The sequence below is a fragment of the Myotis yumanensis genome, unplaced genomic scaffold (genome assembly GCF_028538775.1).
Source record: "Myotis yumanensis isolate MYYU_CA2020_CCGP unplaced genomic scaffold, mMyoYum1.0.hap1 SCAF_23, whole genome shotgun sequence".
NCBI classification, from domain to species: Eukaryota; Metazoa; Chordata; class Mammalia; order Chiroptera; family Vespertilionidae; genus Myotis; species Myotis yumanensis.
The window spans coordinates 14,085,568-14,207,463 of NW_027223774.1; the positions used below are offsets into that span (position 1 = coordinate 14,085,568).

The following is a 121,896-nucleotide window of genomic DNA, read 5'->3' on the forward strand; positions in this document are numbered from 1 at the left end:
AGGCAGGCCAGCAGTTAGGAGCCAGCGGTCCCAGATTGCGAGAGGGTGTCCGACTGCCGGTTTAGGCCCAATCGCGCAGGAATCCCTGAGGGCCTAAACTGGCAATCGGACATCCCCAGAGGGTCCTGGATTGTGAGAGGGTGCAGGCCTGGCTGAGGAACACCCCTGCCCCCGGGCATGAATTTTGTGCACCAGGCCTCTAGTAGTAATAAAAATTAATAATAATAGCATGAGCAATGACTAGCCCTTGATGAGAAAAATCCAGAGAGACCAATGTACTTTGTAGAGAAACTTCCCTGTGGCATGACGTGTCTCGAGTGGAGCAGAGGTGACTTGCATGCCTCGTGTGCAGAACCCGGGGAAGCACAGCATCAGCGGCTCGCTCCCACATGCCTGTATGACATTTCATCTGCCACCTTCTCTCCTTCTGACTCCACAAGCTACTCACCTCACCCCTGTGATTGCACCAGTCTAGATTCCCTGCCTGATGAACTGAGGCAAATTTGACCTTTTCAGGATTCTGTTTGCTTGTTAGCCCCCACAGGGGCCTCTTGTTTTGCCATTGTTGGGAGGAAGTGATTGCTTTTTAAAAGTCCAGCTCTTTAAGTAAATGTCTGATGCCTTAGTGACACACCCAACTTGGACCATTAGATTTCATCATTGGTCTCTGTAGTGAATATAGAGCAGAAGTTGGCACACTTTCCCTGAAAATGGCCAGTTAATAAGTATTTTAGACAGGGTCTCTGTTGCAACTACTCACCTCTGCCATTGCAATGGGCCAGCAGCCACAGACAATATGTAAACATTCCAGTGTAGCTGTATTCCAATAAAACTTTATGGACAGTGAACGTTCATCTTTCTTTTGTCAACCACTTAAAAATGTAAAAAACCATTCTTACTTTTAGCCATTCGCCTTACAAAACAGGCAGTGGACCGGATTTAGCCAGTGGGCCCTGGTTTTCTGACCCCTGCTATCAATGAACAATCTAAGAGTCAAAATTCTTGGTCCAATGAACATTTTGTTTGACCAGGGGACACAGACATAGAATAATCTATAATAATAAAAGGGTAATATGCTAATTAGACTGGACATCCTTCAGGACGAAGCCGGGGCCAGAGGGAAGCCAGCCCGGGTCCCGGGTGCCTGTGGGCAGCTGGAGAGAAGCCAGCCCGGGTCTGGGGTGCCAGAGGGAAGCTGGTGACGGCAGCTGGGGGAAGGAAGGCCTACTTTTTGCACGAATTTCGTGCACCGGGCCTCTAGTTTGTATATAAAAAACTTAAAAGTATACAATGTGATGAGTGATAAAAAGAAAAAGAAGAGGGGTTTTGGGGAACCAGTGATGGGTGATCAGGATTAAAATATGGATATAAGGAAGACCTGTAGGAGAGGTTAATTATTAAGCTGCAGCTTGAAAGATTGAGAATGAATCCTTGGGCAAAGACAGGGATGAGGGAATTCCTGGCATTGTGAAGTCCCCTGGAAGGGAAGGAGCCTGGAGACTTTGAGAGGAACTGAAAGAGGGTCAAAGGTTTAGGAGCATTACTGCCAGGTGTTCACCTCATCTCTCCTTCGTGAAAACTTAGTTCTGATTTCAATGTCATTCTGCTGGATCTCCTCCCCTGCGAGTTTTCTTGGACAGTTGAAGTGGTTGACATAATTGTTGAGCCCCTGCAAGTCTTCAATTGTCTTTATTTTTTCTTTCCATGTAAAGAATATTTTGCCCAGTGTGGCAGACACTGGAGGTGTCCCGCCCAACAGCCATCTCCTTCTTTGATGACAGAATGGCAGTTTTGATCCAGCAGCTCAGGGGCAGGGAAGATGAATCATGACTGGGCCAAGAAAATAAGATGAATGTTCTAGCCGGTGTGGCTTGGTGGATGGACTGTTGGCCTGCTGACTGAAGGGTCCCAGGTTCAATTCCAGTCAAGGGTGTGTACCTCATTTGCCAGCTAGATCCCAGGGCCCGAGTGGCTCAGTGGCTGAGTGTCTACCTATGAACCAGGACCAGATCATGGTTCAGTTCCTGGTCAGGGCATATGCCTGGGTTTCGGGCTTGATCCCCAGTAGGGGGCATGCAAGAGGCAGCTGATAGATGATCCTATCCCATCATTAATGTTTCTATCTCTTCCTCTCCTTTCCTCTCTGAAATCATTAAAAACAAACAAGCAAACAAACAAACATCAATGGAAAAATATCCTCGGGTGAGGATTAAAAAAAAAGAAGAGAAAATTAGATGAGTGCTTACATGTACCAGATTCATTAACACATGACTCATATTAGTTAAAAAAAAGATCACCCAGCATATGGTAATATTCTCTAGGATTATGCCAATGAGAATAGATGAAGCATACTCACAATTTAAAAACTTGCTCATGATCTCCCAGCTATTAAAATGGTGAGACAAGGATCTGACCTTAGATGGTTGTGTTTCAGTGTCATGGGACTATTCTATTAAGTCTGTATGGAGCCCTGGCTGGTAGCTCAGTTGGTTAGAGTAACGTCCAGATACACCAAGGTTTCAGATTCGATCCCCGGTCAGGGCACATACAAGAAGCAACCAGTGAATGCATAAATAAGCGGAACAACAAATTGATGTTTCTCTCTCAAACCAACAAATAAATAACAGTCTGGATCTTCTCCAGAGGACATACAAATGGCCAATAGACATGTGAAAAGATGCTCAACATCACTAATCATCAGAGAAATGCAAATTAAAACCACAATGAGATATCACCTCACACCTGTCAAAATGACTATCATCAATAAATCAACAAACAAGTGCTGGCAAGGATGTGGAGAAAAGGGAACCCTTGGGACTATTGGTGGGAATGCAGATTGGTACAGCCACTGGGGAAAGCAGTATGAACTTAACTCAAAAAAATTAAAAACGGAATGCCTTACGACCCAGGGATTCTACTTCTGGGAATTTATCCGAAGGAACCATAAACATAATTCTAAAGAATATATGTGCCCCTATGTTCATTGGGGCATTATTTACAATAGCCAAGATTCAGAAGCAGCCCAAGTGTCCATCAATAGATGAGTGGATTAAAAGAAATCTGTGGTACATTTACACAAAGAAATATTATTCTGCCATAAAAAGGGAGAAAATTTTACCCTTTACGACAGCATGGATGGACCTGGAGAACATTATGCTAAGTGAAATAAGCCGTCAGAGAAAGACAAGCACCATATTATTTCACTCATATGTGGAATTTAATGAACAAACTGAACTACCAAGCAAAATAGAGACAGACTCATAGAGAGCAGACAGGCAGCTATGGTGGGGAGGGTTTTGGGGGGATGTATTGACAACAGTGTGGTGATTGTGGTGGGAGTAGGGTTGGAGGTTGAAGAGGGCATAGAGGGGATAAATGGTGATGGGGAAAAATAAAATAATAAATTTAAAAAGTCTGGATAGTAGGAGTTATTATTCTATTTAATGGTGAGGAAACTAAGTTGAAAGATGATTATTTATGTGCTAAAATTAGCCAGACTTTAGTTTTAGAATACAACTTCTAAAGTACTTAAATTTTCAATGTTTATCCATGTATATCTTTTTTTTCCCAAAACTGTAGTTGCACCTTGCATACTCTCATGTAACCAGTATTTTTCATTTCCTAATATCTTATGCATATCCTTCCACATCAGGCAGGGTAATTCTATGTTATCATTTTAATGACTCCTGGATATTTATTTTATGGACTATCAAATTTAATACACCTGCATTTTTTATCTTTAGGTTATTCTCAATTTTCACTACTTTAAATATTCTCATAGAGAACATTTTATGTACCTTTTATTATGTTTCAATAATTCTCATGAAATATATTTCTACAAATGGATTACTGGATAAGAGAGGCTTGTATTAGCTTATATAAAGTAACTCTCAGAGAGGTTGTAAATTATCTCCCACTAGAATTGATTATGATTATTTCCTTAAAACCTCAATATTGGATATTATCCTTTTTCATCTTTCCCAATCCCTAGACCAATAATGACATTTCATTTTTATAATACTTCCATGTCTTTTGTCATAAGCTTAGACATGTTTTCAAATATTTATTCGTCATTTTCAGTTTTTCCTTCGAGTTTCTATTCATATATTTAGCCCATATCTTAAATTTGATAGATTGTTGCGTTCATCTATATATTCATTTGTTTAAAATTAAGTCCATTAATTCCGTTTCCCATATTTGAAATAATATCCCCTAGTTTATTTGCTCTTTAAACTTGGAGGTAGGGAAGTTCACTGAAACATTTTACATTTTCTGGAATTTAAATTAACTATTTACTTCATGGTTTGTGCTTTAGATGTCATGCCTTCACACAAAGATGATAATATAATCAATCTGTATTTTGGCAAGTACTCTGGTAGCCTATTACTACTGTGAACTCTGTTTTCATGTGTGAGAGATGGCTGTTACTTTCCCAGAAGGTTGTTGATTAACATATGTGATTTTTTATATAACAACCTTATTGAGATATAATTCTCATGCCATACAATTCACGCATTAAATTATACAATTCAGTGGTTTTTAGAAAATCACAGAGTTGTGTAATTATCACAATCAATTTGAGAGCAGTTTGATCAACTAAAAAAAAAGCTCTGTACCCACTAGCAGTCACTACCCCACTACTGCTACCACTGCTGCACCTACTTCCAGTCTGAGGCTAATTTATTTTTTGTCTCTATAGATTTACCTACTCTGGACATGACATATAAATAAAATCATACCATTTGCAACTTTTCATGACTGGCTTATTTTACTTAGCATGATATGTTCAAGGTTCATTCACATTATAGCATGAATCAGTATTTCATTCATTTTTATTGCCAAATAGTGTTCTATTCTACAGCCCTGGCCAGGTGGCTCAGTTGGTTGGAGTGTGATCCTGATCAGGGTACATACCTAGGTTGCAGGCTTGATCCCTGGTTGGGGCACGTACAGGAGGCAACTGATCAATGTTTCTCTCTCACATTGATGTTTCTCTCTCCCTTCCTCTTTCTCTAAAAATCAATAAAAACATATCCTTAAGTTATATATATATATATTCCATTGTACAGATAGACCATATTTTAATCCATTCACTAGTTGATGGACATTTTAATGTTTCCACTTTATAGCTTTAATGAACAATACTATGAAATTCATGTACAAGTTTTTATGTGGACATGTTTTCATTTCTCTTGGGTACATTTCTCTTAGGAGTGGAATTGCTGGGCCATGTGGTAACTCTTTTGAAGAACTGCCAGACTGCTTTCCACAGCAACTGCACCATTATACATTCCTACAAGCTACATATGAAGGTTCCAATTTCTCCACATTCTCACAAAGTTATGTGGGGGTTTTTTATTATGTGGACATGAAATGGCATCTCATTGAGCAGAAGTAGTCATATCAGCTAAGTCATTTCTATACAAATCATCCTAACAATGGCCAGATAGGTGACAGAAGCCATCCTAGATCACCCAACCCCAGCCAAGCTGGTCCAGACCAGAAGAAACATCAGCCAGTTTACAAACGCATGAGAAGTCATGAAGAGTTGTTTTAAGCCATCATGTTTTGGGATAGTTTGCTATACCTCAAAATTTTAACAATCTCTCAGGTGTGCAATTGTCCGTATATCCTGGCATTCCCTGCCTAAGAAAAAGACCGAAGAAGCTTGAGTCCCTGACACATTGGGTAGAACTCGACTGGAATCCTCCTATTGCAAGAGGGCTGGATTGACCGATGGTCCCTGGAGCTGCTGTACCCATTGATCACTCTTCACACATTGGCTATTCTAGGACTGAAGACTTGTACCTGCTTCTAAAACTTGCAGCAAATGGGTGAGTCCAGGAGTTATCTCTGGACAAATCATTCCATAAGATAATTTGTCAAACTAATGGATTTGGTCTGCAATGTTTTTTTAAAAAAAATGGTCATTGAAAACATCACTTTTCAGATCTTTTAGTGCTTTATTTCTAAATTTAGGTTTCGTCTTCCTGTCCTCTGGGATTGGCTATGTGGAAAAGTAGGAGCAACCTAAATATTCAACTTAAAGGAATTAGTTGGTACAACTTCAACATCCAAACATAGTCTGTTGCTAAAAGTATTCCAGTATGAAATGTTTGAATGGTGGGAGAAAGTCTGAACTATGTGCATCAAATATTATCTGGGAACCTCTGCAGCAGAATGTTGAGAATGTTGGTCTCTTTCTCTGTAGGATAATGGGTATTTCTCCTGTTGTTTTACTTGCTTTATCTTCTTATTTTATGTACTAAACGCACACTGCTTTTATAATTACAAAATAAAAAGAAATACATTTTACAAAAATACTTATGCTGGGATTTTAAATTGATCTAATTTCACATTTTCTGATGCCCCAATTCCTCATTTTTTTACTTTTTAGTCACTCAAAACTGTAACTCCATTTTCTAATGCTTGTCAGTGGGAGATAAAACAGTAAGGAGTGAAGAAGTCTTTTTAAGTTAAAGTGATTGAGTATTTCAAGAAAGAGTAAGTGGCTGAAAGAGTAGAAGGCAGCAGAAAATCTTTCAAAATGAGATATTTATTTGGACTTAAGATTATTGAGTTAATTATTGTTGCTTTTGAAATTCAAACTACAGAAAGTATAAGAAATAAGTGTATGAAAAGTGTGTGAAAGGGGCACCTGTGTGTGTTACAGGGCCAGGGTATGTGTACATGGCTGTATGTAACATACTCGTTTTGTGTGAATGTCTGTGTTTGTTGTGTCTGTGGAAGTGACAGGGCCAGGATGTAACTCTATGACTATGTAACAGTCCTTATGTACATGTGAATAGTGGCGTATGCAGTTTGACAGACGCTGTTTGTGGGATCATCTTTAGGCAAGACAGGACTGGCATGTGCCTCAAATTGGAGAGAGACACCTGTATGTGTGTGTGTGTGTGTCTTGAGCATCTGACTAGTCAGGGCATATGTCTGTCTCTGGAATTATGTTGACAGCTGTGTGTAAGTGAGTACCTGTACATAACAGGTCCAGAGTAAGTCTTTGTGACTGTATGTAACAACTATTGCATGCATATGAACATGCGTGTGACTCCACAGATCTGGAGTGGATGGTCTCTGTGTTATACACATTGAGTACATGTTGACATCTGTCTGAGTATCATAGCAGAGATGTGTCTCCTTGTCATTTGCCATTATGTTGTCTGTGTATCTGTGCATATGACAAGGCCTTAGTGTATGCGTATGACAGTCTGAGTGCTAGCGAGACTATGACTGGCATGTGATGTACAAATGTAACAAGATGATTGAATGTTCATCCTTTAGAGCAGGGGTCCTCAAACTTTTTAAACAGGGGGCCAGTTCACTGTCCCTCAGACCGTTGGAGGGCTGGACTATAGTTTAAAACAAAACTAGTCGGCTGCTAAGCAACAGGCAGCGGCGGCAAAAACACTGGGCGGGCCGGATAAATGTTTTTGGCGGGCTGTAGTTTGAGGACCCCTGCTTTAGGGTGAGTATGGATAGTGTCGTTTATATATATATATATAAACTACATTTCAGAGAGGAAGGGAGAGGGAGAGAGGGATAGAAACATCAATGATGAGAGAGAATCATTGATTGGTTGCCTCCTGCACGCCCCCTACTGGGGACTGAGCCCACAACCCAGGCATGTGCCCTTGGCTGGAATCGAACCCGGGACCCTTTAGTCTGCAGGCCGACGCTCTATCTACTGAGCCAAATCAGCTAGAGCTGGATAGTGTAGTTTTGTGGTATATAACTATGGCCCAAGACTGAATGGTCATATATGTATTATATCCATGTGATGGAATATTATATGGCTAATTAAAATGGATATGACATAATGTTAAGCAGTACTCAAAGCTATGGATTAAGCCCTAGCCAGTTTGGCTCAGTGGATAGAGCATTGGCCTGTGGACTGAAGGATCCCGGGTTTGATTCCAGTCAAGGCACATGCCTGGGTTGCAGGCTCAATCCCCAGTAGGGGGCATGCAGGAGGCAGCCAATCAATGATTCTCATCATTGATGTTTCTATCTCTCCCTCTCCCTTCCTATCTGAAATCAATAATATATTTTTTTAAAAGAAAAAAAAGATATGGATTAATAATATTAAAAATTTTTTAAATTATATGCCATCTATTAAGGATTTTGTTAGGCATTTTGCAAGGATTATATATTCGAAATGACATTTTAGTTGGATAGTCAATGAAGAAGGAATAGGTATAGCTACATTTATTTTTTATTTTTAAAAATATTTTATTGATTTTGAAAGAGAGAGGAATGGAGAGGGAGCGAGAGAGAAAAAAATCAATGTGAGAGTGAAACATTGATTAGCTGCCTCCTGCACCCCTTCCCCCGCCCCCCACACACACACGGGAATGAACCCAATACCCAGACATGTGCTCTGATGGGGAATCAAACCAGCAACCATTCAGTGCACAGAGGGGTGTCCAACCAATGGAGCCACACCAGCCAGGGCTACGGCCACATTTATTAAGTGTCCTGTGTACCGCACATTGCTCTGTTTGCATACATTCCTCATTCCATCTGTAGAATCCACCTACCTGAATTGGGTTATTCATAGGAAATCTTATGGTGAAATGTGCAATTGTATTAAAAAGATACACCTAAGTGAACTTTAAGAACCTGCAGGTGTTGTTTGTCTCAATCAAATGATTTTCTTTTTTTTTTTTTTAAATGAATTTGTTTATAGGATCTTTTTGCTCATGTTTTACTTAATGACTGGAAGGAAACTCTTTTCCCATGTAATTTTTAGCTTTGTTAATAGCTTTATATTTCTGATAGAATTAATGCCAAACTGTTTGTGATACAATAAAAGAATATATATGTATTTGGTTTTTGTCCCTGGTTCCTGGCATGGTGCTCCTAAAACTCAGCTTGGAATTTGCTGTCTTTTTATGCTAATAAGATAACTCTCTGTGGGCAGCAATGGGCCTAGATAGCTTCAGGATGGAGGCTGGTCTTCGCCAGAAAAACTGTTCAGGTAACTGGAGGGTTAGCACTTTCAGCCCCATTCCCCTCCCCAAACTTCCAGAGAGAGGAAAGGGGCTGGAGATTGAATTCAGTCACCATTGGCCAAAGACTTACTCAATCATGCTAACCTAGTGAAGCCTCCATGAATGGTGGGGTTTGGTGAGCTTCTGAGACGGTGAAGACATCCATGTGCTGGAAGGGTGGTGCACCCTGACTCCATATGGGCACAGTCTCCTGTACTCAGGACTATTTTATTTTATTTTTTAAAATATATTTTTATTGATTTCAGAGAGGAAAGGAGAGGGAGAGAAAGATAGAAGCATCAATGATAAGAGAGAGTCATTGATCGGCCACCTCCTGCACTGGAGATCGAGCCTGCAACCCGGGCATGTGCCCCAACCAGGAATCAAACCATGACCTCCTGGTTCATAGGTCAATGCTCAGCTGCAGAGCCACGCCGGTCGGGAAAATGTTAACTTTTTACCGCATCTGCTGTATTATGATTCCCCTTGACTTCCAAATACTTAAGTGTTTATAAAAGGTCAATGTTTAACAACTATATTTCTATAAATTAGCAAACAATCGTGAAATGAAACTTTGAAGCAATGCCATTTAGTGATTTGAACTAAAGTATTTAAAAATAAATGTAATGGGCCCTGGCTGGTGTGGCTCTGTTGGTTGGAGCGTCATCCCATACACCAACAGATCACTGGTTTGATTCCCGGTCAGGGCGTGCAGGAGGCAACCAATTGATGTCTCTCTCTCTCTCTCTCTCTCTCTCTCTCTCTCTCTCTCTCTCCTTCCCTCCCTCTCTCTCTAAAAATCAATAAACATAACCTCAGGTGAGGATTAAAAATTAAATAAATATAATGGGAGATATGCAGGGCCTGCAGTAAATGCTATAAAACAATTGACTTTGAAAAATCAATGGCATATATAAATGGAGAGCTATAACATATTGTTAGCCTGTCAATTCTCTCCAAACGTACCTATTGATTCAACAAAATCCCAATAAAAATCCCAGCAGACTTTTTAAAGTAGAAGTTGACAAGTTGATTTCAAAATTTATATGGCAAGGACCTGGAATAGCCATGATGATCTTGAAGGAAAAGGAGGAGGACTATTCCACTCTATTTCAAGGCTTATTTAAAAGCTACAGTAATCAAGTCAGGGTGGTGAAGACCTAAGGATAAACAAATAAATCAATGAAATAAACCATATAACAATGAATGCGCTCAGGTGCCTATCAAAACTAACACTGACTATAGAGCTGTGTATGTCCTGTAAGTTCCCTGCGTGGCCTGCTGATAACGCTCTAGTTGCTGGGTTGTGAGGAGGCCCAGAGTGGCGGTGAGGAGCTACGTTGGATGGAGTGGGGGGCACTGGACTGCCTGCCTAAGAGTTTCAGAATCTCTAAGACCAGCCTGGGTGGAGTGAATGGGGGCAGGGAGGTAGGGGAGAGACAAGAGTAGAGTTGCCAGATTGAGCAAAATAAAAATACAAGTGACTTAATACAAACTTTAATTTCAGATAAACAACAAATAATCTTTGAGTATGCACCATAAAATACTTGAGACATACTTATAGTACAAACTATCTATTCTTTACCAGAAATTTGTATTTAAATTAGCATCTTCTGTTTGATCTGGCAACCCGAGGTGGATGGGGGAGTGGAATGGACCTGGAAAAGAAGGGTTAGGACATGAGGGGGCAGAGGAAGAGAGGCTAAGGGAAAGTGAGGGGAACTGTAAGGACAGCTTGGAAAGAGTTGGAAGTTGGAGGAAGCGAAGAGAAAGAGATGGAAGAAAATGGGTGGGTGTGGAAGAGAGGGTGGGAAAAATGGTTCTAGAAGGAAAAGAGAAGTAGGGGGAAAAGGATGTGCTGGGGATGGGGGTAGGGGAGAGAAGTGAGAGAAATCCAGGATGCAAATGTGAGAGAGATGGGAGGGTTGAGAAGGGGCAGGCAATGGAAATCCTTGGAAAAGACAGGAGTTTGGGATGTAGAGGGAACTCGGCGTATTCAAGAGGTTGTGGGTTATGGGTCAGGAGAGACCCTCCTAAGTGTTCTTCCCGGCATTTAGCTGCGATCCTGGAGTCCCCCAGGCCACCGGTGCAGGGGATATACCACTGTGGCCAGCACAGGGCACAGACCCCTGAAGTTCAGCCATCTCTGCTCCTACAATGATAGCACATGATCCCTGCACTCCCCATCCTGACCCATCCTGGAGACCCCAGTCTCTAGTTCTCAGAAACCTGGCTGGTCAAAAAGGGCAGGGCTCCCAGAGCGCAGCAGCTCCTGCCTCCCTCACACCCACGAGGTGCAGAGGAAGCTCAGGCAGGAGGGGGCGTTCTCTAAGGACACGGTGAATGCAGCGCCTCGCCGATGAGTGAACGGGCTCTCCTGGCCCACATTTGATGACCTTCCAAAAACACCTGCCACCCTGATTTGCCAGCCCTTACCCCAGGCACGGGTTAGATGGTCCTAAAACCCATTCCTAACGCCCAGGTTCTGCTGCTCCTGGCTGTGGGTCTCTTCCTAGAAGCCTCTGTCTTCCTCTTTGTCAGGAGCCAATCCTCCCCCCATATCTGTGTGAGGCTTTCCACAGTCACCATGCACAGTTGTTCCTGTTGGGCGCTGCACAAGAGCACCATACCTAAGGAGGTGCCAGTCACACCACAGGCATTTCTGTTATTTTGGAAACAATTAAAAAAATATATTGTGTGTAGTGTGTTACTCTTTTGCGACTGCAGGGATTTCTAGTTTATTGCAACAGTGTTCCAGCAGATGGCAGTAAAGTGCCTTCTTTCAACAGGGTTGGTAGCTACCGTTCCTCTTCCACGGACCAAGGAGAATTCAGTCTGAAAACAGGAACACATTGTTGATCTCATGTCTTCTAAAATAGCCTGTGCTTCTCCCTGGCTGTGCGCTCATTTGGTTGGAGCGTTGTCCTTTATACCGAAAGGTTTCGGGTTCGATTTCTGGTCAGGGCGTATACCTAGGTTGCCTGGACGGAAGGAAACCAATCAGTGTTCTCTCTCACCTCTCTCTCTCTCTCTCTCTCTCTCTCTCTCTCTCTCCCTCATCCTCTCTATCCATTCCCCTCTCTTTAAAATCAATAAGCATATCCTCAGGTAGGGATTAAAAATAATAAATAAATAAATAAATAAATAAATAAAATAAAATAGCCAGTGCTTCTAAACAAGGACCTGCTCTTCCACCTGACACACAGAGCATCTTTAAAAAAAAAAAAAAAAATCCCTATTGGTATCTGTGCACTGATACCAGTGCGCATTCAATGTTTCATATTGCAGTTCATGTTTTCTGCTAGTTATTTACAGTAACAGACCAGAACTAATGAATTCCAAACTTAGTAAATTCACGTCCTCTCACTTGGCACACATTGCTGTGCAATAACTAATATACTGTTACCATTAGTAACTCATAGAGAGCGGGGGGTGGGTGGAAATTAGAGAGTATTACACAATAGCTTGTTAATTATATTTTATAGTAGTTGTTTATTGTTGCTTTAAATTTTTCCAGCAGTATAAAATTAACTATTGCCTGGCTGCTGTGGCTCAGTTGATTGAGTGTCAGCCCATTTGCCAAGAGGTCACCGGTTCCATTCCTGGTCAGGGTACATGCAGGGTTTTGGGCTCTCAATTCCCAGGAGGGGGGGTGCAGGAGGCAGCCTGTTGATGTCTCATTCTCGTCAATGTTTCTCTCCTCCCTCCCTCTCTAAAATCAATAAAAATGTTTTTTAAATGTTTAAAAAATTAACTAAATTAAAATGTAATGACTTACCTACATATTATTTTAAGATGTTAAAATTCTAAAAATAAAACAGCAAGCCTATTTTACATTTACCAATAAGGATAGATCATTAGGATCAGAAAATGGAAAACTATTATAAAACTAACTAGATAATTGAATAAGCCTTTGTGGAAAATAAAGTGGGGGAGGACTTTCCACAGCTGTTATGTAGATGAATCCAGATGTGTTAATGATTGGCTTGAATTTACCTCCCACTTCCATGTAAGCCACCAGGAAACATTTTCAAGAAATGATTGAGGAGAAACCAAGATGGCGGCATAGGTAAACACCGGAAATTGCTGCCTCGCACAACCACTTCAAAAATACAACTAAGCCTAACCGGTTTGGCTCAGTGGATAGAGCATCGGCCTGCAGACTGAAGGGTCCCAGGTTCGATTCCGGTCAAGGGCATGCACCTTGGTTGTGGGCATGTCCCCATTGGGGAGTGTGCAGGAGGCAGCTGATCGATGTTTCTCTCTCATCGATGTTTCTGACTCTCTATTCCTCTCCCTTCCTCTCTGTAAAATATCAATAAAATATATTTTAAAAAAACAAAAACAAAACAAAACAAACAAAAAAAACCACAAAAATACAACTAAAAGACAAAACAGACATCATCCAGAACCACAGGAAGGCTGGCTGAGTGGAAATTCTACAACTAGAAGGAAAGAGAAAAGCACACTGAGACTCAGAGGAGGTGCGGAAGTAAAGTGCAGAGGAACAGAGGCGCACGTGGAAAGGGCTGGCAACTGAAGACACGGTTGTCTTTTTGAATCGGGAGGGAGACACAGATCCCGACTGCTCTGAACTCCAGTTTCGGGCGAGTCTCTGGGGACCCAGACTCAACGGGGAGAAACTGGACTGTCTGGCATCGGTCGGAACTCGAGGGCGGCTTTCTCTCAGAGGTATTTGCAGCAAATACTGGGACACTGAGACCCAGGGCCTCTTAGGGTGGACTGAGGAGCAGCCATAGCTGCTTGCTCCACCCTGTTGATCCCCTGAGACCCTGCCCCACCCAAGCTGTGCGCAGAGGCTTTTGCATATGAAAGGCCTGGTCCTTTGCAATCTGAAAACTACCTAAGAAATGACTGAGAGGGAGATAGATGAAGAAGTTTTTCATTAAATATGCTTAATATATTTGTCTATTGATTTTTAGGGAAAGAAGAAGAGAGAGAGAAACATCAATGTGAGAAACATTGAACTGCTTCCTTCCTGCACGCCCCCCAGCGGAGATGGAGACTGAATTCCTTGACCGGAAATCAAACAGGCAACCCTTTGGTACATGGGACCACGCCCAACCAACTGAGCCACACTGGCCAGGGCTAAATATGCTTTTTGCCAATCCAGTTAACCCGCTATCTGATTTGAACATTAGACTCTTAAAGCTAAATTCTTAAATTTTGAAGGTTTGGATATCTGACTCAAATTTAAACTCTCAAAAATGATTCACTTTAAATAAGAATGTTGAACTTCCCAAAGCCTATAACGATAGACAGAAATGTTTCACCAAATTCTCCCAACTGGGGAATAAATGATCAGATTCAGGTAACTTTATTTCACCAGCTAGTATCCTGTAGTCAATCTTTATTTCAATCTGTGGACATGGGAAAAAAAAATACTGAAAAAGAGAAGGAGTAGAGTGTAGTGGGTGCTGTGGTTTGCCACTAAGATCTGTTCAGAAATGAAGGGCTTGCTTCTCTCATCTGGGCCCCGTTGGGCACTGCCTCAGCTGCAGACCCTCAGGCCAGAGCTCCCCCTGGGGTGGACTGGGCCCCTTTGGGACTGAATCACAGCCCACCTTCTCCTTCTGCCCAGTCCTGCTTCCTTCTCTTTCCTCCCACAATCCTGAGCACTAATGTCCATGTCAGTCTTGCCTCCTAATGAGCCACACACAGATTGGCACCTTTGATCACATATTTGAAAATAAGAAGGTGAGGGACACATCCTCAATAGGATGCAATGTTAGCATTATCTTAGCAAATATTAGCAAAGTTAGGATCTGAAAAAGCAAAGTCCTGAACAGATATTTGTACACCCATGTTCATTGCTTATTGTTCACAATAGCCAAGAGGTGGGAGCAATGCATGTTACATCAATGGGTGCATGGACAAACAAAATGCGGTATATCCATTCAATGGAATACTATTATCCAACCTTTAAAAGGAAGGAAGTTCTGGCACATGCCACAACATGGACGAACTTTGAAGACATTATGCTAAATGAGATGAGCCAGTCATAAAAAGATAAATACTGTATAATTCCACTTAGGTCTCTAGGATAGTTGCCAGGGGCTGGGGGGAGGGAGTATGAGAAGTTGTTTTTCAACAGGTCTGTAATTTCACTCTTGCAGGATGAAAAAGTTCTAGAAATTGGTTGCACAACAATAGGAATACACTTAACACTACTGAACTGTAAAAAACTTAAGATCTGATCTGAAGAAGGCCGGGTTTATGTGAAATAACAAAAGAAAATATTGGTGCATAATATACACAATTCTGTTTTGGCAAGACAGTGACCAGAGTTTTAGGAGAAAAGTCCACCGTTGTGGTAACATGTGGGAGAACATTTATGCAGAACAAAGATTGGCAGCAGTCAACATCACGCATCATCTAGGGCAGTGGTTCTCAACCTCTGGCTCTTTAAATACAGTTCCTCATGTTGTGAGCCAACCATAAAATTATTTTCGTTGCTACTTCATAGCTGTAATGTTGCTACTGTTATGAATTGTAATGTAAATATCTGATACGCAGGATGGTCTTAGGCGACCCCTGTGAAAGGGTCGTTCGACCGCCAAAGGGGTCGCAACCCACAGGTTGAAAGCTGCTGATCTAGGGGGTCACATAAAATAAAAAACACAACTCATTACAATATTGCATGTTTGATTAATGAATGGACTTATTTCAAATAAGGTAAGGAATGCTAAGTGTTTCTCAATTATTTGGGCACAAAACCTGTTTGTAGTTAAAGGTCAGTTAACAAGTAGTGCTAGGTGGACAGATTTTCCAGGTTGCACCTATTCCTATGTGTAAACTTCGGGGATTTGTCCAGTAGATGGTATAACTGGAGACAGATGATGTACACATTTAGGAACCTGATTACACCAACTAAATCTTGGGGGGAAATCATTTGAGAGGTGAGGTATTTATAAAAGTGGAAGCTTCTGGAATACGACAGACGATCCTTGAGAAAATTCGAAGGCATTCAAACAGACCCGTTTGGACACTCAACACCAGGCAGTTGAGGACAGCCAGACCTGCTCCAATAGGTGGTTGGTTCTGGGGACGAAACTCCAGGCAAAACCTCCTAACTTGCCTCCTTCACTCTTCCTGGAGGAGCAAACCCTTGGTCTGCACATTCGTTAAACTGGATAACGATTAATGCGGCCAAAATTTCTTTCCATGCCACTGAATGTTTGCACATCATTCAAGCTCTGCAACTACTCTTCAGCTCCTAATAAATGTTGGAATATACTGAAAAGACATCTATCAAAAATAAAGTTGAAACTGTTCAATATGCGAAGAGAAAGTGAGCTAAGAATTCAATTCAAGGTTGCAGCAACAACACCCTTTAAGAAACTGTTCATGGCATTCGTAAAGATTTGCATCTTAGAACATGAGCCAAATTTACACTTTGAAAATCATCTACTTCTTACATTTTTTTCATTTATTGAGAGAGAGAGAGAGAGAGAGAGAGAGAGAGAGATTGAGATTGAGATTTGTGGTCCCACTTATTTATGCATCATTGGTTGATTCTTGTATGTGCCCTGACAGGATCAAACCCACAACCTTGGCATATGGGATGACACTAACTAACTGAGCTACCCTGTCAATGTGAAAATCATCTACTTTTAAATGATTTTTTTAAGTGAAATTAATATTTTTAGCAAAATATTGCAGGAACCCAATTCAGTGCCCTCATGAGCGCCAAAGGGGGACAGAATAACACAAGATGAGTCCAAGTGGAAGTATGCTATTTCGTGTATGTTTCTGTGTGCTTGAATGTAGCTACAGTAAAAAGTATTTTAAAAAGCACCTTAATGGCTATGACAAAACATCCTCATTTTCCCCCAATCTCTTCATTAATTTCTAAAGTTTAGCATGGGTCAGTGGTTGAGCATCAACCTAAGAACCTGGAGGTCACGGTTCGATTCCCGGTCAGGGCACATGTCTGGGTTGCAGGCTCGGTCCCCCATGTGGGGTGTGCAGGAGGCAGCCAATCAATGGTTCTCTCTCATCATTGATGTTCCTATTCTCCCTTCCTCTCTGAAATCAATAAAAAAAATATTTTTTAAAGTTTAATTACTAAAAAGTGTCTACAAAAAAAACAACTCTGGGTTCCTAGGGAGCTGGGAGCTCCTGTTGTATGGCCAGGACCCTGCACATCTTAGACTAGATCACTGGGTCTCTACTTGATTACCTGCAATGGGAAGCTTTCTATCTGACATTTCACAGCCTCCAAAAATACCTGGAGGTTACCAGATTGAAGATTACACATGCCCAGCCACACACACACACACACACACACACACACACACACACTCTCTCTCTCTCTCTCTCTCACACACACACACACACTCACACACACTCACTCACACACACTCTCACACACACACTCTCACACACACACACACACACTCACACACACACTCACACACACACACACACACACACACTCACACTCTCACACACACACTCACTCACACACACACTCACACACACATTCACACACACACATTCACACACACACACACTCACACCCAAGAATGAGCTGCTCTGCCGACCCTTCCAGCCTCAACCTGTGGATCAGGAACCACTGTGGACACCTCCAAAGCTCCACTAGGGTTTCCGAGAACCCAGCCTCCTTCCTGGGGCAACCTCCACTCCCAGAGGCCCTTGGCTCCACCTGCACCTGTGTGGCCAGCCCCGGACAGAGAGCCTGGGGCAGGGACAGGAGAAACAGGAATAATAATTTGGATGCAAAACAGTTTGGGGGAAGTGGTGCCTAATGGGAGGGGTGGGGATTTGGCAAGATGAGAGTGCGGGAGGCTATGCCTGAGAGCGTCCAGAGCCCTGGTGAGTGTCCATAGTTCCTGGGGATCCCCTGTCAAAGTTAAACAGACCCAGGAGACTTTATTCAAGACCATGGCAATCGGGGAGATAGAGTGAGCTCAATCCATGGAAACAAAAGGTGGGAAGGGTTTCCAGTCCTGGAAGGGAAGTTGCTAGAGGATGAGCAGAGGGAGCTTGGTCCAGCTCCCTCATCCAGCATGCTGCATCATTCCTGAGTCAGATGTTTGTCTCTGTCATTAGGCACCTGTGTTTGCTAATTGTCACTTATTCACGTTCAGCTCCTGCCCTCCCACGGAGCTGGGAGACAGGGCTGCTATCTTCCTTGATGAGGACATTTCAAAGGGGTGGCTCCCAGCTTCCTGAGAAAGGCACTCCTGGGTGTAAAACTGGCAAGAGGCTGGGAGAACTAGGAATATATCCCAAGAAAACAGAAACACCAGTCAGAAAGGGTATATGCACCCCTATGTTCATAGCAGCACAATTCACCATAGCTAAGATCTGGAAACTGCCTAAGTGCCCATCAGCAGATGAATGGATTAGAAAACTGTGATACATCTACACAATGGAATACTACGCTGCTGTAAAAAACTCTTACCATTTGCAACAGCATGGATGGAACTGGAGAGCATTATGCTCAGTGAAATAAGCCAGTCAGAGAAAGATAAATATCTCATGATCTCACTCATTTGTGGAATATAATGAACAACACAAACTGATAAACAAAAACAGAACCAGAGCCATAGAAGCATCGAACAGACTGTCCAACCTATGAGGGAAGGCGGGGGGGTGGGGGGGGTGAGGGGATAAGAGATCAACCAAAGGACTTGTATGCATGCATATGAGCATAACCAATGGACACAGTTGGGGTGAGGGGTGAGGGCATGTGCCGGGGGTGGGGGTGGCCAGGGTGAGGTCAATGGGGGGGGGGGGCGGGGAGGAGACTTATGTAATTCTTTAAATAATACAGAATTAAAGTTTTTTTTAAAAAAAGAGGCTGGGAGATTTACCTACATTTCAAAGGGACAAAGAATTTGAAATGACAAGTTTTCTGAAGTAAATGCTCTAAGGAAGGTCGGGGGCCTGTACATAGTCAGGAAGAAACCTGTGTAAACTGTAGTCAAGCTCGGGGGACGGGTAAGGCTGTCCTGGTCACCACCATTATGTCAGCTCTGTCCCATCCACCTGTGGGCCCGTGACCCTAGGTCTCTGCACGTGCCTGGTGCCCTCCCTGCACAGCACAGAGAGTGGGTGTGAAGCCTGCAGGCAGCTCCTCCCAGCGGGGAGAAGGGGCCCCAGCTCCGACTGCCTGCAGGGACACCCACCTGCATGTCCCCATCGGCCCTATGTCTGATGTCCACATGGGTCTGCCTGTGTCCTTGGGGGACAGAGTGTCCCTCTGGCTGTCTGCCTGTGTCTCTATCTCATCCAGTTTTTAAAATTCATTCATTTACCAATCTAATAAACATTTATTAAATGCCTTCTGTGGGCATGTCCTGTTCATCGGGGTGTCATCTCTCTTTTACCTTTACATCTGTCCACATTGTCTTTCTACATCCCATGTGTGACTCTGGGTCTCTCCCTCTCCCTTTTCCTCTCCCTCTCTCTCTCTCTCTTTCTCTCTCTCCCTCTCCCTCTCTCTCTCCCTCTCCTTCTTCCTCTCCCCCGCCCCCTCCCTCTCCCTCTCCCTCTCTCTCCCATCCTCCCTCTCACCCTCACCCTCAATTTGTACATCCCCCAGAGTCCACGCCCCAGGAAAAGAGTGTCCAGGAGTCATCGTGGCCCCACCATGAATGTCTAGGAGACCAGCCCTAGAGAGGGAGGGCGGGGGTGGAGGAATCCTGACAAGCCGGGGAGCTGGGATGCCTGGAGCAAGGCAGGGAGAACCAGCCCAGCAGAAATCAGAGCAGGAGGAGCTGTCCACGGTGTCTCCACTGAGCTCCACAACCTGGCAATGGGAGCCCCCAGAGCCATCCTGCTCTGCCTCTATGGGTCTGTTCTCTGCCTGACAGGTAGCCAGACTGCTAAGTCCACTGACAAGAAGGGCCTGGTGGGCGCCTGGACTTCTGGGTCTGAAGGAGGAGGGGCTGGGGGCCTGGACTCTTGGGTCTGAGGGAGGAGGGGCTGGGGGCCTGGACCCCTGGGTCTGAGGGAGGAGGGGCTGGGGGCCTGGACTCCTGGGTCTGAGGGAGGAGGGGCTGGGGGCCTGGACCCCTGGGTCTGAGGGAGGAGGGGCTGGGGCCTGGACCCCTGGGTCTGAGGGAGGGGGGGCTGGGGGCCTGGACCCCTGGGTCTGAGGGAGGAGGGGCTGGGGCCTGGACCCCTGGGTCTGAGGGAGGGGGGGCTGGGGGCCTGGACTCCTGGGTCTGAGGGAGGAGGGGCTGGGGGGCCTGGACCCCTGGGTCTGAGGGAGGAGGGGCTGGGGGTCTGGACTCCTGGGTCTGAGGGAGGAGGGGCTGGGGGCCTAGACTCCTGGGTCTGAGGGAGGAGGGGCTGGGGGTCTGGACGCCTGGGTGTGAGGGAGGAGGGGCTGTGGGTCTGGACTCCTGGGTGTGAGGGAGGAGGGACTGGGGGCCTAGACTCCTGGGTCTGAGGGAGGAGGGGTTGGGGGCCTGGACTCCTGGGTCTGAGGGAGGAGGGGTTGGGGGCCTGGGCCCCTGGGTCTGAGGGAGGAGGGGCTGGGGCCTGGACTCCTGGGTCTTGGTCATGGAGAGGCCTGGAGACTGTGTCCTCTTCATTTCTCTTCCCCTCTCAGTCATTTTCCCCATCTGTCTTCCTGCCACTTCAGCCTTTCTCATCCTCCTTGCCCATGACCCCACTCCAGGGCACTCCGGGGAGCTGTGGGTGCTCTTTACAAAACTGTCAGGGAACCTTGGCCTCATCCTCAGGCAACCCCTTCCCCTAATTTGGTTAAGAACAGGGCCACACTCACTGGGACTGAAGTGGCTACAAAGACAAGGAGTTGGCGCGGTGGGCAGGAGGCTATGTCTGCACAGCTGATGTGGGTGTGCCCCTGCACGGGAGGCAGGCAGTGTGTGTGTCAGTGTGTCACCATGTCCCGTGGGTCTCTGTGCTTGTGTGTGTTCCTCTGTGTCAGGTTTTGATGCCTGGGTGTTTGAACAAATGCTTTTACGGTGTGTATATCTCTTACTTCACTTTTTAATGTATAATTTTGTGCATCCGTGCCTCTCTTTGTATTTATGCATCTCTGTGATCGGCAGGCCTGCATTTTTCTCTGTGTACATGTGTGTGTCGCTCTGTGTACCTCTGTCTCATGACTCCATGTGTCTTGTACCTGTGACTTTAAAGTGTACGCTTTCGTAGATCTTTTTCATGTGCCTCTGACTATACATAATTGTGGTCTCTCTACTTATGTGTCTGGTATGACTTCCTGTGCTCCTGGCTTTCTGTGTGGGGTTATTGGCTCCATAGCCACACGTCTTTCTGTGTGTGAGTAGGATTTTGCGTGTGTGAGGTGTTATGCCTTGGCCTGGGTTGTTGTTTTGCGGGTGAATGGATGCCTTCAGGATACTCTGTGTCCGTCTGTGAGGTTTGCAAGAGCCTGTCAGTCTTGTTCCTTTGCGTTTGTGTCAGTGGTTAAGGGCTCTGTGTGCGTATCCCGGGGCTGGCTGTGGATGTGTCGTTCAAGGTCACCCATCCTGCTGCTGGGCTGGCGCATCTGCTTTCCATCAGTGGCCTTTACGTGCAACTGACCATCACGAGTGCAGTTGGGAGAGGGACAGGCAGAGCAGGAGTGAATCATCTCCTCCTATTTAAGTCTTAGCGAGGTTCCGGGGAGAGTCCAGACCTGGAACAGCCTGGCGGGGTTGGGCGGGGGGGGGGGGCGGGGGGGGGGGGACTGGACTGGCAGGTGCTGTCTCAGGCCTTTAGTCTGGCTCTGGGTAGAACAGCCATGACCAGTGGTGACAGCAGACCCTGTCTCCCCTCAGAGAACGGCCTGAGGTGTGGCGGTCAGGTGCAGGGTGGAGTCCTGCAGGGTGGAGTCCCGAGTGCCCAGGACAGGCATCCCCGGCCTGCGCCTCTCACCCACCCCTGCTCCTCCCCTCAGTGTCCCAGGCCCTGCAATGCTACAGCTTTCAACACGTCTACTTCGGGCCCTTTGACCTCAGTGCCATGAAACTCGCCAACGTCTCCTGTCCCTATGGATGCTCTGAGGCTGTCTTGTCGCTGGACACTGGTGAGGGGCAAGGAAGTGGCAAAAAAAAAAAAAAGGAGAAGGGGGTGCAGAAGAGAAAGGGGTGGGTGGGGGGCCAGGACAAGGGTGAGAGATTAGGGAGGGAGGGGAGGAGCCGAAGGGTTGGAGGAATTGTGGGGAAGAAAAGGGGCAGGATCAGGAAGGAGTGGGAGGTGGAGGAAAGGGAAGAGATGAGAGGCGTGGATGAGGGCGTCGTGGGGGAAGGAGGAGGGGGCAACAGGGAGCCAGAAGGAGGAGGTGGGAGGAGAGGGGCGGGAAGGAGGCGGAGGGGAGGGAGAGCAGACCCGGGGAGGAGAGGGTTGGTGAGGACAGGAGAGGGGAAGGGCTAGGGGAGGAGGCGGCCGGGGAAGTGGAGTTTGAACGGGAGAGAAGGGGGGATGGAAGGGCAGGAAGGAAGGAAGGTGAGAGGGAGGAGCGGAGGGGGAGACTTGAGGCTGGAGGGGGACAGGTGGAGAGCGGAGGGAGAGGAAGAGGAGGGGGCGGGGAGGAAGGCGGGGAAGAAGCGGCGCACCGACCCCTCCCGCCCGCAGGGTACCGCTCCTCGGTGACCCTGGTGCAGAAGGGCTGCTGGACCGGCCCGACCGTGGGCGAGATGCAGTCCAGCGAGGACGCGCTGCCGCCCGACTACTCGGTGATTCGCGGCTGCCACACCGACTGGTGCAACGCTGAGCTCATGAGCCACGACACCATCCCCAACCTGAGCCCAGGTGAGCGAGGACGGGCGGGGGCGGGGCCCCGCGGGCGCCACCTGCAGGCTCCCTCGCTCTCCAGCCTCCACATCTGGCGACCCGCACGCCCGCGGGGGAACCATCACCCAAGGGCGTGTGCACGCTCTCTTCCAGCGCCCAACCCGCCCACGCTCAGCGGCACCGAGTGCTACGCCTGCGTGGGCACCCGCCCGGAGGACTGCACCCCGAGGAAGTCCCGACGGGTCCAGTGCCACCAGGACCAAAGCGTCTGCTTCCAGGGCAATGGCGAAATGAGCGTTGGTGAGAGGCTGGGCGGGTAGGGGGCTGGAGGCAGGGCAGGCCGGAGGGTAGAGGCGCCGGCAGCCAGACCGGGAGGCAGGGCCCTAAGGAAGAGCTGTGGCTCCCCTCGGAGGGAGAAGGCGCCTGGTGGAGGGAGGCGTGGCCCTGATCTAAGGAGGGGGGCGTGGCCCTGGTCTGAGGAGGAAGGCGTGGCCCGGTCTGAGGAGGGAGGCGTGGCCCGGTCTGAGGAGGGAGGCGTGGCCCGGTCTAAGGAGGGAGGCGTGGCCCGGTCTGAGGAGGGAGGCGTGGCCCTGGTCTAAGGAGGGAGGCGTGGCCCTGGTCTGAGGAGGGAGGCGGGGCCCTGGGCTAAGGAGGGAGGCGTGGCCCGGTCTAAGGAGGGAGGCGTGGCCCGGTCTGAGGAGGGAGGCGTGGCCCTGGTCTAAGGAGGGAGGCGTGGCCCTGGTCTGAGGAGGGAGGCGGGGCCCTGGGCTAAGGAGGGAGGCGTGGCCCTGGTCTGAGGAGGGAGGCGGGGCCCTGGGCTAAGGAGGGAGGCGTGGCCCGGTCTGAGGAGGGAGGCGTGGCCCTGGTCTAAGGAGGGAGGCGTGGCCCTGGTCTGAGGAGGGAGGCGGGGCCCTGGGCTAAGGAGGGAGGCGTGGCCCGGTCTAAGGAGGGAGGCGTGGCCCGGTCTGAGGAGGGAGGCGTGGCCCTGGTCTAAGGAGGGGGGCGTGGCCCTGGTCTGAGGAGGAAGGCGTGGCCCGGTCTGAGGAGGGAGGCGTGGCCCTGGTCTAAGGAGGGAGGGGTGGCCCTGGTCTGAGGAGGGAGGCGGGGCCCTGGGCTAAGGAGGGAGGCGTGGCCCGGTCTAAGGAGGGAGGCGTGGCCCGGTCTGAGGAGGGAGGCGTGGCCCTGGTCTAAGGAGGGGGGCGTGGCCCTGGTCTGAGGAGGAAGGCGTGGCCCGGTCTGAGGAGGGAGGCGTGGCCCTGGTCTAAGGAGGGAGGCGTGGCCCTGGTCTGAGGAGGGAGGCGGGGCCCTGGGCTAAGGAGGGAGGCGTGGCCCGGTCTAAGGAGGGAGGCGTGGCCCGGTCTAAGGAGGGAGGCGTGGCCTGGTCTGAGGAGGGAGGCGTGGCCTGGCCTGAGGAGGGAGGGGTGGCCCTGGCCTAAGGAGGGAGGCGTGGCCCTGGTCTAAGGAGGGAGACTGGGAATAAGTTTGTGGACCCACTTGTGGCCCTGGCTCAGTTCTGACCCCTCCTCACTGCCATTTTCCCGCCCCCCCCCCACGCCTCCCCCAGACAATTTCTCAGTCCCTGTGTACATCAGAACCTGCCACCGGCCCTCCTGCACCATCTTGGGCACCACCAGCCCCTGGACAGACATCGACCTCCAGGGCTTCTGCTGTGAGGGTCCCCTGTGCAACGGGGGCTCCGTGACCCAGCCCTTCACCATCGCTTCGGCCACCGCGCCTCCCCTGGCACCGCACTTCCTGGCCCTGCTCCTCATAATTCCTCTGCTGGTGGGCACGCTGGGAGGACCCCTCTGCCTCTCCCCATAGACAGCCCCTCTGGCCTCTTCATGAGCAGGATGCTGGGGGCAGGGCACGCCCCCCCCCAACACACACACACACACACACACACACACTGCTTCAGCCCCTGTAATGTGGGAAACGACGTAAATATATAGTTTCATTCCTGTCTCTCTCCCTCCCACTTCCCTATGCTGCCCCACCCTCACCTGCTCAGCAGGCCTGGCAGAAATGGGGTGAGGTCCCCAGCATCCCAGGGTGGGGACACACAGCCACATCCTGCACTGCATGAAGAGCAAACCTGACAATAAATATTATGTGCTGAGCACCAGCGAGGCCCAGCACCCCATGACCCCACTCCCTGTGCTCTCCCCACCCCCAGCCCAGAGCCTAGGGCCGCTCCAGCAGGCAGCTATGATGATGTCTGTATTATCATCATGAGAGGCTTGAGAGGCAGTTATCATAAAAGTTCAGAGCCCAGGCTCTGGAGCCAGGCCGAATGGGTTCGAGTCCCAGCTCTACCTTTTAGCCGGTGGGGAACTTGGGCAAGTTACTTACCCTCTCTGCACCTGTGTTTCCTCACCTGTAAGGCAGAAGTGAAAATAAAACCTATGATGATGACAGAACCTGCTTCACAGTAGGTTATGGTTGTGGTCGGGATTTAACGAGCTGAGCGTGGAGTGCCTGGGATACAACTGTCAGCCAGCACAGGTGGGCTATTGTCGCAATCCCCACGTGACAGGTGAGCAAATGAGGTGGAAGCACTTGCTTACGCTCATGTAGCTCGTGCACTGTCAGGAGCGTGACTCCCGGCCTCATGAGCCACTCGGCAACCCCACCTCCCAAGCACATGGGTGTTGATTCATTTGACAGAAACACACTTGAGGCAAAGCTGAATTAGGCAAAAGTATCCAACCTGGTGGAGATTGGGAAGATGTCCTGGAGGAAGTAAAACTTAGTCAAACTCCTACAGGATAAAAGGCATTGGCAAAAAGAATAGAAGGGAGGGCATTCTAGGCGCCTGGACAAAGATCCAGGCAGGACGGAGCCCAGGGTGTGCAGGACACTCGAACGAGCGCATGAACTTCATCCTCTTGTGCTCATGCTTCTCAAGGTCCTTTCACATCCTTTCCCTTACTTGATCCTCCCGATGACCCAGTGAGGCAAACAAGAAGGGGAGTTGCACCCCCATTTTGCAGACACGTTGCCCAAGGCACAGCGAGAGAGTGTGATTTCGGCGTAAGTGGCAGAGCAAGGATGGATCCCCACACCTTCTCACTGTCCCTCAAGAGGCAGCCTTGTGGGGCAAAGGGCATCTCAGAAACACTGCCACACTCCTGTGAGGTCAAGAGGAGAAGGATTCCAGATGTCTCCACATCTGACATAGAAGGGGAAGCTGGTGTCATTTCTCATTCAACATCACATTTACTGAGCACCTACTGTGTGCCAGGCACTGTTCTGTTTGCTGGGCATACGGCACTGAACAAAACGGGCAAACGTCCCGACCGTCAGGGACCTGACCTTTCTAATGGGGAAGCTGACTTGGATGTCATTGCAAATGTGGTTTGAAGCTGGGGTGGCCAGTCTGATTGTCAGCTTGGCTAGGCGACAGTCTGCTAGTCATCCAAACGCTAATCTCAGTGTTGCTGCAGAGGTATTTTGTAGATGTGATTAAAGTCTGTGATCAGTTGGCTTTGAATATGGGAGATTATCCTATATCATCTGGCTGGGCCTCATCCAGTCAGGTGACAGGACATAAGGTTTCCTGGAAAAGAAATCTGCCTACGGACAGCAACTTCAGCCCATGCCCAAGAATGCCAGCCTACCTTCCAGACAGCCTGCCCTATGAATTTTGAACGTGTCTGGCCAGCCCCACAATCACATAAGCCAGTTCCTTGCATTAAATCTTATTATATATCCTATATAATAAAAGCGTAATATGCAAATCATCCGAACGGCCAAACAGCAGAATGACTATCCAGAACCATGCTATGACACCCACTGGCGCCAAGCCAGCCAAGGAGGGTGCGATGTGATTGGTTCAGGGGCCCGGCCATCGCCCCATGATTGCCCCGCAGAGGGAGGCGCAGGCCACCAACCAGCAGGCTTTGGCAGGTGGGCGGGGCCTCCCTCTGTGAGAGAAGCCAGGTCCCAGGTGCCCCAGGGAAGCCAGTGCCAGCAGCCAGGGGAAGGAAGACCTACTCTTGCACAGATTTCATGTATCAAGCCTCTAGGATATACACACATACACACATACATATATATATCTGCATCTAGTTCTGTTCTTCTGATTGATCCAAGACTGATACAGAATCCATTGGAGGATTTACTATATCAGGGGACTACCATGACAATATATATAACTAGAGGCCCAATGCATGAAATTCATGCATGGGTAGGGTTCCTTATGCCTGGCTGGCAATCAGAGCTGATCTGTGGGATTATGGGGGTGGGGGCCTGCTGGAACCTGCCTTGGGTGGCCTGGCACTGCCCGCTCTGGTTCAAGCTGGGGCAGCTCCTGTGTTGAGCATCTGCCCCCTAGTGGTCAGTGCATGTCATAGCAACCAGTCATTCTGCCAGTTGTTCCACCGTTTGGTCGATTTGCATATTAGGCTTTTAACATATAGGATTACATATAACTATATAATATGTGTATATATTACATATACATAATGTAAATGCATATTATATTATGGATATTATACAGTATATATAATATTTATATATTATAATTACATATAACTTTTTCATCAAGGAATAAAACACAGTAAATGCATAAAATGCAATGTTTCTGTGTGTATACATCTGAGTAACCTCCACCCAGATCAAGATACAGGACATTTCCTGTCCCCACCCCCAAAGACTCCCTCCCAGCCCCCTCTCTCCTAGCCCCTCCTAGGCACTTTCCTACCCCGCAGGTAGCCATTGCTCTGACTTTTGTCATAGGCGAAGTTTGCCCGTTTTTATACTTCATATGAATGGAGTCCTTCAGCATGTCCTCCTGTGCACATACTTTACATTGTAAAGGGATCCCTATGGCAAGAACAGAAGCAGAAACCGACGAGTGGCTGCTGTACCAGCCCAGGCATGTGATGATGGAGGAGGCCACAGGGGTAGTGAGAGGGGTGGGAATGGGTAGATTTGTTGGTGGAGCTGACAGAACTTGATACATTGGTGGAGGGGTGTGAGGGGAAGAAAAGATAAGACAATGCCAAGGTTCTGGCCTGAGGAACAGGGTAACTGGTGATGCTATTTAGCAAAGAGAAGAGCAGATGGAAAGGAGTGAGAAACAACAGGGCGGGTGGGGTCTGTTGGCCCTGGCCCGTGTGGCTCAGTGGGTTGAGCAGCATCCCATGCACCAAGAGGTCACTGATTGAATTCCCCAGTCAGGGCACATGCCTGAGGTTTCAGGCTTGGTCCCCAGTAGGGGGTGTGCAGGAGACAGCCAATCTCTCTCTCTCTCAAAAATCAATAAAATAACATTTTCAATCAATAAAACATTAAAAAACAGTGGGGCCTTAACCGGTTTGGCTCAGTGGATAGAGCGTCAGCCTGCGGACTCAAGGGTCCCAGGTTCGATTCCGGTCAAGGGCATGTACCTTGGTTGCGGGCACATCCCCGGTGGGGAATGTGCAGGAGGCGGCTGATCAATGTTTCTCTCTCATCGATGTTTCTAACTCTCTATCCCTCTCCCTTCCTCTCTGTAAAAAATCAATAAAATGCATTTAAACCAAAACAAAACAGTGGGGTATTGGACATGTTGAATCTGATTCTGTTTAAACTGTGTCCCAGACGGCCTTCCTGCCCTGCTGTGCAGCAGTGACCAATCGCCCCCTTGGTAATTGGCTTCAGTCATTCAGCGACGAAAGGAACCCTCCTCCTTGCCTGCTGGCTCCGTGGAGCCCACATGGCCAGGTGGCAGCCTCACCTTCCGGTTCAGGGGAACCATCGCCGTGTCCTCTGGTGGACGTATTCCTCCCTTGGGCACCAGGACCTCCCGGCCAGCAGCTCAAAGTCGTGGGGCTGGGAGGCAAAAATTCTGCACGCAGGCTTAGGTGGAATCGTGACAGGAGCCCTGCCACCCCTGGACACCCAGACCCATGTGTTCGGGTGACAGGGGAGTCAGCCCCTGGAGCACATGCCGCATCCTGAGAGGCAGAACCCCGTCCTTTGAGGGTATTGGCAACAATAACTGAGCCTTTCATTGTTTTACCAGGCACGCTCCTTCTATGCGATGGGCTAGGAGGCGAGAGCAGTGAAACCCATGGCATGAGCCCACAGCCACACTTCATTCGCTCTGTGATGGGTTCCCTGGTCAAAAGTCACGCTGTGTGCAACACAGTGGAGGAGAAGACAGTGCGGCCCTGGGGAGGGAGCCCTTCACCTCCAAGCACCCATTTACCCACGGCGGCCGCTTCAGACACGGGTCTCGGAAATGCAGCTGAAGGTAGTAGGGGACCAGCCTGACCAAACGTGGATTTATCCGCGTCGGTGTCCAGCCTTCACTGAGAGCCTCCTGTGCTCCCGGGCACTGTGGCCACGGAGGTGAGTCCCAGTCTGATGGGAGAGGCAGGTCCTTGCTCAGACAGCCACAGGCCTGCGGCGGAGGGATGTGCGGGGACAAGAGGGACTAGTGTTGGGGAAGGGACACATCGGGGCTGGGGCAGAGGGAGGAGAAACTAGTGACAGGTCTTAACGCACGTCATGTGGAAAGAAAAGGGAATGGCATTCCAGACAGAGGGACCAGCTCATGCAAATAGAGAGACAGAGGCAGAAGTCATCTCACTAGAGAGTCAGCAAACACTTGCAATTCATTCTTCTGCGCTGGGTGATGTGGAGAGCCCTACCTGTGAGGAATGCTAGGTCCGATGGGGACAGAGACTGGAGCCCGGGTGGACACAGCCCTGAGAGAGATCAGGCGTAAACAAGAGGGTGCTTGTGCTGGAAAGTGGAGAAGAAACCTCTGCCTGGAGGGTTGGGGCATTGGGACATCGGGGGTGACTTCATGGAGGATGAAGTGGGTTCTGGGTCCTGAGGGATGAGTAGGAGGTCGCCAGGCTAACAGAGTGGAGAACAGCATTCCAGGCAGAGGGGCCTGCCCATGACAAGGTCTCAGGAAACCTGGTTAAATGGCAGAGAGAGAGCGAGCAGGACAGAGCAGGGACAGGAAGAGACAGAGCCGCAGGGAGGGACACCAGCGAGCATGTATAACCTGTCCTTCTGAGCGGGGTGATACCAGGGACTCAGGGCTGAGTCAGACCCAACTTGGCGTCCTGGTCTAGAAAGAGACCGTCACAAACCCGGAAACTCACAGGTGGGCAAAGCATGAAGTCCGAGGGCCTAAGGGAGCTCCAAAGAGGAAGGCCAGGGACGGCTGCCGATGGGAATGAACCTCTGAAAAGACAGCAAAATGACAAGTAGGAATCGGCAAAGGAGCAGGAGCAAGGGCAGTCCAGGGAGGAAGGACAGTGTGCACCGAGGCTTGGTCGGTGTGTAAAGTGTGAGAAAGGGAAGATGAGGGTGCAGAGGGTGGCAGGGCCCTGGGGTGAGGATGAAATTTCCTGACTTTTCCCCTGCAGCCAATGGGGGACTAGGGCAGGGCTTAGAGCAGGGCAGAGGCCTGCTCAAAGGATGGTAAGCTCCTCCTGCGGCCAGGCAGGGGACAGACCGGTTCGGGGGTGGGGTGAGATTGGAGGCAGGGAGACCAGCGAGAGGTTGGTGATGGGGTCTCCCATTCTTGGTCTCCAGGGTCAGGGGCCACTTAGTGTTGAAGGGCTTGTGGGGAGAAGGAGGGACTGAGCACAGAGAGTGGGGGGGGGGGGGGCTGTGGGTTAGGAGGAGTGAAGTTCCTTGTGAGTGAGGACAGTGGTTTCCTCTGGAAGTTGGGAAAGGGCTTGTGGTCAGGAAGATTCTGCATAAAGGCGTGGTCTGTGTATAACGTGCTAATATTCTCCCTGGCTGTGAGTGTGATGATTTCATGGGGGTTCACTATATAATTATGTGCCCAAAATGTTCCTCGATATTTTATGCACTTTCTGCATGAATGGCACGTCTCATACATACAAAAAGAAAAGATGCCAGAGGCAAAGTCAAGGCCAGAGGCCAGGTCTTTGGGCCCCCGTAGTGTGGCTCTTTCATCTTTGGGGCTAGAGATCAGCTTCCTGTCCACCTGGGTCATCCATTGGGAGAGGACACCAGAGACCCTGCTGCGAGTGGAGATGCTCCGTACACAGGCAGACCTGCATCGATGTGCACACTTCAGATCTGTGGACGTAACAATGTGTGAGTCTACCTCAGCAGAAAGGAACAAACCTAAAAATACAACATGTCATTAAATGATATCATGTCTGGGGTTTGCGTTAAAATGGTAGCGGAAGTGAGGAAGTGGGTGGGGGCCTAGATGGGATGCAATTCACCGCGTGTTGGTACTTGTTAAAGGGGTGCATGGAGGTTTGCTGTACGCCTCTGTTCACTTCCGTGTTTTGAAGGTTTTCGTAACAGAAAGGATAGACAGAGAGAGCAAATGCCTGCTGAACAGTGACCCAGGCACTCCCTCCTTTCAGGATTCCGGTGTCTCCCTTCTCTCGGTGATTCCGATGAGATATATACTGGGATCACACAACACCTTGCCCCTTCCCCAAGGTGCCTCTGCTCTCCCAGCTTAAGGAAGTGGGAGCCCAGGTCAGCACCAAGGACAGGTCCGTAGCATTGGGTCTCAGAACCTCAGACAGCAGCTCAGTTAATAGGGGCAGAAATGGCAGGGGAATGGCGTCCTCCCCGCTCCAGGACGGAGTGGAACTGGGTGAGGGGGGGAGCGTCGAAGGAGAGCCAGTCAGTGCCGCTGAACAAGAGCATTTCTTCACCAAACGTTCATGAAGCGTCTCTGAGGCGCAGGCACTGTTCTGAACGCTGGGATGCAAGATCCCTCTCCGCACCAACGAGGAAAATGAGCCAACAGGACCGTCTAGATCAGCGGTTCTCAACCGTCCTAGTGCCGCGACCCTTTAATACAGCTCCTCATGTTGTGGTGACCCCCAACCATGAAATTATTGTCGTTGCTACGTCATAACTGTAATTTTGCTGCTGTTATGAATCGTCATGTAAATATCTGATAGGCAGGATGCATTTTCATTGTTACAAATTGAACATAATTAAAGCATAGTGATTCATCACAAAAACAATAGGTAATTATATATGTGTTTTCCGATGGTCTTAGGCGACCCCTGTGAAAGGGTCGTTCGACCCCCAAAGGGGTCGCGACCCACAGGTTGAGAACCGCTGGTCTAGATTGTCCGAAGTGCTGGGCTAACGGGAAAAATGAAACAGGATACAGGACGATTTATGGTGCCAGCGGTGAAGAGGTGGTCAAGGATGAGACAATATTGATCAGAGAGCTGGATGAAGTGTGTGTGTGTGTGTGGTGGTGGTGGTGGTGGTGGGGGGGTGATCCATGAGGAGATTGGAGGCAAAAAGTGCTCAGACAGAGGGAAAAGCAGGCGACAAGCCCCCGAGGCAGGAAAAAGCTTGGCACATTTTAGGATCAGCAGGAGCAAAATCAATGGAGGGGAAAGTGGCTGCTGGGGGTTGGGCACCACTGGAATAGACACACAGCGAGAAATTGGGAAAGAGAGGTGAGAAAGCGTTAATCACAAGCAGTGGTTGAGAGAGTCAAGGAAGGCCCAGAGGCAAAAAGGTAGAAGCAGCCCGGCCGGCGTGGCTCAGTGATTGAGCGTCGAGCTAGGAGGTCACAGTGAGGGCACAAGCCCAGGTTGCAGGCTCGATCCCCAATGTGGAGTGTGCAGGAGGCAGCCAATCAGTGATTCTCTCTCATCATTGATGTTTCTATCTCTATCTCTCCTTTCCTCTCTGAAATAAATATAATCCTATATAATAAAGAGGTAAGATGCAAATTGACCATCACACCCTCGCACAAGATGGCTGCCCCCAGGTGGTCACAAGATGGCTGCCACAAGATGACCAGCAGGGGAGGGAAGTTAAAGGTGACCAGGCCTGCAGGGGAGGGCAGCTGGGGGTGACCAGGCTGGCAGGGGAGCAGTTAAGCGTCGATTAGGTTGGCAGGGACATGGTTAGGGGGTGATCAGGCTGGCAGGCAGAAGCGGTTAGGGGCAATTAGGCAGGCAGGCAGGCGAGCGGTTGGGAGCCAGCAGTCCCGGATTGTGAGAGGGGTCCCAGATTGGAGAGGGTGCAGGCTGGGCTGAGGAACAACCTCACCCCCAGTGCAAGAATTTCATGCACCGGGCCTGAAATACATATATATATGTGTTTAAGATAGATGCAAATGATACTAGCTGCAATTCATAAAGGCAGTTTTTATGATCTAGTCCATTACCTATTCATATATAGGGATTCCCAAAAAATGTATACGCACACTTTGAATAATTATAAAGGCAGTGTTTATTAAAATACATTTCATTTTCAAAATTGAGCTATCAGCTGTTGAAGTGTGTATACATTTTGGGGGGGCTCCCTGTATATGGTATATATATTCATATGTATACTTTTATTATGGAAAACTCCAAACATAAAAGTGAGCAGAAGAATATAACATTTATTGTTACTGTGTAACAAACCACCCCAAAATTCAGTATCTTAACATAAAAAGTGTTTTTTCTCATTATTTCTCATGATGCTGAGGGTTAAAGGGCACTTTTGCTGGTCTCTCTAGAGGTCATTCATGCAGCTGCATTTAGTTGGGGCTGGACTGGGGCTTCTGGCCAGGTGCCTCATTCTTCTCTGCACGGCCTCTCCACGTGACTAGCTTGGGCTTCCTCACAGCATGGCAGTCTTAGCGTTCTCAGAGCACAAAAGCAGCAGCATTGAGTTCTCTTAGGAACTGGACCTGGAACCAGCCCAGCATCATTTCTGCCACATTCTATCGTTGAGAGCAAGTCACAAGCCAGCCAGACTGAAGGAGAAAGGACAGAGAGCCCGCCACTCAGTGAGAGAAGCCACAGGCCAGAACAGAGAGGGCAGGCAATGCACCACGAGTGCCCGACATAGGCCAGGGTCCGGATAGTCCATCTCACCTAATCCTCAAGCAACCCTGTGACATTGCTATTACCACACCCATTTTAGAGGTCTCATAGGACACCCAGCTAGGAATAGCAGAGCTCAGGTTTGTGGCCAGTACGGCTCCGTTAGTTGAGTGTCATCCCTTGCACCTAAAGGGCGCTGGTTCGATTCCAGATTGGGGCATATGCCCAGGTTGTGGGTTCAGTCCCTGGTTGGGGTGCATGTGGGAGGCAGCCGATCAATGTTTCCCTCTCACATTGATGTCTCTCTCTCTCTCTCCCTTTCCCTTCCTTTCTCTCTAAAGTCAATAAAAACATATTTTAAAAAATAAAGAAATAAACCAGGATGTATATGCATTATATCCCACAGAAAAAGAAAGTCAGTGGCCATGTCAAGCAAGGTTTGAACCAAGGTCTCTAGACTCCCAGATTGATATATGTATAATTATATTCTAATACATAATTATATAGAATTAATACATAGTTATATATTAATACATAATTATATATAATTAATACATAGCTATATATTAACACATAATTATGATAACTAATTTAACATAGTAATAGACATCATTGTTAATTGGTGGGGAACAAAAAGATACAAAGAAGAGCCCTAACCGGTTTTGTTCAGTGGATAGAACATTGGCCTGCGGACTGAAAGGTCTCAAGTTCGATTCCAGTCAAGGGCATGTACCTTGGTTGCAGGCACATCCCCAGTAGGAGGTGTGCAGGAGGCAGCTGATCAATGTTTCTAACTCTCTATCGCTCTACCTTCCTCTCTGTAAAAAATCAATAAAATATATATTCTTTAAAAGATACAAGGCCCTAACTGGTTTGGCTCAGTGGATAGAGTGTCAGCCTGCAGCCTGAAGGGTCTCAGGTTTGATTCCAGTCAAGGGCATGTACCTTGGTTGTGGGCACATCCCCAGTAGAGGATGTGCAGGAGGCAGCTGATCGGTGTTTCTCTCTCATCAATGTTTCTAACTCTCTATCCCTCTCCCTTCCTCTCTGTAAAAAATCAATAAAATATATTTAACAAAAAAAGATACAAAGAAGAAAATAAACAAAACAAACAGAGGGAAAGAAAAAAAGGAGGGAGGGAAAAGACAAGCCATTGCAGACAAAGACCAAGAGACAGAAACTGAGAAGCAAGGCCAGTGCGATACGCAGAGAAAAAGAAGCAAATACAGAGCCAGAGTGAAAGCCAGAGCAAAAGAGCGAGATTGACAAAACCACCAGATTTCCTTTAGCTCGGGAGCTCGGTGAGGACAGGGATTTTGTCTGTTTTATTGTTATTATACCCACCATGCTTAGAGCAGTACCTGCCTCAGTAGGTGCTCAATGTATGTTGACAGGAAACTAGGCTAGGCAAGCAGAGTTCCTGCAGTTCCGGAAACCACCACTAGGTGGCAGTAGCTCGATGCCCTGAAAGCCACCCACCGCCTTAATCCAAAAGACTGCGGGTCCTGGAGGATTTGCAGCCACAGGCCTGACTTTCAGGATGTCTTACCCCCGGCTCAGCCCCGCCTTTCCCTGCACCAGCCCTGGGCGACGAGTGACCTTTCCGCCTGAGACACCCTCTTCTTCACTCCCTGAGCAGTTAAACAACCCTTTGTCCTTAGCCCCTTCCGGCTGGGCCCCAAGGCACCTGGGTCTGTTCCAGACCCGGAGATGGGGCTGGGAGGAAGGTGGGGCAGCTGGGACGAGGCCAGCAAAAAGTCCCAGGGACTTTGGAATCAGTTATTCTGGTTCTTCTGAACCAGGAGTCTGGGCCCCCAGCCCCCTCCTTTCTCAGACTCAGGAGTCTGGGCCCCAGAGTCCACACCCCCAGTCTGCTCCTCCCCTCAGTCCCTGCAGTAGCTCTCAGTCCCCTCCTAGGGGCCAGCCTAGGCACAGAGGCCCTCTGGTGCGCCTTACTTCCTCTCTTTTACAGAGACCCCTCCTCCCCTCCACCTCCCTCCAGGATTGAGACCAAAGCTGAGTCACAGGAAGCTCTGGGGCCCTGAGTCACCCCCACAGCCCAGCTCAGCCCCTCCCTGGACTGGAGGGAGCCGGCTCAAGCCCTGTTTCCTACACACTGACCCCCACAGCCTGGAACTTCGATTTGGAGGCAGGTGCCCTTCCCACTGTGTCCCCATTGCTGCCCACCCGGCATCTCTCATGTCCAGCCTTTGCTCCTTTTGTCTCTCAGTCGTGGTCTCTTTGAAGTCAAAATCTCTCTGCAATAACTTCTTGTCTTGATTCTGGTTTCTGCTTTCTCTTTACCTCTGGGTCTCTTCTCTCTCCATCTCTGCTTTGCTTTTAATTCATTCTCTCTCCCTCTCTTCTCCTCCCCTCCTCTTTCTCAATCTCTCTCTCTCTCTCTCTCTCTCTCTCTCTCTCTCACACACACACACACACACACACACACACACACACCTGGCTGCACCACTAAGGACTCTGGGTATCTCTCCCTGTGTCAGTTTCCCCGGTGCTTGCCCTGAGGCACAGCTGTGGAGGGGCTGGTGCCGGAGGTCTCTGTCCGTGGCTCTGACTCTCTCAGGCAGTCTCTGTGTCTCTGGCCCTTGGCCCCTGAGTGGGGTGGGGTGGAACTGGAAAAGGCCGGGAGAGAAACCGAGATATGGACATGGACAGAGAGACCAGAGTCAGCAAGAGACAGAGAAAATGAGATAGAAAAGAGCGGAGACAGAGATGGAAACAGACAAACAGAGACACAGACATCGATAAACACAGGGAGGGACATGGAGGCAGAGAGACAGTGACAGGGAGCAAGAATAAAGGAAAACAGAGGTACACGAAAATGAAGACAGAAGCAGAGATGCTAAGAGACACACAGAGACACAGAGCTGAGGGAGGCAGAGACAGAGGTAGGAAGAGACAAAGGCATAAAAGGAGAGAAAAGCAGAGACTGAGAAAGACAGGAGGCAGAAATAAAAATGAACCCAGAGGTTTCTAGAGCCGGAGAGACTAAGAGAGGAGTCGGAGGGGAGGCCCTGAGAACCAGGAGGGGAGAGGCACACGGGGATCCGTGCCAGGCCCAAGGGCGGCAGGTGCCAGGGGCACTTAGGCTCAGCCCTAAGAGTGCCCAGCGGCAGCGGTTTCTCCGAGCAGACATGTGTGTGGCGTCTGAGTGTGCCCGGGTGTGTCTCACCCAGTGAAAGCCATGTGTGCCATGAGGCAGGGCCCCGGCACGGGTTGTGTTTTTGTCACTGGGAGTGTCTGTGTGTGTGGTTTGGTGTCTCCGGGTGTGTCTGTGTGGGTTGTGTTAGTGTGTTGCCAGGCACGTCTGTGCATGTCTCATTTCCCTGTGGCTGGTGGGCCCAGGTTTCCGCATGACCTAGGACACGAAAGAGGAGAGGGGTTATGGCTCTGTGTTCCCCCAAGCGTGGTGTCCCTGGGGCCACCGGTGTGTCGGGAGATCAGTGTGTGACGCTGTGCGAGGTGAGTGTGTCACCGTGCCAGGGTGTCCCCGGGTGTTGCTGTAGGAGGCTTTGGATTTGTGCCTCCCAGATGTGGTCACACCCTGCACTGTGTGTGCTGTTCTGTGTGTCCGTGTGTGGTGTGTGTCTCTCTGGGTGTTGTATGTGTAAAGCTGTGGCTCATTCAGTGAGGTGACCGTTTGTATTATCTGGAGGTGCCTGTCCTTGGTGGGGGCCTCTCCTTTCCCTGCCGGTACCGGCCCGGGTGCCCACACTCAGTGTGTGCTGTGTTTGTGAGGTTGTGTATTGCATTGTGCCGCAGGGTGTCCTCTGGTGTTCTGTGTGGGGTTGTTGCAGGCCTATCAGCTGTGTCCGTGGGTCCCATCTGCTGAGTCATGTGACACGTGGTGTTTGTCAGAGGCGGTGCGGGGCAGTGCGGTGTGGATGTGGTTCGTGTCGCTGTGTCTTTGCGCATTTCCCTGTGCGTGCTGCATCTGCGTGGTCGTGCGTGGTGCAGTATATGGAGGGCAGGGCCGTGTGTGGCTGCCGTACACGGTGCCTGGATGTGGCTTGTCCGTCAGAGGCGGTGGCGCATGTTTTCCTCTGTACACATTGCATTTGGGCCCTGGGGTGCATGGAGCCTGTGCCCCCTTCCCAGGGGCACCATTCTGGGCTGTGTCCTCTGTGATGTCTTCCTTTGGGCCCGTGCTGTTAGGGATTCTGTGTGTCGCTGGACAGTGCAGGTCTCTGCCTGCGTCCATTCCCACTGCTCTCCGATTACACACGAGAATGGCACATGTACGGGGGCACACCGTGTGTGCTGTGAGCCAGCCTCTGAGCATCCGTGCGAGTCGCCATGTGCATGACGTGTGTCCGTGTGCAGTTTTCCATGTGCTGGCTGATGGGGACTGCCGTGGGGTGTCCCTAAGTGTTGTGTGTCTGCACGTGTTGGATATCATTCCCCAGGTGTGTAATGCGTGGGACTCTGAGAGTGCACTGTTCACACCGAGATGTGTGTGCGTGCGGCGTTTGGGCACCGCTATGTCAACACAATCTGTGTGTTTGCGGGACACTTGCTATATGTTGTGGTTGTGTAGCTTATGTATGTGCGTCCAGTATGTGGTGTCTGGGTGTGGCTGGGAGTGTCAGGCGATGTTGTGCCCATTTTGATCGCAGTGTCTGTGCCCGAGTGTAGGCGATATTTGGGTGGCTGTGTGTGCCACGGGCGCTGTCTGCTTCCTCGCTGAGTGCCGGAGTGTGTCACACCATGGATGTGGTGTCTGGGTGTGGCTGTGGGTTTCAGAACTTGTTGGGAGTTGTGAGTCACTTGGTGTAGGTTGTGTTGTGTGGCCATGTGTGTTCGGTTCTGTCTCTGACCACGCTGGGTGTGCTGGTGTCACATGGGGCCTGGGCGTGGCTAGATGTAGGTGTGTGTTACACAGTGCAGGCCGTTGTGTGTGACCATTCTGTCAGTGTGTCTTTATCCACGAGGATGCACGATTCTTCCTTGCTCTGCCCCAAGACACACTCCAGCCCCTCCTTAGTCTGAGAAGCGGGGTTGGGGAGCCTCCCCTCTGCCCAAGGGCCTCCCGGCCCCTCCCTGCCCTGCCCAGCAGACACCACCCCCAGAGGGCACCGGCTCCCTGTGCCTCAAAGCGAGAGCCCCAGAGCAACTGAGCGGAGCAGGCTGAGGACCTGCAAGCCACAGTGGCTGCCCTTTGTGTGCTGCGAGGTGGGGGACCCTGGGCAGGAAGCTGGCTGAGTCCCAAGACCCAGGGGGCCATGGGCGGGGAGCTGGTGCCTGGCCTGGGAGCCCTTCGGCGGCGAAAGCGCCTGCTGGAGCAGGAGAAGTGGCTGGCCTGCTGGGCACTGACTCTGGCGGGAATTGGCATCGGGCTCATGGTGCTACACGCGGAGATGCTGTGGTTCGGAGGGTGCACGGTGAGTGAAACTCATTCTGGGCCACTGGAGGCTGGGGGCTGAGACTCCCTGGGCAGAGGGAGGAGGGGCCTGGGGGCTGGGACTCCTGGGTCAGAGGGGTCAGAGGGAGGAGGGGCTGGGGGCCTGGACTTTTGTCTGAGGGAGGAGGGGTTGGGGGGCCTGGACTCTGAGTCAGAGGGAGGAGGGGCTGGAGCCTGGACTCTGGGTCTGAGAAAGGAGGGGCTGGGGGCCTGGACTCCTGGGTCTGAGGGAGGAGGGGCTGGGGGCCTGGACTCCTGGGTCTGAGGGAGGAGGGGCTGGAGCCTGGACTCTGGGTCTGAGAAAGGAGGGGCTGGGGGCCTGGACTCCTGGGTCTGAGGGAGGAGGGGCTGGGGGCCTGGACTCCTGGGTCTGAGGGAGGAGGGGCTGGGGGCCTGGACCCCTGGGTCTGAGGGAGGAGGGGCTGGGGGCCTGGACTCCTGGGTCTGAGGGAGGAGGGGCTGGGGGCCTGGACTCCTGGGTCTGAGGGAGGAGGGGCTGGGGGCTTGGACTGCTGGGTCTGAGGGAGGAGGGCTGGGGGCCTGGACTCCTGGGTCTGAGGGAGGAGGGGCTGGGGGCCTGGACTCCTGGGTCTGAGGGAGGAGGGGCTGGGGCCTGGACCCCTGGGTCTGAGGGAGGAGGGGCTGGGGGCTTGGACTGCTGGGTCTGAGGGAGGAGGGGCTGGGGGCCTGGACCCCTGGGTCTGAGGGAGGAGGGGGCTGGGGGCTGAGACTCCTGGTCTGAGGGCAGAGGGCACTGGGGGCTGGAGTTTGGGATCCAGGGAGGCAACGGCTGGGGGTCCTCTCTGCATAATGAAGGGACAAGGGGTCTCAGTCTTTGAAGGTATTGCAATTAGACAGCTGGAGGTCCAGGACCCCTGGAGTCAGGGGGAAGGGGCTGAGCAGATTAGGGGAGCGGTAACCCTTGGTTTGGTGAAGGGAGGGTGAGGAAAGAAACTAGCTTCTCCCAATAGGTGGGTGGCTCCTTGGTCCTTATCTAAACCCGAACGTTTACCCAGAACCTCAGCATTCAGGGTAGAGGCCAAAAGAAACTGGCTGGGGGTGGGGGTGGGAAATGGACACACACACACACACACACACACACACACACACACACACACCCTGACCCTTCTATATCATTAAGAAGCCCAACTTCCTCAGAATCTACATGCTGTTTAACCTGGGAACTAATGGAGAAGTAGGTGTATAGTAGCCTGGCCTCCTGGGTCCCAGGGGAGGAGGGGAGGAGGGTCTGGCCTCCCGGTCTGAAGGAGGAGGCCTAGAGCATCTTTTGGGGAAGGATCTGACTGAGGATAGTGAATGGAAAGGGAAAGGACAGGTGGGGCCCCGACAAGCCTGAGCAGGCTCCCGGCACATTCCAGCCGTGGTCAGCGGGGCAGCGATGGGGCACAGGGAGGACACGGGTCGGAATTAGTGGCTTGAGGACAGAACAGAATTGCTCAACAGGAAAGGAGGGGTTGGAGACCAGTCTGGCTTAAGGGATGTGGAGTCGGGCTGGTCCGGGGGGGGGGGGGGGGGCACTGATTTGAGGAGGAATCTTGGGGGATGGAGGCTCAAGCTTGGGCTTTGGGGGTGAGGGAGGCAGGCAGCTCTGTAGGGACCAGGAGCCCCATGGAAGGTCAGGGCAGACTGGTTTCCTCCGGCCAGGAGGCCAAGAAGAGAGCAGCGGGCACTGAGGGGGTGGGGCAGCTGAAGCCCATGCCAACAGGAAGCATGGCCGAGCCTACCCACCGCTCCCCGCTCCAGCACCCCGCCCAGCAGGGGATGTGGGGGCATGGGAACCCTGGCAGATATGAAGGGACAAGGGGGTCACTTCTACCCCCTCCATCCACCTTCTCTCTTTCATTTCTTCCTTTCCTTTTCCACCTGCCAGGCTTCTGCCTCCAGCGGTGAGGCTCCCTCAGCCTGTTTCCCCTCTGTAAGCAGGCTGAGGGTTGAAGTCCGTGACCCTCGGGGTCCTCCGCAGCCCCGTTTCTCCGACTGCCTTCAGAGCAGCCATGTCCCCTCCCCACCTCCAGCTCAATCTAATGAACCTATTGCACAGGGACCCAGACAGCTGCTCCCCAGGGGCGCGGGGCTGGAGGAGAGGCAGGGGCCCAGGTCCAGAATGAAGGTGAGCAAGACAGAGATCCCAGAGCGGGTGAGGGAGTGTCCGGGAATTGGAAGAGTAGACGTGACCTCGGGAGAAGTGCAACTGCAGTGTGGGGAGGGGGGTTGTGTCTAGTTGGGCAGCATTTGGGACAAACTAAAGAAAGAGACAGGGAATGAGGTTCCAGAGAAGGATGAAGGGGTGGGGGAGGGCTGTAGACAACAGCACCATTGTTCAGGCTGGGGGGGGGGGGGGGGCAGGCCCCCAGGAGCAGGAAACTGGCTCTCTTCCCCTGCATAGAGGGGGGCCCTGCCCCCTCCAGGGGAGCTGGCAGCATCTTAGGAGAAACAGGTGTCTTAGGAGAAACAGGTGTCTTAGTAGGAACAGGGGGAGCCCAGTTGGGAGCCCAGGTGGTCTCATTCCCCTGCAACACCCCCCAGGCAGGGTTACACCGCCCCCAGCCTCTCTTAGGGAATCTAGCAGGCCCAGTCCCCTCTCAATCCTTCCCTCAGAAATTCTAGATTCCTCCAAGGTATTGCCACACAAAGAGGGAAAAGCCTTCTCCGTGGTTTCTGGGGGCCATGTGCTTCCGGCCAGATCTGCCCTGGGCAGAGAGCCAGGAGAGAGGGCGTTAGGTCAGGGAGAGGAGATGCAGGACACAGGACACAGGGGGGTCTTTCTCTGAGTCTCTCGGGGACTCAGCCCCCGGTGTGAGGGCAGGGGAGGGTGTCATTCATTCCTTGGGGATTGAGTGATGGTTTCTAGGCTCCTTGAGAATGGGGGCATGTGGTGGGACCTGAAGTTGCTTTCTAGGGCAAGACCAGCTGGGTGGGAAGGGGAGGGAAGGGGAGGGGACACTCTTTAGGGGCCAAATGTCTGCTTCTGGGTTTTGGGGGTGAGGGAGGCAGGCAGCTCTCTAGTGATTTGGGGGGGTGCAGGCACACACCCCACATACACACAAACACTGAGGAACACAGACCAACAGAGCCTCCTGGAGCAGCCCCATCTCCCCTGCACACTCATGGATGCTGGGTTCCTGCCCCCAGGCCTCTGTCCACTCTGCCCCTTCCGGAGAGGAAGGGAGAGGGAGAGAGAGAAACATCAATGAGAATCATTGATTGGCTGCCTCCTGCACACCCCCTACGGGGATCAAGCCCACAACCTGGGCATGTGCCCTGACCGGGCATTGAACCATGACCTCCTGGTTCATAGGTCGATGCTCAACCACTGAGTTACCATGGCCAGGCTGAGGATCTATTTTTGATGGGGAAGTGGACGGGAATGAAGAAGGAATGTGAATTTCAAGTTCTCCCCTAAGGGATGCGGGCCCTAGGAGAAGAGCTGAGGAGGAGGCACTGGCCAGGGCTGTCCAATCGGAAAGGACGGGGACCAGATGATGGTTCTGAGACTTCCCAGAACTGAGATGTCGGGAGGCACCGGGTTGTGGCTTGTGGGGAAAGGAGTCTAGGACAATGGTCGGCAAACTCATTAGTCAACAGAGCCAAATATCAACAGTACAACGATTGAAATTCTATATAGGCAGGTACATTTTTATTAACTTAATTAGGGTACTCCTAAGCTGGCCTTTGCTAAAAACGTCCTCAGTCTGATTGAGGTACGTTCGCTGAGGTCGACCGCTTCCAACTCTCCCATCCACACTCGTCTTCTATACTTGTTTTGTCTATTCAGTGGTCGGCAAACTGCGGCTCTCGAGCCACATGCAGCTCTTCGGCCCCTTGAGTGTGGCTCTTCCACAAAATACCACGTGCGGGCACGCATGTACAGTGCGATTGAAACTTCGTGGCCCATGCGCAGAAGTAGGTATTTTGTGGAAGAGCCACACTCAAGGGCCCAGAGAGCCGCATGTGGCTCGCGAGCCACAGTTTGCCGACCACTGTTAGGAAATTGGGAATTGAGAAGAAAAGGCTGTTTGGGAGGAAGGTAGAGGAGACGGATGGGCAGAGACCTGGGATCTCACCCCTTTCTCTCTCTCTCTCCCAACAGTGGGCGTTCTACCTGTTCCTGGTTAAGTGTACCATCAGCATCTCCACCTTCTTGCTCCTTTGTTTCATCTTGGCTTTCCATGCCAAAGAGGTCCAGGTAGGGTGGGCCCCGCCCCCGCCCCCGCCCCCGCCCCAACCCCTTCCTTTTGCCGCCAGCCCCCACCACGCCCTGTCAGCTCACACTTTCCATCCTCCTCCTCCTCCTCCTGGGCTGAGTAATGTGGTTCCTCTGCTCTGAGATGCGTCCACACCCTCACCCACTGGGATGGGATGAACCGTGGACAGACCAACAGGGCCTCCTGGAGCAGCCCCGTCCCCCTGCACACTCATGGATGCTGAGCTCCTGCCCCCAGGCCTCTGTCCACTCTGCCCCCGGGCGGCCTCACTCCAGGCCCGGCCTCCCAGATCGCTGTCCTCCTTCCCTGAGTCCCCACCTGTTCCAATCCCAAGCAACCCCAGACCCCGGGTGTGTGCCCACAGGCCCTCCCCCACTCCTGAGCTCCCCTCTGTGCCAATGTCCCCCTGACTCAGGAGCCCTTCCCACCCCTTTCTCCCTCCAGTGTCATGTCTCTCTACCCCGGCCCCCTCAGATGCACCCCCACCCCCAGATCCTGTTCCCTCTTCCCTTCCCCCATGTAAAATGGGGTTATTGGCCGTGTGCGGTAATGTCCCTCGCAGGGCTGGTGTGTAAGCGGTGCTTGGTAAAAAGTACACGTTCTCGCTCACAGCAGTCATTTGAGCAGTGGAGTGCCCTGGGTTTGTAGCCTGGGGGTGCCACTGCCGACCTGGGGAACCTGGGGGACCTGGGCCTCAGCTCCCACACCTTTAAATGGGGGTAATAACGCTTCCAACCCCATGTGCTGGGCGCATTCACTGAGTCACAGCATGTACGCAGTGCCCTGCACGTCCAAATGCCCCCTCGGTGTCAGCTGTGGTCGTGGCTAACGGTATGCCCACCACGGTCACCACACACATGTCTCAGAAACAGGACTAGGAGGCGGCTCCATGGATGCGGAGGGTACGCTCCGGAAGGCAGGGGTGTCTGCCTGCTATTCCCATCAATACACAAAACAATCTCAGGCACCTGGGAGCCCCACTAGGTGTTGCTGGCCGAACGTTCTGGAAGGGGGCTGACCTAGGCGGGAAGGGAGAAGTGGGAGACATGTCCTCCTCGAGTGCGGCCCTGCTCCGCGCCCACCCTCCGCAGCCCCACGCCCCGGCGCTATCTGCCTCCTTCCCCGGCCCGGCGGGCGTGGCCCCCTTATCTCCGGGCCCAGGCTGGCATCCGGCCGCCTGACCTTCATGTGAACCCCCTCCTTTCCCGCTCGCACCCTCCCCGCAGCTGTTCATGACGGACAACAGCCTCCGGGACTGGCGCGTGGCGCTCACCGGGCGGCAGGCGGCGCAGATCCTGGTGGAGCTGGCGGTGTGCGGGCTGCACCCGGCGCCGGTGCGGGGCCCGCCGTGCCCGCTGCCCAGCGCGACGCAGCCCTGGCCGGGCTTCCTGAGCCAGGGGGAGGCGCTGCTGTCGCTGGCCATGCTGCTGCGCCTCTACCTGGTGCCCCGCGCCGTGCTCCTGCGCAGCGGCGTCCTGCTCAACGCGTCCTACCGCAGCATCGGCGCCCTCAACCAGGTCCGCTTCCGCCACTGGTTCGTGGCCAAGCTCTACATGAACACGCACCCCGGCCGCCTGCTGCTCTGCCTCACGCTTGGCCTCTGGCTCACCACCGCCTGGGTGCTGTCGGTGGCCGAGAGGTGAGGGTGCTGGGTGCTGGGGGGTGGAGGGAGGGGCTGGGGGGAGGGGTGGTGCCAGGAGCCTCTGGAGCCGCTTACAGCAGCTGCGCCCTGTCGGCGGTGCAGGTTGGGTCCCTGGGGGGGCCAGGCAGCGCAGAAGGCTATTGTCCGCATGTGTCCAGGCCAGCCCTAGCCCTGCCTCCACCTGCGGCCTCCGGGCTCCCCGGGCGCACACAGACCCTAGGAAGCCCTTCCCTTCCTGCTTCCCAACCTCCTGCCTCGGGTTCCAGGCATCTGTTCCCTCAAAGCACAGGCGCTGGGGCCTGGCCAAGTCTTGGTCTGCCTTGGAGGAACTGGCACAGATGCACTGTAGGTGCCCACCGTGATGCCCACGTGGGTTATCCGGGGGCTGCTCTGGAAGAGAATTCCCTGAGGGAACTGGTACCGGATTCCAGGCTGCCTGCTGGACAGCGTGCAACCCGATGCTGGGCCCGTGCGCCCTTTCAGGACCTCAGTCTGTCTCTCCCCCTGCCGCCCCCCCCCCCACACACACATTGGGGGTAACCTTAGCCCATGGTTCTCAAAGTGTGGTTCCAGGGCCAGCAGCACCTGAGAACTTGTTGCAAACCCAAATCCTCAGGCCCCGTCCAGACCAACTAGATTTAAAACCCTCTGACAGGAGGGGCCAAGCAATTTGTCTTAACAAGTGATTGTGATGCCCGCTCAAGTTTGAGAGCCTCTGGTTTCAAGTCCACCTGGCACAGGATTCTTGAGGGGAGGTGGGGAGTGGGAGACCTGGCTTTAGATCTCTCCTTTCCGAGCTTGTTTTCTCATCTGTAAAATAGGTCCCTTTGACAAATTGCACCTTCTTTAAGGTCTCTCTGGCAATTCTAATCTTTTGTAATTTTAAACTTCACCTTGCAGGACCTCACCTCCGTTTCCCCAGCTGGGGAATCGGTCATGATCAGGGTCAAGGAATGGTCCTCCCACCATGTTTCTTATCTGAAATACAGGACGATGGGGAGGGAGTCACATTTCTAAGTCCTAAGGCAGAGGTCCTCCAGCTTGACTGCACTTGGGGAGAGGAGGGTGGGCTTATTTACAGCACAGACTCAGCCCCCACTGCTATTCACTAGTTCACTGGGTCTGAGATGTCGTTCCCTACTGACCCTGACGCAGGAGGGGTCTGTGGGCCAGAGTTGGCCAAGTCCTGATTTTCGATCCCTTCCACGGCTGGACAGAAATGCCCCCTTCTGAGAAGTGAGGGGGAAATGCAGAGTCCCAGCAAGACTCTGTAGAGTCCCACCCACCTTTTTAGCCCCAATAGCGCCACCTCTAGGCCAGACAGCATCCTGTAGAAATTAGAAGAAAGGCTCCCATTCCTCTGGGTGGATGCAGTCCCCTGCCGGGGTCTGACAAGTGGACTTCGGGCTGGGTTTCCGCCCCCCCGCTCAACCCCTCAACCACACACTCTGAATGCAGCAGCCCTGGTAGCCTCACTGACACCGAGCAGGCTTTGGAATTGGCTGCACCCAGGTTCAAGTCCCACAGACCAGAGAGGTTGAGCGTCCAGCCCAGCGCACACAGCAGCGAGGAGGCCAGGCTCTCCAAAGCCCAGAACTTACTGGCTTTTTTCCCTGGGTGCTTCTTGGGACTGTGGGTATGTGTTAGGAAGGAGGGTGTCAAACACCATGGGACCCCGGGAGCAATTTCAGAACTAACCCATCCTTCCCCATAGGCAGGCTGTTAACGCCACCGGCCACCTTTCGGACACTCTGTGGCTGATCCCCATCACATTCCTGACCATCGGCTATGGGGACGTGGTGCCGGGCACCATGTGGGGCAAGATTGTTTGCCTCTGCACTGGAGTCATGGTGAGTACAGGCTCCTCAGGGACCCTGCCCTATTCCGCACTGGTCATCCCCTGGCTCCAGGAAGCCATGGAGCCAACACAGGCAGTCAGGGCCACCCTCAAGAAACTGGGCGTCTGGGCCCCCACAGCCCCAGTCCCTCTCTGGGACACAGACCCTCGGCCCCATTTCCTTTTAAAACACAGGAATCCATCCCCAAAACCAGTGGTTCTCAACCTTTTGGCCCTTTAAATACAGTTCCTCATGTTGTGAGCCAACCATAGAATTATTTTCGTTGCTATTTCATAACTGTAATGTTGCTACTGTTATGAATCGTAATGTAAATATCTGATATGCAGGATGGTCGTAGGCGACCCCTGTGAAAGGGTTGTTCGACCGCCAAAGGGGTCGCGACCCACAGGTTGAGAACCGCTGCCCAAAACCCTTGATCTCTCAGAAACCTAAGATCCCAGCCCTCATCCTCCTCAGGAACACAAGGCCCCTAACTTCCCAGCCCCATTTCCTCCCAGAATCCAGGAATCCAGCCCTGAGCCCCGTCAAGGCTCCGAATCCTGCTCCACCCCCTGGCCCCCTAGTCATCTAGGACTCAGGCACCGTTTCCCAGCTCTGGGAAAGGAATCCAAGCTCCCAGCCTCCATCGAGGCCACAGAGTCTAATCATGGAGAGTATGCCTGGGGGGCCAGGCTGCCTGGGGCCAAATCCTGCTCCTGCCACTTCCTAGCTGGAAGCAAGCCATATACTAGTACCTCCCAGGCCTCAGTTTCCTCGTCTATAAAATAGGATACTTATACCAGTGAACTCCTCGGGTTCTTGAGGAGATTAAATGAATTGAAACATGTAAAGGATCCCAAACGGTGCCCAGCACATAGGAAATGCTCAGGAAGGGGGGGGGCTGTTATAATGGCCCCAGGCATCTGCCACCCCCACCCCAGCGCCAGTCCCTCAAGGATGAGGCAGAGGCTCTCCAGCCCCATGATGCCTCCTCCCAGAGTCAGCCTCTGCACGAATCCAGACATTCACCCTTCCCCTTCATAGACCCAGGCATCCAGTTACCCCCACGCAACCCTTATACCCCCACCCCACCCCCGGACCCAGCACCCAATGCCTTGACCTTCACCTCCCCAAGAGACCGGGCTCCCCTTACCCTCAGGGACTCAGGCCGCCAGTCCCCAGCCCTGATGTTGTCCCAGGAAAGACATGTTGAATCCCCAGGGAGGAGGGTGAGGGACACCCCGGTGACCTGATGGCTAACTGGGTGTGAGCAGCCGGGAGGAATGGTTCCCACAGGAGCCTGAGGTCTGCCCCTTGCCCAGCCCAGCCCTCCTCTCCTCCTCCATTCATACCCTTAACCAAAGAGAATATTTTGATGGTGTAAATACACACAGGAGTTCATCTCAGACCCGTGACTTCTAATCCTTGCTCCCCGCTTGGAGCTGTTTGCTTGTCTGTCAACTAGGGGTGGTCGGGCCTGCCTTCTGGCTGTTGGGGGGCGGGGGGTGGGGTGGGGGAGAGGTGGGCAAGGAGAGGTGGTGGAACAGGGCTAGCCTACAGAGCCCCACAGCCCTGTGTCACAGTGCCTGCTGTGCCCACAGGGAGTCTGCTGCACAGCCCTGCTGGTGGCAGTGGTGGCTCGGAAGCTGGAGTTCAATAAGGCAGAGAAGCATGTGCACAACTTCATGATGGACATCCAGTATGCCAAAGAGGTGAGGGTGGGCTACACAGGAGTCCCAACCCCACCTCCCTCCTCCCTCAGACCCAGGGGTCCAGGCCTCCAGCCCCTCCTCCCTCAGACCCAGGAGTCCAGGCCTCCAGCCCCTCCTCCCTCAGACCCAGGGGTCCAGGCCTCCAGCCCTTCCTCCCTCAGACCCAGGAGTCCAGGCCCCCAGCCCCTCCTCCCTCAGACCCAGGAGTCCAGGCCCCCAGCCCCTTCTCCCTCAGACCCAGGCTCCCAGCCCCTCTTCCCAGAGCCAAGGAGTCTGTCTGCACTGACACTGTGCCACCCTCCCCCAGATGAAGGAGTCAGCTGCCCGAGTGCTACAAGAGGCCTGGATGTTCTACAAACATACACGCAGGAAGGACTCTGGAGCTGCCCGCAGGCACCAGCGCAAGCTGCTGGCTGCTATCAACACGTGAGGGCTGCTGTGTGTGTGTGTGTGTGTGTGTGTGTGTGTGTACAACCACATGCACCCATGTGTGACTGAACAGATATCAGCCTGGACCTCATAGTGACTCTGAGTCTGTGGTGGCTGATTTTGCATGTCTCGGGGTGTCTGTGGATCTGCATACCTGGGTCTCTCCCAGGGAGGTGGACTCAAGGGTGCAGCCCCCCACTTCAGCTCTCTAGCAACTTTTCCTCTTTGTACTGTATATGCGTGGGTCTCTCCTCCCCTCACCCCTCCCCTGCGCTGGGGCCACATCTGGGGACCAGGCTGATGGGAAAACTGACCCCCTCCTTCTTCCCACAGGTTCCGCCAGGTGCGGCTGAAACACCGAAAGCTCCGGGAACAAGTGAACTCCATGGTGGACATCTCCAAGGTACCAGGATCCTGTGGGAGCGGAGAGGGAGGCTGGGGCCACGGGCAGAGAAATCTGGCCCTGGAATAGGGAAGGAACCCTGGCCAGGGCCTGGCACACAGGCACTCAATAAAGGTTTGTGGTTGGATGAATGAATGATGCAATACCGAGTTTCTAAAAGTCATGCATTATACAGAGAGATCCCTTTTAAACTTAAAAAAAAGGCACAAAGGACTCCAGTGTTTGGTTTTAAATTATTTTTATTGTCAACTTACTTACATGTGAACGGATATAAAATTCCTTCAACTTCTGACTCTTACACAATAATAAAACCAAAGCAAATTTACAAACCAAGCCCAAATACACATTGCAAAACCAATAAAATGCAAACGCACAACACGGGCATGGGGAAGGGTGACTGTCTCGGTGAAACTCAATCTCTGCTGCTCCTGTGAAGAGGGGGCCAGGACCCGGGGTGCCTCCCCTGCCTGGCCAAGCAGCTCGCCCCCTCAGGGCAGGGACGTCACACCCCTTGGCTGGACTCACAGCGTCTTTTGCTTATCCGGTGGCCTTTGCTTTTCCTCATTAGTCCGTGACAGTTCAAACAGTGGTCCTCGGCACCCCTGCCATGGTAAACACAGCCACAGGTACCGGCCTCTACGCTGCATGGCTCAGGGAGGAGGTGGTGGCCTAGATCTGCCAGAACTGACAGGCGCTAATTTCCTAAGATTATCGAGCCATAAAACACAGAGTTAAAGAATTCTCATAGAAAGCTCGCATGCCCTCAAGGATGAAGCTGTGAATCCTGGTTTGAGAAGGCAGGGAAAGGGCTAGCTGGATTTTGAAGGCAGGCGTTCATCAGTCCCACAAGTATTAGTGAGTACCTCCAACATCCCAGGCCCTATTGTAGGGGCTGCTTTGGGCCTGTCAATTAACTGCTCCAGGCCTGTTTCCTCAGCTGTAAATATGGGGACAGGATTCTCACTCCCCATGACTTGTAGGATTTTGCCAAGTAGCGGGGTGTGGTAGAGGTCAATACTTTGTACCTGTTACAACTGAGGATAAACCTTGAGGGCCTGTAACTACATGTTGGTTCCACTGCCTTCCCCACCGGACAGGGAGGCTGTACCTCAGCCCTCTGATACCTCCGACCCTCTCTCTGCCCAGATGCACATGATCCTGTGTGACCTGCAGCTGGGTCTGAGCAGCTCACATCAGGCCCTGGAAAAGCGCATTGACACCCTGGCAGGGAAGCTGGACACCCTGACGGAGCTGCTTAGCACTGCCCTGAAGCAGCTCCCGGAACCCAGCCAGGAGGCCACATAGCTGGTAAGGAGGCTGGGGCGCGGGCAGGAAAGCATTCTGGAGGGAAGGTGTCTGTGGTCTGCACCCCATATGGTGAAGGGGGCAGGGGATGGCCTGAGACAACACTGGCTGTGCTGGGAAGAAAGGACTCCAAGTTTGGGACTGGATGGCAGTGGAGGAAGGAGAAATTTCTCCCCTGTGCTGACCCTCAATACCCTCCCCTTTATTGCTTGGAATCTGTCTGTCTTTCTCTGTGCCGGTCCCTGGGCACGTTCTCTGGCTCCGTCCAAATGCCGGCAGCTCTCGTGGTGCCGGGTATACCCACCCTCTTATTTCCTCCTTTGCCCACTGGTTTCTGTCCGTCTCCACTTCTGTGTCCCCGCTCTTGCTCCTCCTCTGGTGTCTGGTCTGCCTGTCCATCCATCTCCCTTTGTCTCCCCAGGACCTATGGAGGAAGAACCAGGCTACTTTCCCCAGGACTGAGGTCAAGGACATGCTCTCTTCCACTCCTGACCCAGCCCTATGACTAAAACACCTCAAATGCAAGGACTCAAGGGGCCCCACCTTGGGGTGGGTTGACTCACTGAAGCTGCTGGAGGCGACACTGGCTGAAGGAGGGAGGCCGTGGCCCATCCCTGAGGCCCCAGATGGGAAAATGGTCACCACTACCCCACATACCCTCCACAAAAACATCCTCACTGTGCTGCTACAGCTGACCCCCAGCTTCTGTAGAAGTGGAGGTGCCTGGGGGCTGAGACGGCTGCGACCCGGAGTCCAGGATCCTGGGGAGCCTCAGTTACCACCGCTGGTCGGCAGAGCTGAAGGAGCCAGGCCTGAAGCTGGGACAAGGCAGGAGGTGGCGCCCCCTGGTGGGAGAGCAGGAGGACACTATTTTTCTAGAGTTGCAGAGAATATGGTGGGAGAGGAGGTGGAGGGGGTGAAGGGGCTCACCAGTCTCTGTTCTTATACTTTGTAATAAATTTTAAACAAAGACGGAAGTTGCTGTTTCTTTCTAAACATATCCACACTTCACACAGGCAGCTCGTCCAATGGAAGGCCCTTACCCTGCCCTGTCTGAACCTCAGTTTCCCCATCTATAAAACAGGCCTTTCCTAAGTGCCCTCCCAGGTCTGTAGGCTGCAGAGTCCTCAACAACCTCCCCACCCAGATCTGAGACTAAGAACAAGAGCTATGGATTCAGGCAGATCCTGGCTCCCCCACCCACTGGCTGTGTGTCTGGGGGCAAATGGTTCCACCTCTCTGAACATTTTACCTCACGTGTAAAATGGGGCCACCCCCCATGGAGCTGCGGTTAAAACAGAATGGCACAGAGGGTCAGGAATTCAGTGAGAACCAAATACAGGAGATATTCAATCCTTTTATTACTGCTATTGATTTTCAGACACAATGCCTGGCTGCCCCTTTTCTCTCTTCTGCCCTTTTCCCCTCTAGAAGCTAGATGACAACTCACCCATCAGGAGACTAGCAGGAACCCTAAACCGCCCCCCTACACTCATTTCATATCTGCTAGGGCTCAGACGGGAAAAGGGAGGGGGCTGGCACTTCCGGAGATCCCACTGTACGCCCAGCTCTGTGCTCCCCTTTTATAAATCACCAAGACCACTGCCCATCCCACCCCACCCCACTGTACAGACACAGAAACAGGTTTCAGTGGAGCCTGTCCTGAAGCTGAGAACCAGGGCTGCAGGGTCCAGATTCACACGCAGCCTGTCCCTCTGTGCCCTGTGGAGATGAGTCAGAGGCAGAGTGGCCTTGGGGCTCGAACCCAGGTCTCACTTCCTACAGTGGCTGCATTCCCCTTTGAGAGGCTGATTCATCCTCACTTCCCTGGAGTTGCGGGGAAGCGGGGGCTGCGAGTCATCCTCCTCTGCTGAGCTATCTTTGGATTTCCCTCCAAGTCCGCAGCCAGCCTCACCCCTCAGCCCTGCTAAACTGGGGCCTGCACCACCCACTGCCCGACTGCCCGCCCTTCCTCGTCACCAACCCGCCTGGGGAGCAAAGGAGACAGGAACTCGATGGAACCTCTGAGGACACTTCCAACAGCCTCCCCTCAGGAAGCCCTACTTACAGTGTCTCCTGGTAACCTGCCAAACTCATTAGTCTGGGACCACTCTTTCTTCGTCCCCCTCCGCGCCCCCCTTCAGCTGGCGAACCCCTTCCTACTCCTCCTTTAGGCCTTGGCTTGGATGTCCCCGCCTCCAGGAAGCCCTCTGAAGCTCCCATAGCCCCATGAACGTGTTCACAATATTTACTGGAACAAGCACCACGTTAAGCCCTTTGTATAACCCATCTTACAAATCTCTACAAAAGGAGGCAAAGTGGGTACTGCTGGTCCCGTTTTACAGATGAGAAAACTGAGATGAAGGAACCTGCTCAAAACCACAGCAAAGAGGTGGGTGAGCTGGGATTTGACCCAGGCAGCCTGGCTCCAGAGCCCCAGTGCTTAGCCAACTGGTCTATTCAGATCATCACACCATGTTTCCATTTTTGTTCACTATTGTGCCTTCAAGGCCATGTGCAGGGCCTCATATGCACAGTAAATCTCTAATGTGGCCCAAAGCCCCTCACCTTCTACCACATGTTGGCTTCCACTGAGACAAGGGAGGGACTGGTTTAGAAGGGGCTTCATGACTAAGAAACTTAAGAACACGTGAGAGATCCCAGTTCTGCATTATCTCGGGTCTGCGCCCACCTACCTGCTCCCATTCTCCTCTGTGGGTACAGGTCCTGACCCCCCCACCCCCGCTTCTGGCAGATCTTGCCCTCCTCTCACAGAACTAGCACTTCCTGAAGGCCCTGGCCAGGCTGGGGCTGCAGGCATGAGTCAGAGGGCTCTGTCCTTGAGGGGCTCAGTCTCAGGGTAATATTTGGCTACTTCCCTCTCCTACTTCTGTTCTGCCTGTACGCCCACGAGAGGACTGGGTGGAAAAAGAGGGTCCAGAGAGGAGTGGACGCTTTACCAGGATCAGAGAACCAGTCAGGTGCTGAGGTGGGGGCCAGGCTCTGGCCTCTCTCCTGCCATGGACCCACCCTCACCCCTGAAGACCTTCCTAATAATACCCAGACCTGACTGGGCCCTGCCCTTGCTCAAAAACCTTCCATGGCTCCCTCCTGCCCTCTCTTGGTCAAGCTCCTAAGCCTAGCTCATTTTTCCTTTTATTAAGATCCATTTTACATAAACTACACACATTTTAAATGCAGTCTCAATGAATTTTTACAAATGCACTCACCAGAGTAACCATTACTCAGATTAAGCTAGGAGTTTCCAGCCCCTTAAAAGCTCTCCTGTCCCAGCCAACACCTTCCTCCACCCTCGGTATTTACTTCTTGGGTTCTCCAGTGGCTGTGAGACGCACCCAGGGCACTCATTCTTTTGCACTGCAGAATAGTGTTCCATTGTGTTAACACACCCACAGGCCTCACGTGGGGGGCTCTTTAGATGCTGCCCCCCCACTTCAGATCCCCCCTTCCTGGCTGCTAACTATGATGCAACCAGTTCCCACTTACGGTGTTTCCTCACATCAAGCAATTCTCAGACACCAGCTGGGAGTCTTACAAGAATAAATAACATAGTGAGATTTTGTTGAATAGTGTGGATGAAAGGGGGTCATACACTAAACCAGACAAGCTCTGAGGCCTGCATGGCATCCAAAAATAGCCACATAGGACGGTTGAAATAAGAACTTCCTAACTAAAAGTGAGTCATGGAGGGCAGTCATATCCCAAGCCAGCATTTTCCTTGACAAAGGTCAAGTTTTACCTTAACTGAGCCCATCTATTGTCTTTTTGCATCTACAATAACATCCCTTTGGGATGTCAAAATCATCCCTCTTTTTCTAGACCCCTCAGGACACAAACACCCACTAGAGCCAGAAACCCTTCCTGCAATCGTGTTCCCTGAATACCATCTCTATGTGCTGTAAATGTTAATTGTTAACTATCTTGTACCCACCAATGTTTGTCTCTCCAGTTTACTCTTTATGCAATCTCAGAAATTTCCCCTTGCTTTGCTTTCTTTTTCCCACCTTCCTAATCTACCACCAATGAATTTCATGTAACCCTTCTTTCATCTCCTCCTTTAGTTATAATGTATAAAATATATTGCAAAACTGCCATTCTCAGGAGCATTTCCTCAACCAATTGAGATTTTGTTTCCCAGCAATTATGGTCAGTTTGGCTCAAATAAACTCACACCCATTCTCCACAGATCTGGACATTTCTTACATTGACAATATGAAACTACTAGAGGCCCAGTGCATGAAATTCATGCACGGGGGGTGAGGGGGGGGGTCCCTCAGCCTGGCCTGCACTCTCTCCAATCCGGGACCCCTTGGGGGATGTCCGACCACTGGCTCCTAACCACTTGCCTGCCTGCCTGCCTGATTGCCCCTAACCCCTCTGCCTGCCTGTCTGATCGCCCCTAACCACCTCTGCCTCGCCCTGCACCTGGGACCTAGGATTCCCTCCTCCGGCCGGTTTCGGGCACCCGGGATCTGGGCTTCCCTCCCTCTGGCAGGCCGCAGGCACCCAGGACCTGGGCTGGCTTTGTCCGGGCTGGCTGCAGCCACAGGGCCCAGGACCGTGGGCCGGGCGGCTTGTCCCTCTCCCAGGCTGCAGCCTGGCTGGTCCCCATTCCTCTCTCATGAGCTCATTTGTGCCTGGCTGGTCCCCATTCCTCTCTCCCCAGTGTTGAGTGTCTGAGCCTTTACAGCGTGACTGCGTGAGGGTTCAATGACCATTTGCATATTAGCTCTTTATTATATAGGATTCTGATACTATCTACTTGGAGATAGTCAGATTCCACAGGATAAGAGCTCAGACCCACAAGACTGTCCCCCCCACTTCAGCCACCAATTTCAAGTCCAGGTTGTCACCTGTGCTTCTGACTGGCTATAGATCAGAGGTTCCAACAACCTGCTCCCTTAGATTCCATTAATTTGCTAGAGTGGCATATAGGAACATTTTACTTACTAGAACATCAGCTTATTATAAAAGGATGTAAACTAGGAACAGCCGGATGGAAGAGAGGCAAAGGGCAAGGTAAGGGGAGAGGGCCTGGAGCTTCCATACTCTGTGCATGCCCCTATCCTGGCATCTCCATGTAGTAACCTACCGGAAGCTCTCTTAACCCAGCCTTTTGATTTTTTATGCAGGCTTCATTACTTAGTTGATTAAGTCATTGGCCATTTAACAATTAATTTGACCTCTAGCCCCTCTTCCCTCCCAGGAGATGGGGTAGAGGGATTGTGGAACTAAAAATCCCAAGACTGTAATCACATGGTTGGGTCTCCTGGCAACCAGCCCCCCTCCTTAGGTTACATAGGGGCTTTCCAAAAGTCACCTTATTAACATAACAAGGCACCTTTATCACTCTCATCTTGGAAAATGCCAAGGGTCTGAAGGGTTCTGTTTGGGAAACAGGAGGAAGACCAAATACATATTTATTGTAAATCACAGTATCACACCTGCTTCTGCCATGCGGCTCCTCTTGCTTCCCAAACATTCTCTGCCTTAACCGCCCACCAGTTAAAGCAAAGAATGTTCTCCTCTCCCTCTTGCCCCACCCACTTAGAACAGCCATCCCCAGTATTTGTCCAGTTCTTTATTCAGATCCATAAACATCCAGATACATCAACATCAGATTGAAAGTCCAAAGACCTGTTTTGAGCTTTTATGCTGTGTGGAATAGCTGCCAATATATAAAAACCACGGGAGTGGTTTTTACAATTTGGAGGGGATGTCAAAGAGTAAGACTTTCCTTTCTTTTACCAGGATGAGCTGGCCCTACTTCAATTCCAGCCCCTCTCTCCACCCAGTCGCACCCTGTCACTTTTTTTTTGTTTGTTTTGAAAGCTGATACAAAATGTTATCCATTTATTGAGAGTATTTGTGTGTTTTTATTTTTATTATTATTATTTTTTTATTGCTAAGAGTATTACATATGTCTCCTTTTTCACCCACCCCCCCCCCCCCCGCCCTTGACAATCCCCTGGCCTCCCCTACCCGCCGTGTCTTATGTCCATTGGTTATGCTTATATGCATGCATACAAGTCCTTCGGTTGATCTCTTACCCACCCCCCTCCTGCCCCCCAACCCTCCCCGGCCTTCCTGCTGTAGTTTGACAGTCTGTTCGAGGAGCTCTGCCTCTGTATCTATTTTTGTTCATAAGTTTATAATGGTCTTTATTATCCATAAATGAGTGAGATCATGTGGTATTTTTCCTTCATTGACTGGCTTATTTCACTTAGCATAATGCTCTCCAGTTCCATCCATGCTGTTGCAAATGGTAAGAGTTCCTTCTTTTTTACAGCAGCATATTATTCCATCGTGTAGATGTACCTGAGCGAACCTGGTGCCCGTCACCTTTTTGAGGAGCCGGTTCCTAAGTCTCTTCCTCTATCACTCCCATCAGCATACGAACAAGCCATGATTTCTCCCATCTTAAAAACATCCCACTATAGCTTTAAGCACTTTAGAGCCTCCATTATCCTTAAAGTTCACTATGTATTCACCAAACTGCAAAACATCTGGACTTGAAATTCAGTCTTTACTCTAGATATTGTAAAAATAACCAGCGTGAAAAATAACCAGTAGGAAATCAGTTCTGGTGGAGCAAAATCCCATTACATGCATCATGGAAGACTTTCACAGCCATAAAGAGCTAAAGAAGCCAGACGCACAGAAGACCTGCTGTAAGATTTCATTTCTTTGAAGTTCAAGAGCAGGCACAACTCATCTGGAGTGACTGGCATCAGCTCAGTGGTTGCTTCTGGAGTGAGGAATGGGCAGGGAAATGCACACAGGGCAATTTCTGGGTATTTGGAAAGGTTAGTGGTTATATGAGTACATATATTTATAAAAAATTCAATGACCTATATACCCTTAAAGTCTGTGCCTTTACTCAATTTACATTTAAGTTACACCTCACTGAAAAAAGGTAAAAGAAAAGTAAGTACTTATAAACTTCTTCTAGAATCTGTATTATGCTATTGAGATGTTTCCATAACATAGTTAGATGGAAGGATAAAAAGCTGTGTTTTTTTCATTGTAGACCCCACATCCACCTGCAGCTACTGCCCTGTATCTCTGCTCTCGAGTGGAGCACCTTCTCTTTGGAACCCTCTGTCCCCTTGACACCAGGTTATCACCTCTTTTGATGTTCCCGCTTCCTCTCTAGGATGCTGGTCCTTTCCCTGTCCCAGATGTGGGAGGCCCGATGACCTGGTCTCTCTATCCCCTCAATCTCGATGGTTTCAGGAAAACTCAGGGCTTTAAATATCATCTCTAGCCGGAACCGGTTTGGCTCAGTGGATAGAGCATCGGCCTGCGGACTGAAAGGTCCCAGGTTCGATTCCGGTCAAGGGCATGTACCTGGGTTGTGGGCACATCCCCAGTAGGAGATGTGCAGGAGGCAGCTGGTCGATGTTTCTCTCTCATCGATGTTTCTAACTCTCTATCTCTCTCCCTTCCTCTCTGTAAAAAATCAATAAAAAAATATATTTAAAAAAAAAATATCATCTCTATATAAACAGCTTTAAAAGAAAAACTGCAGGAAAGAGTTTGCTTTTATGTGGGAGGGGGAAATGGAAGAAAAAAGACAAGTGAAATGTAGATGACTGTCAATACTCAGTGATGGGTATGTGGGTGTTCTTTATCATAATACCTTTGTGAGTGTTTTTAAAAAGTCAGTAAAAATTCTGAATCAAACCCTGGTTTCTCTCCCAAACTGTGACCAATGTGCATCTCAAAGTTAAGAAGTTCAAAGGCTGTCGATTTCCCATCAAGACTACTTCCCATCTTGATAAAAAGCATCACTTTTCATCCAGTTCCAAAACCTTTAGGATAACTTATAAGTCAGCCCTGATTCATGCTTCCTCTCACACAACCCTCTTCCTGAGTCACCATCATCTCTTGCCCAGGCAGGGACATCAGCTTCCTCATCTCCTGTTTCCACCCCTGCCCAGCTGCAGGCCATTCTCCTCAAAGCAACCAGCATTTTTATTTAACTTTTAAAAAATAGATAATAATCACATGGTTCAAAAACATAAAAGTCTTCACAAGTCTTCCTCATAGCCCTTGAGCCGCATCTGTCTGTAACCCTCACCTCCACAGACAACCACCATTATTAATTTTCAGTGTTTGCTAGAGAAATCTTTACAAAACATACATGACACACTGGTCCTTGCTCTCAGCCCTCCAATGGCTTTCTGGTACACTTGGAAGTTAATTCCAAAGCCCTGACAGTGGTCTGCAAGGTTCTACGTAATCCAGTTTCTCCCTGTACCCCCATCCCTAAACAATCCTGCCCCTCTGCCCCTTGCTCTGCTCGTCACTCTGGTCACCCTGACTACCCTTAAACAGCCAGGCCCACTCCACCTCCTCGGGTCTTTCCGCTTCCTGCTCTTCAGCATCTTTATATGCCTCATTTCCTTACCTTCTGCTCCAAAGTCACTCCTCGGAGCAGCCTTCCCTGACCACCTGCCAATCTCAGTTCCTTTACCCTGGTTTTCTTTTCTCCCAAGCATCTTTTACCTGACATCACCTACCCCACTAGACTATCTGCTCCCAAAGGTCAGGTGCTCTGTCCTATTCACCATAGGATTTCCAAACTACAGCCATGTCCAGCAGATGACTAGAGTTCCGTAATTCATTCAGTATATGAATGAATAAAATGAACAGGGAAATTAAGAAGTGAACAGGTAATTTGGCAACGACTCTCAAAATTCCCCAAACACCTGTCCTTTGACCCAGCAATTCTACTTCAAACAAAAGATATTCTACTGATAATACTTATCACGTACATGCGATCAGATATACGAGGACATAAATTAGAGCAAACGTTGGTAAGATCACAAGTTCGGAATACAAGCACTCTTTGGGTACTTGACTGACTCACCACTAGGCAGCCTGCCCGGTGCCAGGGAAAGAAAAAAATTTGGTTTGCCCAGCGTAAGACGAGCTTGCTGCTTCCTGGCGTTGGTCCTTCAGTAAGGCCCTTCTTCTCTCTCAGACTCATTTTCTGCATCTATTAAATAAGGGAGAGGGGAAAGGTTGTAGTGATATACTAGTATATAAGACAGAGCCTGGTACACAGTGGGCCCATGGTCAGTGCCAGGCTCCTTCTTTTCCCTCAAGTCATATCCACCTCTGAGGGTTGCCAGGTGTGAAAGTGGCATGGAGGGTGAGCTGGGGTTGAGACATTCAGATAAGGAAAACAGATATGACTGGATGAGGATGCTAAAAAGGGACACTGACAGAAAGACTACAAAGATGGCCTGTCATGTGTATCTCCCCTACACACCCACAACCTCCTGGAGAATCCATAAACAACAGGACTCTCAACTCGGTCTGTGTGACGGGTGTTTTCAGGCAGCCTATTCCACCAGACACCAATGCGGAGAAAATGGCAGCAGGGCTGAGGCTCAGGGGGGAGAGGCTGACTCAGAATCAATCACTATCATGATCGTATTTCACAAAATAAGGAAAGCATATAGCAGTAGTGTAACTATGCCCCAGGCACTGTTTTGGGCACCTGCACCCATTTAACTCTGCCAATTACACTCTACGAGCTGCTGTCACCTCCATTGTAGACATGGGGACACTGAAGGCAGAGAAGGTTCAGGAATTTGGCTAAGGTCAGCAGTCTTATATGGGAACCCAGGCTCAAGCTCTTAACTACAGTGCTTTGCTCTAACGGCAGCTCCAGACGGAAACTGGGAACCGGTGCTTTAGGAATGGAATACCAGAGCAGAAGACTTACTTTTATTGTGTACCCCACTGGCTGCTTGAATTTTGTCAGAATGTACGTGTTCCCCGTTTAAGAATAATTTTAAATTTCTTAAAAATAAGATTTCAAATGAAAAAATGGTATCTCCTCCCATTCACCTATCATATATGTTACATATGAATATACCATACACACTTTCTTCTCTTGAACAACCTTTCATTCCCTTGGGGAACCAACCACCCTGGCCAATTTGGACTGCGCATGCGCTCTCCACACGCACAGGGCTCTGCCTGCAGCTTCTGAATTTTCCTTTTCTTTTAAATATATTTTATTGATTTTTTACAGAGAGGAAGGGAGAGGGATAGAGAGTTAGAAACATCCATGAGAGAGAAACATCGATCAGCTGCCTCCTGCACACTCCCTAATGGGGATGTGCCCGCAACCAAGGTACATGGCCTTGACCGGAATCGAACCCGGGACCCTTCAGTGCCCAGGCCGACGCTCCAGCCACTGAGCCAAACCGGCCAGGGCTAGGCTTTTGAATTCTCGACCCTTGACTGGATCCCTCTTACCTCCGAGGCCCCCGTGGGATTTAATAAGGGGTCCTGTCCCCAGCACTCCGCCTCTCTCTGGATCCCCTTACGGTTCCGACCTGCCCATCCCTGTTGCCTCACTTCCCATCTCGGGGGAACTCCGAGTCTAAGCCAGTCTGGACCTTTCTCCCGGGGTTCCTTACGCCCTTGCCCTCCCTTCAAGGTCCAATCGGTCCTGCACTCTTGCCTAAGTGCCTTGAACCTCTAGCTGTCTCGCCGCACAGAATGGGAGCACACTCTTGCGGCGCACAAGACAGATCGGACTCATTTCTGTCTCAGCACATACTTTTCGTCCAGGGAACTGAAATTCCTCCCGGCCGCCCCACCCACCGCATCTCGCCAAAACCACCGAGGAGGCGGGACTCGAACCTCAATCTCCGGAGCCGCCCTCTCTTCCTCTTTTCTGCTCACCCACTCCGGCCCCCACCGACGCGCATGCGCACGGAGGCGGAGCCGCCGCGCCTCCCGCCGGCCCTCCCGGAATCCGCAGGCGCGCTGAGGCCAACCACTTCCCACAGCGCATGCTCCGTTGGGCGCGCGCTTGCGGGACCTGAGTTCAGATTGGCCCCGCGATAACTCCTCCTCCTCTCCCTCCTTCGGGCCGGTCTTCCTTGGGTGCCGCTTCCGGGATGCTCACGCCGGTTCCGGAGTGACCGGTGCCTGCTTTCTGTCTCCCTCGCCCACGCTCCTGGCCCCTCAGACGCCATTTACAGGCGGGTGGCCACTGGTGGAACCTCCCCTCCCACCCCCGTCACGGAGAGGGCGCGCCGCGTCCTGCGAGCCAATCAGCAGCCGCCTTAGGTAAGGGGCCCGCGCTCCGGCGGGGGGCGCCGCAGGGCCCGCCCCCTTCCCGACAGTTAAACTGTCGCTCCGACGCCCGCGGGTTTTGCGGGATAGAGGACTGAGCGCGAGCAGCACACCAGGTTCCGGCTTGGCGAGGTGGGGTGGGGGGCGGGCATTAACCTGTAACTGGGAACTTCGGATCCGGGCGATGCTAGTCGAGAGGGCCTGTAAGCTGGCGATAAAGCGCGCGAAGGCCCCAACGGTCACGTGTCAAGAGGAACTGAAGTTGCGGGGGGTCGGGGGAGAGGGGGTACCCTCGCAGAGGGCCTGCAGACAGACCCCTGAGGACCAGGGGGCCACTCCGGATCCCTTCGGATACTGTGTCAACGTCACAGGTTCCTCCCGGGAGGCCTGTAAACATGCCTGCACGCGGGAAGGCTCCCGCATAAAGACCTTCCCGTTCTAGGGGCGGCCCCCTGTGCAGGGGCCTGTAAAGATTTTTATGTGCCAGAGAGTGTCCGTAGAGAAGCGTGTCGACTGGAGTGCTTCCTTAGCGTGGGCATAGGTAAGGAGTGAGGAACTGGGAGTCTCCCCAAATAATTTGCAAGGAGACACTTGGATTCTGGGAGATCCCCAGAAGGGGTGTGCGCAGAGATGGATAGTACTGAGGAGACCCCTTCCGGAGAAATGTGCAGTTAGACTCCATTTCTGGGAGGTCATGGTGGAATCCTGTCAATAGACACGTATAAATAGACTAGAGGCCCAGTGCACGAATTCGTGCACAAGTGGGGTCCCTTGGCCTGGCCAGCGATGGGAGGCATGGGGGCGATGGGGCAGCTGGCCAGGGGGAGGAACTGCGGGAGGTGGGCCGGCCGCAGGAGGTTGGCTGTGGGAGTGTACTGACCACCAGGGGGCTTTTATATCCTATATAATAATCCTATATAATAAAAGGTTAATATGCAAATTGACCCTAACAGCAGAATGACTGGGAATGACTGGTCACTATGACACACACTGACCACCAGGGGGCAGACGCTCAATGCAGAAGCCTCCCTCTGGTGGTCAGTGCACTCCCACATGGGGGAGCTCTGCTCAGCCACAAGCCAGTCTGATGGCTGCCAGTACAGCGGTGGTGGTGGGAGCCTCTCCTGCCTCCTCAGCAGCGCTAAGGGTGTCTGACTGCAGCTTAGGTCTGCTCCCCTCTGGCAAGTGGACATCCCCCGAGGGCTCCCAGGCTGCCAGAGGGATGTCTGACTGCCAGCTTAGGCCCAATCCCCCAGGGAGCGGGCCTAAGCCAGCAGGTGGGCATCCCCTGAGGGGTCCCAGACTGCGAGAGGTCACAGGCTGGGCTGAGGGCCCTCCCCCCACCCCCCCCCGCCCAGTGCACAAATTTTTGTGCACCGAGCCTCTAGAGTATATATAGATGGGCTTTATACGTTTTGGGGGAATCCCCCAAAGGAGCTTGGAAACAACATTGAAGGTCTCCAAGTTGCATGTAGGTGGACCCTTATTCTGGGTAACTGTCCATGGGGGCTGTTAAATAGACTCAAATACTGTGGAGGTTTCCAGAATAACAGGCAAATGGACACCTCTTTGCATGGGAAGGGGGCCCATAGGTAAGGTAAGTAAACGCTGTGGGGGGCAGAATCCCCACTGAGGCTGAACACAGACACTTAAGCGCTGCAGAGGTCGCCAGAATAATGAGTGAGCAGATGCCTAATTGGCAGGGCGGGAGGAGGGAGTCCCAAGTTCTGCGGGGAATCTTGCACTGAGATTGTAAACAGTCATTTAAGCCTGAATGAATCATTTCCATAAACATTTGTAAGCAGGCCCTGTCCTCCTGTCTTCAGTCCAGTTTGTGGCTGGGGAAGGGGTCACAGAACAGTGAGAGTAGCTAGGCAGGTTCCTACCTGGCGAGCGAAAGTACTGCATCCTGTCAACAGACACTTCAAGCCGCTCACATGGACCTGTTAATGTCCCCTTGCACTGGGACAGGATTGGAGGGCGTTCACTGAAGGATTTCACAGGCACTTGAGAGCTCGCTAAGCAAGAGTCAGCAAGCTTTTTCTGTAAAGGGCTGGGGAGGAATTCCTTTAGACGTGCATGCCGTACTGTCTCTGTCTCTGGCATTGAATCAAGAAGGCAGCTATAGACAGTTTGTAAACTGATGGCTGTGTTCCAATAAAGCTTTATTTACAAAAACAGAAGGCAGAGCCGATTTGGTCCTTAGGTTGCAGTTTGCCAACTTGACCCATGAGCAATAGCAGTTGGTCTTACAGCCCTGTAACCGCACAGACAAGTGCTCAGAGACTTCCCTAGAAAGATGTGTAAACACCCGGGAAAGTGCCGAGGTAGCTGTAGACAGACACGTAAGTGGGGAGTGGGTCACACAGATTACATACATTTTATAACTGAACACTGGTGAGACCTTGCAGTGTAATGGATGGTGAGCCACCAGGAATGGAAGGTGACTGACAATGAAATGTTGAGGGACACCAGATGAAGAGAGGCCTTGAATGTTGGAGCCCCCCCCCCCCAAACGCCAATAAGGGTTAATCGGAGGAGGAGTTGTCTCACTGAGGATCACGCTGCTGATTTGTGAGGAAATGCCTTACAGCATTTTGAGAAAGAGAATGTCCCATTGTTATGTGACCCGCCTCTATGAATTATATTTATGTTGGGGCAAAGTGATTAATAGTTGGGAATGGTTTTGGTTACAAGTAGAAGTGTATTTGTTTTCTTACTGAATCTTGAGGTAGGCAATTCAAGGTTAATAGGGAACCCCTGAACCTTATATCTTGTTCTACCAGCCTTCCTTCCATTAAGTTGCCTCACTGCCCAAGATGGCTGTGTGAGCCCCCGCCCCCCCCCCCGCCCCCCCCCCCCCCCCCCCCCCGCCCCAACCACCCCTCCACCTCCACATCCACATGCCTTCCAGCCAGCAGGAGGAAGGCGCTAAAGGCCTGGCCCAGCGTCTCTGAAGGTGTGGGGAGCCGGCACGGCCATGGCATACTCAGCCCCAGGGTGCCTTATGTGCCATGCCAGCTCAGCCTGGTTCAGTGACCCTGAGTGGGTACGTGAAAGGATTGAGAAAAGACACACTTCGGCTTCCTACCTTATTTTTGTTTTTTGGCCTTCTTACTTTTGCTTTTTAAACTTAACTTCTTATTTTCTTATTATTGTTTTTTAAGCTTACTCTCTGCGTGCCTTGGAGCCTCCTTTCACCTGACCACTTTTTAAATTCCCCCGAACTCAGTCCCTGGTCGGGCGCCATGAAGGAAAGTTTCTGAGAGCTGCCATCACACTTCCATTGTCCTATCATTGACCAGAAAGAATTTAGTCACATGGACACACCTAACTGCAAACTATGCTGAGCAGTGTGTTCTGGATAGTCATGTACCCCACTCAGAACTGAGGGTTTATTTTTTTTTGAAAACGTGATATTGGGAGCCAGTTGGCACCGCTGCCACAGTTACAGAGCTCTCTTGAAAGGAAATGTCTTCTTATGTCCAAGGTGAACCAAATGGAGTGGCTCACCTTGGAATCAACCTCTTTTTCTCTGTAGGCGACCATGTCTGAGTCTGGGCACAGTCAGCCTGGGCCCTATGGTATAGAGAGGCGGCGACGGTGGAAGGAGCCTGGCCCCGGCGGCCCCCAGAATCTCTCTGGGCCTGGTGGTCGGGAGAGGGATTACATTGCACCATGGGAAAGAGAGAGACGGGTGAGTTTCTAGTCCCAAGGACAGCATTTCTGTATCCACTCATTCCACAGATGTTTATGGAGCACCTGCCCTGTGCCAGGCACTAATCTAGATGCTGGGGATATTGTGAACAAAACCGGCTGCCCTCAGGGAGTAAAAAGGTAGAGGGTGGAAAAGGGAGCCGTCTTAGATGAGGTGGTCAGAGAAGTCCTCTCTGAAGAGCAGAGACCCGAATGAGGTGAAGGAACAAGCACTGACAAAAACCTGAGTGAAGCCTTGGCCGGTTTGGCTCAGTGGATAGAGCGACAGCCTGCAGACTGAAGGATCGCAGGTTCAATTCCGGTCAAGGGCACATGCCCGGGTTGCGGGCTCGATCTCCAGTAGGGAGCGTGCAGGAGGCAGCCGATCAATGATTCTCATTATTGATGTTTCTCTCTCCCCCTTCCTCTCTGAAATCAATAAAAATATATATTTTAAAAAAACACACCTGAGTGAAGAGCATTCTAGATAGAACAGCAAAGACCCTGAGGCCTATATCTGGTGTGTTCAAGCCAGGAAGCCAGTGTGGCTGCAATGGATGAAGGAGGGAAAATGATAGGAGGATGAGGTCAGAGAGGTAACTGGGACCAGATCATGTAGGACCTGGAAGGCCATGGAAACAACTTTGGATTTCACTGAATGAAATGGGCATTGGAGAGTTGGAGACAACAACACAACTGTTTCTGTTTATTGAACAGCGTGCAGTATATTGACACTATGCAAAGTGCCTTACATACTTCGGGTCTTCCTAAACTCTACAGCTACCCATAAATGCGATTTTCACTAAGGAGGAAGATGAGTCTCAGAGGGGAAGGGACTTGCCCTAAGTCATAGTCAGTAAGCTCTAAGGCCAGGACTCAAACCCAAATCCAGCTGAGCCTTAAGCAGAGCACCATCTGCCTGCTGCAGAGTGTCCTGGACTGGGAATCAGGGCCTTGTTGTGGCCCAGGCCCTTCCTTGCTCTTCTCCGGTGCTTAGATGGCTTACTGCAGAATCTACCCTCTGGGTTTTTCCTCTGGTGCCCTGCCCACCTCTGAAAGCTGTTTGGTGGGGTGGAAGAAGGTAACAATTGGGACCAGTTTCTGAGTCATAAGACTGCAAAGATGAAGACTGAAGGGTCCTAGGTTCGATTCCGGTCAAGGGCACATGCCTGGGTTGTAGGCTCTATCCCCAGTTGGGGGCATGTAGGAGGCAGCCAATCAATGATTCTCATCATTGGTGTTTCTCTCCCACTCCCTTCCTCTCTGAAATCCATACAAAATATTTTTAAAAAAAGAATAATTTATTCATAGGGAGCTAGTGTCTTCCCTTGGGTCTAACACAGTCTTTCTTCTACACACATCTTCCTGGGGAATGATGCCATCTTCCTACACCTTCACATTCTGAACAAACAACTCCCAAATCTTTGCTTTGTCTCTGACTTGACTACTGAGCCCTGACAGCCTCCTAACTGGCCAAGGGACTCCTCACAACCTTCATGTCCCCTGCTGATCTCAGCATCTTCTGCCATTTCTCCTCCTAGTATCAATGACAACCCATTGGGCCTCATCCTGGACACCTGCCTCCCAACCCTACGCCAGTCAGGCACCAGTGCTGCACATTGTGCCTCCTGAATATATCTCCTATCCATCATCATCTCCCCACCCTCACAGCCTCAGTCCCACGTATCTTCTACTCCTTCCTGAACCTTCTCACCTGTCACCCTCCCTGGCCTCCTGGAAGCCCACAGCCTTTCCTCCAACAGTTCTCTTGCAACTGTCTTTCCAGAGCACTTGCATATCATCCTTTTGTTTTTTTCTTCACCAGTGGCCAGTGAAGAGAGCATTGAGGGAGTTTAAGTAATCTTCAGTATGTGGCAGAAGAAACAGACCCAGTGAGGGGTCAAGATTCTCCCGAGTTTAATCAAGAAACCAGAGAAAGAATAGGACTCAAACTCACATCTCTCTTTTCTCAAGCAGATCGGGGTGAATCAGAAGAGGCACAAAGAGGGCAAGTTGTGGGAATCAGTCCATGGGCTTGGCCAGCACAAGAGCAGGGCTGAGGAGAAGAGGGTCAGAGTAGCAGGTGCTACCAGCCACTCTCAGGTGGTGAGCACCTGCCGTGTGTCAGATGCCACATGGACAGTTGAATTCTGTCTTCTTTCAGACTCTTCTATAATAGACTCACCAGGAGGAAACAGGCCTAAGTGAGGGTGGTTCCTCATCCAACTTCATACAACTCACAAGTGGCAGGACTAGGTCTGAACCAAGATCTGTCTAGCTCAGTGATGGTGAACCTATGACACGCGTGTCAGAGGTGACACGCGAACTCATTTTTTTGGTTGATTTTCCTTTGTTAAATGGCATTTAAATATATAAAATAAATATCAAAAATATAAGTCTTTGTTTTCCTATGGTTGCAAATATCAAAAAATTTCTATATGTGACACGGCACCGGAGTTAAGTTAGGGTTTTTCAAAATGCTGACACGCCGAGCTCAAAAGGTTCGCCATCCCTGGTCTAGCTCCAGAGTCCTTGCTCCTTCTCCCAGGGCTTGTCTAGCAGAGGTAGCTGCACAGAGCTGTTGGCAACATGGGTTCTGGAGTCAGGCCACCTGGGTTCAATTTTGCCTCCATTGCTTATAAGGCTGTGTGACTAGCCAGTTAACCTATCTGCCTCAATTGCTTATTTGTAAAGTGGAGATAATAATAGTATGTATCTGCCAGACCAGCGTGGCTCAGTGGTTGAGCATTAGCCTACAAACCAGGAGGTTTGATTCCCGGCCAGGGCACATGCCGGGAATCCCCAGTGTGGGGCGTGCAGGAGGCAGCCGATCAGTGATTCTCATCATTGATGTTTCTGTCTCTTCCTCTCCCTTCCTCTCTGAAATCAGTTAAAAAATATTTTAAAAAAATAATAGTATGTATCTCACAGGATTGTTGGTAGGGTTGAGGGAGTTAATGTATGAAAGCATTTAGAATAGTACCTGGCACATAAAGGCTTTCAGAGTAGTGTCTAGGAGAGCCAGTGGAGTAACTGCCCTCCCTCACCACAGGATGGCAGCGAAGAGACAAGTGCCTCCATCATGCAGAAAACCCCCATCATCCTCTCCAAACCTCCAGCAGAGCGGGTGAGCAGGGAAGAATCTTGGGAGGGGGAGGCTGGGAGTAATTGGGTCAAGGATCTCTCCCACTGACTGGAACCTCCTCACTCATAGTCAAAGCAGCCACCACCTCCAGCAGCCCCTGCTGCCCCACCTGCCCCAGCCCCTCTTGAGAAGCCCATCGTCCTCATGAAACCACGGGAGGAGGGCAAAGGGCCTGCGGCTGCAACAAATGCCTCAGCCCCCGAGGGCACCACCCCACCACCCCCTGCAGCCCCCGTGCTACCCAAGGGGGAGAAGGAGGGGCAGAGACCCACACAGCCTGTGTACCAGATCCAGAACCGGGGCATGGGCACGGCCGCGCCAGCAGTTATGGACCGTGAGTTGGGACTGAAGAGAATCTGGTTGGGAGCTGGCACCCCCTCACACAGACCCTCACTGCATCCTCTGTCCCCTGCTTTGTTTCCAGCTGTCGTGGGCCAGGCCAAACTGCTGCCTCCAGAGCGCATGAAGCACAGCATCAAGTTGGTGGATGACCAGATGAATTGGTGCGACAGTGCCATTGAGGTACTGGGGGAATGGGTCTCTCCATGCTTGAGTTTTCACAGATCCCGCAGCCTCGCCTTCATCACCCCATACCTCCAGCCTCTTGGTGGGCTGCACCAGACAAGCTTTCAGGCAGTTGCAGCCATGAGAGGAAATGGATCTGAAAGCTCTCACTGGCCAGGGCTGCATTTCAGTAACTTCACTAGCTCAGCTGTACTGTTGGTAAAGTACTGAACCACTTTCATACTGGTTGGCTAAGAGGTGCTCCCACTGCCACCCAGATGCCTGGGGGTCTCCTGCGCCCTCCCACAGCAGGATGGCCTCCTGGACCCTGCTTCAGTCTCCCTCCTAATTGGTGGAAGCACTTGTTGTACCAGTGTGAGCTGGTTTGAGTATCACTCCCCAGAGGTTCCCCCTCCATTTCAGCGCCCCTGCTCTAGGTCAGACCTCCCATTCCTGGACTGACATACCTACCTCCAGTCTCCGAGTCTTCATTTCGCCTCTTTTTTTTTTTTTTTAATATATTTTATTGATTTTTTACAGAGAGGAAGGGAGAGAGATAGAGAGTTAGAAACATCAATGAGAGAGAAACATCGACCAGCTGCCTCCTACACATCTCCCACTGGGGATGTGCCCGCAACCCAGGCACATGCCCCTGACCGGAATCGAACCCGGGACCTTTCAGTCCCCAGGCCGACGCTCTATCCAGTGAGCCAAACTGGCTAGGACGAGGCCCTACTCTTTAGCACTGTAAAGATGTTCTGTATTTGTATTATCTAGTGTGGTAGCCATTATCCTTGTATGTGACTATTGAACACTTATCCACATGTCCCAATATGTGGCTAGTACAGCTGAGGAATTGGATTTTTAATTTTGTTTAATTTTAAATAGCCACATGTGGTCAGTGGACAGGGCTAGCCCTAGATGTGCTGCTTTCATGTGTTCTGAGGTAGGCCCAGGATTAGCTGCCTTTTTTTTTTTTTTAAAGCTCTCCAGGTGATTCTAAGGAGCAGCAGCCACAGTTGAGGACATACAGTGAATCCTCATTTAACATCCTTGATAGGTCTTGGAAACTGCGACTTTAAGCATAATGACGTATGATGAAACTGATTTTACCCTAGGCTAATTGATATGAACAAGAGTTAAGTTCCTTGCCCTAACCGGTTTGGCTCAGTGGATAGAGCGTCAGCCTGCGGACTCAAGGGTCCCGGGTTTGAGTCCGGTCAGGGGCATGTACCTTTGTTGTGGGCACATCCCCAGTAGGGAGTGTGCAGGAGGCAGCTGATCGATGTTTCTAACTCTCTATCCCTCACCCTTTCTCTCTGTAAAAAAATCAATAAAATACATTAAAAAAAAAAAGTTAAGTTCCTATGGCATATTTCTGGTCACAGAAACATCACCAAATTTCTAAATAAAGACCCAAAACACTTCTAACATTAAACATTGAAATAAATGCTTTTATTAATCTTAAGAAATCCAAAGATTAATAAAAACAAGTCAGATATTTAATTTTCCAACCCACTTATTCCATCCAGTTCAAGGTCACAGGTGAGCCTATTCCTGCAGCTCAGGCTCAAGGTGAGAACCCACCCCAGACAGGAGCCCTTCCATCGAAGGGCCACTCATACCCACATTCACACTCACTCAGACTGGGACAATTTAGACACGCCAGTTCACCTAATATGCACATCCCTGGGATGTGGAAACCAGAGTCCCGATAGAAAACCCATGCAGACATGCAGAAAACATACCAACTCCACACAGATAGTGACTCCAGGCATCTAGGTGGCAGTGGGAGCACCTCTTTCTGGGAATTGATTTTATTTCTTTCTCATTAACCTTATAACAAAATTATGCTTCTCAAGGACCTGCTCTATTTTATTCCTTTTCCTTGAGTAAATGTCTCTTATGCCCCCTGGTGGTGAAAGTCAGCAGAGTTGGCCCAGAGGTGAAGGTCTCATGAATTTCCAGGACTGAATCCCACAGAAAGAGCCAGGACGGACTGACCTCCTGTTTCTGCACACTGCTCCCTTTCTCATGCTTCCTTCCCATGTTTTCCCAGCTTGACTGCGCAGAGCGCCTCCCAGGAGTCAGCTCTGAGAGCCCTCGGTTACCTTGAACCTGTCCTTCCAGTCCTGTGCTTCCCCTTCTCTTCCCAAAGGCCAAGCTTCCCTTTTTCCCACTGAGTTCCTGTTAGCTTCGTGACCAGGCCAGGCTCTTTTCTACTTTGGAATTCTCACATATGCTGTTCTTTGTGCCCCAGATATTCTATGTATCCCAACACACACACACACACACACACACACACACAGGCCCTTTCCCCAATTGAGGCAAGAATCTTTTTCTTCATACCTGATAAGACAGGTGGGCAAGCCATGGAGGTCTGGGGCTCCTTCATCTCATTCCCACTCTAGCAGCTGACAGATTCATGAGGGCTGTATTCCTGCATCTCCCACAGTACCTGCTGGATCAGACTGATGTGTTGGTGGTTGGTGTCCTGGGCCTCCAGGGGACAGGCAAGTCCATGGTCATGTCATTGTTGTCAGCCAACACTCCTGAGGAGGACCAGAGGTGAGGGGACATCAGGTAGGAGTGTGGGGGGGCCAGGAAGGGAGTGGGCACCCACCTGAGACGGGAGGGCAGGCCGGGGTGTTCCTAGTGGTGTTACCAAGATCTTTGAGAGTTGCTTTCCCTCTCTTAGCCTCAGTGTCTTCATCAGATGAGGACTAAGAGGGACGAGACTAAATTTTTGTGTAGATGCAAAGTAACCAATCCTGGTCCTCCCTTCCTAACTGCCCCCGGAAAATGTACAGAGCCCAGGCGGGAACTGGGATGGTGTACTCATTTGTCTTTGGATCGAGGCCACCTCAGTCTCAGCCCTGCTACTCACCAACTGGTTGACCTTGGGCAGGTCACTTCACCTCCCGTATCTATCTCACTTCCTCATCTGTAAAGTGGGTTTTTGAAGTAAGATCAGGAAGGCCAACACTAACGAGAACCTGGCACAGAGCAAATGCTCACGGATGTGGTTGATTCGGACTGGGAAGTAGAATGTGAGAGAGATCTGGATGGAAGGCATGGGTTCCAGACCAGCCTCAGTCCTACATTCTTGAGTAAGGATGGGGTGTGATCGTGAAGATAAAGGATGAAGTCCCAGGAGAGGACTTGGTGGAGGAGGAGCTTGAGAACTAGGTCCAAAACTGAGGGCAGAGAAGGAAAGGGAGAAAGGCAGGGATTAAAGAGTAGGAAGACTCAAAATGGGGGAAGATAAGGGGTGGTAGCCACTTGGGTTATCTCAAAACAATAGTTTTGTTTTTTTAATAAAGCAGGTGATATCACCCTGCACTCCACAGATGGGCATCAGGGGTCCATGAGAAACACCCTAACAACAAATGCAGAATTTTACACCATCTGCAGTCAGGGGTTTCACCCAGGAAAGGATCCATAGTTTCCACCAGATTTGGGGGGGGGGGGCTGATGCAGACCCAGAAGAGGTTAAGGACCATCGCTGTGAGAGCACATACCCACTAGAGCCGGAGTTTTGAGATTCCCCTGCCTCCCAGTCTCCCCATCCCCTCTACTCACTCATGACTTCAGCTCAGTTGGGCTCCGCTCTGGAACAGCTCCAGCTCTCACAGTCTCTCTACCTCAGCCTTCAACCCCACCTAACAGTGTCCTGGTGACTCTCATTTCAGACTCCTGAGCCAGAATTCTATTGGCCTCGCTTGTCTTTTTGACCCCTGTCAGCCTGTGGCAGGGTGGACTTTGGTACCAACTTTTGTCATCAGGTCTCATAAGTTTGACCTCCTAATTACCTTTAGAATTCATCTGCTTCTCCTCCACTCCCACCTCCCTAGTTCAAGCTACTGACATCTCCCCTGGAGGATGCCAAGACGTTTCCTAACTGGTCTCCCTGCTTTAGTTCAATTCAGCAAGCATTTATGGAGTGCTTACTGTGTGTCCGGCACTGTTCTGGGTCCTGGGGATGTAGGAGTAAACAGAACTGGCAAAAAGATTTGTCCTTGCGGGACTTACATCTGTAATGGAGGAGATAGTAAGCTAACTAAATAAATACATTATTGGGCATGTGAGAAGATGATGACAAAGTGGGAAAGGACACAGGGAGGCAGTGTTAGGGCTACGTTACAGTCTTACGTTGGGTGGTCAGGGAAGGCTTCACTAAGGGGCATTTGAGAAAAAGCAAACTTGGAAGAGGGAAAGCATTCCAGCCGGAGGCAGTGCGAACCTCTGGGTGGGAGAGTGCCTGGCGTGTGTGCAGAATGGCATGGAGGCCCCGCAGCTGGAGCAGGGTGAACAAGAAGGGGGGTTGGACATCAGGTTAAAGACAGGGAGGCCCCAGAGTGCGGGGCTTGTCAGTCGTTACCCACTCTTCCCACCCTACAGTCCTGGCCACAGCAGCAGGGGGATGCTTTCCAAAACCCAAATCCAGTCCTGTCACTCCTCCACCTACATCTCTTCAGGGCTTCCCCAGGTCCATGGGCCAAAGCCCCAGATCCCCACCGTGCCCCCCCAGGGCCTGTGTACCTCTTCTCACTCCCAACCCCCATTGTCCTCTGTGCTCTCACCACACTGCTCTGATCCTTATACAGACCATGCCTTCAGCCTGGACTAGTCTTCCATCCTCCATTTCCCCCACCCACTTCCCCCTTTAAGTTAATTAAGTTGCTTACATAGCTTCCTCTCTCACCCTCAGCAGCAGCATTTGCCTCTTGGGGCAATCCTTCCTTCCTCCATAGACAAACTTACTCCCACTTGGAGCGATACACACCTCTTCTTCCTAACACCTGCAGTTACTGACTTCTGCTGATCCTGAGCTAGACCAGAAGCTCCATGGAAGCAGGGACTTTGTCTTTCTTGTTCACTGCTACGTCCTGGTGTCTGGTACATAGGATAAGTGGGAGGATACCTGCTCTGTGTCAGAGGACATACTAAGCATCTCAGGGAGGTGGCAGTCACCTTTTGAGAGGCAGGGTACCAAATATATGTAAGGCTAAGGGCCCACAGTGACCAAGAGGTTTGAGACTTATCCCCATTTTACAGATGAGGAAACCAAGAACAGCCACACAGCCAGGAAAGGCAGAGCTGGGATTTGAATCCAAGCAGTCAGGCCTAGTCCCTGCTCTTCAACACCGCAGTCTATTAACTTTGTTAAATGAATGAACAAATCTACTTATGGGAAGGGGTGGAGTCTTGTGGTGTAAAATACAGCCCTCCCCCCCGGCCCCCCCCCCCCCCCCCGGCCCCCAGGCTGCAGGGCGGTGGGTGGAAGGCTTTGTGGGCAGGCAGGGAACCACGTCCCACATGCTGATTTCACTGGAGTGTCAAAGGCCGAGAACCAGACTCCAGTGCCCCCACCTGCTCCTCCACAGGGCGTACGTTTTCCGGGCCCAGAGCGCTGAAATGAAGGAACGAGGGGGCAACCAGACCAGTGGAATCGACTTCTTTATTACCCAAGAGCGGATTGTTTTCCTGGACACCCAGGTGCCAGCCTCCACTTGCCCCGCCCTGCTGCATGCCACCTTCAGCCCCATCCCAGAGTAACGTTAAGCCAGCACCCTGTTTGGATTGCATGTGGTTCCAGCCAAGCCAAAGACATGCTCCGTGCCCTTGGCAGGTTATGTCTCTTTGGCCCTTAGTCTCTTGTCAGTTTTGCCCCCCTCTTCTCCCCTTCATGTGTACAGAGTAGCCTAAAAACTCTTCTAGCATACCAATGAAAATTGTGGTCCTAGAATCAGTGTCCAGATTCTGCCTTTAAGTCTTCCCAGCTGGGTGACTTTAAGTAACCAACACCCTCTCCCCACTCCCAACCTCAGTTTCTTCATCTGTAAGCAGGGTTGCTAAGCATACTCAGCCCCAGGACTGTAGCAAGGATTCAGGGGAACCATCCAGGCACAGTGCGTGGCACAGGATCTGCCACATGCTGAGCGTCCAGGCTCATCGCTGCCCTCAGTAGTGACCTGTCATGCATTTAACTGGCAGCTTTCCTTACCTTCTCCCTTGCTCTTAAGCAAGTCCCTGTTCCTTAGCCTGGCATTCAGGGCCTATGTGACTTGCCTCCTCCAGACCCTCTAGCCTTCCCTCTGTGGCGTAGTCACCAACCCTGCCACGCACACCACAGGCCTCACCATGGTCCGTGAACACTGCCGTGCTTGGAGTTTGGAGAGACCCTGTGGGCTTTCTTTTCCTTCGTGGGAAACATAATATTGCCTACCTCTTGGGGGTTTTGTGAGATTTCAGTGAGTTAACACAAGTAAAGTGCACCTGACATGAAGTAGGTACTGGGTGCTCTTACCCGTCACTGCCTTTGTCATTAGAGCACTCTTCCCGCCCTCCCCATTTTGCTTGGCTAATGCCTCCTCCCTGAGTATTTTACTGGGATGTTACTTGCTCTCGGAAGCCTTCCCCTCCTCTGAGAGCCCACTAGTGCCTATTGCTCTTCCCATCACAGCACGTGATTTATCAGTTTGGTCCTTTTTTTAAACCACTCATTTTTTATTGATTTCAGAGAGTAAGGAAGAGGAGGGAGAGAGATAGAAACATCAATGATGAAAGAGAATCATTGATTGGCTGCCTTCTGCACACCCCGCACTGGGGATCAAGCCTGCAACCCGAGCATGTGCTCTGACCGGGAATCAAACTGATCTCCTGGTTCATAGGTCGATGATCAGTTTGGTTCTTGTGTACTGTTCCCCTCCCCACCTGCCTGGAGCGCTTCTGGGAGGAGCCCTGTCCCATAGGTCGTGCTCACTGTGGGCAGTGGTGACACGGAGAGTGGAAAACCTACCAATGTGGCCTGAGACCTGTGTGCCAGGCTCTGTGCAGGGACCATGGGGCCCCAGAAGTGAACTGAACTGTATGCAAGCTGGGTCAGGGCAGAACGGAAGTTAGACAAGTAAGACAGAACAGAACATTGGAGTGCTTGGAGTTTTAGAAAGTGAGCAGTTGGAAAAGCCTGTTTCCTAATTCCATTCACTGCAAGAAGAAGGCAATAGATTATCAAGCTAATTTAGCTCTTAAAAGTTTTTTAATGAAATATTCCTTTACGAAAAGTTTCATGTGTGCACCGCCGATTCTTTTATACTCACTGATACAATTTTAAATCTTCACACTAAGTTTTTTTTTAATCCTCACCCAAGGATATGTTTTATTGATTTTTTTTAGAGAGAGAAAGAGAAAAAGAGAGAAGCAGCAATGTGAGAGAAACATCGGTTGGTTGCCTCCTGTACCTTGACTAGGAATCAAAACCGCAACCTTTTGGTCTACAAGATGATGATGCTCCAGCCAACTAAGCCACCCAGCCAGGGCTACACTAATAATTTTTTATCTAAGTATCTTAGCAAAGTTTTGAAAGTATTTGAAACAACAACAAAAGGGTCTTGGGGCGGCATGACTCACTCAAGTAGATGTTAAATTTGTTAGCGCTAGGACTTCTCTCCTGTTTGGGAGTGAGGCACTTGAGAGCAGTGGTGATTTGTAAAAGAGTTGGGGCAAGAGTGCCTGCTTTGAAGCTTCCCTTTCGCCTCTTGCTGACTAGCACTGTACTACTTAGAAGCTGCCCGCTTGTGTTTCTGACCTTATTTTGTCCTGAGAGAGGTGAGGCGATGTATCTGCCTTTAGCGTGTGGGACTTAGGAAGCCATGACCCTTAGGATCCGACCCACAGTCCCTTCCCTGACCCATTTCTCTCTCCCTTGCAGCCCATCCTGAGCCCCTCCATCTTGGACCATCTCATCAACAACGACCGCAAGCTGCCTCCAGAGTACAACCTGCCCCACACTTATGTTGAGATGCAGGTGAGGGGCCGAGCTAGGCCAGGGGTGAGGCCCCACCCTTCCCTGCAAGATCTGTGATGGGGGGCCTGGGTATGGGTTGTCCTTGTTTCTGCTTCATCAGAGCCCCAGCTCCAGCTGCAGGAAGAGGACAGCACTGAGAGTCAGATCCGGTGCTACCCCTCAGAAAAGTCACTGCCCGCCCCTCCCCCTTCAGCCTCAGTATCTTCCTCTGAAAATGGGGGTGATTGTTCCAACTTCGTCCAATTTAGGGATGGCCCATGAGAGAGGTGCCAGCACAGTCTGGGCGCACAGTGGGTGCCTAAAGGCTCTGAGACCCTTACCCTGCTGCCCCTCAGCTGAGCCTGGGATCAGGGACCCTTCTCTGGGCAGAGGAGACCTTTAACTCTATTGTCTCTTCCCACCCTCCCTCAGTCACTCCAGATTGCCGCCTTCCTTTTCACGGTCTGCCACGTGGTGATTGTCGTCCAGGACTGGTTCACGGACCTCAGTCTATACAGGTGAGAGGCTGGTAGGAGCGGGGACTGGCCATGAGACAGGGCACAGAGTCCCAGCCACCTGCCCAGGTCTCCCAAGCTCCACTCCGCAGCCACAGGGACCCTTTCAGAATGTAAATGGAGTTGGAGTGGGTCACTACCACCTAACGCTCCTGACACCTCAGTGGCTCTCTCACCACATTCCCTCCCTCTCCCCCTACATCAAAGCCATGCAACTTAGTCTCTGCACTCCCTCAGCCAGAAACATTCTGCCCTCAGATCTTAGAGAAGCATTGATCAGACTGTCAAACTTCAGAGGGAAGGTAGGGGAGGGGAGGGTGGGGATAAGGGGGAGAGATCAACCAAAGGACTTGTGTGCATGTGTGCATGCATATAAGCCTAACCAGTGGACACAGACACCGGGGGGTGGGGGTGGGGGTGGGGGGGGCAGTGGCGTGATAAGGACACATATGTAACACCTTAATAAAAAAAAAAGAATCCCTCTCTGGTGGCCTTCCCTCCGGCTTCCCTGACCTCTTCACTTAGCACCCTGCCCCTCCCCCCATTGCCCTGCTGTGTTTCCTTCATTGCCCTTTTCGCCCCTGACAGGATACTGTAGATCTCTTTATGGTCTGTCTCTCCCGTTAGAATGGAAGCTCCATGGTTGACAGGGGTCAGGAGGAGGGAGGGATGACTAGGAGGACAGAATCCCCAGTGCCTGGCACAGGGTAGATATTTAATACAAATTTGTTGAATAAATAGCAGAAGGAGCTGGCTTGTCTGGTCCTGAGAGTCTTGTCCATCTGCAGGCATGTGTACCATCCGCTGGTACCCTGCAGGCAGGAAAAGGGAGGGAGTCAGGACCTGGCAGGAGTCCTGCCTCAAGCAGCTGGAAGTTCCAGAAATGCCCCCAGACAGAGCTGGCTCAGAACCTCGGGCCACAAGGGTTCTTCTAGGCCTCGGCCCCCGGCAGGTAGCTGAGGGGAGGCAAACAGCCTTGGGCACAGAGCCCGGGCAGAAGGAAGGCAGGGGAGCTCTGGGCAGGGAGAGCAGAGCTAAAGGAAGCAGATGTCTCCAGAATCAGGCAGCCCGGGGTTTGACTCCCAGCTCCCATTGGAAGTGGCTTCTTTTCCCACAGCTCCCCATTGGCAAGGTTTTTATGCAGACTGAGTTAAAAGAATTTAAAGCATTTAGCATAGTGCCTGGTACATAGTGAGCAATTGGTGTGTGTTTTTAAATTTACTTACTGATTTTAAAGAGACAGACAGACAGAGAAACAAGGATTTGTTTTTCCGCTTTCTTATGCATTCATTGATTGATTCTTGCATATACCCTAACCGGGGGTAGAACCCACAACCCTGGCATGTCAGGACAGCTTCCTAACTGACTGAGCAACCCGGCTGGGGCTAAATGGGAGCTTTCTGTTTGTGGTAGTAACCCTGGGTGCTGGGGGAGCTTTGGGTCTGGTCAGAAGTAAGAAACGATTTGCTGGGGAGCCAGCTTTATGACCAGATCTAAGAAACCTAATTATGAAACCTCCGCTCCTACCGCCGTTGTTCATTGGAATTCATTCACATGACAAATAACATTGAGCATTTACGTATGCCATTCGCTCTTCTTGGCACCGGGGATCAGATGTGAACAAAACATTAAACAGACTGCCCTGTGGAGTTTACTTTCTGGTGGGACTGTGGGCTCAGGTGCTGGCAGGTGGGAGAGCCTTGTTTTTAAGCCGGAGTTTACCAGTGGGCTCAGAGTAGGTGAACCCCTTAAAATTGTGGAGACCATGGTGTTTGTGTGTGTGTCTGTGTGAGGAAAATGGCCATCATTTTATCATATCCCATCATTCCTTACCTCATAACAGCTTAATGGTATTTACTTTTACATGTTTGGAAACACCTAAAAGTAGCATAAACTGAAAACTTATGTCCACACAAAAACCTGCACACAGATGTTTATAGCAGGTTTATTCATAACTGTCAAACTTTAGAGGCAACCAAGATGTCCTTCCATGGGTGAGTGGATAGGTAAACTGGTACGTGCTGACGGGAATATTACTCAGGGCTAAAAAGAAATGGCTGTCAGGCCGTGCAAAGACATGGAGGAATTTCTAATGCGTATTACTAACTAAAGGAAGCCAATCTGAGGTGCCATTCAGTATGATCCCAACTAATTGGCGTTCTGAAAAGCAGAACTACGGAGACGGTAAAAAGACCCATGGTTCGGGGCTGAGGGGAAGGAGAGATGACTGGGTAGAGCACAGAGGACAGTTAGGGCAGCAAAAGAACTCTGTGTGATCACAGTGGATACACGGCGTGTTTGTCCAAACCCGAAGAGTAAACCGCACCAGGCGTGATCCCTGATGTGAACCGTGGGCTTGGGGTGATGACGTGTCGGTGTAGGTTCACGGAAATGTTGATAGCAAGGAGGCTGGGGACTGGGCACAGGCCTATGGGAAACGTGTGTACTTTCCACTCAGTTTTGCTATGAACTTAAACTGCTCTTAAATAATAGCATAAACTAAAGAAATTTACACAGTTGATGTAAATCCATGGATTTGTTTCTGAATTCCGTAAAATTGTGTGAGAAATCTGGTGTGTATGCGACATCCCCCAGGCCATGGGATATGGGGTGTCAGTGCCGGAGCTTCAGCCAACCTCTCACCCCGAATCCCCAGGTTCCTCCAGACAGCGGAGATGGTGAAGCCCTCCACCCCGTCCCCCAGCCACGAGTCCAGCAGCTCCTCAGGCTCTGATGAAGGCACTGAGTACTACCCCCACCTGGGTGAGAAGCTTTCTGGGGCCGGAGGAGCGGGTAGAGGGGAGAGAGAGGGGCAAAACCAGGGACATGGGGGAAGGGGGAGCTGGGAGGAGGGACGTAAGAAAGAATTAGCCGCTTGTTTTTCTGAGGGTCCCACTGCCACAGTCCCACCCTGGCCACTGAGGGCAGGACCCTGAGTCTGGGTCTGGCTCCTTGATCAGAATGGAGACCCTGGGGGACAGGATCCGTCTGCCTGATTTTGGGTCTCTGGCATCTACAAGAACGGGGCACAGTGAGTGCTGGAGTGATCCGAGCGGCCCCTTGCCCCTGCTCCCACCGGCCCTGTGTGCCTCCCACACGCCGCTCCTCTGCCTACGCGGTTCTTGCTCTGCTCTGTGGATGCCCTGCTTGTTTGCAGAGACCCAGTCCACTTAGGACACCCCAGGCAGGGTCTTGCCTACTTCTCTGGCCTTGCCAAGCCCCTCGTGCGCTTTCCGAAATTCTCCTAATCATGTGGCCATCCTCCTCTCTGTCTTTTCCATCTGTGCTGGCAGAAACCACATCTGTGTCATCCTTGGGGTCCCCAGCATCGCCCAGGGCCTGGTGCTAAAGTGAAGTGACATTCACATAAATATTTACAAGTGATCTTGGGGGTCAGGGCAGGTCTTTGGGATGGGAAGGGGAGTGCACGTGGCCGAGCCTCACGGGCCCCGTCTTCCCTTCACCCGCAGTGTTCCTACAGAACAAAGCTCGCCGAGAGGACTTCTGTCCTCGAAAGCTGCGGCAGATGCACCTGATGATCGACCAGCTCATGGCTCACTCCCACTTGCGCTACAAGGGTGAGGTCCCCCGCCACTCCCAACCTGGCAGGTGGCTCCTTACTCTTGATTCAGCCTCAGCCCAGATCCCCAGACTAGTCTTCCGATCCCAGCCTGACCATCTTACATGTTCCTCCCGCCCCCTCCCCTGGCAGCATGGGACCTGCAGGCTCACAAGTTCTCTCCTCCAGGTACTCTGTCCATGTTACAGTGCAACGTCTTCCCTGGGCTCCCCCCTGACTTCCTGGACTCTGAGGTCAACTTGTTCCTGATGCCCTTCATGGACAGCGAAGCGGAGAGTGAAAACCCACCAAGAGCAGGTACGGTTCCCCCTTGAGGGAATCGGCCATGGGAGACGGTGCTTCCTTGGTCTGGAGGCTGACATGGGTCCACCTTGGTTAGGGGGAGACACGGTCTGCCCTGGCCTGGGGGTGACAGGAGCCCACCCTGGTGTGAGTGGAGGCTCTGGCCTGTCCCTGCAGTGCTTGGACCCTTTTTCAGGAGCTAGTTTTCAGAGCGGGGGGTGAATAGGAAGAGCTGGGCTGGGGCTGAGCTCAGGAGCTCCTGGAAGCCCAGGATGCTGGTTGGCCCCTTATCTTCTACCTCCACTTAGCAGGACCCAGCTCCAGCCCACTCTTCTCCCTACTCCCGGGGTACCGTGGCCACCCCAGCTTCCAGTCCTTGGTGAGCAAACTCCGGAGCCAAGTGATGTCCATGGCCCGGCCGCAGCTGTCGCACACAATCCTCACCGAGAAGAACTGGTAAGAGCTCTTGGCAGAGTGGGGGGTCAGTGTGAGGTGCCTGCACCCCCTCCCCTTTCCCCCTCTCCCCCACCCACAGGATGTTCTCAGAGTTCTCTCCACATTGTTTCCTTTTCTGGAACATTGATAATTACTTCCATCTTGTAAGCACCTCTTCATGCCAGGCAATGTGCTATTTCATGTGGTGATTTTTATTTAAAAAATTATATGGTTAAAATTAAAGTTAGGGTCAGGGTTAGGGTTTAGGCCAGAGTTTAAGGTTAGGTTTAGCAGTTAGGTTAGAGTTAGGTTTAGTGATAGCAATAGGGTTATTGTTGAGGATTTAGGGCAAGCATGTCAAACTCAAAGGCTAACACGGGCCAAGTAAACAAGGTGTAAGTTTATGTGGGCCACAAAAAAACAAAAGCTTCAATTTTCGTAGAAACTTAGATTTATTTTGATAGAGACATGCTGAATACAAAGGGCTGAAATAAATGAGTAATTGTTGACATAAAATAATAGAACATTTTAATAAAAATGAATATTTTTTCTTGAATATTAACTTATCAGGCACAAATTAATAAGCGTAACACAAATAAACCTATTTTTCTTGTTCTCTGAAAGCAAAATATTTCCTGTTGCGCACACCAAACAAGTCAGTCCAAGAGTAATGATGTGGCAATCAGCTGCTAAAATAGTCACTGCTAGTACTGGTGGAGAGAAATGGTGCACCTGCGCATAGGCGCATAAGGGAAATGAATGCAACACGATTATAGTAATCAGTCATTAGCGAAAGTTGTAGTTCGGTATTAATAATTATGTATAACAGCATATTGTAAAAATTATAAAATTTTTATTAAAATGTTTCTTACATACTGTTATATTGGCTGGGCCACAAAAATATTCGTTGTGGGCTGCACATGGCCCCTGGGCCTCAAGTTTGACATGCTTGATTTAGGGTTTAGGTTTGGGGTTATGTGTAGGGTTAAGGCTTAAAGTTTAGGGTTTAGGATTAGAGCAGTGGTTCTCAACCTTCTGGGCCTTTAAATACAGTTCCTCATGTTGTGACCCAACCATAAAATTATTTTCGTTGCTACTTCATAACTGTAATGTTGCTACTGTTATGAATCGTCATGTAAATATCTGATATGCAGGATGGTCTTAGGCGACCCCTGTGAAAGGGTCGTTCGACCGCCAAAGGGGTTGCGACCCAAAGGTTGAGAACAGCTGAATTAGAGTGAGTATTAGGGTTAGGCTGTTAGGGTTAATGTTAGGTTTAGTGTTAAATGGTTGAGGTTAGTATTCGATGGTTAGTGTTAGAGAGTTAGGTTAAGAGTATTAGGGTTAGGTTTATTTACTTTATTTAATTAAACTTAATGGGGTGACATTGGTTAATAGCATTATCTAAGTTTTCAAGTGTACAATTTTGTGATACACTTATGATCAACTCTGATCAACTGTATCTTGCATTGTGTGCTCACCACCCAAAGTCTAGTCTCCTGTCACCAGGTATTTTGACCCCTTTACCTGCTCCATCCTCCGCCACACCCCTTTCCCACTGGTCACTCCCATATTGTTGTCTGTGACTGTGGGTTTGTTTTGTTTGTTCATTTGTTGCTTTAAATTTTATATTCCACACTAGAGGCCTGGTGCACGAGATTTGTGCACTTGGTAGGAGGAGGGTCCTCAGCCCGGCCTGCACCCTCTCGCAGTCTGGGAGCCCACGGGAGATGTCTGATTAACAGCTTAGGCCCGCTCCCACTAGCCGTCAATCAGTTGGACATCCTTAGCGCTGCCACCACCGCCACTGCACTCGCCAGCTGTGAGCCTGGCTTCTGGCTAAGTGGCACACTGACCACCAGGGGGCAGCTCCTATGTTGAGCATCTGTCCCCTGGTGGTCAGTGCACATCATAGCCATCAGTCGTTCCGCTGTTTGGTCTATTTGCATATTAGCTTTTTATTATATCGGATAGGATTGTTTCGTGTGATTTCATATCCTCCTAATTAACCATTGTAGTGTACGTTTCGTCACCGATTTTGCTAGTGGGGAAATTTAGGCTCAGAGAAGTGTCACATAGCAAGGTCACACACTGTGGTTAGGTGTCATTTGATGTGAAGAGTAGGACAGTAAGCTTAAAGAAGATTCATTCTAAGGCCCTGAGTGCAGAAAGTAGCCTCACAGGAGAAGAAACTAGAAAGCCGCCAGGAAACACAGGCCTGCATTTTCCAGCTTACCCCAGATGCCGTCTCATTGTCTCTCCCGCCCCCCCGCCCCATGTTCTCCCTCCTCTGCCTCTGGTTTCACAGAGCCCTGCACCCCTCCCCAGCCCCAAGTTTATGTGACTTTTTATATCCAGAGCCCACAGCAGGTCTGCCTCCTCTAATTTCTAAGAGAAACAAACCAGAAAAAGAAATAGCTTGGCTTCGTGCAGCTCTGTCTTGGTTCCCTGGGTCTGTTTGCCTTCGGGTGTGGGAAGGGCCAGGACGAGGTGGGCTGGAGCTCTGCTCCTCCCATTGGTCGGAACCAGGGCCCAGGGAGAGGGAGAATTTGGGGTAGAAGGGTTAGGCAGCTGGTCATCACAAGACCCTGGAGGGAGGCAGAGATAGAGCCGCTCCCACAAAGGCCAGCACTGAGTAGAATGGAGGGAAGTTTGGACACGGAGGTGGGGACTGAGGTTTTAGTCCAGGTCCCGCATCTGCAGCTTCGCTTACCATGGCAGTTAGGGAATCAGGGTTGGCATCTTCCCTGTAGCCCAGTTGAGGAGGCCCACATTACAGGTCACATGTGAGCCCAAGGCTGGGTGGGGCCCCAGCAGGGCAACTCTGACTGTTGGCCTCCTCTCACAGGTTCCACTATGCTGCCCGGATCTGGGACGGGGTGAAAAAGTCCTCTGCCCTGGCAGAGTACAGCCGTCTGCTGGCCTGAGACCGAGGGGAGCGGTGTCATGCAGGAACCCCTTTCTGGGCCCCAGTGGATGGCAACGGAGCATGTACGTCCTCGACCCTCTGGCAAGGTGGAGAGGGCCGGTAGGCCTGATGGATGAGGAACCGTGACTTCCTCGCCCGGAGACGTGAGGTGTTCAGGGCCAGGCCCCTTGCCCTCAGTGGAGCATTGTTCAGGGATGACTGAGATCCTACCCGCAACCTGGGACAGGGCAGCCCATCCTTAGTCCCCCACAGGGATAGGTGGTGGGAGGAGGCTCAATGGTCACCAAGAAGCATGGGCTCCATCTTGACCCTCTGCAGGGACAGGAGCAACAGATCCCTGTTCCCTGGCTCCCAGCCCTTTCCTATAAGGTGAGGCCCAGTCTTGGGAGCTCTTTATTGGAGCAGATGTGGTGGTGCGAATAAAAACAGTCATGCAAGCTTATGCTAGTGCTCCTCCTCCTTTCTCTCCAGCACGCTGGCCTGGAGCAGGCACGTTTGGGTCCCAGCCCCTGAGGGCAGATTATCCTGGGTCACCCACTGTGGCCTGAATGAACTTCCTACTGCGACTCATTCAGTATCGGTCACAGACTTGCTGGGAGTAGGTGAAGACCAGTTTCAGTTAGGGAGGAAGCCCTTAGATGCGGGGTTCTGTTTCCTGGGCGCCCTCAGGCCTGTCTCTGTGTTGCGGAAAATTCACTGGCTGCCCTTGTGTCGTCTGCTCCCACTTGAAGGCAGTACCTGCCTTTAGTGAAATGCCTACGTACAATGCCTGGCTTAACACGTGGTTAACAACAGAGCATGTGCCTCGGTAGGTGCAGTTGGTTAAATACAGCACTTCCCCGTGGGTTAGCCAGTTCTGCCCTCGTTCAAATACTCAGACCTGACCCTGGCACGTGATGCCTACTGTTGGTTAAATATGGTGGTTTCCTTTCCCTATAAACCTCATCTACGCTTTAAAAAAGGGTCCCTCGGGTTTGTTCCTGTTATTTAAAAACATTTTTTTTAAATGGTCCCTACCTTTCATTTCAACCCAGACCTGCCCCCAGTTAAATACACCATACAGTTCAATTAGTACCCTCTCTCATCTGCTCAGTTAAATACAGTGTATAATCTTAGTATTTCATAAAGTATGTCTCTGAATTGGTCTGGCCACCCCACCCACATCCCAAATTAGTCCTGTCAAATCATGCCACTCCACCCTTCATTAAAGCAGTCGGTTCCAGTCTACCCAGCTAGTCTCCTCTGTCTACCGCTGCCCCAGGCCACTTCTTGTTCTCCTTGGCTTCCCCTACCCTTGGGCAGACCCAGAGAGTCCTGGTGTCCATGTCATGGGAATCCGGAGTCTGTCAAGAAAAAGCACAGCTGAAGGGAGTGGGGTAGTGAAGAAAGCACTGAGGCCAGGCAAGGTCTGGCCAGAAGTGGGGACTCTGTGGCTCTCAAGGGAGGGCTGAAGTCTGGGAGGTGTGAAACCAGAGCAGGCTCTGGCCTTGTCACTTGCTGATCTCCCTTACTGATCCCCAGGGCCCTTCAGAGCCGTGACATTCTCTCCCTCTTACAGAAATGCGTTTGCATTCTTGTCCCATAGCCCCTCCCCTCCCCCTGCTTCCTAGGGGGACTGCTGGTTGATGGGGGTTGCAGAGTGGGGAAGTGGGGAGGGGGCAATGGCCCGAGAGGGCATAAGACCCAGGGCACAAGAACACAAGACAGCACACGGGCTGAGTCAGGAGAGTCGGACCTTGATTTTCTTCCCACACCACCCAGCCTGGAGACAGACAGAACCTGTGTCCTCCCAGCCCTTTCTTCCACCTCCCGCTGGCCTGGGCTGAGGGCTGGGATTATTGATTGGAATTCTCTGAGAGCCTGCGCTCAGTGATGTTTAGGAAGGTCTGTATCAGCATGTGGGCATCCTCGACCGCCACGTCCAGGGACAAGCGGAGCATCTGGTAGACAGTGGCAAAGGAGATGCCGCAGGTGGCCAGGGCGCCCAGGACGGGCACATTGAGGAGCTCCTGGGTGAAAGCAGAGGCATCCCTGGAGGCCTGGCCCAGCATGTCCACCACCAGCTCCTTGGTGACCGGGGTCTTCGGGCCCTGTATCGCCTCCAGTAATCTGTGCAGGGGCTGGCCCGTCTGCGCAGCCAGCTTCACGAGAGAGTCCTCGTCCAGGCCGAGGCTGTGGTAGTAGCCTTCTAGGGCGTGGATGAGCCGGTAGAGGTCACACGCCACATCCTGTACTCCTGGCACAGGACTTGAGTTGATGCCACAGGCCACTGTGGCCACCAACCAGATGTGCTGCCGCAGCGAGGACGCCTTCTTCTCCAGGATGGCCTCGGAGAGGTTGGGCAGGGCCACCAGGAGTGCGTGCTGCTTGTGGCTCTCCACTCCCGTCACCATCGATTCCTCCAGCAGGCCGAAGTCGTACTTGCCCAGCTCAAACATGGACAGCAGGAAGACCTTGGGGCCCTGCAGGCCCTCCGCTGCAGGAGGCAAGAGCACCGTTCAGTGGTCTCCACATCAGAGCAGCCGTGGTGCCCTGACAGCTACCTGGGCTCCAGCACTTGCCAGGAGTCTGCACAGCCTGTGGCTTAGGCGCGTGGGCCCTGGAGCCAGGCTGCCTGAGTTCAGACAGGAGCCTCGCTACCTGTGTGGCCTTGAGCAAGTTACCAAACCTCTCTGGTCTGTAAAATAAGGTGATCATTTTACCTACTTCCTAAGGTAGTGAACTGAGTTTATGAAAATGGTGTGTGGCCTGAGCTGAGCCCCCAGTGAACGTTAGGTGCCATCAGTGATAGGTGCCAGCATCTGCATGGGTGCATGGCGTTGGCACTGCGTGCTTGATAACTAGCACACAAGCCAATACGTGTTATTTTCTTCCTTAATGCACGTGATGGGGTCTCTGTCACCTGTGACTGAGAAGTGCCAACTCAGGAAACGGAGTTAAGTGCCTGACGTAAGCTTTGATTGCGGAGGCATCCATTTCGAAGAGGGCTGTCTGGAATAAACAGGCTGGCCAGCCCCAGGAACCAAGCTCCCCCCCACCCCCACCCCCCCCACCTCCTTGGTGTTAGAGAACTTGGTGGATTTCACTATCTCCCCACCTGGGCTACTTGTTTTCCTGCACTTTAAATTCCTGCTCCTACAGTTTAAATTCACCAGTAGAGTAACACCAGAACCCTAGGCCCCTGCCCTCAACCCCAGTAAAAGCAGCACCCAGGCCCTTTGTTCCTCTGCGACCCCGCTGTGCAGGCCCAGGTCTGCTGTGTGACTGCCAGCCCTGTGAGGAGTAGACCTGTGTCCTTCCAATGTTCCCGATGGCTGTTGCTGAAGGGCAAGCATCTGCCTTCGTAAGAACCGGGAGGGCTTGTCCGTCCCCTTGGTTATTGGTGGGCTGAGACCAGCACACGGCACAGCTGGCAGCATTGCACTGGGAGGCCTTGTTCAGCCTCCAAGTGTGACCTTAGGTGACCCGTTTCCCACTGAATCTCAGCTGGAAAATGAAGGGGAAGAGGCGGGCAATCCCCCAAGGATCCATCCGCCCCCGGGCCCCCCAGAGAGGGCACCTCACCTTCCAGCCGCTGCCAGCAGTCCTCCCGGATCTGCCTGAGCACCCTCTGCTCGGAGAAGGTGCTGGGGCGGCGGCTGCGTGAGGCTGCAAGGTCCACGTCCACCTTGGAGCGGACGAAGTAGAAGGCCTTGCCCTGCTGCCGGAGCCCGCGGGCCAGCTGGGCGTGGCGGGCAGTGAAGCTGTCTGGGGTGATGATGATGAAGAAGTCGTAACGGTCCACCAGCACCCGCTGGAGGTATTCGTCAGCCTGGAAAGTGGGCGCGTCTATGCCCGGCAGGTCCCAGATGATGATGTTGAAGTACTTGGGGTGCGGGTATGGCGTGGGCTCCACGGTCATTTCTACCACACCCGTGCCGGCCGACTTGGGGTCCTCATCTCCCAGCCCCCGGATGGCATTGACAAAGGTCGACTTGCCTGAGCCTATTGCCCCGGTAACGCCAATGTCCAGCCTGACGTCCTCCAGCGAGTGGAGTGTGGCCTGCAACTTGGCGGCCACTGCTGGCAGGTTCCCCGCCTCGAAGGTCTCCCTCAGAGCCCCGGTGTCTGACAGCTCCGAGATGTTGAACTGGAAGATTTGGTTCGCCATGGGCTGCCTGACCCCCAGTTCCACGTCTTTGGGACTTGATGACCTTTGGCAGGACAGGTAAGGGAGTGTGTTCACCCCGAGTTGCCCTCTCTTCTCTCCAGCCCTCAGCAAGCCCAAGACATTGGCGGCACCACCAGTAATAGTACTGAGTGTGGCATGGTGCTCATAGGCCCGGTACTAAGTGCTTTATTCATCACTGCCCTGCTGCAGGGTCTCATAAACTCCTCAAGAGCCAAAAAAGGGAGATAACCCCCTTACGATCCACATTCAGCAGTGAGAGGAGAGCGCACTTGCCCCAGGCCTCCAGCCAGTGTGTGGGGTGGGAATGGGACTTGGGTCTTCTGGTCCGAGAATTCCAGTTCTTAAATAACCGGGCACCAGGCCCTGCGCTCAATATACATCAGTGATTAAGAGCCGGAACCCTCATCATCGCTAATAGTGTATTTAATGTTTACTCTCGTCCAGCCACTGTCCTAACCATATGCCTCATTTCATGACGTCCCCATTTCACAGAGGAGGACACAGGCTCAGGGAGGTAGAAGTCCCTTGCAAAATGCCTTACAGCTTATACCAGAGCCAGGACGTGGGCCGCTCCCACTGGCGCTTTCCCCCTTATGTTTCCCCGTGATTCAGCACCCCCTGTGCCAGGACCGCTCCGGGTGCTGGGGTTCCAACACCAGGAAAAGACCCAAGGGAGCTGGTGCATTTGTGGGAACACTGCCCGCCTCACGGCCTGGCTTCTAAGTGCTCATCTGCTCAGGAGCCACGGTGCACCTAGGCACACCCGGATCTGCCTCTGGGCTTGGAGTCCTCACTCGTGGGATGGATGGGCTGCCAGCGCTGACCTGGAATTGCATGACTGCGTCTAGACCAGTGATGGCGAACCTTTTGAGCTCGGCGCGTCAGCATTTTGAAAAACCCTAACTTAACTCTGGTGCCGTGTCACATATAGAAATTTTTTGATATTTGCAACCATAGTAAAACAAAGACTTATATTTTTGATATTTATTTTATATATTTAAATGCCATTTAACAAAGAAAAGTCAACCAAAAAAATGAGTTCGCGTGTCACTTCTGACACGCGTGTCATAGGTTCGCCATCACTGGTCTAGACCCTGCCCTGCCAGGGACTTGCCAGGTGACGCTCAGCAAGTCATGCCCCCTCTGCTGCCTTTATTTCCTACACCTGCGAGGGTGGGTGTCAGCTTCCTCACCTGTGGAATGGAGCGATGACTCCTCAGAGCCTCCCAGCTCGGCTGTTTCAGGAAGGCCCGGGGTCTTACTGCTGCCGAGGTTCAGGCAGGGGCCAGCTTGGGAGGGGCTTGGAATGTCAGGCTGAGTTGATCTTTATCTGTGGGTAGCCATGGGGAGGGCTTGAGCAGCGGAGGGAGAAGTCTGCTGTGGACATTAGAGTCCTTCTGTGGCCTATGGGGACTGAGTTTAGAGCCTGGGAGATGAGGCAAGGCAGGGGCTGGGGCAGGAACTGGGTGGAGACGTGAGACCTGAGCTGGAACAGGGGCTAAGGGAGTTTAGATGGGAGATGGGGAATGGAGAGATGAAGGCAGAAGAGCCAGGACACGGTGACTAGTTGGAGACAAAAGTGACCCTTTCGATCTCTCAACCTTAGGCCCAACGTGGAGAGAGCACTCACTATTCATGCCCACCTTTCCATCCCCGCCACTGGGGCAGTGAGTCCTGTGTTTAGGGTGGTGTCTGAGGGCCCCAGGTATAAGCTGTGGGCTGTGCGCTGAGAATGGATTTGGAAAGGATTATCTGTCTTACACATCTGGGATCTGGGATTTCCCTACCGTGATCCCACACACCCTTTTTGGTGCAGCAAGACCCATGTGAACCCCAGTAGTCCCGGCAAGCCAATGAATGGGAGGCCTCTGGGAAAAGAGGAACCCGTTTGCAAAGCAGAGCACTCTTCAGCCAAGAGCATCAGCACCCCCTTTAATCGTCCAGGTCAAAGCGGACCCTCTGAGTCAGGAGCTGTTTCCTAGGATTGGGGGTCATTTGAGGCCCCCAAAGGAGGCAAGAACCATCACCAGCTCCTGGGAAATCCACAGGGAGTATTTGTGAGCACCTGGGAGCAAGCCAGCTCCCTGCACCCAGCCTCAGAGCCGCTTGTGAGTTCCTGCATCTAAACCTGACCCTTCCCTGACCCTTGTCCAAGCCCACAGAAGCCCCGGGCAAGCTACCCCGTCCACAACCTCAGCCTGCGAGTTCCTGAGTTTTAATCATGTGATCCTTCAATCAGCCAAAGAGTTTGGTTTCACTGGGTGCCTGGTCCAGACGCAAGAGATGCTCACCCACGTGTGGGCACGTTTTCTGTCACTCACAGCCACATGCAGCTTTCAGATCCCAACACAGTCGCCGTCATTCAGACCACCCCTTTCAGCACAATCCCAGTATTCACACGCACATGCACACGCACACCATGAGGACAGGAAACCGCCCCCTCCCCCCACCACGTCTCAGCAAACTACTCTCTACCTTAGACACATGGCATCCATATCATGGAGACGCGTCAGGATTTCTCCCAGTCAGCACTCCAGCACGCTTACCAACACACAGTCACACTCAGATACACGCCATCTTTCCGGAACGACCATTCTCTTTCCTTTGATGCTCAGAGGAACCACCTGCCCCGCTCTCACCACCTCTGCACCAAGGCCAGCCCAGCAGCCATGTGGCGCCCCTCTGCTGGCCACCCGGCCCACCATCACTCACAGGCCCAGGCTGTCCATCTGCCCACCTCTGCTTAACCCGGTTGCTAGGCACCATTGTGTCAATCCTGGGCTCGGATTGGCTGCCCCTCCCCCTCCGGAGGAGGCCTTTAGGACACTGGGGTTCTCAGAAAGGGATATGACATTGCAACTAAAATAAGTACCTTAGTAGGCACTGATCCCCACTCAGCCACCCACTAACTTGCTGTGCGCCCCGGGGACAGTTGGCTTTGTCTTACATCCAGGCTGGGCTGCCCTGTCACCCCACCAATCCCCCTTGGCCACTTAGGGACCCGAGAGCCCTTGGCCCACCACCCATACCTTGAACTTCTCTCCCCCCAGGACCAATTCCCGTCCCAGTTGAGTGAATCCCTCTTCCACTCGGGCCCCCCTGCTTCCGTCTTACCCTGCCCCACCAAGATGGCTGGCCCTGTGCCTCCCTCCGAGCTGGCCCCACACCCCCGTCAGCAGCGCAGCTCCCAGTCACCACATTGGCCTTTGTGTTTGGTTGGTTGGCTTTGTTAAGGTTTGGTTTGTGGGCGAGGCGGGGGTAGGGGGCTGCACTTTCACTTCTCTTCCAAGTCACGCTTTTTCCAGCTGTCCAGAATGTACTTGAGGAGGAGGCCCAGCTTCCGGCGGGTGGACAGCGGGGCTTCCTCGCCTCCTCCCTCCCCGACCCCGCACTTCTCCACGCCATTGTCGCCAGCCGCGTCCAAGCTGACCTCGGGCTGGGACTCCTCCGCCTCCTCCAGGGCCTTGATGCGCACCCGCTGGGCGTCCTCGGCCATCTCGTTGAGGCAGCCCTGGAGCATGGTGTAGACGGTGCCGAAGCTGATGCCGCCGGCCACCAGCGTCCCGAACACGGGGATGCCCCGCTCAAAGGCCCGGGCCACCCGCATGGCGCCGTCGGACGACTGGGAGTAGAGCCGCAGGACGGTCTCCGGGGAGACCTCGTTGGCCAGCGGCGAGCGGATGACCGAGCGCAGGTCGCCGGCCTGTTTGCCCACCTGCTCGGCCAGCTTGGCCAGCGAGTCCTCGTCTAGGCCAAAGCTGCGGTGGTAGCCACGCAGCGAGCGGATGAGCAGGGCGTCGTCGTAGGCGGCCGCCAGCCCCGGCACGGGCAGGGCCTGGATGACGCCCGACACCAGGGCCGTCTTGAGCACCTGCTCCTGGAGCATGTCCTTCTTCCTCTGCAGGGCCTCCAGCGAGATGTCGGGCAGCGACAGCAGGCCGGCGTGGCGCCGGTGGGCGGGCAGGTCGTGCTCCCAGGTGGACAGGAGCAGCGGGAAGTCGTAGCGGACGGGCCAGAGGTTGGACACGAGGAAGATGCGGGGGTCGGTGACCCCCGCGGCGCGCAGCCGCTCGGTGCAGTGGTCGCGGATCTCCTGGAGGACCATGGACTCGCTGAAGCCCGAGGGCCGCTGGCTGCGGGTGGCCGCCAGGTCCTCGTCCACCTTGGTGCGCACGAAGTAGAACTTCTTGCCCTGGCGCAGGATCTCAGAGGCCAGGCGGGCCTCCACGGCCCCGCAGCGGCGGGGGGAGACCAGCAGGAAGAAGTCGTAGCGGCCGAAGTCCACCTGCTTCAGGTACTTGTCAGCGGGGCAGCCTGGACAGCCGGCCCCGGGCAGGTCCCACAGGGTCACGTCGGGAAACTGCGGGTGCGGGTAGGATGAGGGTTGCATCGTGGTCTCCACGACGCCCGTGAGCGCTGCGCCGGGGTCCTCAGCCCCCAGGCCACGGAGGGCGTTGATGAGGGACGACTTGCCAGCGCCCGACTCGCCTGTGACCCCCACCTCCAGGCCGGTGCTCTCCGAGGAGGCCAGCAGCTCCCGGAGGCGGGAGGCGGCCTGGGGGATGTCGCCGGACTCGAAGGCGGTGCGCAGGGCCTCCAGCTCTTCTTTGGCCATGAGGATGGTGGTCTCCTCCTCCCCGGGGCACTTGGAAGTAGCCATGGTGACCAGTTCAGTGGGCGCAGGGATGAGACAGGCACAGACCAGAGGTCGTTGGCGTCTGGGGGAGAAGGGAGCCTTTTGCCTTCTGGGCCTTGTGCGGGGCAGAGAGAGAGAGACGGAGGATGTGAAGGAGTCTCTGGGGCCCTCCACGGCCCTTTCCTTCCCAAACTCCCCGGGGCACATTTTGGAAAGGAATCAGGGCCCTTGGAGTCCGGCAGGCCCAGGTCCACATCCCATCTCTGCCACTAACTTGCTGTGCGCCCCGGGGCAAAATGAGGCACCTCTCTGGCCCTGTTGGCTTCTTGGGGTCCCGGGCACAATGGCTGGCCTGCCCCCTGAGGCACTGAGGGGTCCTGGGGGTAACCCAGGAAGGGGGCAGCTTCGTGGGCAGCTGTGACCTGTGCAGTCGCATAAGGCCCCGCACTTAGGAGGCCCAGCTCTTGGCCGAATGCTGATCTGCTGGCGCTGATTGAAAGTCTTAATACTGTTTGAACTAGGAGCCCTGCATTTTTCTTTCATGCTGGGCCTGTAAGTTATGTAGCCAGGCCTGCCAAGGAGAGGGCTTAAGCCCGGCTCCTGTGCCAAACGGAGACAGTGGGGCCACTGTCCCTGCAGGCGAAGCACCCCCGCACCCGGGATCGGCTCCTGGCTCTGCCACCGACTCCTGAGTGACTTGGGGCAAGTTACGTAACTCTCCGCCTCATCTGCAGGACGCCACCTCCTCGGGGTGTTGAGAATTCCGCCAGTCAGTCATACAGAGCACTTAAAGTGGCGCCTGGCACAGAGCAGGTGGTCTGTGTTAGCAGCAGCGGCAGCAGCAGCAGCGTTGTTATCGTCATTATTGATATTTCTAGCCGCGTGGCTCTGAGCCTCAGCTGCTGTATCTGCACCAAGAAGGGACCCTGCCTGCCTCGTGGGGCTGCTGTGAGGCTCCTGAGCCCCAGGCGTCCATCTCTAGACCTGTGGTCGGCAAACTGCGGCTCGCGAGCCACATGCGGCTCTTTGGCCCCTTGAGTGTGGCTCCTCCTAAGCCTTAGGAGTACCCAAATTAAGTTAATAACAATGTACCCACCTATATAGTTTAAGTTTAAAAAATTTGGCTCTCAAAAGAAATTTCAATCATTGCACTGTTGATATTTGGCTCTGTTGACTCATGAGTTTGCCGACCACTGGCCTAGGCTAACTGTGAGGACGGCCTTGGGTTCAGCTGCTGGAAGAAGCCCAGACACCGGGACCCTCCTCATTGGACACCCAGCCCTGCCGTGGCTGGCCTTGCTGGGCCAGGTCCCCCCGCACCCTGGAGCCCTCACGTGGCCTCTCAGATCCCGTCCTCCTCACCTGGGAGCTTCCCTGGCCCTCCCTCTTCCCAGTCACACTGTCTTCGGGTCCATCGCCTCTAAGATACACTTCCTCACTGACTAAGACTCTTCAGAGAACCTTGGGAGAGACAACCACATTCCGGGTCACTGTCCCCATCAGACGGAGAGGGACTGAGGCTCAGGCCGGACAGCGATGTCTCTGCTCGGAGCCACCACCAGGACTCACTCCAGGTCCCTGCTCCTTGCTCCTCTGAAGAGCGGCTCTGCCTCTGGCAGCCGTCTTTGCCTCCCCCTTGTCCCCCTGGCTGCCCGTCCCCACCTCCATCCCCCGCCCCCACAGAAACGTGTCCTTACTGCATTGTTCCCGCCAGGTCTGACCCCCATCCCAGGTCGGGCCATTCCCCGCACCCCTAGGTCCACTTCCTTCCTCGCCCTGCCCCCTCCCCCATCTCAGGGTGTGGAGCCTGGAACAGCCAGCAGCCAGGGGCAGACAGACCCAAGGCCCCGGGGTGGCGCTGGGGCCCAGGGAGTTGGAGTTGGGAGGGGAAGCCGCACCCACAGGCCCCAGCGGGAGAACTGCCCCGGGATGCTCACCTGCCCTGAGGCTCTCCTCCTCCCCTCTCACTCTCCCCACTGGTGGGGTCTCCTCCCTGTCAGCCCAAGGTCAGCCCCCCGTTGCTAAGACCCACAATAGCAAGCAGCAGCTTATTGGTCAACCAGCCCGTGTGCAATAATGTGACAGTGATGTCAGGGGGTGGGGTCCCACATGGGGCAGGGACCCCACCCCCCAGCTACGCCTGGGGGCCAACGGTCAGTCACACCAGGCCCTGTCCCCCATCAGGGACCCAGAGAGAGGTCTTTCTAACACCAAGATTTCTTCAAGACCTGTCCGTGGCCTCCACCGTGCCCAGGACAAAGTCCCAGTGTCTGAGGGCCTGGCCCTGCTCAGCACCCCGCCCTGTTGCTCCTCCATCTGGGGACTCTGTTCCCGAAACAATCATTCCTTCTCCCTTCTCCGAACCATCTATTCGCCCACCCGCCTGGGGGGAGGGAGTGATTAGCTCAGCCAGCACTGCTGGGATGACAGGAAGTGCAGGGGAGAGGCCAGCTCAGAAACCCCACCCCACCCCATGTGGTCCCTGCAGCAACCCTGCCTGGTCCCGGCCAGGACTCATGGCCCATGGTGTCAGCAGGGCAGCATCCACACCCCAGTTCAGCAGCTGGTATCCAGATCCCCGACTCTGGCCTCCTCCCTCCCTGAGTTTTCACATCCTCCCCTCCCTCTCCCCACCCCAGCCTGTCCTTCAAGTCCCAGCTCAGCACTGATTCTTCCGGATGCCTTTCCCCACTCTGCTCTCTCCCTCCTCACAACACTTTAAATGGCATCAGTGAGACAAAGGGGGAGATGGAAGTAGGGAGAGATGCGAAAGAAAAGAGGGGGAGGCAAAGCCCCCCCCCCCCAGAAAGGGGGAAGTGGGGTGGGAAGAAAGACTCCCCAAGGGAAAAAGCAAGGGAGAATCAGGCAGGAAGTTACAATGGACGAGAGACCAGGCCAGAAAGAACCAGAGCAAAATGTCATCAGAGGCACCAGTTACAGAAAGAGTGGAAAGATACAGAGCCTGAGATGGGGACAGGGGATGGGGCCGACATGCACAGGGAAGGAGCTGAAGGTCTAGAGACCAACAGTCGGGGACCCCAGGCCCCTGGGGGGACACCAGCTCCCCTCAACTGTAGCCTCTGTGTGTACAGCTGCTGAGCCCCCGCTCGACCCTCAGTCCTATTGTAGCTGTCTCCACACTGTCTCCCCCGCTGGCCTCCTCTGCCCAGGCCAGGTGCCCCGGAGTCTCTCCTACGCCCACTTCCTGGGATGGAGTCAGAGGCACCTGCCAGTCAAAGGATTTTCCTGGCTCCAAAGTTTGGTTGAGCAAAGGAGCCTCAAAATGACAGAGGAGAAGGCCGAGGCCCAGAGAGAGAACAGGGCAGCTCGAGGCCACACCGAGGGGTGGGAAGGGTGGTCTGCGGAGCACGTGGTCCAGAATTCTTAAAGCACAGGCAAGAGAGATGCAGGCCCGCAGCCCGGACTCACTCACAGACTCAACGCAAGAGACCAGATTGAAAATCTTCTCAGACAATCCCAGACACACAGGCCAAGGCTCCAACCCCAAATTCACAGGCGCACACCTGGCCCAAGAGGGAAGACCCTCCAGTACAGACTCACGACAGAAAAGCAAAAGTCAGACAAACACACAGACACACGAGCCTCATAAACCACAGACATTCCCGCAGAGACAGACCTGCAGCCCAGACTCAGTTACACGCTGACAGCTCGCACTGAGCCCTGTGAAAACCTCTGTATTCATCCTGCTCCCAGAGAGAGGCTGCACTCTTGCCCGTCTGCCAAGCCTCCACCTTCTTCATCATCAACATTCGGCACCTCCGCAGGCCGAGTCCTGGGCTGGGTGCAGGGGATACACAATGATCAAGACAGCCCGGGCCCTGCCCCCAGGGACTCAGACTCCAGTGCGGGAGTCCGATCGGTCTCCAGACAGTGAGGACACAGCAGGCAGGACTGGAATGGGGGACCCCCGAGGACTGTGGGAGCACAAAGGAGACATGTGGTGACCCAGCCTGGAGGTCATGGCCCTGCTACCTTCCTCCCCCTTCTTGGAGGAGAGGGCACCTGAGCTGAGAGCTGGAGGATGAGTAGGAGTGAGCCGCGTGGCCTGCTAGGGCAGCGGTTCTCAACCTGTGGGTCGCGACCCTTTGGGGGTCGAACGACCCTTTCACAGGAGTTGCCTAAGACCATCGGAAAACACATATTGAATACATAATTACATATTGTTTTGTGATTAATCACTATGCTTTAATTATGTTCAATTTGTAACAATGAAAATACATCCTGCATATCAGATTCATAACAGTAGCAAAATTACAGTTAGGAAGTAGCAACGAAAATAATGTTATGGCTGGGGGTCACCACCACATGAGGAGCTGTATTAAAGGGTCGCGGCATTAGGAAGGTTGAGAACCACTGTGCTAGGGAGTTGCCGTCCAGGCCCACGGTCCCGCCTGTGTGCAGACCCTGAGTCGAGAGAGCTCTTGTTTGCCCAACAATTTCCTCAACTACTTGGTCGTTCCCGAAACATTTGTTCAGACCTCACCTGAGCCCAGCCCTGACCTGGTCCAGAGATGTGAGTCCTACTTGCCCCTGATCTGACAGGCCTCCTGGGCACAGTCATCGACCGAGGCAGAGTGGCTGCCGCCGTGAGCCCGTCAGATGGCTGGGGTGACTCATTTAACTGGGACACAGTTCTGCTCTTCCGTGTCATCCTAAGACAGACAGACAACCCAGGAGTAGAGAGGAAGGCGGAGACGAGTGAGATGAACACGTTTATTCATCCATTTCTCGCAAGCATGTCAAACTTGCAAATAAACGCATGCAGCCCGCCTGCCGCGAGTTTGACATGCTTGTCCCACAGGTTCCCATGCAACCAGCTCAGAGGTGCCATTCTCGTCAGATGCACCAGTGGCTGCCCCACTCCCAGGAAAACGATGCCGCCCACAGAACATGGCACAGCGTTTCCTACTCACACTCCCTGAAAGAGCGCCGGGTCGACTTCGAACACACAGATCTTTATCGCCTGTCAAATACGAAGCTGGCTGCGCTGTTCCTGAAGCCACACAGTGTGGCTGCGGAGTCACTTGGCCTCCGTGCTCCCCGCCCTGCACGTCCTCTGTGCCGTCGGAGTGGCCACGGGGCGATGAAAAGCCGCTCCGTCACCACATCCAGGCAGGCCCTCGCCATGACCGCCGGGCTGATAGCGAGGCACCGTCAGCGGTGACCCCTCCTGACTTGAACCCTTGCTGGGACGTGGGCAAGTGCTTCCGAGTGTCCACTGAGCCTGCCAGGCTGGGCGCGCAGCAGGGACGGAGCCAGCCCTCGCCCCAGGAAGGAAGCCGAGGCAGCAGGTGCACGCTGTGTGCCAAGGGCTGTAGCTGGATGTTCGCCACCTGCAGTGACTCTGAGTCCTTGCCCTCCCCCTGATGGTGACCCAGGGGATGCCTGACTCGGTGGGAGGAGGAGGCCTGGGGGAGGGGGGAGTCATCAAAGGCTTTTTGGAGAAAGTCCATTCATTCAACGCACTCTTTGACCACCTGCTGTGTGCTGGGCCCGATGCTGGCTGAGGCTGGAGCTGTAACTGGGACCAAGACAGTCCCTGTCCTCTGCCGCCTCTTCCTCCCGTTTCTCTGTCCACTCCTAGCCTGCCCAGCCTCCCTGCCCTTTCTGTCAGTGTCTATTAAAAACCCAGAGCACTGCCCTAGGAACATGTACACATTATGACCTTCACCTTCTCTCCATTCGCCACAATCCTGGGGAACCTCACCTTAGTCCCCAGGATTCATTCACTCACTCACTGAAACACCTATCGGCTGCCTTCTGCGCGCTGGGCACAGACACCGTGGTGAGTAAGACACGGGTGGCCCTTGTCCTCGTGGAGCTTATATTTTTGAAAGATAAAGATAATACATAAAAATAAGATAGTGTCAAGTAATGATAAGAAAAATGAAAAACAAGAAAGCAAGAGTAAGGGGGGCGTAGATTGCCTATAAGTATGGCCGCTGACAATTTCTCCCATCTCTGTGGGCACCGGCCACTCTCCCCATCGAGAGGAGGAGTCTGTCCTCTCCCCTTGTATCTGAGCTGGCCTTGCGACTGCTTTGATCAGCAGAATGTAACATCCTGGGACTTCCAAGCCCAGGCCTTAAGAGGTGGCAGCTTCTACTTTCTCCTCCTCAGAGCCTCGAGCTACCATGTAGAGGTCCCGCTACCCTGCTGGAGGGAGCCCATGGAGAGGCGGGCCACATGGAGATGAGCCTGAAGCCATCGAGAACATTCCAGCCCCAGTGGCGCTCCAGCTGACTGCAGCCACAAGAGCGGTCCCAGCCAACGCTACCTGGGAGCAGAAGAACCATCCAGCGGAGCCCAACCAACCCACAGACTTTTGAGAAATAATAAATCATTGCGTTAGGCCACTAAATAGCCAAATGATTCGGGGGAGGGAGTGTATTACTTTTGATAGAATGTTCTGGGAGGAGCCATATGAGAAGGTGACATTCTGTTTGAGAGAGAGCTGCAAGAAGGAAACAAGCCATGTGGCCCTCAGGGGGAGAGCAGTCCAGGCGGACGGCATGGAGGTGCCAGGGCCCCGAGGCAGAACCGAGCCTGGTGTCTGGGAGAATCATGGTGGCTGGTGTGGCTGGGGCAGTGTGATGAGGGAGCGAGTGCTAGAAGGATTTATTCCCCTGGTACCTGGGAGAGAACCTAAGGCCTGCTGAGGAGTGTCGTGAGGGTGGGCCAGGCGTGAGGTGGGGATCCTTCCGCACCCAGCGATACAATTTGATTAGAACAGGGGCCAGGACTGGGGCCAACAAGTGAGACACTGCCCTGGGTGCAAAATTAAAGGGGACCAAAAGCTCAATAAATAATATTTTAATGTAGTACTTTTTAAAAATAAAAACTAATGCAAAAAATTCATGATATTTGAATGAACAAAATCTCAAAATTTTAAATAAGGCCCAGTCCCATACCCAGGCATCTTGGTGTCCGAAACCAAAGGGAAACAGTGCCCCTGGCTTTGATGGAAACAAACTCGTCAATCATATTTTTAAAAAATATATTTTATTGATTTTTTACAGAGAGGAAGGGAGAGGGATAGAGAGTTAGAAACATCGATGAGAGAGAAACATCGACCAGCTGCCTCCTGCACACCCCCTAATGGGGATGTGCCCACAACCCAGGTACATGCCCTTGACCGGAATCGAACCTGGGACCCTTCAGTCCGCAGGCCGACGCTCTATCCACTGAGCCAAACCGGTTTTGGCCGTCAATCATATTTTTAAATGAGAGGATTTTCAGGCTTTACAGTCCTCTTGACCAAATGATGATGTTAAATAATTTTTAATTAACTTATGCCAAAATAAAATGATAATCAATTGTTTGATATAAACAAAACATGTTAACTCAAAATAATGAGTTTTAATATACCCTTTAGCTAATTTTTCAAATTTTTTTCAACTAGTTTAGTATTCTAGAAAAAATAGGCATTCTAAAAATACATGCAGCCCTGGTCAGAACCCTGAGTTGCCTGCGAAGGGCCAGGGAGACAGGACAGGGCTGTTTCCTGAAGGAAGGAGGCCGAGGGGGAGGCTGGGAGGTCAGGCTCAGCCCGCAGAGAGGAACAGGTGCCCCATGCAGAGGCGCAGAGGTGGGGCTCAGGAAGAAGCACTCGCCCAGCTGGCGTGGCTCAGGGGTTGAGTGTCAACCTACGAACCAGGAGGTCACGGTTTGATTCCCAGTGAGGGCACATGCCCGGGTTGCGGGCTGATCCCCAGTGGTGGGGTGGGGGGCATGCAGGAGGCAGCTGATCAATGATTCTCTCTCATCATTGATGTTTCTATCTCTCTCTCCCTCTCCCTTCCTCTCTGAAATCAATAAAAATATTTAAAGAAGGAGGAGGAAGAGGAGGAGGAGGAGGAGGAGGAGGAGGAGGAGGAGGAGGAGGAGAGGAAGGACCGAAGGCCAATCTGGCCTTACCTCTTAATGAATGAACTGCACTGGGTTCCTTCAACCCAGCATCCTCCCACCGACAACGTTTAAGGACCGAAGTAATTGCACTGACTTCTCCATGGGGTCTGCAGGGGAGAAGGGATGTCCAGAGACCCTGGCCTGGGTAAAGGTGACGAGAGTCGGGGGGAAGGTAGGGGAAGCTGGTCCTTGAACCCTGACTCACCATTTCTTTATTTATATAACTTTTTAAATTTATTTTTTTAAGAGAGAGAGAAGGAGGGAGAGGGAGAGAGAGAGAAATATGATGTGAGAGCGGGCTGCCTCCTGCATGCCTCCCACTGGAGATGGTGGAGCCCGAAACCCAGGCATGTGCCCTGACCCAGAATCAAACTGGCAACTTGCCCCAGACACGGGATGGCGCCCTGAACCACACCGGCTGGGCCAGCTCACCATTTCTCACTTTTAATGTCTGTGTCACTTTTGATCGCAGTACATTATATATTTTAGACTTTCATTTAAATGTATGAAAGGGCCCTATCTTCCACGCTTCTAGAGTCTCTTAGAAACCTCTGACCCGTAGCATATAACAATGAGCACTGCGTCATCAGGGCGCCTGCTGCTGAATCGCTCACAGCGGAGGGAAGGAAGGAAGCAGCGTGAACCCGGCAGCGGACCTGATGGAATAGGTGCTGGCACAGCCGGGCCAGGCCATGTGAGCCATTCCGGGGGAATCAAATGACCTGGGGGATCCCCAGAGGTGCTGCTGAGAACAAGAGGCAAAGAGCTGTGGCTGATATTTGAGAGACCCCAAAACCCTATCCACCTATATGACAGAGACATGACACAAATATGTCACATGCTATAGCTATGGCAGATGTATATACAATATAGTCATGACATATGCATATATGTAGACATATATATCGATAGCAATACATCTATATGGATTTACCTACACATCTACATGGGATTATTTGGGAAATAATGGAAAGAGATATAGGAGGTTAACATGCTTTCCTGGGGTGGGGGTGCCTGGGAGAGTCTATGGGGGAGAAAAGAGGGAGAGAAAAGTAAAAGGGGAAAGACTTGATTTAAAACATAGAAAGCACGCGGGTCTGTAGCAATAGAAATCCATGTTTAGGGGAGAGGTTATCTCAGGGGAGGGGAGAGGCAAGGAGAGGGCGTCAGGGAGGGGCCCCGGGGACCCGCACTGTCCCGATGTCTCCTCCTTCAGTGAGCGCCGAGAGGCACTGCTGAGTCTTTGTTTGTTTCTGTGTGTGTGTAAGATAACGGGGCCGCGTAACTTGAAAAATGTTAGAAATGTACAATAAAATCAAATCCTCTGCCCGAGTTCGCTTCACCCCGCCCCGCAGTCCCTTTCCCCCCCTGCAGACTCCGGGCCACGCTCCTCAAATCCGCTTCCGCTGCAAGCATTTCCTGAGCACCTGCCTGCTCAGTGACGAAGGAGCGGATCCTGGCCTGTCCCTGGGGCCTCCGGTCTCACAGGAACAGCTCCTGCCTTCCCCGCCCCTCACGGCACCCGGCTCCCCTGCACCCCACCCCAGGGCGGACATCCTCCACACAGAGGCCTTCCTGGTGGCAGGTGGGGCTTTTGGGGCAGGACACACGTCCTGCCTGTGTCCTCCCAGGGACAATGGGAAAGGCTACTGTTACTTGTCAGGACTCTCCATGGTACATCCGACTTCTACGCCCGTATCAGCTCTTCCACCAACTCTGTCGGCAGGAACCAAGTCCCTCCTCCTGGATCGTTTTCTGCCACCAGGTATTGGGGTGCTTTGTTGCACAGCCCCAGTAACTGTAAGGCCCCCCTTTCTTTCTCTCCAGCTCCCCTCCTTCCTTCTTTTCTCTCCCAGCCCTTGCAACACAGCGTAAGCCATTCCCTGTATGAAACCGCTTCTGTTGAGCCACCTAAGATGCTTTTTCTTATCCTAACTGATCCCTATTGACCCCTTTTCTTTGCTAATAGAACCCCGTTTTGTCCAGAACCTGAGGCAGCCACGGACCTTCTGAGAGACTGGGCCTCTCTCACCTCCAGGAACTGAATCTTCAGACAAAGTGACTCAGGACAATCCGTTACCTTGCCAGGGGTTGGCCGGCTCAGTTCTTGCGGGGACATGAGGGAAGCCTGCTAGGAGACGGGGTTTGTGGAGAGACCAGGACTGGAGGCCGCCTCTTCCCGCCTTGCATGTGGCAGCGCGAGGTCAGGGTGTGGGACCTCGGCGTCTTCATGCCACACCGGCATCCGAGGCGGGCAGGGCAGCGGCAGGCGGCGGGCGATGCCGTTGAGCTGCTCAGTGGATGACCCTGAGTTGCCTGCCCCCATTCTCTCGGTGGTGGGTACCGCATTCGCTGGTCTTTACTGCTCGGGCCTCAGGCCTTTGTTCGCAGTTCCCTCCGCCTGGAACGCCCCCACACCTGCCCCAGCCACCTGCACGGCCCTCTCCCTCACCCCTTCAGGTCCTTATTCGGCCATCACCTCCTGAGACCCCCCGTCAAGCGCCCCCCTGTCCCAGCACTCCCCATTCCTCTCCCTGCACTGTTTCCCCCACAGCTCTCGTCACCCTCTGCCGTGTTGTAATGATGAGAGGATATTTTACGAGGCAGCCCCCGTGTCTAGAACTGCTTGATGGATAAATGGGTCTGTAGGTGTTTGTCAGAGGAGCTGATGAGTTGCCTCCGTTCTCTTCGTTGGGCTTCCCATCACTTTCCGCTGAATGGGTCCTGGGAGCTCCCTGTCCTGACCTCTGCTCCCTCCTTTGGGTCCGACGCTGGCGCTAACAGGACGCGGGTGCCAGGCGGGGCATTTGCGCTGATGCCGCCCTGGCTCCCAGACAGTCACCTGCAGGCGCCCTGGGGCCCGGGCCTGGCCTCTCCTGGCCCCAGAGGAGAGAGCAGACCACCTCGGGGCCTGATGGAGGCTGCAGCCACCGACAAGGAAACCCAAACCACGCGGCTTGTGCGATGAGATTCATTCAGATCTGCGACAGCGGGACACGGAGCCCAGACAGAGGGGCCGTGGTGGGTGGAGGGTGCTGTAAAGGCCTGGAAAGGGGGTGTACCGGGTCCTCAAGCCCCACCGTGGCCGCCCAGGACTTGGCTAGACCCTAAAGAGGGAGGCAGAGGAGGAGGGGCTGTTTCCCAGACAGCCTGGGGGTGGCCTGGTGTTGGGGGCCCCCCTGGAGGAAGAGGCCTGGCCTGGGTGAGGAGGCATGGCCCTGGGGAGCCCAGGCCCGAGGGAGGAGGTTCGCCCCTTGATTGATTCACCAGCTTCTGGGCCCCTGGAAAGTCCTGGCAGAGGGAGCCCGGGTGCCCCCTAGCGACGAGCGGAACCAGCGGGGGCTCCGGGCGAGCGGCCGGGCGGGCGGGGTGCTAGGCGAGGGCGCGGGCGACCAGCGCCACCAGCGTGGGCAGGGCCAGGCGGGGGCCCCGCGCCGACGAGCTCGAGGAGCCGATGATGACGGCGCGTTTGCTGGAGCTGCAGTCGGGCCTGCGGGCCAGCCGGTGGCCGGGGAGCGCCCGGAGCCCCTCCGTCCCGTGGGGGGCGCTGCACAGGTCGCGGGATCCGCAGCCCCGCACGCTCAGGTTCCTGCCGCCTGCGGGACAGAGACGGGCGGGGGAGGGCGTGAGGGGCGCAGGCGCCAGCCCGCACCCTCCATCCCCGATGTCAAGGTTTCTCTGATGCAGCAAATTACCCTGCAATTCCCTCCAGCCCCTCACAGTGGCCTGTGTCCCCAGGTCAGAGCCTTGCTGAGTTTTTGGGAAAGAAAACTGACACTTCAAATAGGAAACATGGGCCCTAGCCCAGGTGTGGCTCAGTGGATAGAGCGTTGGCCTGAGGACTGAAGGGTCCCGGGTTCGAATCCTGTCAAGGGCACATGCCGGGTTGCAGGCTCGATCCCCAGTAGGGGGCGTGCAGGAGGCAGCCAATCAATGATTCTCTCTCATCATTGATGTTTCTATCTCTCTCATCTTTCTCCCTTCCTCTCTGAAATCAATAAAAATATATATTTTTTAAAAGATTAAATTAAAAAAAATATATAGGAAACATGGGAGGGAGTGGCAGACCCTGGATTCCATGCCTTTTGGGAAACTCACTAGAGGTGTCTGACCCTTGAGCTGGGCCGGGCACAGCCGCTCTTCACTGGCACTCGATGCCTTACCTGTGTTACAGGCGTTCCTTTCCTGTGTCCAATGTTAGTAAAAACTGACACCTGGCGGCCACTATTTCACACAGTTTCCCAGTGATTCCTATGCTTCTTCAGAGCCGTAAGGTATAATATGGTGTTATATTTCCATATGAATACACATATACAAATGTAGCCGGTTTACTGCGGACTTGATGGGGGATAGGAAAGTGACACGGTCTTATTTTACCAACAAAAAACACCTCACCACAATCGTAGGTTATTTTTCAGCCGTTTTAGGGATGCAGATGAAAATCCTCATGGTTGAAGTGATAAGATACCTGAGTTTGTGTTCAAAATAATACAGGGAGTGGCCACGAATGCATCATCTCTGGAGTTGGGTGGAGGGTATATGGGGGTTTACTGAACTGTTCCCTCTTTTTAAATTTTTTTTATTTTTGTAATTATTATTATTATTTTTTTATTGCTTAAAATATTTGTTCCCTCTTTTTTTATCTTTGAACTTCTCCATACCACGAAAGCTAAAAAGAAATGGAAGCCTCCCAGCCTGGTCTGTCGTTGTCTCATTTTGCCCTGAGCTAGAATATACTTCCTCAAAGAGCAGTGTTTGTGAGGCATTGTCCCACACCCACCCTCACGCCCAGCCGCCCACGTGTGCCCACATGCACACACATCCCAGTCACACGCAGCTCCCCTCATGTCCCCAGAGCCCACATACAATCCACACAAGCACAGCTGTGCACCAATCCACCGGCGTGTCACCCCTGCCCGGGAAACACAGGCACACACAGCACTGGGCTTACACCCCCAGGCTCCACACATCCGGTCCTGGAGCAATGTTGATGGAAGACCTGTCCGCTTCACCGCCTCACTTAAGCCTTACCCACACACAGCAGTCACGACCTCTGACGCTGACTTGCGTCAGTTCCGAGAGGCACATCCCCCCTTAAACATTTCGACATTTCTGAGGAGAGCTGACTTCTTGTTTCCCTCCCCATCGATATCATCTGAGATTCGCTGAAATGCCGTACATCACACTTGCTATGGCCTAGAATCATGCTGTTCAGTACAGTAGCCACTGGCCACATGTGGCTGTTGAGCACTTGAGATGTGGCTGGCTCGAGCTGAGAGGTGCTGTGAATGTACGATCCACACCCGCTTACAAAGGCTCAGTGGGAAAGAATGAATGCGTGACTTATCCCGTCTATCATTTCCCATGTTGGCTGCATGCTGGATATACTGGGTTAAAAAGAACACATTACTAGCCCCGGCCCGTTGGAGGCTAGTGGTTAGAGGGTCTTGATTCCCAGTCAAGGCATGTACCTCAGTTGCAGGTTCAAACCCTGGCCCCAGTCGGGGTGTGTGCGGGAGGCAACCAGTTGATGTGTCTCTCTCACATTGATGTCTCTCTCTCTATCTGTCTCCCCCTCCTCCCTTCTTTCCACTCTCCCTCTAAAGATCAATGGAAAAAAATACCTTTGGGTAAGGATTACCCACACACATATATATAACTAAATTTTTTTTTTTTATATATTTTATTGATTTTTTACAGAGAGGAAGGGAGAGAGATAGAGAGTTAGAAACATCGATGAGAGAGAAACATCGATCAGCTGCCTTCTGCACATCTCCTACTGGGGATGTGCCCGCAACCCAGGTACATGCCCTTGACCGGAATCGAACCCGGGACCCTTCAGTCCGCAGGCCAACGCTCTATCCACTGAGCCAAACCGGTCTCGGCAACTAAATTAATTTAATCTGTTACTTTGCACTTTTTAAATGCAGCCTCTAGAAAAGTTTAAATTATACATGTGGCTCACATTATATTTCCTTTGGGCAACACCCATCTAGAAGTTGTATGAATCATCTTACCTAATTTTCACAATAGTCTTATGAACTAGGGACTATAATTATCCTCTTTCTCAGATAGGAAATTGAGGCACAGAGGGGCAAAGCCACCTGCCCAAGACCACCCAGCTCCTAAGCGGTGTAGATTTGGGATTTGACCCCAGGCAGCCTGGCCCCAGAGTCCTGCGTTATGCCCTCTGCTTTCCCGCCTCTCTCATGGACTCACTTCCTCCTCACAAAACCCCGTGAGGTGGAGAAACCAAGATGGCGGCATAGGTTAACGCCGGAGTTTGCTGCCTCTAACAACCACTTCAAAAATACAACTAAAAGACCCAGAACCACAAGAAGGCTGGCTGAGTGGAAATCCTACAACTAGAAGGAAAGAGAAATCCATACCGAGACTCAGAGGAGGCGCAGTGCGGAAGTGAAATACTAAGGTGCGGAGTGCATGTGGAGCTGGCCGGCGGCGGAGGGTGCGGTTGTTGTTTTCAATCGGGAGGGAGTTTCAGACTCTGAGCTCCAGTTCCGGGCGAGTCTCTAGGGACCCAGACTCAAACGGGAGAAGCGGGACTGTCTGGCTTTGGTCGGAACTCAAATGCAGTTTTCTCTCCTGGGACTCTGAGAGGCAGAGCCCCTGGGGATGGATCTGAGAGCAGCCATAACTGCTCGCTCTACCCGCCCTGTAGATCCCATGGGACCCACCCCGCCCAAGCCCTGCACAGAGGCATTTGCCGGATAGCCTTAGGCAAACGCTAGACTAGCACCGCCCTAGAGATCCAGCACAGAAGCTCTCCCATTGCACACAGCTGACTCTCATAGCCAGTTAGCCTGGAGGTCAATTCACCCCCAGTATTGCCGACAACAATCAAGGCTTAACTACAACAAGACTGCGCACAAAGACCACAAGGGGGTGCACCAGGAAAGCATAAAAAATTTGGAGACAAAGAAACATGACAGAAATGGAGGATATAGAGCTAAAAAGCGCACTTTTAAGGTCTTTTAATAATTTTCTAGAAACTGCCAATAAACTTGATAAGATCCTCAAGAAATCTAATGAGACCCTCGATGTTGTGATAAAGAACCAACTAGAAATTAAGCATACACTGACTGAAATAAAAAATATTATACAGACACCCAACAGCAGACCAGAGGAGGGCAAGAGTCAAGTCAAAGATTTGAAATGCGAAGAAGCAGAAAACACCCAACCAGAAAAGCAAAATGAAAAAGAATCCGAAAATACGAAGATAGTGTAAGGAGCCTCTGGGACAGCTTCAAGCGTACCAACATCAGAATTATAGGGGTGCCAGAAGATGAGAGACAGCAAGATCTTGAAAACCTATTTGAAGAAATAATGACAGGAAACTTCCCCTACCTGGTGAAAGAAATGGACTTACAGGTCCAAGAAGCACAGAGAACCCCAAACAAAAGGAATCCAAAGAGGAGCACACCAAGACACATCATAATTAAAATGCCAAGAGCAAAAGACAAAGAGAGAATCTTAAAAGCAACAAGAGAAAGAAACTCAATTACCTACAAGGGAATACCCATATGACTGTCAGCTGATTTCTCAACAGAAACTTTGCAGGCCAGAAGGGAGTGGCAAGAAATATTCAAAGTGATGAATACCAAGAACCTACAACCAAGGTTACTTTATCCAGCAAAGCTATCATTCAGAATTGAAGGTCAGATAAAGAGCTTCACAGATAAGGAAAAGCTAAAGGAGTTCATCACCACTAAACCAGTATTATACGAAATGCTGAAAGATATTCTTTAAGAAGAGGAAGAAGAAGAAAAAGGTAAAGATACAAATTATGAACAACAAACATGCATCTATCAACAAGTGAATCTAAGAATCAAGTGAATAAATAATCTGATGTACAGAATGAACTGGTGATTATAATGAATCAGGGACATAGAAAGGGAATGGACTGACTATTCTTGGGGGGGAAAGGGGAATGGGAGATGCGGGAAGAGACTGGACAAAAATCGTGCACCTATGGATGAGGACAGTGGGTGGGGAGTGAGGGCGGAGGATGGGGCAGGAACTGGGAGGAGGGGAGTTATGGGGGGAAAAAAGAGGAACAAATGTAATAATCTGAACAATAAAGATTTAATTTTAAAAAAACCAAAAAACCCGTGAGGTGTGTTTCCACTACTCCCATTTACCAGAAGAGAAAACTGAGGCTCAATGAGATGAAGCCACTGATCTTTGGTCACACAGCGTAAATGATAGAGGTGGGCCCCAAACTCAGGCTCACTCACTCACATGTGCTCACACCAGACACACACGTTACCTTCTTCAGACACCAGGTCCAGCTGGACACACGTGGTCTCCCCACTGGGACACTGTATGTACAAGGAGGAATTGCAGAGCCCCGGGTGGCCGTCAGCACAGGTAGGACACAGGAACTTGCTCAGGGTGCGAGAGGCTGGGAGCGTTGCTGTATAGAGGAGGGTGGCGGTCAGCCAGGCGGACTCTCGGGACCTCTCAGGCCCGCCTTGCACTCATAGGCTCTACCATGGGGAGCGATTGTCCTGGCCTTTCCCACTGAGCAGGGTCAGTGTCTTAGCGCTGTGGTCGGCAAACTGTGGCTCGCGAGCCACATGCGGCTCTTTGGCCCCTTGAGTGTGGCTCTTCCTAAGCCTTAGGAGTACCCTAATTAAGTTAATAACAATGTACCTACCTATATAGTTTAAGCTTAAAAAATTTGGCTCTCAAAAGAAATTTCAATCGTTGTACTGTTGATATTTGGCTCTGTTGACTCATGAGTTTGCCGACCACTGCCTTAGGGCAGCCTGATTGGGGGGAGGGGCTTAAGTGATGCCCCGCCCCCCTGCCTTCTTCAGCCCAGGACAAACTCTCCTCCAGGCACCACCACCCGCTCGGCCACCCATCTGACCACTTTCCCGTGGCAGCATACCAGGAGGAGGGGGCTCCTGGCAGCTGCCTTGGCAGCAGGTGGTGTTGACCCAGAAGCCGAAGCCGATGCTGTAGGTCAGGGCAGAGATGGGGCTGTCAAATTTGCAGTCCTTGGAGGCCACGCAGGAACCGTTTCTCCAGGTGACAGAGTCACCTTCCCCTAAGGCTGGAGAGATTTGGAAGCGGACTTATAAGGAAGAGCAATCACAACCGCCAAGCCCCGAGGGGCGTCACTGCTGGCATTCTCTCTGCCTGAGATCACCCAGATACACACAAACCCTGTCATTGTTCATCAAGACACACAGGTTCAGAGAGCCTTCCTCCCCCGCCTCCTCCCCTTGGGGTCCCAGTGAGCAGGTGGCTCTGGATCTGCGATGTCTGAGCAACCTGTCTGTGGGCACCGCGCTCCCTGAGCCAGAGCCTCCTCGGGGACCCCAGAGGTGCCCAGCCTGGTCCTCATCCTCACTGTTCCCATCGATACCGCTGGCATTCCTGTTTATTCTACTTCTGTGTCTCTTGAAATTTATACCAAAGAAAGACTGGTTTCTAGTTCAACTCCTCTTCCCTTAACAGAAATGTCCAGTTTCTCCTTTACGGGGCAGATGGACAGATGACTTGGGGGGCTCCCTGCCCAGGATGTTGCAGTAGATTTCAAGATGGCCACACTGTGTCTCCCATCCCACACGCTTTTTTTTGCCACGTGACCTTACCCCTGGTGCATCAAGAGGTGCAATCTCTGTCCTCATTCCTGAACCCTGAGCAGGCCTCATGGCTGCTTCTGACCAACAGACTGTGGCAGAAGCGACACTGTGCCGGCTCTGGGCTTAATCTTAAGAAGCAGCCGGTAGCCCTGGCCGGTGTGGCTGGAGCATCATCCCACTCCCAGAAGGGTCTCAAGTTTGATTCCTGGTCAAGGGCGCATGCCTGAGTTACAGGTTCAATACCGGGCCCCGGATGGGGCGTGTTCAGTAGGCAACCAATCGATGCATCTCTCTCGCATTGATCTCTCTCTCTCTCTCTCTCTCTCTCTCTCTCTTTTCCTCCCTCCCTTCCTTCCACTCTTTCTAAAAATCAATGGGAAAAAATATCCTTGGGTGAAGATTAAAAAATAAAATAAATTGAAGACGCTGGTTTTTACTTCTTCCTTCTTGGAAGCCAGACCCCATACTGTAAGGAAGCTCAACGAGGCTACAGACTGATGAGGTGCCACGTGGAGAGAGGCTGGTGAGAGGGGGGAGGGGAGAGGCTGAAGCGAACGCTCCAGCCCCAGTTGAGTTCCCAGCTGAATGCAGCCACGTGCATGACCTCAGCCTGCACTCCCTGGAGCAGAGCTGCCCAGCCGGGCCTGGGCAGCCCACAGAATGGTGGGAAATAATAAACCATAGTTTTACGCCATGAAGTTTTTTTTTAAATTGTGGTAAAAACAAAACACGTAATATAGAATTTGCAGTCTTAACCATTTTAAGCGCACAGTTTAGTAGTGTTGCCTGCATCAATATTGTGAAACAGATCTCTAGAACGACTTCATTTGGCAAAACTAAAACGCTTTACCCATCCAATAGCAATGCCCATTTCCCTCTCCCCCAGCATTCTACTTTCTGTTTCCCTGGTTTGACTAGTCTAGATCCTCGTATAAGTGAAATCAGATAGTATTTGTCCTTTTATGGTTAAGTCACTACTTTTGTCTGTTTGTTATTTCTTCCCCCCTTTTTTTTTTGTGCCAAAACCCAGGACCGAACTATTTTTCTATTACGTTTGGCATTGCAACATTCTATTCGTTTCAGGTGTACAACATGGTGATTGGACAGGTATGTACCTTACAGGTGGTCACCTCAGTAAGTAAGTAGCCATCCGACACCATAATAGTCCTTACCGTGTTAGTGACCACATTCCCTCTGCTGTACTTTCCATCCCCACGACTATTTTAATGACTGGCGATTGGTACTTCCTAATCCCTTCACCTTTTTCACCCAGCCCCCCACCTCCCTCCTATGTGACAACCACCAATTTCTTCTCTGTATCTCCGAGTTTGTTTCTGTTTTGTTGGTCGAGCCACTGTGTTAGGAGTTGATTTATTACTCAGCAATAAATAGCTACACAAATGTGGCATCAGATTTTAAACTCTCACCCTCCCCTGCCACCAGCCTCTGTCCTCCCCGGGCAGGAAAAGGCGGCTGTGACTGCAGTCGAGGCAGCAGGCCCGGAGGGCAAGGAGAGGCCTTGCTGTGCCCCAGGCCCCGCTTCGGCCTCCCCTCCCCAGCCCCTCCCAGGGACGCTCACCCAGGATGCCCGCCGTCTGAAGGCAGTAGCTCCTCTCTGCCGGGCAGGAGAAAGGGTGGCAATGGTCGCTGTCCGAGCAGGTGAAACAGGTGGTGGCCTTAGCCTTGCTGTGGGTCGAAGTTGCTCGGGTACCTGGGGAGAGAGGAAGATGAGCTGCTGGAGGACAACGTGTGTGTGTGTGTGTGTGCGCGTGTCTGTGTGTGTCTGTGTTTCCAGCGAGGCGTGGGGTGCTTGGAAATATATGCCAGCACACAGACGTGAACGTTTGTGGATGTTAGCCTGTTTCAGCGTATCTGTGGATATTTTGTGCTTTTATTTTATTTTTTTAATGTTTTTATTGATTTCAGAGAGGAGGGAGAGGGACAGAGAGATAGAAACATCAGTGATGTAAGAGAATCATGCTGGATGGAGCCCGCAACCCAGGCATAGGCCCTGATCTGAATCGAACCTGGGACCTTTCAGTCCGCAGGCCAACGCTCTATCCACTGAGCCAAACCGGCTGGGGCTATTTTGTGCTTTTATATATTTGCATGTTTGTACTGTCCCTTTCCCAGCCCACATGGATGGGTCTGGGCCTGACAACCGATGTGTCCCCGCGTGGAGCTATGTCCATAGGAATTGCATATGCAAAGTTCCCATGGCCCACGTGCCAGAGCAGCAATCCTATCTTCCCCTTTTCCTTTCCATGCCGTAAATTTTGAGCTCCCCCCACCCCCCCATTGTGATCAGTACTTTAATTCACTGCTTGGTTTTGGAAAGTAAAACTCCTAGCAACTGGGAATCTGAGGAAGCGAAAGGAAGAATGTTCCCCTTTTGCCTGTAGACTCAGCAGAGAGATCATCTGCCTCACAGAACCCTCCTTGCCCTGTGGTTTCCGGCAAAGGCATCCCCTGTGCCGGGAGCTGAAGAAATGCGGCCCCACCCAAGTCCGGAAAGTTCCTCCCTCGCCTGCGAAAGGCCTGCCGTTCTGCCAGATGCCTCACTTGGAGAGCTGCGGCCTGGTGAGCACTCCCTCAGGGAGCGTCTCTCTTCTGGAAGGCTAAAACCACAGGCTGGGTTCTGTGTGAAGCCAAAGGGAGACAGGTGGCAAACGTCTTCCTTCCCAAACAAGAAAGTGAAAACAGGAAGGAGGAGACCCCGGGTGTTTTCTTTAAACCGAGTTAGAGCTCTATCCGCACTTACACGAAGGATGCTCATGGTTAGAAAGGCGTGCTCCTCTCTAGGGCTGTTTGGGGTGCCAGGATATAAATGTGGGTGTTTGAGGATGTGTGGCTCTGTGCCAATGGGCTTTTCTGCTTCTGGTATGTCAGGTGGTGTGTGCGTGTGTGTGTGTGTGTGTGCGTGTGCGTGTGCGTGTGCGTGTGTGTGCGTGCGTGTGTGTGTGCGTGTGCGTGCGTGTGCGTGTGCGTGTGTGTGTGTGTGCGTGTGTGTGTGCGTGTGTGTGCGCGCGCCCGCCCACATATGAGTGATGGGAACATTATCGTAGGAGGGCGGGGACACCCTGGGAACACACAGGATTGGGAAGGGCAAGTGGGATCCAGAGCGGGCAGAGAGGGTCAAGGTTGGAAGCACCTGGCTGGGTGGGAGGAGCCTCGTGGTAGCATTCAGGCGGGGCTGTGAGATGGAATCCAAATGCTTCGGGGCCCAGGGTGCTGTTCACGGGCAGGTTGCACAGCGCTGGCGTGGCACAGCCCTTGAGCACTGGGGGGCCCCCTGCAGAAACAGAGGGAGCGTCAGGGGGACTCGGAGCCTGAGCCTCCCACCTTGATGTCTGTCTCTCTCTGTCTCTCCTGATAGTTCTATACGATTCGTTTTCAGACATCCCTGGTCACATCTTACAATCTCTTGCTGCTGCTCTTTTCTGCGATTCTAGCTTTGTTCCTTCATATACATCACCTACAGTTCTGTTCTGGAGCTGGGAACTACGATGGTGGGGCCCTCCTGGATCTGCCTGTGCTGTTCATCGCTTCTGCCTCGCTCATGGTGGCTTCTTCCCTTGTGCCTTTCATGGGCTGGCTGTGAGCTCACACTGGGTTGGTGTTGATCTGTGGAAGCCCTGGCGGCTTTCCCCCGGAGAGGACTTCCTTTGGCTCATTCTGAGAGCTGGGAAGTGCTACCCACCTGGGATCACTTCAGCCTCCTTCCAAGGTCCCTGGCATATACGGGACCCTAAGGGTCAGCTCCCCGACTACAGCTCGAACCTAGCAGCTCGGCACCCGGAGCAGACACCCCCTCCCAGTTCCACTTCTGCTCGCTGCTCTGGTCCTGATCTCTATTAACATCACTATTTTGTTTGAAGACCCTCGGAAATTCCCCCAAAAGCATGGAGAAATATTCTGGTACAGCACCCAGTTCATCTGTAATCAGTGGCATTCCAAGGGAGATGGCAGTGGGAGCAATCTGTCCTGGGAACAGGCCATAAGGAAGTGTCTTGTCTGTAAAGCATTTAGAAACAATAATAGCCGAAACCGGTTTGGCTCAGTGGATAGAGCGTCGGACTGCGGACTGAAGGGTCCCAGGTTCGATTCCGGTCAAGGGCATGTACCTTGGTTGCGGGCACGTCCCCAGTGGGAGATGTGCAGGAGGCAGCTGGTCGATGTTTCTCTCTCATCGACGTTTCTAACTCTCTATCTCTCTCTCCCTTCCTCTCTGTAAAAAATCAATAAAAAAAAAAATAAAAAAAAAAAACAATAATAAAGCCGACTAAAAGTCAATCTGCTTTTTATTATCACCATATACCGGCACTTCTAAACTATGGCAGTGATGAAATACTCCTCCAGCCAGGGTGGGCCACGCCCACCACTCCTGCTCCCGCTGCCCGCCCCCCTCCCCCCCTCCCCCAGTATGCACTGTTTACAGCAAGAAGGCCCTTCGAAGGGTCTAGTCCACTCTGCTGTCAGGGGTAGGAGCCCAGGCCACTTCTCTCTGTCACTAGGTTGGTTCACAGTTAGTGTATCCTCTGGTCAGTCTAGCCTAAGCCTTTTGCTCCAAAAGCCCCTGCTCCAACCATTTGCAAAAAGTGGGGACTTTAAAATACCTCCGAAAATTCTTTGAAACATCAAGAGGTGAGGGTCTAGGACCTTTGTGGCCGGTTCAACCAGTGAAGCATGACAGAAGGGGCCTGGTGTGACTTCCCAAGCTAGGCTGTCAAAGACCATGCAGCAGCCACTTTGTTTGCTGGAATACTTGTTCTCGAAGTCTGCAGCCACCACGTAGAGAGGATGGCAGCCATGATGTAAGGAAGCCCAAGCTAACCCATGTGGCGAGACCGCGCGGAAAGGCCCCTCCGTCCTGCAGTTGCCCTCCAGCCACCGTCTGACTGCAGCCATGTGAGAGGCCCAGAACTGTCCAGCTGAACCCTTCGTGAATTCCCAACCCACGGAAACCATGAGTGTTCATAAAATGGTGGTGGTTGTTTTTAAGCCACTGCATTTGCCAAGGATTTGTTCATTAGCAATAAATAACCAGCACACGCATGCAAATGGACCTCAACACTTACTTGCGCAGGCAGGAGGCAGGCTCCCCGTGCAAATGACCTCCTAAGGGAGCCCTTACCTCGATTCCATGTGCCTTTGAGGGTGACACACGCAGTCTGGTGTCCGGTGCAGTTCATGACCGACAGGGAGTCACACGGGGCTGGCTTATTCCCAGAGCAGTAGTGACACTTCACCCCGTTGGGCTGGGCTTCCTCTGGTTGGGGGGGGTATAGTCAGGGTGGGATGGGGGCCAAGGCACACGTCCACCAGCCTCTGTTCTTGCTGCCTCCACCCACCACAACCCAGAACATTCTCCTCCAAAGTGGGGCCAGCTGACCTTAGTCATCTCCCTCCGGCCCCTAAGGACTTATTCCGAGGAACAGCAAACAGAGCCGTGGGCGGGGCTGGCCCCACACTGTTCACTTGTCCGAAATGAGCCTTCGTGCTGGACCCTAAGGGCCCTTTGATTCATTCCACAAACATTTCTTGAGTGCCTACTGTGTACCAGGCCCTGCTCTGGAGACACAACACTGGCCTTCCCTCAAAGACCTCAAATTCCAAAAAGGGTTAAAAATGAACCTGTTATTTCCGGTGTTAAGATCGCATGGTATTCTGCAAAAGAGTGGGGTGGGACTGTGGCTTCCAGCTTCTCCACCATCTGACTAATTTTCAGAGCTTTCTTAGAGATCTCAGACATTTTAAGAGGAAGCTGTTCGAGCATACTTTTCATGAGTCAAAACTAAATCACGAGGCATTTTAGTGTGGGTTTATATTGAAATACTGGCAAGTACAGAAAAGGAGGCGAAAAAAGAACCATAACTATGAACAGCGCTGGCTCCTTCATGGCCACTGTCCATGTGTGGCTGCTGAGCAGGTGAACGGTGGCTGGTTCCGCTAGGGATGTGCTGTGAGTGTAAGACCCCTGATTTCAGAGGCTTAGTGTGAAAAAAGAATGGAACATTTTTCATGAATAATATTGGATTGACTATATATGTGTTGGAATGTTTTAGGTGTGTTACATTAAATAAAACATATTATTAAAATTAACTTCACCTGTTTCTTTGTAAATTTTTTAAGATCCTCACCCAAGGACAAGCTTAGAGAGAGGAAGGGGAGAGAGAGAGAAACATCGATGTGAGAGAAAAACATCCACCGGCTGCACTCCGTATGGGCCCGACCAGAGATCGAACCACAACACAGGTTTGTGCCCCACCCAACGGGGACGACGCTCAACCAACTGAGCCATCTGGCCGGGCTCTTTGTACCTTTTTGATTTGGCTCCTGGAAAAGCTTCCATTACATACACAGATAACATTCTATTTTACTGGCCGGCGCTGCTGTTGATCCCCTACCAAAAGACAATTACCCGAGCCCTGGCAGGGTGGCTCAGTAGGTTGAGCGTCATTTTGTGCATCAAAAAGGCAAGCTGAGAAGTGGTTACTAGCTGCCCATTAAAGTTCTAGTTCTGAGTGCATCCTGAAAAAAAAAAAAAAGGCTGCAGGTTTGATCCAGTCAAGGCACATACCCAGGTTGCCAGTTCGATCCCTAGTTGGGGTGGGCACGGGAGGCAGCCGATCGATGTTTCTCTCTCATATCAATGTTTCTCTCTCTCTACCCCTTCCTCTCTCTCTCTAGAATAAATAAAAACATATCCTCAGGTGAGGATTAAAAAAGGCAATTACTTGAGTATTTCGAGATAGTCCCTTTGATCCTTCTCTACTCATAGTAGTTTTGTTCAAAGCAGTTTCCATCAAAACTGCTATTTTAGCCCTAGCCGGTTTGGCTCAGTGGATAGAGCGTCGGCCTGAAGACTGAAGGGTCCCAGGTTTAATTCTGGTTAAGGGCACATGCCCAGGTTGTGTGCTCGATCCCCAGTAGGGGGCGTGTAGGAGGCAACCGATCAATGATTCTCATCATTGATGTTCCTATCTCTCTCTCCCTCTCTTCCTCTCTAAATCAATAAAAATATATTTTTTTAAGAAAACTGACATTTTATATTCTTTGTTGCTGTTGTTGTTGTTAATCCTCACCTGAGCATTTTTTTCCATTGCTTTTTAGAGAGAGTGGAAAGGAGGGAGGGGAAGAGAGAGAGAGAGAGAGGAAAAGAGAAAGAAACATCAATGTGAGAGAGACACATCGATTGGCTGCCTCCTGCATGCTCCCTGACTGGGCCAGCGATGGAACCTGCAACCCAGGTACATTCCCTCGACCAGGAATCAAACTCGAGACCCTTCAGTGCACAGGCCGACTCTCTCACCGCTGCTCAGAGAATGTAAAATCAAACCGCGACCTCCTGGTTCACCGGCCAAGGCATGATGTTTTATATTCTGAATGGCATGCCCACCTCTCGATGTGGACTCGGATGTTTTTTGATTGAGGTACACAGTTTAGGAGGAGGGGCACCCCAGTAGATTGAAAGGATGGCCAGTAGCCCCAAGTGTCCCCATTGCTACCCCAGCCCAATGCAAATTCCCTCTTGGAAGAAATTACCAGCGTCAAAAAGCAATCATCACCACTCAGGGCCAGGTCTAGAGTGAGGCCAGCAAGGTGCTCGCTGTCGGTCGTAGGAGGGCAGAGTCAGTGCATGAGCGTGAACACGTCCTTAAATCGTGCACCCTCCGCACCTCGCTGGCTCGCCCCACCTGGGCCTGCGACCACCCATAACATTGCTTGTTCTGCTCAACTCGCCCTCGGGGAGCCCCTCTCAGGAGAACTAAGAGTCTGGGCTTCCCTCCAGCCCCCCCCCCCAATGACTCAACAAGCACAGCTACAATTTGTGGAGTGCCTGCTACATGCCAGCTTTGTGGTGGAGGCACCCTTTGCAAAACTTAGTTCACACCCATTTTCCAGATGAGAAGACTGAGGTTTTCCTTGCTCTAACTAGCCAGGCAGCGCTTGAAACAGAGGCCAGGTTCCCATGACACTCCACCCAGCTGTGTGACAAACCTGGTCGTGCAACTCTGCTGCAGTTGTTGTCACAACAGGCTGTGCTGAGACTCGAGTTGGGGGCATAGGTCAGGGCATAGACACCTTCTGGGCATTCCTTTGGGGCCACGCACGACCCGTTCTTGATGAGAGTCCCATTCTCTAAGGATAGAGGTTGAGGAGGGGAGATTAGAGACGCCCAAGCCCTCCCAGAGGTCAGTCTGGGACCACAACTTGTGTTGAGATCACCCCTGCCCGCCCCCCAACAGTACTGAGCCGAGCTATGAGGCAGAGTTTGGAGCCTCCAGTCCCAGGGTGGCTCACCCATGACTCTCCCCTCCGACCCCTGCCCACCCACGTTGCCCATCCTCTCTGCCCAGCCCCGTCCCGTCTCTACCCAGCTGCATCTGGCGGAACAAGCAGGAGTCCTTGGCCGGAGGACAAACGGTCTCTCTACAGTTTCCTGGCAAAGAGCAGGCTGGACATGTCGTGGAGGTCCCTGTGGGGAGAAAGGGGTGATCAGACCTGCTATTTGAGGGGAGAGAGGAGGAAGAACACACACACGCACGCGCACACACACACGCACACGACCAAGAACAGGACTAAGGCTGGGTGGGAGCGGGTAGGGCTTTGGGAGAAGATGAAGGAACATCTCCCTGGAGGTGCAGAAGGCTTGGGGGTGGGGGTGGAAGAGCGTGGGCAAGGCGTGGAGGTGGGAGTCAGCGCGCCACGCTGGAGCTGCTGGCCGTCTCCCTCCAACCCACCGGCTCTGCCCGTGGAAACCTTTCCCTGAATAGCTCCTCCCTCGAAGGCCCAGAAGGGAACATGTAAGAGTGGAATTCTCCTCTTAGGCTGGGCTCGTGAGAATTGCCTCTGTCCAGTCAGCCTCACTCCTTTTTTAAATATATATATATACACTTATTTTTATTGATTTCCAAGAGGAAGGGAGAGGGGGAAACATCAGTGATGAGAGAGAATCGTTGACCGGCTGCCTCCTGCATGCCCCACACTGGAGCTGCAGCCCGCAGCCCCGGCAAGTGCTCGCCCAGGAATGGAACGGTGACGTCCTTGTTCACAGGTTGACGCTCCACCACTGAGCCTCGCCCGCAGCCAGTCTTCTCAACCTCAGGGAGGCCCTGAGGCTCTTCTAAGAAGCGTTTCTTTTTCTTTTTCCCAGAAGCTTCAAGGCTCCAGGAAGCACAGCCGGAAAACGCTGCCCTTGTCTCACACCTCCCTCTCAGAGAGGAGGGATCTGAAGCCAGATGGACTTACAGTCTCACCCAAGATCACACGGCATCGCACCGTGGGGTCCCGGCTGCTTCAGTCCCAGCCCGGCCACTGGTGGCACATTCAGAACCAAAAGGGCCGATGGGAAGGCAAGGGAAGGGAAGAGTAATAATTACTCCTGATATGACAAGAGCGCTCCTTCAGACAGGGCTACGGATGGCCCGATACCGTTCTAAGCTCTTAATAAGGTCCTCAAATGTATCAATTCAATGAATGCCCCCAACAGCCCTCCGAGGCAGGGTCACTATCACCCTCGTCTCATAGCTGGGGACCTGAAGCACAGAGAGGTTCAGTGGCTTGCGCCCAAGGTCACAGCTAAGAAGTGTCAGAGGCAGGATTTGAACCCAGGCATCCTGGCTCCAGAACCAAGTCTGCGCCCTCCCTTCTGCTGCCTCTGGGAGACAACAAGCAGAGGTGGAGGGAGCTGGGGCTCAGACTCAGAATCCTCCCCCTCACCCCCTGGGATGGTGGGCCTCCCCTGCTCTCTCTGGCACCCCACACAGTGCGCCTACCTGCGGGGGCGGCCAGCACTCCTAGGAGCGCCACAGCAGGGAGGAGCCGGAGCATGATCCAGGCCGGAGAGGAGGAAGCAGGATAGGGTGCCCTGGCCTTTTATTCAAGGTCCTTGGCTGGGGTGGCAGCCCATGAGCAGGGAAAGCAAACAGGCTGGGGAGATAGCAGCCCCACCCACCATCCTGGCCCACGGGGTCACCTGGTGGGGAGGGGCTTCGGGAGCATGGAGATGGGGAAACTGAGTTCTAAGAGGCCAGTGGGAGAATCCCTGGCTACTCAGTGAAGCCAAAGAAGGAGAATGAGTGTTATTGTTGTTGTTGTTGTTGTTACTATTATTAACAGGTTTGCCTGGTCATTCCAGAGAGACGTTAGCTCACTAACTCCTTACAGCAGTCTTACGTGCCACTATCATCAAACCCAGGGGAGATATTCAAATTATTTTCCCATCAGTCAGTATCAGCCAGGACACTCAGCAGTAACAACTCTGCCGGCATGCTGGAATGCATCCTGGTGGCCTCCACTCACCTGGAGTTTCCCTTTCAGTTGCTGGAGCATGGGGTGCTAGAGGACCCCTGACATGCTATGGGGGGGACAGGCGCGGGGGGGCTCTTGGGTAGCCAATTTTCACCAACCAAATCTAGAAGTAGCTCAATATTTTACCAACTGGTACAGCTGAAATCAGCCCTGAGTTTCCCCGTTGTATAGAAAAGGAAAATAAGGCTCACTGTCCAGGGCCACAAAGTGAGGATGTTGACTCAGCCAGAATTCGAAGCCGAGCCTCTAGGACAGTGATGGCGAACCTTTTGAGCTCGGCGTGTCAGCATTTTGAAAAACGCTAACTTAACTCTGGTGCCGTGTCACCTATAGAAACTTTTTGACATTTGCAACCATAGTAAAACAAAGACTTACATTTTTGATATTTATTTTATACATTTAAATGCCATTTAACAAAGAAAAATCAACCCAAAAAAATGAGTTCGCGTGTCACCTCTGACACGCGTGTCATAGGTTCGCCATCACTGCTCTATGACTTGACCACTGGGCTTCACCGAGAGAGGAGAGGAAAGACAGCTGCCCCTCTCCCCACTGCTCACCCCCATGAGGCCTGCATTGCGCTGCCGCCTCTCCCTGCCTCTGGCTGGGCAGCCTCGATTTGTGCAAATGCCCAGTGGGAATGAGGTCGCTCTCCACCACATGGCGTTTCCAGCCCCGATGCGTGGTCTCCCGTCAGGCA

At 52.0% G+C, this 121,896-nt stretch overlaps 6 protein-coding genes and 1 long non-coding RNA gene across 13 annotated transcripts; 3 read left to right on the forward strand and 4 right to left on the reverse strand.

Moving 5' to 3' along the window:
• The first annotated feature begins 21,980 nt into the window (after positions 1-21,980).
• Positions 21,981-25,168, forward strand: LYPD5 (LY6/PLAUR domain containing 5). Its single transcript, XM_070402039.1, has 4 exons — positions 21,981-22,059; positions 22,608-22,784; positions 22,920-23,066; positions 24,331-25,168. The coding sequence occupies exons 1-4, from the start codon at positions 21,996-21,998 to the stop codon at positions 24,588-24,590; spliced, it is 648 nt and encodes a 215-aa protein (XP_070258140.1). The 5' UTR covers positions 21,981-21,995; the 3' UTR covers positions 24,591-25,168.
• Positions 25,169-38,022: 12,854 nt separating this feature from the next.
• Positions 38,023-51,472, forward strand: KCNN4 (potassium calcium-activated channel subfamily N member 4). 2 transcript variants are annotated; one of them, XM_070402129.1, is made up of 9 exons: positions 38,023-38,955; positions 43,087-43,182; positions 44,428-44,840; positions 46,558-46,693; positions 48,283-48,393; positions 48,701-48,819; positions 49,156-49,225; positions 50,372-50,533; positions 50,952-51,472. In XM_070402129.1, exons 1-8 carry the CDS (start codon positions 38,797-38,799, stop codon positions 50,528-50,530), a joined length of 1,263 nt encoding a protein of 420 aa, XP_070258230.1. In that variant the 5' UTR covers positions 38,023-38,796; the 3' UTR covers positions 50,531-50,533; positions 50,952-51,472. The 2 variants fall into 2 exon arrangements, with proteins under 2 accessions (XP_070258230.1, XP_070258231.1); XM_070402130.1 differs by lacking the exon at positions 38,023-38,955 and adding an exon at positions 41,027-41,106.
• Positions 51,473-56,639: 5,167 nt separating this feature from the next.
• LOC138999718 (uncharacterized) lies at positions 56,640-61,562 on the reverse strand. The gene is made up of 3 exons (XR_011469435.1): positions 61,220-61,562; positions 59,427-59,555; positions 56,640-57,299 (listed from the first exon to the last, which is right to left on the reverse strand). It is a non-coding gene; the product is annotated as an uncharacterized lncRNA (long non-coding RNA).
• On the forward strand, positions 61,417-84,974 carry SMG9 (SMG9 nonsense mediated mRNA decay factor). 5 transcript variants are annotated; one of them, XM_070401923.1, is made up of 14 exons: positions 61,420-61,651; positions 65,199-65,354; positions 68,406-68,480; positions 68,568-68,832; positions 68,923-69,020; positions 71,458-71,570; positions 74,390-74,501; positions 76,717-76,812; positions 77,224-77,309; positions 79,963-80,069; positions 80,777-80,884; positions 81,055-81,183; positions 81,477-81,624; positions 84,452-84,974. In XM_070401923.1, the coding sequence occupies exons 2-14, from the start codon at positions 65,205-65,207 to the stop codon at positions 84,528-84,530; spliced, it is 1,566 nt and encodes a 521-aa protein (XP_070258024.1). In that variant the 5' UTR covers positions 61,420-61,651; positions 65,199-65,204; the 3' UTR covers positions 84,531-84,974. The 5 variants fall into 5 exon arrangements, with proteins under 5 accessions (XP_070258029.1, XP_070258024.1, XP_070258027.1 ...); XM_070401926.1 differs by having other exon boundaries at positions 61,422-61,651; positions 81,480-81,624; XM_070401925.1 differs by lacking the exon at positions 61,420-61,651 and adding an exon at positions 62,058-62,198.
• A 1,393-nt stretch (positions 84,975-86,367) lies between these two features.
• On the reverse strand, positions 86,368-88,682 carry LOC138999508 (interferon-inducible GTPase 5-like). Its single transcript, XM_070401641.1, has 2 exons — positions 88,097-88,682; positions 86,368-87,008 (listed from the first exon to the last, which is right to left on the reverse strand). The coding sequence occupies exons 1-2, from the start codon at positions 88,680-88,682 to the stop codon at positions 86,368-86,370; spliced, it is 1,227 nt and encodes a 408-aa protein (XP_070257742.1).
• A 3,295-nt stretch (positions 88,683-91,977) lies between these two features.
• Positions 91,978-93,381, reverse strand: IRGC (immunity related GTPase cinema). Its single transcript, XM_070402126.1, has one exon. It carries the CDS (start codon positions 93,361-93,363, stop codon positions 91,978-91,980), a length of 1,386 nt encoding a protein of 461 aa, XP_070258227.1. The 5' UTR covers positions 93,364-93,381.
• A 10,844-nt stretch (positions 93,382-104,225) lies between these two features.
• On the reverse strand, positions 104,226-120,744 carry LOC138999414 (protein psiR-like). 2 transcript variants are annotated; one of them, XM_070401490.1, is made up of 9 exons: positions 120,662-120,744; positions 119,260-119,361; positions 118,884-119,024; positions 116,017-116,151; positions 114,034-114,174; positions 112,462-112,593; positions 110,183-110,347; positions 109,556-109,702; positions 104,226-104,864 (listed from the first exon to the last, which is right to left on the reverse strand). In XM_070401490.1, the coding sequence occupies exons 1-9, from the start codon at positions 120,714-120,716 to the stop codon at positions 104,641-104,643; spliced, it is 1,242 nt and encodes a 413-aa protein (XP_070257591.1). In that variant the 5' UTR covers positions 120,717-120,744; the 3' UTR covers positions 104,226-104,640. The 2 variants fall into 2 exon arrangements, with proteins under 2 accessions (XP_070257591.1, XP_070257592.1); XM_070401491.1 differs by lacking the exon at positions 114,034-114,174.
• Positions 120,745-121,896: the final 1,152 nt, after the last annotated feature.

What these genes read in the sequence shown, in the direction of transcription:
- SMG9 (XM_070401923.1), top strand. Translation starts at nt 65,205, where the DNA reads ATGTCTGAGTCTGGGCACAGTCAGCCTGGGCCCTATGGTATAGAGAGG. An exon ending in ACACTTATGTTGAGATGCAG is followed by an intron (nt 76,813 to 77,223) that starts GTGAGGGGCCGA and finishes ACCCTCCCTCAG; the next exon opens with TCACTCCAGATTGCCGCCTT. An exon ending in TGAAAACCCACCAAGAGCAG is followed by an intron (nt 81,184 to 81,476) that starts GTACGGTTCCCC and finishes ACCTCCACTTAG; the next exon opens with CAGGACCCAGCTCCAGCCCA.
- LYPD5 (XM_070402039.1), top strand. Translation starts at nt 21,996, where the DNA reads ATGAAACTCGCCAACGTCTCCTGTCCCTATGGATGCTCTGAGGCTGTC. An exon ending in CATCCCCAACCTGAGCCCAG is followed by an intron (nt 22,785 to 22,919) that starts GTGAGCGAGGAC and finishes GCTCTCTTCCAG; the next exon opens with CGCCCAACCCGCCCACGCTC. An exon ending in CAATGGCGAAATGAGCGTTG is followed by an intron (nt 23,067 to 24,330) that starts GTGAGAGGCTGG and finishes CGCCTCCCCCAG; the next exon opens with ACAATTTCTCAGTCCCTGTG.
- IRGC (XM_070402126.1), bottom strand. Translation starts at nt 93,363, where the DNA reads ATGGCTACTTCCAAGTGCCCCGGGGAGGAGGAGACCACCATCCTCATG.
- KCNN4 (XM_070402129.1), top strand. Translation starts at nt 38,797, where the DNA reads ATGGGCGGGGAGCTGGTGCCTGGCCTGGGAGCCCTTCGGCGGCGAAAG. An exon ending in TCCATGCCAAAGAGGTCCAG is followed by an intron (nt 43,183 to 44,427) that starts GTAGGGTGGGCC and finishes CCCTCCCCGCAG; the next exon opens with CTGTTCATGACGGACAACAG. An exon ending in CTGCTGGCTGCTATCAACAC is followed by an intron (nt 48,820 to 49,155) that starts GTGAGGGCTGCT and finishes TTCTTCCCACAG; the next exon opens with GTTCCGCCAGGTGCGGCTGA.
- LOC138999508 (XM_070401641.1), bottom strand. Translation starts at nt 88,682, where the DNA reads ATGGCGAACCAAATCTTCCAGTTCAACATCTCGGAGCTGTCAGACACC. An exon ending in CTGCTGGCAGCGGCTGGAAG is followed by an intron (nt 87,009 to 88,096) that starts GTGAGGTGCCCT and finishes TGCCTCCTGCAG; the next exon opens with CGGAGGGCCTGCAGGGCCCC.
- LOC138999414 (XM_070401490.1), bottom strand. Translation starts at nt 120,716, where the DNA reads ATGCTCCGGCTCCTCCCTGCTGTGGCGCTCCTAGGAGTGCTGGCCGCC. An exon ending in CAAAGGCACATGGAATCGAG is followed by an intron (nt 114,175 to 116,016) that starts GTAAGGGCTCCC and finishes CTGTTTCTGCAG; the next exon opens with GGGGCCCCCCAGTGCTCAAG. An exon ending in CCAGGAGCCCCCTCCTCCTG is followed by an intron (nt 109,703 to 110,182) that starts GTATGCTGCCAC and finishes TCCTCTATACAG; the next exon opens with CAACGCTCCCAGCCTCTCGC.